Genomic DNA, 144,179 nt, shown 5'->3' with positions numbered 1-144,179 from the left:
ATACAGTTCAATACAAGAGGGTTAGGATGTATATGCCGTTTTAACCTTAGTTACTGTACATTGCTTCACGGCAAATAAATATTTATGTGCATATTTATGTGTATGTATGTATATACTGTGTGTGTATGTATATATATATATATATATATATATATATATATATATATATATACACACACATCTACCTCACCCTTCATCAAAAAGTAAATAGGGGGACGTGTTTTATGTCTTTTGTATTGCAAGACAATATTAAACAGGGGCAGTGAGACAGATTATGAGACAAATCACACCTTCAAATTCCTCCCTCTGCTGCTCTAAAATTGTGCCATGGTAATACATGTGTTTTCAGTAAATATCTGTTTCCTCTTGGTTTGCTTGCCAGGGTTGCAAATTGAGAAAAAAAATGCCCACAAATACTATGCTAATGAAGATGCAGCCTGATTTGCAATAGGTGAGTATCTAAGTTTGTTGCCAAGTAGTCCCTCTATGTGTGACACAACTGTTCCCTCTGAAGGTTGCCCAGGTGTACCCCTGTGTACGCCAGGCCTTGTAAGACCAAGGCCCTGGACAGACATGTTAATCCCATTTGGAAATGGGTGAAATCTTGATACATCGACTAGAATTGTTTTTCCTGACACATACCGGCTTCAGCTGTCTCCTATTGTACCAGAATGCAATTCACTAAACTAAACTGTATGTGTTATTTGCCAGTATGGTAGTTACTACACTGCTACTCCCTGTTACTATGATAGCATATTCAGTTCAGTAAAAGTTGGGCCTCTTTATCCACTTGCCTACTTTGCACTTTTACCCCCTTCGTGCCCAGGCCACTTTTCAGCTTTTAGTGCTGTTGCAATTTGAATAACAATTGCGTGGTCATGCAACATTGTACCCATATGACATTTTTATAATTTTTTCTTAACATAAATAGAGCTTTCTTTTGGTGGTACTTAATCGCCACTGGGGTTTTTATTTTTTGCACTATAAACAAAAAAAGAGCAAAAATTTAGAAAAAAAAGGTTTTTCTTTGCTTCTATTATAAAATTTTGCAAACAGGTAATTTTTCTCCTTCATTGATGTGCATTGATGAGGTGGCACAGATAGGCAGCACTGATTGGCACTGATGAGGTGGCACTGATAGGCTGCACTGATGAGGTGGCACTGATGAGACGGTACTGGTGGGCATTGATGAGGAGGCACTGATGCTCCTGCACTGATATGCAGCAATGATGAGCGCTGATGGGCAGCACTGACTGGAGGCACTGGTGGCCACTGACGGATGGCACTGCTGGGCAGCACTGATAGGTGACACTGCTGGGCACTGATAGGTGGCACTGCTGGGTAGCACTGCTGGGCACTGATCATCAGGGCACTGATCATTAGTGCCCTGATTATCAGCGCAGATCTGCTCTTTGACATTTGCCAGTTATTGGCAATACTTTCCTCATGTTGTGACAGCATGAGGAAATTGCTGCCGATAACTGGCAACTGTATTTACTTTGTGATCTGGACACAGCTGATCACATGGTAAAAGGCAGTTGTGATTGGCCTTTTACCTCATCATGTGATCAGCTCTGTCCATAGGACACAGCGATCACTGACAGCGCCGGGTGCGTTCTGGGAGGATGTCCTATGACGCCCTCCCAAAACTGGACAACTGCATTGTAGCCGTCATTTGGCTATAGCACTGTTGTAAAGTGGTTAATAATCTTTATAATGCTGCCTGTTGCTATGATGACCCCTCTAGAAGGGACCAGACCTCTGTAGGGATGACACTGCTACTCCCTTTTGCTATGAATACATGTTTTACAAAGGTCAGCCCTCTGTAATGGTCCCACGGTTGTTGCATGTTGCTATGGTGACCCCTCTAGAAAAGGACAGGCTTCTGTAGTGATGGCCTTGCTACTCCCTGTTGCTATGGTGACATGTCTAGCAAAGGTCAGGCATCTATAATGATCCCACTGATGCTGCTTGTTCCTATGGTGACCTCTCTAGAAGAGACCAGGCCACTCTAGTGAAGTCAGTGCTACTCCCTATTGCTGTGGTGACATGTCTGACAAAGATCATGCCTCTGTAGTGATCCCACTATTGCTGCCTGTTGCTATGGTGACCCCTCTAGAAATGGCTACACCTCTGTAGTGATGACATTGCTACTCCTTGTTACTATGGTGACATGTCTAGTAAAGGCAAGGCATCTATAATGATCCTACTGTCAAAAGCTTCAGGAATGCACTGTAAGCACCTGCTTTTTGTTCAAAAGCATGCAAAGCCAGAGTGTCTCATGGGGTGCAATGGAACATACAGGTTAAGTATTGCTACACCGAGCTCAGGACTGGATCCACCAGATCAGATGCACTTTCTTCTGTTCATCAATACAAATAAAGAAATCTCACTGTTGTGTGTTTGTTTAGTTCTGTGTATCGCCATTTTAAGAAAATGTTATGGGAGTTATGCTTTAAGAGATAGTAGGAGGAGTAGGAGAAGGACGTTTTTGTAATTAATAAAGATGGTGACTTGTTAACAGTCTGTCTGTTCTGCTGAGAAACAACAATGGCGAAGAGGATACTTGAACCCAGGGGCGGACTGACAACTCATGGGGCCCCTGGGCAATAGGAAATCATGGGGCCCTTGTGTCCTCACCCACACTCAAACCACACCCAAAAAAGCCTATGAAAGGTACCAGGAGCATCTCATGGGGCCCCCTACTGACCCCGGGCCCTCGAGCAGTGCCCGAGTTCCTGAATGGTCAGTCCGCCCCTGTTTGAACCCTGTGTACAGCCTCCAGAGAAGTTTCTAAAGCATCATGGTGATCCTGCAGTGCTCTGGTATATCTGGTATGAACAATTTTCAATCTACTTTCCAGCATCCGTCTTGGATGGGGCCTCACCTGAGAGACAGAGGACCTTGCTGCTTAACCCCTTCACGCCTAAGGGTAAAACAAATCTAAATGCCTAAGCACAATTCTGCAACGTTGACATGTGTTAGTAAAACACATCATCACAACTACTTTATACGTCCAGGTGGATTATACCTTGGTTTTTTTTCAGGACAAATTGGGCTTTCATTTGGTGGTAAATGGTAATGGATAGCTCCTTATTTTTTTATTCTCAAAGGAAAACTGGCCCAAAATAGTAAAAAAATATAGTTTTTCTTCCTTCTAATGCACTCACCAGAAGCACAAAAAATGTGCATCCAAAATAGAAACTCCTCCAGCAGGTAAGCCTTATCCACCGACAGCAAAGGTATATGGTGTGCATTGCTTGAATTCAGTAGAAACAGTTGGTTCCCCCAAAAAGTGGCTCAATCTTCAGAAGCAAAATGACCAAACCTGTAAAGAGTGGAGACCAGTGGCTGGAAACATCAGGCTAGGCACAGTTTTGGTGAAAGAGGAATCAAGCTGTCCATATCACAAGACAGAGTCCGCATCGGCATCACAAGACAGAGTCCACATCGGGGGTCACAAGACAGAGTCCGCATCGAGGACTGTACCCAAACCAAATCTGTATCATTTTTTGAGACAGGGCGTATATATATATATATATATATATATATATATATATATATATATATAAAAATATATATATATATATATATGTGTGTGATTTTGCACTTCTGGGTAGGGGGCACGCGCCCTACCCATGCTGCCATTCACGGCCGTAGATGTCAATCACCAGGTCCCTGCAGGTAATTACCCGTTTACCGAAATCACCGATGGGGAGGAAGACTGTTTTGTTTACAGTCTTCCTCCCTGTCAGCTCAAGCACACTGCACAGCACAGCCGTCCCCAGGGGCATATCTACCGCGAGGCAAACAAGGCGTTTGCCTAGGGTGGCAATTTTTAGGGGGCGGCACCCCCCTCCATAAGAAAGGACCTTTTGAGAAGCGGCAGACAGAGCCATCAGAGGGGTACCTTCGGTACTCTTTCAGTGGCCCGGACAGCAGGAGGATCGATGTGGGGGAGGGCAATTGCAGAGCGATGCTCCTTAACCTCACCCTCCAGCAGCTGATGAGCCAGGACCAGGGGACAGCCTGGAGCAGGGAGAGGAGAGGACCCGGAGGAGGTGAGCTGTGCTGTGTTCTGTGGGATCTCCCTTCCTCCCTCACTACACTGACAGATTGTATGTTGTCCCATACGATCTGAGAAATGAAGAGGGGGGGGAGGGGGGAGAAGAGAGAGGGGGGGGAGAGAGAGATGGGGAAAGAGAGAGAAGAGAGGGAGGGAGAGGAGAGAGAGAGAAGGGAGGGAAGAGGGGGAGGGAGAGGAGAGAGGGGGGAGAGGGAGGAAGAGAAGAAAGAGAGAGAGAAGAGGGAGGGAGAGAAGAGAGAGAGAGGGAGAGAGAGAGAAGAGAGAGGGGAGAAGATAGAGAGAGGCGAGAGGGAAGATACAGAGGGGAGGGAAGAGAGAGTGAGGCGGAAGAGAGAGAGGGGGGCGAAGAGAGAGAGATAGAGAGATGAGAGAGAGAGGAAAGAGAGAGAGAGAGAGAGGGGGAAGAGAGAGAGAGAGGGAAGAGAGGTGGTGGGAGAGAGAGGGGGGGAACAGAGAGAGAGATAGCAGGAAGGGAGAGAGATTAGGAAGAGAGGGGGGAGAGGGAGGGGGGAGAGGAGAGAGGGGGGCGAGAGAGAGGGAAGAGAGGGAGAAAGAGAGAAGGAAGAGACAGAGAATCATATATATATATATATATATATATATATATATATATATATATATAGACACACTTATTGACTCTCTCGCTCTCTCATTGGGGGGGGGGGGCACAAAATGTTTGTGTTGCCTAGGGCAGCACAAAGTCTAAATACACCACTGGCTGTCCTGATCAGTGTGCTTACAGTAAAGCACACACCCCCCGCCTCCTATGAAAACACTCCCAGCACATAGTTAACCCTTTGATCGCCCCTCACATTAACCCCTTCTTGCCCAGTGCCATTAGTACAGTGTCAGTGCTTTTTTTTTAAGCACTGTATTGGTATCACTGGGGATGTCAGTGACACCAAGTTAGTTCCCCCGTGTCAGAATGTCCACCGCAGTTCAGCTAAATGTCGCTGATCGCCGCCATTACTAGTAGAAAAAAAAAAGCCCAGTATCTATACCGCCAATTGTAAACACTATAACTTTCATGTAAACTAACTAATTTACACGTATTAGGATTTTTTTTCAGCAAAGACACATCACAGAATACATTTTGGCCTGAAATTTTGACGAAAGTTTGATTTTTTAAATTTTTTTTACTAGACATGTTTAATAGCAAAAACTCCAAAATATTGTTTTTTTTTCTCAAAGTTGGTAGTCTTATTTTTATAACGCAAAACAAAATTGCACAGGCGATCAAATACCAACGTAAGAAAGCTCAATTTGTGGGGAAAAAAGGATGTAAATTTTATTTGGGTGCAGCATTGCATGACCGCACAATTGTCAGTTAAAGTAACGCAGTGCCGTAACGCAAAAAATGGCCTGGTCAGGAAGGGGGGTAAATCCTCAGGAGAACAAGTGGTTAATCACTACAGGGGTTTTTATTTGTTGCTAAACAAACTAAAAATGACATTTGGAAAAAAAAAGTTTTTCTTAGTTTCTGTTATAAAATTTTGTAAATAAGTAATTTTTCTCCTTCACTGATGTGTGCTGTTGAGGCTGCACTGATGGGAACTGATAGACAGTACTGATAGATGGTACTGATAGGTAACACTGATGGGTACTGAGGCATCACTGATGGGCACTGAAAGACAGCACTGATGGGCACTGATATGTGGCACTAATAGGCGGCACTAATGGGCAATGATAGGCATCACTGACTGGCATTGATAAGTGGCACTGGTTGATGGCACTGATGTGATGGACACTGATAGGTGGTACTGATTGGCACTGATGGGTACAGATAGACTGCACTGACGAGGAGGCACTGATGGGCACTGACATGCATCACTAATGGGCACTGATATGTGGCACTGATAGGCAGCACTGATAGGTGTCACTGGTGGGCACTGATAGGTGGCACTCATGGACACTGATAGGCAGCACTGATTGGCACTGATAGGCAGCAGTGATGGGCATTGATAGGCAGTAGTGATGAGCACCGATTGGCACTGAGAGGTGGCACTGATGGGCATTGACAGGCATCAATAATGGGCAGTGAAAGGCAGCTCTGATGGGCACTGATATGTGGCATTGATGGACACTGATATTTGGCACTGATATCTGGCATTGATGGGCACCGATCGGCTGCAATGATATGCACTAAAAAAAAGCACTGATGGGGCTGCACTGATGACCAGGGCACTTATGATCAATGTCCTGATTATCAGTGTAGATGTCCCCTCTGAGGAATGCCGCTTACCGGCTCTCCTTTCCCCACGTCCTGTCAGTTTGAGGAGAGGACTGCTTATAACCAGCATTTCCTGTTTACATGTGATCAGCTGTGATCAGACACAGCTGATCACATGGTAGAGATTACATCATTGGCTCTATACTGTGATCGGTGATCTGCTGTGTCCTAGGGACAAAGTGCACCACCGATTGCCGTGCTGTGCGCCTCTGGTGGTGCACATACACAGTTAGGGTGGCAGGATGTCATATGATGTCCTTCTAGAACAAGAGAGCTCCTGCCCGTCAATCAATTCCCTATATGGCGTACGGGAGGTGGTTAAAGAAAAGAATACAGTCCCTACAGTCAAACATGGTGGAGGTTCACTGATGTTTTGAACTTGCTTTGCTGCTTCAGGTACTGGATGTCTTAACCTTGTGCATGGCATTATGAAATCTGAAGACTACCAAAGAATTCTGGGGTGCAATGTAGGGCCCAGCGTCAGAACGTTGGGTCTCCGTCAGAGGTCATGGGTTCTTACAGCAGGACAATGACCCAAAGCACACGTCAAAAAGCACCCAGAAAGGGTTTCAGAGAACGTGCTGGAGAGTACTGAACTGGCCAACAATGAGTCCAAATCTCAATCCCATAGAGAACCAGTGGAGAGATCTCAAAAACAGCAGTTGGGAAAAGGAACCCTTCCAATCTGAGAGACCTGGAACGTTGCCAAAAGAAGAGTGGTCCAAAATTCCAGTAGAGAGGTGTAAGAAACTCACTGATGGTTGCAGGCAGCACATGATTTCAGTTATTTTTTCCAAGGGGTGTGCTACCAACTATTAAATTGGGGGTGCCAATAATTTTGTCCAGTCCATTTTGGGGGTTTTGCATGGAATGTGTCAGATTTCACTTTTTGTTTCTCCACTTTTTTGTGTCATACCAATACACACAAAAGAAATAAACACGAGAATGCTTAAACATTTGTAATTGCAACCATTTATCTGGGTGAAGTGGTGCATTATCTGACAGAAATGCAGGGGTGCCAGTGTTTTTGGCCATGACTGTAGCTGTATGTGCAAATGACTTGTGTGGCCTCATGTAAACTGTGTATGGGTAAGGTACCTTTGCAGCATGCCACACTTAGCGACCTGTGAAGCATAGTAGAGACGGTTTAGACAAGTGATGATTTGCAGTCAGTACATGCCGTTCAAATGGAACTCTGCAGGGTGTATTAGTGCCTGAGGTGGTGTGTGTTCATGCAGTGACCTGCCTGACACATTATTAAAAGTGTGTGTTATGAAGGTTGGGGGGTATTGCATGTTTTATTTTTCTCGTAACTAATGTTGTTAATCAACATTCTCATCTCCAGATGTCTGGGCTCTGAATCTTCATGACAGATGTGCTGTGAGTTCAGTGACCAGACTATTTTAGGTTCCTGCAGACAGAGTGTGGTTTAGCCGCAGGCAGAGGGCATTATAATAAGGGAGATTAGACTGGACAGGCTAGGCCTGAACTATAATTTGTGGACATGTGTTAACCTTATGTAACCTTATGTATCCACTCTTCTATTAACACATAGTATTAACGAATAGATGTCTGAAATCATTGACATAAGTGCTGAAATGAAACTTTTATTTTACAACTAAAAAAATGTCTACTCTAGCAGAAACCTAAGTGTATCTTTCAGCTGGCTACAGAATTGATCCTCTAGGGAAGCCTTCTGAACCTTTTTACCTCCAGGGGAACCTGTGCTATAAAAAATTCATCAGGGATCAGTGGTAAAAATGCCCCTTACAATGGTGGTCAGTGGGAAGAATGCCCCCCTTACAATGAGGGTCATATTCCCACCATGGGCGTATTTACCACAAGGCAAACAAGGCCTTTTCCTAGGGCGGCATTTTTCAGGGGGGCAGCACTGCCCCCATTGAAGAAGGGACAGAAGAGGGGACACATGCAGCTTGGGGACCAGGTGGGATCGGAGAAAGGCTGCTTGACACTCGTTCCCGGGGGTAATCAGATCTGTGAAGGTGAGTGTCTTTCTCTCTCTTGCTGGGAGGGGAGTGGCTGGTGTATGGGGGCGATGGTAGTGGAAGACTCTCTAATGTGGGGAGGGAGCAGTGTGTTGTTGGTCAATCTCAGGCTCTCTCCGAGAGGGGGGGTGGCAACAATTTAGTGTTACCTAGGGCAGCACAAAACCTAAATACGCCACTGATTCCCACCCTTACAGACAGTTGGCCCCAGTCTATTCAGTCACCATCAAACAGGAGGTCAATAAGCCACTGCTTAAAGTGCTACTAATTCCACAACACTAAAATCAGTCTGTATATGCAGTAAAGCATGCTTGTTATTTTTACTGTGGAACCTAAGGGGTTAATCCTCTGCATTGTGTAAAATTGCTGTTTGATCCTGACTTCTCTGATCCTCCCCTTATTCCAGTGCCCCCCTCTTATCTCCTGATAAGACATACTCTGTGGAGTCACTCTGCACATGCTCAGTTTGGTGTGTATTGCTAGCGAGATTTTTTTTTTCCTTGGGAGAGTGCATGTGATCAGCACAGGGCCAACTGTCCAGACAGAGGTCAGGGGTCCTGCATCTTCAGAGAGCAGAATGAAAGCTCATCCTACAAGCTTTAAAGTGCTCAGCTGGACACTGATAGAAGTCTGCTCTAACTGCTGATGAGGAAAAGGTATTGAGCAGTTTAAAGTTCTAAAATAATTGCACTTCCTTGTTCTGTGTTCTGTGGGAGACCAGATATAGTGAATGCAGGGTCCTGGGTTTAGTAACACTTTAAGGAATCCCTAGCAATCTCTGGGGGAACCCTAGGGTTCCATGAAACCTTTGTTGAGAATAGCTGCTCTAGGGGTTCTAGGAGTTAGAATTGGAAAAAGCTATTTAGAAAAACCCCAATTTCAGCTAAGTTGTTTCAGCTCCAGAGAGTTAAGTGGACATAGATTGTTCTTGTAGTTTGCAGCTTCAGGAACATTTTTCTTACATGAGATATTTGCCCAATCTAACCAAAAAAGAGCTCACATGAATGATTTTTTTATCCCTATGGATGAGGTTTGGGTTTTCTACTACCAAGTTTGCCCCAAATCCAGAGGGTTAAAATTTCTCAGTCCCCGCAAATTAATGTGGAAATTTGTCAGACTGAATTCTTTGTAACCATAATGCACTATCTGGTCCTTATTAATTGAAAAAAAAGTAAAAATATATGATATTAAAGTCAAAAGTGTTTTCCTAGGCATGAAACTGATAATCTGTCCTTTGCAAGCTTCCCATACCATTTGCACATTGATACTATGCTTCTTTATGCTTTTTTTCATAGCCTTTGTTAATATAAAGAATTTAACTGCTTTTTGCACCAATATCTGGATTTCCTGTCTTGTGTGGGCAACATTATTCAGCTATTCTTTAAAGGGCTGGTTTCCCCGGCGCTGTCAGTAACTGCTGCTTATTTTCTCTATAAAAAGCACTGGGTACTTCAGATGCTCTCCCTTCAGTGTGCCTGCACTTCACTTGTGTGCTGAGTCTGGGCAGGAGCGATGTGCAAGCTATACGTTTGCAGCAAAATGTTACCTGAGGCATTGATGTGCAAAATACAACTACCACGTCCTGACATCAATGCTCTGGGGAAAGCTCCATCCACTGAAGATTAGGTAAAGTACACAGATGAGGAATAGCAGTCATGTGACCACAAATAAAAACAGATACTTTTATCTAGATTTTAACCGCTTCCCAACCGTCCTATAGCAGAACTACTGCTACAGGGCGGTAGGACTGTGCAAAATCACGTATATATACGTGATTTTGTATTTTTGGGTAGGGGGCTTTCCGCCATTGGCAGCTTCAGCTATCGATCACCTGGTCCTGGCCTGACATCCCAATGACACTGTATTAGTGTCTTTGGGATGTCAGTGGCAGTTAGTCAGTTCCCCCCAGTGTCAGAATGCACATCACATTGCTGATCGCCGTCATTACTAGTATTAAAAAAATTAAAAATTCCAGTATATATACCGCCATTTGTAGTTGCTATAACTTTCACATAAACCAATTAATTTACATGTATTTGGCTTTGTTTTAGCAAAGACATGTAGCAGAATACATTTTGCCCTAAATTTATAAAATTTGATTTTAAAATTTTTTTTACTGGATGTTTTATAGCAAAAAGTAAACAATTTAGTTTTTTTTTTTAAATTGTCGGTCTTTTTTTGTTTATAGCGCAAAAAAATAAAAAAAGCACAGGCGATCAAATACCACCAAAAAAGGATGTAAATTTTATTTGGGTGCAGTGTTGCATGACCTCGCAATTGTCAGATAAATTAATTTAGCGCCATATCACAAAAAATGGCCTGGTCAGGAAGGGGGGTAAATCCTCTGGAGGGTAAGTGGTTAATAAAACAGCTTCAGTGGGTGATAAAGTGCTCTTAGGTGGACCATAGATGATTTTAGTGATTTTATTTTCTGCATCACATGGAGATATTGTGTTCTCCCAGCAGGGGGGGGGGAGGGGGAGGGGGGGTCATGGGAAGCTGTCCCTGCTGGGATAACATAGTGATCATTGCTAGAGGCTATAGCCACTGGCAATAATCGCATGCTAGAAATCCGAAGAAATCCGACATGCTGGTTGTAACCAAGTTGATTGATGGATTGACTTGGGTACAATCAGGGTTGTAATCCTAGCTGGTCCCTGCTGAATCGGCTGAGATTCAAACCATCTATGGCTGGCTGTACATCTACAGTTGGTCGGTTGATGATGTGCTGAGTTTTCAACTGCTTTCAAAAAGAACAAAAAAGAATGACATGGGTAAAAGAAATAAATTGTGACTTAATATCTGCCACTATGGGCAACCCAAGTCAGGATATTTCCACTAGATTATATAGGAGGGATTTACAGTGCAAACAATGTGGACAAAGTGGGGCTCTGGATTTGGTTATAGAATAACATTTTTCTGCAGCTGATACCTGCTGTCATTTGGATCTGCACTAGCCAGCTACTGTGCAATATTTGTGGCTATTGTCTCACAATTAATGCACTCTAATTTTATTGCAAGATAAAACCTGTTCCATCTCTTTCTATTCGCTGCTTATTCAAGTGTCCACATTCTGTCCTGACTTTAGCCAATTTCTACCAAACACATACCCGAAGTCTATATTTTGTATTTTTGGGATTAATTGGGGAAAGGGGTAGGGAATATAGGGCTGTGGTTGTTAGGTGTTTTTGTGCTCTCATTCTTTACATGTTATTAAACTTTTAAGATAATGCAGTGTGATCCTGTGAAAGAAGAAGCGCACAAACTCTACTACTAAACTCTTTACATGGGTGTTCAAAATATAGCATCTGACTGCATTTAGAAGGTTTTATGAACGCAGCTAAACACAAACAATACTCATTTTTTGGCAGTATTCTTACCAGGGATGGACTGACCATTTGGAAACTCGGGCACTGCCTGAGGTCCCAGGGTCAGTAGGGGGCCCCATGAGCTGCCCCTGGTACCTTTTTCAGAGGCTTTTTTGAGTTTGGGCAAGGACACAGGGGCCCCATGATCCCCTATTGCCCGGGGGCCCCATGAGTTGTCAGTCCGCCCCTGATTCTTACACTGCGATTAAGAATGTTTAGGTGCAGGAAGTATAGCTATGTTTAGGAAAAGAATGCAAGTTCTGTGTCCAGGGTGGATTTTCAGTAACTAACCACAGGTATCTACAGCTAAACACAGAGCAGCATTTACCTGCAGATAGTCATGCAGCATTTAGCCATATAAAAGAACAAACTTTCTATCGCTTCCTGAATTGGGTGGGTTTTTACATGGGAAGTGTGCTTGCGGACCTTTTTGCTGGGTGCATGGATAAAAGACACTAGTTTTTATGATCCCTGTGTGTGCCTCTATTTTTCATTTTGGCAGGCACACCACCACCAGCTTTGATCGGTACTCATTTGCACAGCACATTGCCCTCACTCAGCATACTACCAACAAAGAGGTAGTGTCCTGGGCATTATGGGTTAGTGTGATAACGTTCATGGGAAATAAAACAATGCTGTCTGAGGAAACAGGAAAAATGCAAATAAACACATGAAATTAAATTGTGCAATGCGACTATCTGCAGAAGACAACTGAAGACTGACATCCATCTGCTACCAAAAGTAAACGCCTGTGTGAATAGGGCCTTAAATTGGCCTTAAATTTATGAAGTTAAAGTGATAACATTTTATTTGATTAAATAACAAATATGTTATGCTTAACTGATCTGTGCAATGGTTTTGTACAGAGGAGCCCCGATCCCCCTGGCAAATGAACCCCCAGCATGCCACTTGCATAGGGGGGTACTTGGGCAGGCTCACTCCTGAGCCCTGCTGCCTGCATCCATAGATACAGACAATGGAGCTTTGCCCCACCCCACACTTCTTTTTCATAGGATTTGATTGACAGTAGCAAGAGCAAATGCTACTCTCAATCTGTACTGTGAGGAGGGAGAGCAGGGAGAGACGCTGCTCCTGTACACAGTGCTGGATCAGGTAAGTATAAGGGGGGCTTGGTGGGATCGAGGACACAGAAGATTTCTTACCTTAATACAGTGAATGCATTAAGGTAAAAAACTTTAAGACTTAAGAACCATTTTAAGGACTGTGGCCTTTTTTAGAGTAAACTTTCTTAGAGTTTTTCGATCTGTTGCTACTTACACTGTTCTATTCAGGCCTACCTCTGCCACCTACTAATCAGTTCCAGCCAAAACTACTCAAAAAGCTTTTTTTTCAAGTTATAATTATTCAAATTGGGGTGCTGCTGCTATATTAAAGACAAGCTAAATGTAAAAGTTAAAAAAAAAAACAATTACACATCAAAATATGTGATTTAAATAAAAATAAAAAAATGTTGTTTTGCTAAATTTTCCCGCATGGCAGTGCCCAGCTGCCCTTCATTTTGTTGACAATAACTTGGCTGTAGCCTTGAAAATGGCAGAATTTAATATCAAGATTTTCCCCCAATAGACTTCAATGAGATTTGCAGCTAAGTTGTGATTTTGCGAATTTCACACAGAATTTAACTAACCCACAATCAAACCTGGACATATCCGCCCATCCCATTTATTCCAATGTTTGGACAAACGTCCTCCGGACTGCTATTTACTCTTCACTTTTTGGATGTAGATGCTGGATTGTTAAACACCAATTCAGAAATACAACTGGAAATTGACTTTAAAGCTCCTGACAGGTTCCTATATTTTTCAAGGACTATATTGATGAGGCTGCACACCTGCTGTGGCCATTATAAGTGGCACCCACTCTCACAGTTGGATTTTTTAAAACTTTATTTAGGTGAGCAGGAACACCCAAAAATTCCAGATGGATAGATACAGAGTCAGTGAGATCAGTTAGCTATGCTCCACCTATAACTTAATAAATACTTTTGAGTAGATAGGAGGGTTGCACCGATATCATCTGGTATCAGTATCGGTGCCAATACTAAGTATTTGCATGAGTATCGGTACTCGTGCAAATGCTCCAATACTACAAATGTATACCTTCAGGCTTGGTTCTTTGACCTGTTAGCAGGATTTCCCCGCTGACAGCTGAAATGTAAACAAAAACCTCTCCCCCATACTACCCCCATCAATACACAGGATCCCTCCCCCGTCATTACACAGGACCCCCTCCCCCTTACTACCCCTATAATTCCACAGGATCCCTCCCCCATACTGCCCCCATCATTACACAGGGCCCTCCTCCTCCATACTACCCACATCATTACACAGGACCCCCTCCCCCATACTAACGCCATCATTACACAAGATTCATATACCCATACTACCCCCATCATTACACAGGACCCCCTCCCCCATACTAACCCGCCGTACACTCCTCACTCCTGTCCTGCACATACTACCCACCGCCACACTCCACACTGTACATTCCCTATTTAACATTACCACATTCTGCACTATGTAAGTCATCTCAGACTCTATTTAACCACATCCCCTTTAAGCCACACATCAAACCACACCCACTTTTCACTTTTTTCCCCCTCTCAATGCCTAGGGCCCACTTTTGATCTTGCACACGGGCCAACTGATTTCAAGATACATCCTTGCCTCTCACCCATTCCTTCAAAATAGAAGGCTGAAGTGATTACCTTGCTGTTGAGGGGCCCCCTTTCTCTCTGTCTTCCTGCAAATGAAGTGGTGCCAATGGTGATGAACCGATCTACTTGCCTGCAGGATCTGGAAGCTCCTCCTCAGCCCTCTAGATCAATCTGATCAGGCCCGTGTTTTCCTGGATCTGCACTAACTTCTTCCACACGTCCTGACTCTTTCCTGTCTCCTCCTGCCCCTTTGCCCACTCTTGTGGGATCTGCAGTTCAGTTCTCGCTTATCTGAGTTAAGACATCCTTCTTGCAGCATACAAGTCCCAACATTCTTAGCATTGCTATACTAGATTCTGAAATAGCTAAACCACAGAACACTGCCATCTTGTGGCCATTTAGCATCCTGCAACTAGTAACAATGCAGTGTGTCACAACAGATTCAGTAACTTTGCTACATGCTCCAAAGTTAACATCTGATTGGGTTTATAAAGCCGGAGGAAACCCAACTGATGTACTTTGTTGCTGAAATTTAATACAGTTGTGAATGGTTGGAGTGAAGAGAAATAGTGTTTAAGCTTTTCTTAGGTGTTCAGTCATTGTTTTACCAATTTTAGCTCTTAATAAACCAGGGGAGGACTAGAAACTTTTGGCTTGGGAGGCAAACAAAACCAACTGACCTTTTCATGATAGGACCAGTTTCCTGTGTGCTGAAGAAAGGATAGCACAGAAAGTATGCCCCAAGGCCACATGTTTGGAAGCCATAGTGAATGGTTGGTGTTAAATCATATAGTTTGTTGAACACACTCTTCCAGATATACCGTAAATGCCAAAAATAGGAGAATTGTAAACAATTAAGTTCTTTATGAGCTGAAGATGACTTCTGCTCTGTAAAAATTATATAGACTCATCTAAATAAAATATTAAATAAAATACTAAGCTATTGTCACAAATCATCTTTATCATTCAACGTCCTTCTAACAAATGAACACAACACATTTTACAGTGCATTCTTTCAGCTTTGACATGCTTTACAGCTTTCTGCATTTAATCACATGCCCGCTGTCCCCCAGCCTAGTTCTCCCCTATATGGAGCTTGTAGGGGGTCTAAAGCTAATTATTTTCAAGGCAGGGAGTTGCAATCTTTCAACCCAGTGTAAATAGGAGAGGAGTAAGTTGCACACAAACCCCTTCTTCATGTTTGCACTTCTTTTTCACCCCAGAAGTGCCTAAGAGACTGTAGTCCATCAGTATGTAACGTTCAACTTAGTATTTAAGCTCATAACATTTTAAAAAGAGGCATACACACACTGGAGTTGCATATTTTTAATGCAAGTTACAAAATGATTGGTATTTTTTTTTATTCCTGCTATTATGAGTAGCAGGGAGCATCAAAACTCTGGGCGTAAGTACTAACTAGTTTCCTGGTCATTGACTGTGATGCTGCCTCCCGTGATGCCATGTACTTTACTATTGATCAGTGGGATCAGTCATTGCAATGGGTCGAGTAGTAATTTGTATAGGGTAAGAGGGGGTGGAATCAATGGAAATGATAGTTGGATCTTGCACCATTTGTTGTAGGGTTTTAGGGACCAGTTGCCTGAAAGGGATTAAAGATTTAAGTGCCATATGTTTACATACAGTTATTTTGGTGTCAGTTGGCAATTTTATCTCTCAACATAAAGACACCATTCATCATTGATAGATCGTCTGGGCAATTGGTTACACTTTATTAGCGTGAGTAGGGCAAAATGAGTTAGTGGTCAAAAATAAGCTTGCCATTTGTGGCTCTACAGTACCTTACACACTGTACATGCAACATGTTTATTGACAGTGCATGTAACACATAGCAGATAGTGCCCTTTCACCACATACAGTCATGGCTAAAAATATATGCACCTCTGCATTTCTGTCAGATAATGCACCATTTGTTGCAATTACAAATGTTCAGGCATTCTCAAGTTTATTTCCTTATTTTGTATTGGTATGACACAAAAAAGTGGAGAAACAAAAAGCCAAATCTGACACATTCCACACAAAGCCCCAAAAATGGACTGGACAAAATTATTGGCACCCTAAATTTAATATTTGTTAGCACACCCCTTGGAAAAAATAACTGAAATCAATCGCTTCCTGTAACCATCAATGAGTTTCCTTCACCTCTCTACTGGAATTTTGGACTACTCTTCTTTTGCCAACTGCTCTATGTCTCTCAGTTTGGAAGGATTCCTTTTCCCAACTGCTGTTTTGAGATCTCTCCACAGGTGCTCTATGGGATTGAGAACTGGACTCATTGTTGGCCAGTTCAGTACTCCACAGTGCTTTGTCTGAAACCATTTCTGGGTGCTTTTTGATGTGTGTTTTGGGTCATTGTCCTGCTGTAAGACCCATGACCTCTGACGGAGATCCAACTTTCTGACACTGGGTCCTACATTGCACCCCAGAATTCTGTGGTCTTCAGATTTCATAATGTCATGCATACGGTCAAGACATTCAGTGCTTGAAGCAGCAAAGCAACCTCAAAACATCAGTGAACTTCCACCATGTTTGACTGTAGAGACTGTATTCTTTTCTTTAAAAGCCTTTTTCTTTTTCTGAAAACAGTATAAAGATGGGCTTTACCAAAAAGCTGTAATTCATTGTTTTGTCTGTCAGCACATTCTCCCAAAAGGTTTTTGGCTTCCTCAGGTGTGTTTTAGCAAACTCCAATCTGACTTTTTTATGTTTCTGTGTCATCATTGGGGTCCTCCTGGGTCTCCTACCATAGCAAACCTTTTTTTTCAGATGGCGACGTATAGTGCAAGCTGACACAGTTGTACCCTGCGCCTGAAGGTCAGTTTTAATTTGTCTAGAAGTTGATCAAGGTTCTTTATCCACCATTGGAACAATCCTTCGTTGCAAGCTTTCATCAAGTTTTTCTCTTTCATCCATGTCCAGGGAGATTAGCTACAGTGCCATGGGCTGTAAACATCTTGACAATGTTGCACATAGTGGACACAGGAACATTAAAATCTGTTAATTGATACACGTGAGATTAATTACAAGTTACAGGAGCATCACAAACTTGGAATGCAATTATTTCTTTTATTTTGAGGAAGTGCCAATAATTTTGTCCAGTCTATTTTGGGGGTTTTGAGTGGAATGTGTCAGATTTGGCTTTTTGTTTCTCCACTCTTTTGTGTCATACCAATACAGACAAAAGAAATAAACATGACCCTCATGGAAGAAAAATATATTTGAAATATATTTTAAAAATGTTCTTCCCAAATACAGGTGAAACTCGAAAAATTAGAATATCGTGCAAAAGTTCATTTATTTCAGTAATGCAACTTAAAGGTGAAACTAATATATGAGATAGACTCATTACATGCAAAGCAAGATAGTTCAAGCTGTGATTTGTCATAATTGTGATGATTATGGCTTACAGCTCATGAAAACCCCAAATCCACAATTTCAGAAAATTAGAATATTGCATGCAATCAATAAAACAAGGATTGTACATAGAACAATATTGGACCTCTGAAAGGTATAAACATTCATATGTACTCAGTACTTGGTTTGGGCCCCTTTTGCAGCAATTACTGCCTCAATGCGGCGTGGCATGGAAGCTATCAGCCTGTGGCACTGCTGAGGTGTTATGGAAGATCAGGATGCTTCAATAGCGGCCTTCAGCTCTTCTGCATTGTTTCTTTCTCATGTCTCTCATCTTTCTCTTGGCAATGCCCCATAGATTCTCTATGGGTTTCAGGTCAGGCGAGTTTGCTGGCCAATCAAGCACAGTAATCCCACGATCATTGAACCAGGTTTTGGTGCTTTTGGCAGTGTGGGCAGGTGCCAAGTCCTGCTGGAAAATGAAGTCAGCATCCCCATAAAGCTCATCTGTGGAAGTAAGCATGAAGTGCTCCAAAATCTCCTGGTAGACGGCTGCATTGACCCTGGACTTAATGAAGCACAGTGGACCAACACCAGCAGATGACATGGCTCCCCAAATCAACACAGACTGTGGAAACTTCACACTGGACTTCAAGCATCTTGCAGTGTGTGCCTCTCCATTCTTCCCTCATACTCTGGGTCCTTGGTTTCCAAATGAGATGCAAAAGTTGCTCTCATCAGAAAAAAGGACTTTGGACCACTGAGCAACAGACCAGGTCTGTTTTTCTTTAGCTCAGGTAAGAAGCTTCTGACATTGTTTGTTGTTCAGGAGCGGCTTGACAAGAGGAATACGACATTTGAAGCCCATGTCCAGGATCTGTCTGTGTGTGGTGGCTCTTGATGCATTGACTCCAGCATCAGTCCACTCCTTGTGAAAGTCCCCAACACTTTTGAATGGCCTTTTCCTGACAATCCTCTTCAGGCTGCAGTCATCCCTGCTGCTTGTGCACCTTTTTCATAAACACTTTTCCCTTCCACATAACTTTCTATTAATGTGCTTTGATACAGCACTTTGGGAACATCCAACTTCTTTTGCAATTACCTTTTGAGGCTTTCCCTCCTTATGGTGGGTGTCAATGATGGTTTTCTGCACAACTGTCAGGTCAGCAGTCCTTCCCATGATTGTGATTCCTACTGAACCAGACTGAGAGACCATTTAAAGGCTCAGGAACCCTTTGCAGGTGTTATGGCTTAATTAGCTGATTAGAGTGGGACACTTGGAGCCTAGAATATTGCACCTTTTCACAATATTCTAATTTTCTGAGATTGTGGATTTGGGGTTTTCATGAGCTGTAAGCCATAATCATCACAATTATGACCAGTCACGACAGGAACTATCTTGCTTTGCATGTAGCGAGTCTATCTCATATATTAGGTTCACCTTTTAAGTTGCATTACTGAAATAAATGAACTTTTGCACGATATTATAATTGTTTGAGTTTCACCTGTATATTGACATATATTTGAAATGCTACAATTTTGGCCATATTCAATATATTTCAAAATATATGTATATATATATATATATATATATATATATATACTGCATGTTGATATGTGTTTTTATTACAAAATGTATGAAAAATAGTTTTAAAAATACATTTCAATTATACCGCATGTCTTTAAAAATACAATTCTACATTTTTGAAATGCATTTACAAATATATGTAAAAATATATGTTAAAATGACTTTTTTATATATTAATAGAAGTCTGAAGAATATATATTTTAAAAAATATATTTTTAAAAATACAGAGCATTTATTGAGAAATAGTCAGTACAGATGTTTTAGTTCGATCTTGCTAACATATTCTCAACTAGCAATCAATTACAGTGTATTAATCAAAAAGAAAACCAACATTTTTGTTATTCTTGAAATATGAAAATGGTTTAGCTTCATAAAGTGAAATTCCTGTAACATTGCATAAGTAGCTTTTTTCTGATCCATCCATTGCCAAAAATAAGTTCCTAAAGAAAATGTGGCTTTCATAAGAATTACTTATAAGCTAATATCCCAGATATCAGCTTATAAGTGTCTTCCAGCCTGTGATAGGTAATACCTTCCTGCCTCCATTTTTAGTCTCAACTCTAAGGAAGCTACATAGCATAGTCAGGTTCCTGTTATTCTACGTTTGGGCTGACAGTCAGTGACCGGGGCATTTCCTGAATGTCTGTCCCATGTGCCAGAAATGACCTAATCCCAGCTATTTCCACTAAAAGCGATCACTGGACCCATATGGAGGATTTGTCTGGCATCCATGAGGAGAATGTAGATGAACTTAACAGAAATAAAAATTATATGCAAATTGTAAATGATCCAAAAATGTTATTTTAGGTGGTAAGCAGGATTGATTCTCTTTTGGGTCTGTACTGCTGTCTTTAACACCAGCAGGGAGATCTCCCTCCAACCCTTGAAGCCAGGTGTCTGCTGGGAGAGTAACAGCCTGTTTCCCCTTTGTGAATTGCCCTCTCCATATATTTTTATGGTGCATCCACTGAAGGGTAAAGACACCAGCATTACTCTACCACCATAAGAATAAAAGGGAACATTGTGGACATTATTATGTCTATGGAAGAAGGTATGTCTATGGAAGAAGGAGGGTAGGTGTGCTGCGGACACTGGCATATCTCTAGAAAAACAGTGACAGGCTACAAAAATCTTTCTACGCTGATTAACTCTCTCCCAAGGAAACTTGGTTGGAGAGCATTGTTTTGGGTCTTGGAGATGCCTACGAGCATACAAATATTCCCCAATGTGAGTATAAATGGCCAAATTGGGTAAACCTGCTCAAATTTCTATGAGCATTCTAAGGAATAAAGTGATTGAGGATGAAGACTGTTAGGCCTCATGCACATGGACATAATTAGGTATTAAATATGCCTAGCATAAAAAACGCATCGTATTTTGGTGACCAAGGAACATAAATGTCACAATTGTGAAATCAAGGTGTACCTGCATGCACAGATGCAGAGGGGCATCATTGTTTATACAAGTTCAGAGTTCTTAGACATTCACTTCTATGGCTCCCTGGCCATGGGAAAACAATGGGGCTGATGTACTAAAACTGGAGTGTGCAAAATCTGGTACAGTTCTGCATAGAAACCAATCAATTTCCAGGTTTTATTGTCAAAGTTCAATTGAACAAGCTGACGTTAGAGGCTGATTGGCTACCATGCACAGCTGCACCAGTTTTAGTAAATCCCCCCATGTATTTTTTATGCTAGACATATTTTATGCCTAATTATGTCTGTGTGCAGAAGGACTTAGGGAGTAAATGTGCTGTCATGCTTAAATGTGTATCTTAATTCAAGAAAAAATGTATTATCATTATGTTAGAATAATATAATATCGGCTCATCAGATGTGGTGGCTGCCTTAGTTTTCTTCTTAAAGCTTTTCTTTCTTTATTTTCACCCAGATATCCTTCCATTAACACTTTTTCTGTACTAGGGTGACAACACTCACTCACTGTACTGTATCTGTGGAGGAATAGCATTGTCACCCTATGACAGGAAGTATGTTAGGAATATAGAGCACCTCCCCTTTTCTTATTTTAATAAAGTAGGAGGGAAGTGTTCTGTAGTTTATCTGAACTGGGCAAAGCTAGTAACAGTACCTGAGACTTCAGTGAAGCAGGGTGTACAGCAATAGTAGGTGTTTTTCTGTACTTATCAAACTGATACAACAAAACATTTTCCTTGGTTAGTTGTATACAGTCAGGTCCATAAATATTGGAACATCGACACGATTCTAACATTTTTGGCTCTATACACCACCACAATGGATTTGAAATGAAACAAACAAGATGTGCTTTAACTGCAGACTGTCAGCTTTAATTTGAGGGTATTTACATCCAAATCAGGTGAACGGTGTAGGAATGACAACAGTTTGCATATGTGCCTCCCACTTGTTAAGGGACCAAAAGTAATGAGACAATTGGCTTCTCAGCTGTTCCATGCCCAGGTGTGTGTTATTCCATCTGTTGCTGTCAACTCCCAAGATGAGATCCAAAGAGCTATCACTATCAGTGAAGCAAGCCATCATTAGGCTGAAAAAACAAAACAAACCCATCAGAGAGATAGCAAAAACATTAGGCGTGGCCAAAACAACTGTTTGGAACATTCTTAAAAAGAAGGAACGCACCGGTGAGCTCAGCAACACCAAAAGACCCGGAAGACCACGGAAAACAACTGTGGTGGATGACCGAAGAATTCTTTCCCTGGTGAAGAAAACACCCTTCACAACAGTTGGCCAGATCAAGAACACTCTCCAGGAGGTAGGTGTATGTGTGTCAAAGTCAGCAATCAAGAGAAGACTTCACCAGAGTGAATACAGAGGGTTCACCACAAGATGTAAACCATTGGTGAGCCTCAAAACAGGAAGGCCAGATTAGAGTTTGCCAAACGACATCTAAAAAAGCCTTCACAGTTCTGGAACAACATCCTATGGACAGATGAGACCAAGATCAACTTGTACCAGAGTGATGGGAAGAGAAGAGTATGGAGAAGGAAAGGAACTGCTCATGATCCTAAGCATACCACCTCATCAGTGAAGCATGGTGGTGGTAGTATCATGGTGTGGGCATGTATGGCTGCCAATGGAACTGGTTCTCTTGTATTTATTGATGATGTGACTGCTGACAAAAGCAGCCGGATGAATTCTGAAGTGTTTCGGGCAATATTATCTGCTCATATTCAGCCAAATGCTTCAGAACTCATTGGACGCTGCTTCACAGTGCAGATGGACAATGACCCAAAGCATACTGCAAAAGCAACCAAAGAGTTTTTTAAGGGAAAGAAGTGGAATGTTATGCAATGGCCAAGTCAATCACCTGACCTGAATCCGATTGAGCATGCATTTCACTTGCTGAAGACAAAACTGAAGGGAAAATGCCCCAAGAACAAGCAGGAACTGAAGACAGTTGCAGTAGAGGCCTGGCAGAGCATCACCAGGGATGAAACCCAGCGTCTGGTGATGTCTATGCGTTCCAGACTTCAGGCTGTAATTGACTGCAAAGGATTTGCAACCAAGTATTAAAAAGTGAAAGTTTGATTTATGATTATTATTCTGTCCCATTACTTTTGGTCCCTTAACAAGTGGGAGGCACATATGCAAACTGTTGTCATTCCTACACCGTTCACCTGATTTGGATGTGAATACCCTCAAATTAAAGCTGACAGTCTGCAGTTAAAGCACGTCTTGTTTGTTTCATTTCAAATCCATTGTGGTGGTGTATAGAGCCAAAAATGTTAGAATTGTGTTGATGTCCCAATATTTATGGACCTGACTGTAATTCTGGGGTCCTCAGTTTGAATTCCAGCCAGGACATTATCTGCATGGAGTTTGCTACCACTTAAAGACTGATGAATATACAGTATGTAAAGCACTATGTAAATTAGTGGCATTGTGTAAAAAATAAGATGAATTGCTGGGGTTTACAGATCTTTTGACTGTAAGTTATCCATGTCTACTTGGGACAATCTTTGTTTGTGAAGAAGAAAATATATCGGGAAAAGCTGGATTTCAGATTTTGTTAAAAGTTTTATTAAATATCAGTTAAAAAAAAATAAGTATTTGGACAAAATGTATGAGTAAAAACATTGTATTTAGTCCTGTACAGGGGAATGTGCAATTCTGATGCAAAATTTCAGCTCTGAAATGTTTAAGAAAAGCTGTTAATGGACTCCACCCCTAATAACATTTTTTATTGTTGCCCATATGCCGGCTAACACTGAAAGGTCACTTTTGCAGAATGGGTTTTTTTTTCTTTCTGTATTTACAGTGATGCTGTAACTTGTACTTGCTGCCAAAACACTGCTAACACTGTAATAAATCTGGAAGGTTATCCCAGCAAAAAGCAATGATCATGTTGTGGGATTCAAGCCTCTCCAACTTGTTAAGGACAACTTTTGCTGAGAAATACTGCTTGGTTTGTTACTTAATAAAATGTATGTTAGCAACCCACCTGTTTGGGATTTCAGAGAGCCATGCTAAAGGTTTTTTTATACTAATCTGCAAGGGCATATAGTGCTTACCATTTCAATAACGCACCATCACTGTAATATTCAGGAAGGATTGAAATGACAGTGGACTTTGCACTGGTTAGTAACACTGATAATTTTGATAAAAAGTTTGTGTGAATTAATTTTTATCGATGAGCATGTAAAGTGATGTCATAAGACACTTTGAGGTTGACTTACTAAAAGCAAATAAATGGCTCACTGTGCAAGGAAATTAGCCTCAGAGTCAACAGAGCTTCACCTCATTCACTAAGCTCTGGGGAAAATTTCCTTAGTGAAACTTTCCTTGCAAAGTGAACAGCTTATTTGTCTTTAATAGATCAACCCCTTTATATGTGTGTTGCTGTATTCCTGTGTACTACCCCTTATGGGTTTACCATAGCCATTGTGTATATAGCCACCATATGTGCCAAAGCCTTAGAACAGACCACGGACTAATTCAATCTGCAATCATAGATCTGGCTGCAGACAGATTCCCGCTGACTTGGCCAAAATTGGAGCAATGCCATACACGGACTTTTGTTGAAGGAGCCTCTTAGAAAATTGTTAGCAGAACAGCAGCACAAACTGCCAAAATGCAATAGCCTTGCAAGGGGCATTCATCCATTCACACAGTTAGCACACAGGCTGAAAGAAAGAAATCTATAAATGTGTGGCCATGTAAGGGATCAGTGCACACTGTACAATCCCACCCATTCCCTTGCAGAATACAGAGTTTAGTACAGAGGGATATGGAATAAATAACTAATTTTCACACTACTGTCACACATGTGCTCGGATGTATGCCTATCTCTCATTTCATCCCTGCAACCAGAACAGCTCTGAGGTGTACCAACACAGCATAAAAGGAAACACTAGAGCAGTGGACTCCAAACTGGGGCTGGATGTGGCCCTTTGGTTGCCCTTATTTGGCTCTCGGGGCACTATTCCTCCCACTGACATGAGACACTATATCTCCTACTGACACCAAAAATGGGACAATAATCCCTTCATGGACACCAAGGACGGGGTACTATTCCTCCCCCTGACACCAATGATGGGGCACTATTCCTCCCACTGACACCAGCGATGGGGCATTGTTTACTTCGACTGATGACAGGACATTTTATACCCCCATTGGCCATAGTCTGGTCGACTAAAGTCTGAAAGACGTTAAACTGGCCCTTTCTATAGAACGTTTCGACCTCTGCACTCGATGAAAATAGAAAATAAAGGGAAGAGGTAGATGATGAAACAGATGATATCTCTAAGCATTTTATTGGAATTATCCAAAATGTCACATACTTTCACAGGTTATGTGTTCCGCCTCCCCAATCTAAGCTTTGAAAGTGTAATCTCTGTAACTTCTCAGCTGTGGTGAGATAGCAATAACTCAAAAGCTCGGCAGAGGTAGCAGACACTGACTTGCTTACAATGACTTCTTGCAGATTGTAGAGAAGCTTTATTCCAAAACTTGTGCAGATCTTGACAAAATGAATATCCAGATAGATCAAAAGATCATAAAATGACCGGTTTCAGTATCATACATGTAATCACAATGAAGACTAAAGCATACTAAAGGAGGGTAGGACTAACTATACAAAGCACCCCCTAGATATGAAACGAGGTAGGGAGAAAGCATTTTAAAAGCAAAAAAACAGACAATGCATATGTTACATGATACCCCTCTTTGAAATCTATGATTTCAAATATTAAATAAACTAATAATTGGGTCAAAACATATACAAATGAAGACTCTAGTCCTGGAACATCTTAAAAAAGAAAGGGGAGAACAAAGAAGAATAATGCAAACATTCACTCAAAACTTGTAAATTCCTTACTCGTGGCTGTAAGATAGCACAGAAGACATTTTATGAGTCATTTTTCAGAGGGGAAGGCAATTGCTTGCATCAGTCTTTCTTACCTCCCTTTGAATCAAATTGAATTAGATGATAAATTCTCTTTGACAACATAAGTATCACTTCATTATTAGGCCTTCAGTAGAGTAAGACTGATCCTTCCTTAATTACCTTGACCTGTTTTCCAAACACTTCCATCATTGCTTGGCACAGTCTTTGTATAGAGACCCATAGGCCAATTGTTTGGTGGGCATTCTTGTTAGTTGGGTTTACTAGTTTGCCATTTGCTATGATATTGAAGGTTGCAAAGGTACTCCTTCCAATAACTCCATAAGACTTTGACAAAGTGCTGAACCTGTTTCAATTGTCTATGAACACTGGGACAGTCAAATTATCCAACAGGTGTATCAGGTATCTCAATTTTTTGGGTGAGGAGTGTGGCTGAAGTTAGGAACACTGGAGGCTCTTCATCCAAGGACACTGTAATCAATGTTCTACCATTAATTATGGTGGGCACTTAAACAAGAAGGGTGACTAATATCTCATGGATAAGCTGGTCGGACTTGAGGTCAAGCAACATATAGTCCAGAATTTTCCTTGCAATCCCAATCGTATGTTCCCAAGTACCTCCCATGTGAGAGAAATGAGGTGTGTTGAATTCCCATATACACTAGTTGTCATTCAAGAAATATTTTACCCTTTCTTTCCCTGTAAAATCAGTTCTACGGTCAGATTTTTGTATCTTTATTGTAACTTTACAGAAAATAATCTTCAGAAGGCATTAATAAATGAAGACGTATCCACTGATTCTGTTACTTCAATATGCACTACACGAATGTGAACAGCATGGCCTAATGTTTATTGTTAACAACTCCACAATGGATCTTACATAAAATTACAGACCATAAACCAAAGACATTAGTGAAGGGCTGCTCAGTGCTTAATCTGTTGGCTGGGAGCTCTGTAATTTGCTGTTGTTGGTACTTTCTTCACAATTTTTGACTCGTGACATATGTGTGAAGCATTAAGGATATGCATATTTTCATTTTGATGGTCCAAAAACCTGCAAATCTTACTGATCCTTCTGTAAAGTGCTACCCTTGTGCTGAACTTGCTCATGGTAATTTCTAACCAGCAGTGCAGCAATATAATGACAAACTGCAATAATAAGGGGATTCTGTTCCTCATTGAACAGATTGGACTCCCTTATGTGACCTCCAACTCAAAGTAACTTGTTGTGATCAATCATTGGGTTCAATTTGTAGAGCAGACTATCCTTATAAAAGTGAGTTCCTTTAATATGTTATCATTCTCTTATGAGCACATTTCATGTTGAACACAATGAATTATGACCTTTTCTGCATGTGAATTCTCTTCAGTGGTGGAAGGACCTTTGCAGATGTGCCCTCTACTGTACTCTTTGTGGTCCTCAATATTGGTTGCAAAATGATGAACAACATTGATAAGTCATACGATAGCTCATGCAACAGAAGATCACTAAGAAAAGTGTTCAAAACAGTGAGAACCCAGCCTTGTCTTCGACTTCACAAAGGTATTGAGTGTATTGGTATTAGCTCTGATTTCCTATCAGACATAGGAGTAATCAGTTCACATGAGGAATCAGTGTGAATTGTGATGGGGTTATAAATCAAGAAGTCAGGTTGGGATGACCATGAAATATCCAGAAAGGCAGTGGCCAGTAAGCACAAGTGCCCAGATCAGCAGGGTTGAGGTACTTAGGTACATAGTTCACAGTGCCATTAATTGGGATTGAAGAATGCATTCTACACAATCTTGCTGTCTGTGTAAAAGTAAAAAAATCTTTTTCAATGTCTTTTTCACATTTTATAAGCTCAGCAATTTCAACAGCTAACATGGTTGCACAGAGTCCAAGCCTTGGCATGGTATATTCTTGTTTTGGCATCAGTTTGGCCTTACTGAGGACAAAACCCAGCATTTAATTTGTCTATTGGATCTATAACTTTGATGTAGGCTACCACAGATATTACTTCAATGGAAGCATCAGAGAAAACATGGATCCATTTTCTGGTGTCACTAATTGTGGATGCAAAAATGTAAGTGCGCGGTATGTGACACTGTTTTAGTGCTTTCAGGGACTCCTTCCGTGATTCACAGTTTTGTTGTTTCTCTCTGGGTAATGAGGTATCCCAATTCATGTTTTCAGAAATAATCTGTTTTAGAAGTATCTTAACTTGAATGGTAGAGGGTGCTATGAACCCAGAGGATTGTAAATGATGTTCACAGCAAACAAAACTCTTAATTTCATGAACGTCTTGTCACAAATTGATACCTGAAACGTGAATGTGTCTTGTTTGACATCCCAAAGCTATCCGAGGCTACGTTGCATAAGGGGAAGATCCATTCCTGGATTGAATCCCTTCACTCTAATAGCATATTGATTAGAGGCAAAGGCTTTCATTACATTGTCACTGTTATTGTCATTGTCACTGCCGCTGACTTTTAATAAACACATACTTACCTGTCCCAGAGTTCAGCAATGTTCTCACCCGCGCCGCTCCTTCTCCACTTCTCTTCTCCATAGCGCCAGCATCTCATCTGTGGGCACCAGACTGTGGCAGCTTGCAGCTTCACAGTCTGGTACCCACTGCGCATGCGCAAGTTGCGCTGTGCATCCTAATTGGTCCGGCAGTCTCCTGGGACCTGTGAAAGTTCCCAGGAGACTGCCGGAGCGAGGAGGCCAAACTTCCGACTCACTTTGCCTGGAATTTGAGGGGGGGAGGAGACAAATAAGTGGAGCTTCCGCTTTTGAGTGGAACTCTGCTTTAAGTGAGAGTGGTGAAAGGAAGCTGCAGGAGTAGGGATCTCCTCTTTGTTGGTTGGAATCTAGTTGCACTCAATGAGAGTGGGCAATAGTATTTCTACACTGCCATTCATAGGAGCTGCTACAAGACCAGTGATTCTCCTGCCTGAAACATCTGTAATGCCAGCACAGGTGCCCAGGGTGTATGCTAAGGCATTCCCTGTTATATTTAATAGGTCAAAAAGCTTTGAACTTGCAAAAGACCTTTCATTCAGATAATCTAGAATAGCATACAGCCTTTTCAGGTTCATCCTTGAGGTATACACAAAATAATCATAGGCACAGGAGTTGTCAGAGTCCTTCTCCACAGACATGTACACATAGAGAAAACTGGAGTATGAGGTGTTATTTGGTCCGGGCTCTCCCTACAATACTTTGCTGTGGGAGAATTACCTATGGACAGAGTGGGACTGTCTTGAAATGGATAAAACCTTGCATGTGATAATAACTGTTGTATTCTATGCACCTAATAGTAGCCGTGCAGTCTTTAGTGCTGTGTTCTGTGGAAGAACAGCATCTGAAGCAAACTCCAGATTTCTTTGAAAACTCTTTCCATTCTTGCAAAGATATCTTTCGGAAACTGAAACATTTCCTAAGCAAGTGTGTTTTTTTATGTATGGGACATTGGCAATTTGGGTTCTTAATTTTTTGTTCTGATCAGTCTTTTCAAGGACTGTAGTAGGTACAGGTAGAATTTCAGTCTTTTTAATGGATACCAGACCTCTGTGATCTCTATGTGAAATGCGTGAGCTTGCAGGCTTTGGAGAAGTTGGACAGAGGGTTGGATTTCCCATAGGAGAAATTTGGATTATTCTTATTACAATATCTGCAATATTCCTAATGAACTCACAGAAGTAGGGAAAGGGAGGAAAGGAAACTTTATTTTCTTAATTGTACCTTGATTCAAGCAATGCCCATTTTTTCCTGTTTACTATAAGGTAACTTGGAGACTATTGGGTTGACCCCATAACTGTATTTCGGTAACTGAGACCAGGTAGGTGGGTATCAATTTTGGTAAGCTGAAGCTCCAAGAGAAGGTCACTGAGCTCCTGAAACTTTAGATTTTCTCTGCCAGATATTTTTAGGAAGCTTTGCAATATTTTAAATAAAGCATCCTCCATTACTTCTGGGCTGCTGAAGCTATGCTTGAGTCTGTTCCTAGCAATGTTAAGACCAGCAGCAGGTTATCAGTGTAAAAGCTTAGAGTTTTGATATGTTCAGCAGATTGAGGACCTAGCCACCTGATAAGCAGATCTCGTTCTTTTGTAGTTGTGGCATATAATTCAATGACTGTGGCTTTGAAGGTGGATTTCCATTCTCTGTAGTTTTATAGTTTGTCATCAAACTTAGTGACACCTATCTCACTGAGCTCTTTGTGAAGCATGTATTTAGCAAACTGTGACATGACTGTGTTTTCAGACAAAAGCTGTATGTGAAGTTAAGTTAATTGCATTGGCTGGCATAACATGGCGTATTGTCTATTATCTGCATATCGGTGTCCGCAGTTTGCTGAAGTGTGCAAGCCTGGTGTGCTGAGAAATGAGTAGGCAGATTGCCTTGAGAGGTGGTAGACACAGTGTGCTGACCTTGGTTGAGGGGTACAGCTCTGGTAACAGGGAGCTGAAGTTGTGGGAGAGCGCAGGAAGATTATAATGCATACAATGCAGTGAGTGTCTTCTATTGTTACCTCCTTCACTTTACTAACAGCTTGCTCTGAAATGCTTGCCTTGCCATGGCTGTACAGTGCATTGTTCTTCAAAGTTCCCATCTCTTCTCTCTTGAGTGCAGCTTCTGTTTCCATCTCTGCTTTTTTGTGTGCAGCTTCTACTTCCATCTGTGTTCTTTCTTGTGTGCAGTTTCTGATTCTGTCTCTGCTTTTATTTGTGGGCATCTTGCATGCAGCTTCTGTGAATTCTGCTTTCATTTGTGCTTTCCTGCTTGAACCTTCTGCTTTCATCTGTGCTTTCCTGCTTGAAGCTTCTGCTGTCATCTCTGCTTTTTTTAAAACCAATATTACACCTATGTGCTTATTCAATACGCCCACCAGAATAGTGTAGCTGCCCCTTTAAAGTGCAATCTATCACACTACTTAGTCAAAATACTTATAAATATAAAGTGGTGTTTAGTACCATATAATCAAAAAATCAAATAGACCATGTCATTAATTAAATAAGCCAACAACCAAACAAGTCCACATGTGCTGTGAGTCCATAAACATATAATAAAATTGAAATCAAATTCCTTATTTTCAGGGGCACGAGACAGGGATGCCCATTATCACCTGCTCTTTTTGTTCTCGCTCTTGAACCTCTAGCTGCAGCCATTCGATATCACCCGGATATTTCTGGTGTCCCCTATGCCGGCACTCAATACCAGGCCAAATGTTATGCGGATCATGCTCTTTTGGTTTCAACCAATCCTCTCATCCCTCTCCCCAATCTCCAGGTCATATTGGACCATTTTTCAACTATATCTGGCATTCGCATCAATTTGTCTAAAACCATGGCATTGAATATTACGCTCCCTGCCAACCTGGTTTAACGGTTGCAGACACAATTTCCCTGCTGTTGGGCATCCCATTCCCTGGCTTATCTTGGCATTACACTTACTTCCTCTTACTCTGTCTTATTTTTGGCTAATTATTACCCCTTATTGCGCTCTGTTACTTCCCTGCTTCATTCTTGGCAGTTTCCTTCTTTATCTCGGATTGGCCGGATACATGCTGTCAAGATGACTATCTTACCGAAGATCCTGTACTTTTTCCGCACTCTCCCTATTCAGGTCCCTGCGTCTTTTCTTTGTGTACTGCAAAGCCGGATTCTCCATTTCATTTGGGCTCATAAACATCCCAGAGTGCCTAGAGCCACTCTGTATACTAATAGATTGCAGGGAGGTTTGGGAGTTCCACATGTTTCTAGATACTACTTGGCGGCTCAGATTTCCCAGCTGTCTATGCTTCATGCCAAGACAGATATCCCGTTATGGGTACTCCTGGAATTACCCAACTGTGCTCTGCTCTCTTTAACTACATTGCTTTGGCTCCCGCCTAAGTTGCGCCCTCCGGATTTGAGCCCTATCATGCTTCACACTTTACGAACCTGGGATTCTGTTAAATATTCGGGTAATTTGATATCATCATTTCTACCTCTTTTGCTGATTTCACATAATCCTCTATTTCCACCAGGCCTAGAACATCCCCCTTCTTTCTCTTGGTGGACCTCCCATGGCTTTGTCATTGTACATGATTTTCTGAGCGATCATACGTTTCCATCAAAGGAATCTTTTCGAGAATCAAGGGGGGTTCCGCCACGGGAATATTATCGGCATTTGCAGTTGCGCCACTGCGTCTTATCCCTTCGTTGTACCTCTACATATCCTTACCGCAAAACGCCCTTTGAACACGTCTGTCAGTATTCCCCAGGGTCCCCTGGTCTCATTTCTGTAATTAATGCCTCCCTTAACAGTAGGTCCTCTTCACCACCCCTGTCTTATGTCTCTCAATGGGAGCGAGATCTGGGTGTCTCGATTGCGGCGGAGGATTGGCGTAGGGCCTGGGGGATGGTGGCAAAATGTTCATTCAATACAGTCACTCTTGAGGCAGCCTACAAAGTTCTCCTGCGGTGGTACTGGGTCCCGGCTCAGACTGCTCACTTTAATCCGACTGCAGGAGACTCACTTTAATCCGACTGTGGTCTACGTGGGGATGTATTGCACATTTTGTGGTCGTGCCCGCGATTGTTAGGCTTCTGGTCTAGGGTTTTTGGTTTGCTACAAACGCTATTTCATATTACGGTTCATAGGGATGCAAGGGTGGCCCTCCTGCATTAACCAATTTTGGGTCTGTCTAGGTCTCAGCAGAAATTGGCATCCTGCCTATTTATTTCAGCCAAACGTGCTATAGCTCAAGCTTGAAGAACCCCTTCGGTTGTCTTCTAGGGGGCGAAGACCTGGATGAATGCTATGTTGATCAATGAACAAATGGCTAGCGTTCTTCATGATTCTCATCCAAGATTCCTTAAAGTTTGGGAACCTTGGATACATTATTCCTTGCCATCCCTGCCTCCTACCAGTTATGGCCTCTTATAGTCGCTGCCTGTGCTAGCCCTGGATCCGTGATTCTTCTAGTTTTCCTTTCCTCCATGTTTACTTTCTGATTCTTTTTTTTTTTTCCTCTTCTTCTTTCTTCTTTCCTCTTCTTTTTCCGGTAATATGATGGATTGCTGCTGCTTTTATTTGGTTCGGCTTTTTGCCGTCCCTCCTTGATGTCATTGAACATTCCGTTATTTGGCTAATATAAGTCAGCAGGATGTATCTAATTATGTGTTATTGTTCTGCGTGGGCGTATCTTGAGCTTGTTGTATTCTTAAAACAAAACTTTCTTAATAAAAATATTGAAACAGAAAATTGAAATCAAACATCCAAATGTCCACTGAGCCAGTAAAGTCCTGCTACAGTTCCTAAATGCAATTGTGTTGTCTTGTACACCAACCATGCAAATGTGTTCACCCTGTGGTTATGTGCTCATTCATCAGATAAATATGACCTCTTTATTACAAGAAGGTCACAGTGCGCTTTGATTTCAAGCTCTCCTCTTATTCCACCAATGTCATGTCCCCCAGGAGTATCAAAAGGATCTTGTGGTTCACATATAGCTCTTCCTCATGTTATATGACCAGATGCACATGAGCCAAGAAAAGATATAATAGTGTAGTATTTATTTAAAATAGCAAGTTACATCATATATATGAGTAGCGCTCACATTTAAAAGTGCCTAAGTGGGCACCAACACAGACAACTTGAATGAGTTTCAATGGAATTGCAACTACGTCGCTCTCCCTGAAGCTGGCATGCATTCCAATTACAGAATGTAGTGGCTTGGATGTGACATCATTGCAATCAGAAATGATGGCTGAAGACTCTGCCTCTATGTATTTTGTTACCATTGAATCCTCAGGAGCTTCCTGAGGCCTGTATACAGGGCTGGTGCTAGCATATAAATCAGCTTAGGCAGCCAGCTCAGGGCACCAGAATGAGGGGGGGTGGTAAAATCTGAATCCCCAGCTACTTGCTGGGGATTCAGATTTTTAAAACACCTGTCTTTGGTTCCCTGACACTGCCTGTGCCCTCCTACCGGACTCAGTATACACAGAACAGCAAGTGCTCAATGGGTGAAGCCGCCTCATCCTTTCCTCACCCCTCCCCTCCCTCCTCGGTGTGTACGGGGTAGATGGGGGGCAGTCAGAGGCAGGATCCACTCCCCAGGCTCAGGACTCCTCCCACACTGTATTTACTGGGGAATCTGCCTCTATGAGACTTTAATCTGTATAGCACCTAGCCAGGCCCATCCCAGGATTAGACCACCAGCACCGCTGCCTGACCAACTGTGCAAGGGGCTGGGTAAGTTACGGCTGGAGACCGGGACTTCATGCAGGGAACACTTCCTCTGTAGCAGTGCATAGACCACAGAGGGGGATTGTAGAATTCCCTGGATATATATAAGCCTGTTGCTAAGCTAGGAAAACTGGAGCAAGGGGGAGATCTGTTGCTCCTAGGAACCAACCAACATTTTCATTTACCAATGCAAAGGGAGCCTCTGTTGCCCCTAGCAACCAACCAGCATTCTTCATTTACCAATTCAAAGGGAGCATCTGTGGCCCCTAGCAACCAAGCAGCATTCTTCATTTACTATTACAAGTTAAGAATTGAAACCTGATTGGTTGCTACAAGCAATTGCTCTTTGTTGATTGGTGCTCTGGAGAAACTGCTCCATGCTTGCCCTATGGATGACAGCTGCTCCATGCACAGCCTCTCCATAGCCAGGGAGCACTCAGTGACAGCAGCATCCAGGCATGGAAAGCCTGGAGCAGGACTTAGGCTTTATGCACATCAGAGCTCTTCTAAACGCCTTTCTCCTGGCAGTAATAAAGCAGTTTTAAAACGCACCTAAGCTGTGTTTTTGCAAACGCTTTTAGCCATGTTTATGCACTTCAAGCGCTTGGGCATTTATTCATTTCATTGGTCAGAATAATAATTTATTTTAGCCCATTTGGATCATAGTCTCGAGCCTGGAAGCAAAGGACTGTGGCACTTGTAGTCCTGTATTCAGCCATAACTGAAATCCTGAGCCTTCCTTAGACTGCATATCCCAGAAAGCTGCTAAATGGAAAGGCCATTTAAGTTGCTGTTCGGCAGGCCCACGGCTCTTCTATCCTGTATCCATGTCAGTGTGCTAAGGCTGCTGTCCAGTGATCGGGATCGCGGCCCACTGCCACCCTGCAGCCTGCTATTGTGTCAATACGGATGAGGTTGCATCACTGGCTGCTTTGGATAATCCTCACTGCCTGTTGCTGCTGCTGATCGGCAGATCACCTTGAGGATATCAACCCAGATATCAATCGCCCAAAGCCTGTGTCCCACTTGCTGATGTGCCGTTCTGCATTGCTCCTGCCAGCAGAGTCTCCTGGTGCACCTTCTTCTGTGTGCCGATCCTGCATCTCCCTGTGTGTGAAAACCATTCCCAGGATCTGGTGAGTGGGCTTAAAATAGAGTTCCACTCACTTTGTAAAAAAATAAAAGTCAGCAGCTACAAAAACTGTAGCTGCTGACTTTTAAAAACAGCCACTCACCTGTCCCACGATCCCACATTGTCCTCCCCGCTGCCCATTTCAATGGCCGTCCTGTATTCCAGGTGACAGCATCTTCAGTGTGGTCACCTGGCTGTGACAGCTTGCGGCTTCACAGCCGGGTACCCACTGGACATGCGCGAGTAGTGCTGCACTTCCTGAATGGCCCCGTAGTCTTCTGGGACCTGTCACTTGTCCCACAAGACTTCGGGGAGGGAGGGTAGGAGGACAACGTCCGTTTCCATTCGCCTAGGCGATCGCAGTGGGAGTGGGTATCTGTCGAATTCGGGTACCTGTTTCCCCCCCCGCTCCCCGAAGGTGCCAATCCTTAATGGGGAGCGTGGGACCAATCTCTAAAGCGGAACTTCCCCTTTTGGTTGGAACTCCGCTTTAAGCCCAACAATCCTCTGAACCCTTCAACATTACCCCTATCACAAGACCACCACATACTAATCACACAGTCTGGATCAGAAAAGCCTTTTCTTTCCTGCTTTATTTACCTCCCCTCTGATTAGACTACCCATACTCACTAGTGGATTTACAAACACTCATTGAGCCCCATTTGGACTGGCCATCCCCATGCTTACTAGTTGTCCCTTTAATTCACTAATACCAACTCCTTGTTATTGCTTGTAAGTGTCATAATGTATTGCTTTGACCTTTGCTGCTTTTGCATTGTCAATGTGCCAATGGTTTGCCTGACTAACCCTGGGGGCTGTGTCAGAGATGGCTGACTGACACTTTAATACAGAACACTTTTTGGTTTCAATAAAAGAGCTTGTTGTGATTAGCTTGTCTTGTGTCAGTGGTTCATTTGAAGGTGGTAACCACAATATTCAAACCTAGAGTGTCATAAGGGGTTTGGAAGTTCCCAAGGTCAGGGCAGCTCGAGAAGACCAGTGACAGCCATTGACCCCCCTATGGGGGTAATGCTGCACATGCCTAGCTCTTAGGTGCGCTTAGACATGTTAGACGTGTTTACACATTTTTTTGCTTTGTTTGGTGTTTTTTCTGCCTAAACAATTCTTTCCTGAACGGACAAGTGATTTTTTTTTTTTGATTGCCTCTAAACACTTCTGCCTCTAAACTCCTCTAAACACATACTGTATGTGTGCATGGACACATAGGCTAACATGGAGGAGCACTTAAAGGCAGAGAATAAAAAGTTAAACACCTGTAAAACAGGTGTTTAGGAGCTCAAGTGTGCATGAGGCCTAGTGAGATGTCTTGCAGGGTGCTGTTTTGTGAATTGTGGACAAACAGCCTGCATAATAAGTGTCAGAAGGTAAAGGCAAGGTCAGTACGAAGATCAAGGCCGGTGCTGGTGGTAGGACGGTGTGGGTGTGTAGGGGTGTGTGGGGTGGGGGTGTGCACCTTTGACTGTGTGCACAAAAATCCTTTCACCAGCCCTAACTGTATATACAGTATCTACAGACTTCTGACAGACGTTTATCTGCCCACTTGTTGTTATCTGACATGCACTATACTAGATAAGTAAGTCTGTGATAGGTGTTCATGTGTATTGGTCACCTTGCTGTATGTTAAAAGGTGAACCTGTTTATTGCAATAGAGTTTATATGCAGCTCCTCTTATTTTAGTTAATTCTGTCCCTTCCATTCTGGGATTCTATAGACAGTTTTAGGTCAGGGCTCAATAACCAGCAAAGACTAAAGCCAGGCTAGGCATTTCTACAGCCATTTGGTAGTTGTCCGGTTGCATGACAGATTAAAAGCTACTAGGGACTAAGACGCAGAGTAGATATGCTGACTCTGAGTTCCATTGCCACATGATGGTTTCTGCTGAGGAAGCTGCATTCCAGGGTGGTTGGACAATGGCTAGAGGGTCTCTCCACCATTCCAGATCTTGTCTTCAAGTCTCCAACACCAAGATTGACACTGTATCATGACCATCCTCAGGGGCCCCTGCAACTGAACTTTGCTGCAACATTCATCTGGAGGTATCTTTATATATAACAATGCATACTCGGGTACATGTGCACATTTTCTCCAGGACTCTTGGACCCTTTGCTGAAGGGCCTGTTTGCTCATTGAGTGCAAATACTATTATTAATCTTTTATTATATAAAGCTTGTATTAGTTCCATACTGGTGTGCTTGTACAGTTGTGTTCAAAATAATAGCAGTCAGACATCATTAACCTGATCAATCACTGTTTTTGGTAGAAATGATATTTCTACATGGCAAATAATTTACTAGCAGGTGTAGTAGAGTAATAGAAATCCAACAGACACAACAGTCATGACATGCATGCTGCTGATTCTGTGTAATTGAATCACTAATTGAAAGGGGCATGTTCAAAATAATAGCAGTGTGGAGTTCTATAAGTGAGGTCATTCATTCTTTGAAATACAGGTGGCAATTATTGCCCTTATTTAAGGAAGGAAGGCAGCAAATGTTGTACATGCTGGTTACAGTGCATTTCTCTCTGAAATTCTGAGGAAAATGGGTCGTTCCAGACATTGTTCAGAAGAACAGTGTACCATGATTAAAAGTTGATTGGAGAGGGGAAAACATATAAAGAAGTGCAGAAAATGATAGGCTGTTCAGCTAAAATGATCGCAAATGCTTTAAAATGGCAACCAAAACCTGAAAGACGTGGAAGAAAGCGAAAAACTACCATTTGAATGGATAGAAGAATAGCCAAAATGGCAAGAACTCAGCCAACAATCAGCTCCAGGAAGATCAAAGAAGGTCTAAAGTTACCTGTGAGTACTGTTACAATTAGAAGACGCCTATGTGAAGCCAAGCTATCTGCAAGAAGCCCCCGCAAAGTCCCACTGTTGAAAAAAAGACGTGCTGAAGAGGTTACAATTTGCCAAAGAGCACATTGACTGGCCTAAAGAGAAATGGTGCAACATTTTGTGGACTGATGAAAGTAAGATTGTTCTTTTTGGGTCTATTGGTTGTAGACAGTTTGTCAGACGACCCCCAAACACTGAATTCAAGCCACAGTACACTGTGAAGACAGTGAAGCATGGTTGCACAAGCATCATGATATGGGGATGTTGCTCATACTACGGTGTTGGGCCTATTTATCGCATACCAGGGATCATGGATCAGTTTGAATACATCAGAATACTTGAAGAGGTCATGCTGCCTTATGCTGAAGAGGAAATGCCCTTGAAATGGGTGTTCCAACAAGGCAACGACCCCAAACACACCAGTAAACATGCAACATCTTGGTTCCAGACCAAAAAGATTGACAATATGGAGTGGCCAGCCCAATCCCCGGATCTTAATCCAATAGAAAACTTGTGGGGTGACATTAAAAATGCAGTTTCTGAGGCAAAACCAAGAAATAGAGAAGAACTGTGGGATGTAGTCCAATCATCCTGGGCTGGAATACCTGTTCACAGGTGCCAGAAGTTGGTTGACTCCATGCAACACAGATGTACAGCAGTTCTCAGAAACAGTGCTTATACAACTAAATATTCATTAAGTGATTCAAAGGAAAGCAAAATCTTCAAACATTATTCAGTTTATATAGTGAATGTTTGAGTTTGTAAAGAAGAATACAAACACTGCTATTTTTTTGAACAGTCTAATATTCACTTTTCTTCAATTTTTTTAGAGGAACAACACAAATTTGATATATTTTTCTTCATGTTTTGATTTGGAATAGAATGTGTAGTGTTCCCAATGCATTTGTGTGTATGGAAATAAAAGCTATTAGAAGGATTTTGAGCTTTATTCACTTTTTTCAACACACTGCTATTATTTTGAACACAACTGTATATATTTGTGGTTAATGTTATATGCTGGCTGTAGTAGTTCTTCTGCTCCCAATAACTTTGATTAGATTACTGAATAATTTCCCAGGAAGGGAATTCCCTCTGCTCACATGCTTTATTTGAAAAGGCAAAGATGTAAGTTCAAAGGTCAGAAATTTTAATAACCTATCAGAACTCATCGTTCAAAGTCCATTGTTTGAAACAAAAACACCAGTTATTAGCAATATACAACAAAATGTGATTCTTCACAGCTCTTTACTGGAGCCAACAGTAGTAATCTTGCTTGCTTAGCAGAAAAATATCATGGGTTTCAGTTGGTTTTATTTTAATTATTCTCCTTAAAAGCTTTTACCTGATGACTGATATCCATATTTATTTACCTGACTAACAAAATATATATAGAAAAATACAAGGGGGTTACAGCACAGGTTGCAACACGGAGATCATATTTTATTGATCCATTAAAACATAATCCAGCAACTTCAGGCATCCTTGCCCATTTAATTACTGACCTGCACTACAGTATGTAGTAGTAATGAAAATTTGTCTGTGTTCTGGTCCTAACTGGCTTCCCTATATTCCACACATAGTAAAGAAGTGTAACCATGTGTGAAGCCTTATTTATTTGTAGCACCCTCCTAGGTCGCTAGGGGGATCTAGATGATCATTTTTTAGTAGAGGCTGAGTAACAGCCTGCTGGAATAGTCAGAGGGGGTCACATTTCAGTCAGGGTGGAGAGTCTCTGCAGATTAGCTCTCTGGAACTTCCCCCTGATCTAGAGACTTGGAGAAGTCTCTAAAATTCAGTGGGCGGGGGTGAGGAGTGACTGGTCTGCACTCTCAAGGGATCCCGACCAATCCCCAAGCAGGAGGCTTAGCAAGGGATCAAGACAGCCCTTAAGAGTGGCTCATCCTGCTCAATAGCAGGACAGTCCGGGTGGAAAATGGACTGAGCAGGATGGTGTGTGGAGCCTGGGAGGGGGTCCAGGAGAGCGGTGTACCTACAGGCAGAGGAGCTGGAAGGCAGGATCCCTCACCCTCACCACTCACCATCCCCTGAGAGAGAGGACAGCCTGGGAAGCAGGGTAGGAGCCAGCCCAGCATAAGGCCTGAAGGCAGCCCCCAACCCACAAGCTTGCTCACTCAGGAAAGACTGAGTGAGTAACCCCACACCCCTGGGCTGGAAAATGGGAAAAGGCATTTGGGTAGAAAACCTGACTAACGCCCATCTGGGACTGCTTTCATTTAAGGTGGCAGCTTCTGGGACCTCTTGGCCAGGGATTCCCTCAGGCAGCTGGGTAAAGAAGAGATTTGATCTGGGGTCTGAAGATGTACACAATGAGAGGCTGGCTAGCTATCCAAGAAGAGAAGAGAAAACTCTTTCTGACTACTTGTACATAGTTGCAGGAAGTTGTCTTCAGTTTTACAGTTCCTTGGGCAACCCATGTACCCTTCAACCCCATCCAAGTTATCATTCCCTAGTAAACTCCAAAAAACAAGTTCAAGGACTGTTTACTGTCTCTGGAGTGCAAATATAAAAGGAAATGCATGTTGCCTGGCTGTGCAGGACTACAGGGGGACCCAAAACTCTAGCAACTCCTAAAGGGGTAGGGCTACATATTCAAAGCAAACTCTTGCTTAAAAAACAGGGATTTTTAGTTCACATATGTCGCAATAGATATTCTAACTGGTTAACTGCATTAAACTGATTCCTCTCTTGCCAACCCTTATATATTTTTTTCAATAATACTTTTTAGTCTTTACCTTAATAGAGAGAGAAAATATGAACCTCTAAAATCACTATATATTTATTTTATTACTATTCCTCCTTATAATTTGCTTACTTGCTGGTGGTCCTGGTAGATGTACTGGGGACAATTTGACTGAACTGTTATGTAGTAAAGTATCTACCAAATTCATTGTTATTCCATTAATAAAAATCTTTACTGCTGTAATCAACATATTGATGTAATGGAAGAATAAAGAACCGATGCATGCTGTAGCTCATTTTTCCAATAATGAAAAATAACTGCATTTTGGAAGTGTTATGTTGAAAGTTGACCCATCAGCCTGTTTTAAAACAGGTTCTGCCTAAGAACAGACTTCACAATGTCTCTGGCATTACATTTATTAACCTACAAAGTCTCTTCTGTGCTCTTGTCTGCTTTTTTTTTCTTTAATACTAAAGCCTGTCCTGACCATCAAAGCCTGATTGGCCTTCAGTGGCATAGCAGGTAGGTGCTTTTAACTAAAATGGGTAGGCATAGTTTTGGCCTGAAATCAAGAAAATCAAGGCCTTAGTAACAAAAACCAAAATTACCTTTGCAAAGTGATTTCACATATATCAAAACTATCTACTAATTTGTGTAACTAAACTGTGTTTGTGCACATGGTTGTACATGTAGGATGAAATTAATATATTTGCTCAACTTGGATGCCATGCGGTCAAGTAGATGGTAAAGGACTGCTCCTGCAGTTGTCCATGACTTCGTAGTAAAATATTGACTTACACTATACAATAGACCTCTGCTTAATGAAGTCATTAGTGGTTCAGTATTCACAAAGCAAATTCAATATACCTAGCAGAAGTGGTGCAACTGCCAGGATAGGCACACTTTCAAAATGGAATAAGCATAACTATACTGACTTTCTTTAGGATAAAATTACTGTAGGGAAATTCATCTAAAATATGCTTTTATTTAAGTATACAAACTCCAATAAATTAGCCTCCTGGTTTCATTCTTTCTGACCTCCTGGGCTAAATCTGTCATTAGGTCAGTAGGTGTTAGAAAACAGGGGTCCTGGAGTTAAACAAACGGAGTACCTGTACACCAAGGCTAGAATTATTTCCGCATGTACAAATTCCAAATGTTTTTGAAAAGGAAAGTTCAGTAATAAAAATTCCATCCTTTCACAGGAAATATACTCCTCATATGAATATGTACTGTAATTCCATAAAGTCATGAGATGCCACATTGTCCCATCCAAGGGTTATAATCCTTTTTCTTCAGCCATGATATAAATAACCAGGGATATGTGTTCTTTGTTTAACAGAGTCCAGTAATGTTGGTAACATAAAATTTGATATAGGCATTGTTTTGGTGGTCTTCTTGTTTCAGGAATAAGTATGAGTCATATAGCAAGTTCTTTGCCATTTTAGGACAGGTGTAGATCCTACCCAGTAATACATATATTTTCAGTGCTAAGAAAGAATAAATTAATTGCTATCAAACAAAATTAGATATTTTTAAGTTTCTTCACTTACACACATTAACCCACTGTGTGATGCGGCACTCCTCACACATAACATAGCAGCACCAGTGAAACCGGCAGTTGCAACGTTCCCGGCGGGTCTGCATGAGGATATTATGGCCTCTCCCACAGCAAAGGCTGGCGCAGCTGTCCATCTGGTGGCTTGTCTTGTTGCATACCCGTCCTTGAGTGCCTGGGGAGTCTACTAGTGTATCCCTCTCACAAAAGTCAGGAGATTTCTCAAAGTAGACAAGCTCACGGGCCAGTCTCTTCTTGTTGAGACGTGGATGGAAAGCTCCACTGTTCTTATTACGGGAGTTCACGAAGACAGCACGCTGTAGCTTTTCCCGTAGAAGTGTGCTAACTGCCCGGAAATCAGGAGTCACATGCCAACAAGTCTTGAACTGGCAGCTTCCAGATGTTCCATGGCATTTGCATCTGCGCTTCATGTTTTCAGTCACCGCCTGGACAGATAGCAAAACAGTCAATATTGTGAAAGAGCTCTAAAACATATCATTAAAACAGCCTGTTTTAGAACACATGGAAGTTTCGATAAGAATGATAAACATTTTGGCATTCTTCATAATTTATATCTGAGAATATTGAAAACTGAATACAACATTACTACATGCAACTATTACGACACATGATTCCCATATATATTTAATAAACATTACACTCAGAAGAAGGGCTGAGTTTACAGTACTGGTCTTGAAGTAGACTCGTGCTTAAAAGTATAAACTTGCTATCATATAGGAAATACACTATATTGCTAAAAGTATTGGGCCAGCCCTCCAAATCATTGGATTCAGGTGTTCCAATCACCTCCATGGCCACAGGTATGCACAATCAAGCACCTAGGCATGCAGACTGCTTCTACAAACATTTGTGAAAGAATGGGTCACTCTCAGGAGCTCAGTGAATTCAAGCTTGGTACTGTGATAGGTTGCCACCTGTGCAATAAGTCTATCCGTGAAATTTCCTTGCTACTAAATATTCCACGGTCAACTGTTAGTGGTATTATAACAAAGTGGTAGCAACTGGGAACAACAGCAACTCAGCCACGAAGCGGTAGGCCACATAAAATGACAGAGCGGGGTCAGCGCATGCTGAAGCACACAGTGCGCAGAAGTGGCCAATTGTCTGCAGAGTCAATAGCTAAAGACCTCCAAACTTTGTGTGGCCTTCAGATTAGCACAACAGCAGTGCGTAGAGAGCTTCATGGAATGAGTTTCCATGGATGAGCAGCTGCATCCAAGCCTTATATCACCAAGTGCAATGCAAAGCATCGGATGCAGTGGTGTAAAGCCTGCCACAACTGGACTCTAGAGCAGTGGAGACATGTTCACGTGAACACCTTTGGGATGAATTAGAGCACAGACTGTGAGCCAGGCCTTCTCGTCCGACTGCAGTGCCTAACCTCACAAATGTGCTTCTAGAAGAATGGTCAAACATTCCCATAGACACACTCCTAAACCTTGTGGACAGCATTCCCAGAAGAGTTTAAGCTGTTATAGCTGCAAAGGGCGGGCCAACTCAATATTGAACCCTATTCCATTAAGGTTCATATGCATGTAAAGGCAGGCGTCCCAATACTTTTGGCAATATAGTGTATATATAAAAATATTCATGTAACCTGAGAGATCTATACATTTCTCCTAGAAAATAGCAGCACAAATCCTAACATGTGACTGTACCTACGCACTTCTGTTGACTAGATTACGGTGGTCTATTTGTTTGCAATCAGGGATCACATCCTTCTGTGACTCTGAGAACCACTAGTCTCTTGAAATTTGGAGTGAAAATTAGTGGTGTCACTACTGTATCTGCTCACTTTTCTCCCAAGGGCTTCCTGGAATATAATTTGTATCTGGTCACATGCAGTGCAAGCATCCTTCTATTTCTGTTTTCACATATTCTGTTTTCACATATTCACCTCTCTAGCTGCTTTTCAGAGTTTAGATATGATGGTGGATCACCACCATATTTGAGCTCTGAGTCAGAAAGGGAGGTGGGAAATTGTGCTGGGAGCTATTTTGATTTGGGAGACATTTGAACTGGGCCAGAATGCAAATTTTGTACCAAAAGGGGTAATTTTGTGCTTGTAAAGGATTTAGTCCTGAACATTGACTTTGTGCTGCGGTAGGGGGTTCTGGGTGAGATTGTTGCTTGTGCTCTGTGTGTTACATTCTTTTGACCCATGATCTATGTGTGTTATACTCCCCCATGACCCCAACACTCCGTGTATTACACAAGCCCCTAAAACCTGCACTTTATGCATTACACACACCCCTGACCCTTAAACACGCTCTGTGCATTATATTCACCTGAAACCTGCCCTTTTTGTGTTACATTCTCCTTACCCCTACACTCTGTGCAATAAATTCTCCTGACTCTAACACTTTGTGCATTACACAACCCCCTGCACTCTGTGCATTACGTTCTTCTGGTTCCTGCGCTCTGGCACAGAATAGCTCACAGAATGACTGGCATTCTGTGCATTACACACAACCCAGACTCCTGCACTCTGTGCGTTACACACCCTTGATGCCTGCACTCTATGCATTGCACATAGAGCTGAACCCTGCAACCTGTGTTTTACACACACCCCTGACCTTTGCACCCTTTGCATTACACACACCCTTGACCTATGCACCTTTAATGTTACATTCATCTGACTCTTGCACTCTGTGCATTACATTATGCTGACCCCTGCACTCTGTGTGCTACATTCTTCTGACTCTGACTTCACTCTGTGCATTACACACATTGTTAACCCCACAGTTTGTATGCTACATTCTCTTCCCCCCTGAACTTTATACATTATATTCCCCTCATGCTAGCATTATGTGGAATACACATACTCCTAAACCTTGCTCTCTGGGCATTACAAGCTCCTGACCCATGCACTCTGTGTATCACACACACTCCTGACCCCTGAATTCTGTTTTTCACACACCTGTAACCCCTGCCCTATGTGTGTTAAATAGGTTTGACCTTTACACTCTGCGTATTACACACATCCCTGACCCCTACACTCTCTGTGCTTCTTTACCCTGCCCCCTGCATTTTTAGTGTTACATTTTCCTGGCATGGTAAATTCTTCTGACTCCTGCACTCTGTGCACTACACACACCTCTGCAGTCTGTACATATTTTCTCCTCACTCCTGCACTCTGCTTTCTACATTCTCCTGACCTCTGCACAATACATTCCATTGTCCCTGGAACTCTGTGAATTATACACACCCCAGACCCCATGCACTCTATTCTAACTGGCAGTGAGGCCACATTGTGTTGCCATTAATGAGCACCTGTATCTTGTGAATGGTAATGAGCCATCGTTTACTGTTACTGATACTTAACCACTGTGATTGGTGAAGAACCACTGTGCATTGTGACTGCTGATAAACCACTGTGCATTCTGCCTGTGTGCAAACCGCTATGCAATGTGATTGCAGATATACCACTGTGTATTGGGAATGATGATAAACCACTGTGCAGAGGGACTGCAGATCAAACCTTAACACACACCCCTGCACTCACAAGCCCCTGACCCCTGTGTGTTACATTCTCCTGACTCCTGCACTCCGTGCATTACATACACCCTTAATCTCTACGCTCTGTACATTATGCACATCAGTGACCCATCTACTCTGTGTGTTACACATGTCCCTGACCCCTGTACTCTGTGGGTTACAAACCCCTGGCACTCTGTATGTTATATTCTTCTGCCCTCTGCCCTCTGTGCCTTTGGCTCCTGCACTCTGTGCATTACACACACTTTTAACCCCTGACTTTGTGCATTACACACACACCTGCATTACACATACAACCTGTGCTCTGTGCTTTACATTCTATTGGCCTCTGCACTATGTGTGTAATATACACCTGACTTCTGCATTCTGTGTATTACATACTCCTGACCCCTGCAAGCATATGTAAATTTCATTTAAAAATGATTGTGCTGAGGTTTATTTGTGTCTGTGTGACATTTGTTTCAGACGTAGTAATTAAGGCATGTTTTGTGGGTACAAGGACAATGGCATATGTGTTAGTGCATAGAGCATGCTGCAGCATTCCTCTTCTCAGGGTGCCCCAGGTCTTTCACAATTCTAGCAACACCCCTTGAAACAGACTCTTAGCTGAATGGGTGCAGCCAAAAAATCTATTCTGTAATATGTCTATCTGTACACAGCTAATTTCAGGTAGAGGTTAAAACTTCACAAAGCTCTTGTGGAGTTTAGTGAGATAGTTGCTTTCATACACTGAGCAGCCTCCTTTTGGTGCACCTAAATCTTAACTCCAGCCAAAACATTTTAAAATAGTTTTGGATAGGCCTGGAAAGAATACATTCTTCTGTCATCTCATTTTTTTTCTTTACTGTTTGTGACCTCATTGTGGATATTTCATCTTTCTTCCTGTCCCTGTTACTGTGGGGCAAAAAATGAAAAAGAAAAATGTTTTGTTGCAGTGTGCATCCCCACTGCTGATATTGTCCATTTCCTAAACGCAGAGATTGGAACCCCTATCAGGCACTTTCAGATGTGTCCCTGTTGGTGATATTACCCCTTACTTCCTGTCCTGAAAACCAGACAGAAAGTAAAAAGAAAATTGCTGGAAAGTGGGGAAAATGCCACCTTTGACAGGTATCTCTTTTTTGCACAGAAAGTGGGAAGGAATCCCCCTAATGAGGATACTGACAGGTAGGGCAGTACGTGGCAATGGATTTTAGAACATTGTGTTTGCCAACTTGGCCCTTATTCATTCTGGCTGACAAATGGGTTTCTCTGCATTATCACCACTAATAACATTATTATATAATGTGATGTGACATTTTTTTGTGATGTAACTGGCAACTGTCTACTAAACCACAGTACACTGTGATTGGTAATAATCCATTGTATATTTTTACTGGCAGTAAGCCACTGTTTATTCTAACTGGCAATGAGGCCCTACACATTGTGTTGCCATGAATGAGCCCCTGTGTTCTGTGAATGGCAATGAGCCATCATTTACTGTTCTTGATACTGAGCCACTGTGATTAATGAAGAACCACTGTGTATTGGGACTGATGATAAACCACCATGCATTGTGCCTGCGTGATAACCGCTATGCATTGTGACTACAGATATACCACTGTGTATTGGGACTGATGATAAACCACTGTGTATTGGGACTGATGATAAACCACTGTGTATTGGGACTGATGATAAACCACTGTGTATTGGGACTGATGATAAACCACTGTGTATTGGGACTGTGTGATAACCGCCATGCATTGGGACTACAGATATACCACTGTGTATTGGGACTGATGATTAACCACTGTGTATTGGGACTGATGATAAACCACTGTGTATTGGGATTGATGATAAACCACTGTGTATTGGGACTGTGTGATAACCGCTATGCATTGGGACTACAGATATACCACTGTGTATTGGGACTGATGATTAACCACTGTGTATTGAGACTGATGATAAACCACTGTGCATTGTGCCTGTATGATAACCGCTATGCATTGTGGCTACAGATATACCACTGTGTATTGGGACTGATGATTAACCACTGTGTATTGGGACTGATGATTAACCACTGTGTATTGAGACTGATGATAAACCACTGTGTATTGGGACTGATGATAAACCACTGTGTATTGGGACTGTGTGATAACCGCCATGCATTGGGACTACAGATATACCACTGTGTATTGGGACTGATGATTAACCACTGTGTATTGGGACTGATGATTAACCACTGTGTATTGAGACTGATGATAAACCACTGTGCATTGTGCCTGCATGATAACCGCTATGCATTGTGGCTACAGATATACCACTGTGTATTGGGACTGATGATTAACCACTGTGTATTGGGACTGATGATTAACCACTGTGTATTGAGACTGATGATAAACCACTGTGTATTTGGACTGTGTGATCACTGCTATGCATTGTGACTACAGATATACCACTGTGTATTGGGACTGATGATTAACCACTGTGTATTGTGCCTGCGTGAAAACCGCTATGCATTGGACTACAGATATACCACTATGTATTGTACCTGCGTGATAACCGCTATGCAATGAGACTACAGATATACCATTGTGTATTGTACCTGCGTGATAACTGCTATGCAATGAGACTACAGATATACCACTGTGTACTGGGACTGATGATAAACCACTTTGTACTGGGACTGTGTGATAACCGCTATGCATTGGGACTACAGATATACCACTGTGTATTGGGACTGATGATTAACCACTGTGTATTGAGACTGATGATAAACCACTGTGCATTGTGCCTGCATGATAACCGCTATGCATTGTGGCTACAGATATACCACTGTGTATTGGGACTGATGATTAACCACTGTGTATTGGGACTGATGATTAACCACTGTGTATTGAGACTGATGATAAACTACTGTGTATTTGGACTGTGTGATCACTGCTATGCATTGTGACTACAGATATACCACTGTGTATTGGGACTGATGATTAACCACTGTGTATTGTGCCTGCGTGAAAACCGCTATGCATTGGACTACAGATATACCACTATGTATTGTACCTGCGTGATAACCGCTATGCAATGAGACTACAGATATACCATTGTGTATTGTACCTGCGTGATAACTGCTATGCAATGAGACTACAGATATACCACTGTGTACTGGGACTGATGATAAACCACTTTGTACTGGGACTGTGTGATAACCGCTATGCATTGGGACTACAGATATACCACTGTGTACTGGGACTGATGATAAACCACTTTGTACTGGGACTGTGTGATAACCGCTATGCATTGGGACTACAGATATACCACTGTGTATTGGGACTGTGTGATAACTGTTATGCAACGAGACTACAGATATACCACTGTGTATTGGGACTGTGTGATAACTGCTATGCATTGTGAATACAGATATAACACTGTGTATTGGGACTGGCGATAAACCGCTGTAGGGGCTGCAGATCAAACCTAGGAAATTCTGAAATCTGTAATTCCTGAGAATGGGGGTGGAATAGATTGAGTAGTAGGCCAGGGTTTTCACATTGCACCATATAGGTGTAGCCAAATTGCACATAAAAGTGTGAGGGGCTTAAAGGATAGGTCTACAGTGAAATACAATCCAATATCAATATTGGACTTTTATTTTTTATTGCAGAGTATTACACAGGATTGACTCTGGGGGGCTTGTATCACTGCTCACATAACGTTCTATAGGGGCTGATAGCACTGATGACCAGGGAACTCAGGGAATACTGTAGTTGCTGATAATTCACTGTGATTAGTAAATAAGGACTGTACTTTGTAACCAGTGATGAGTCATGGCAATATGAACTACACTAAGCCACCATGTATTGTGAGTGACCATCATCAATTCTATTTAACTATACCAGGTACCTTTTGTTTGCCTACAAAAGATTTAAATGACTGCAGATGATGCTGGTGGGCTACATTAAAAACACACACTTACTTGCCTATATATCTGCAGCATTGGCCTGATGCTGCAGCTGTCCCCTGCTGGCTCTAACACCAAGAACTGAGTGATCACACAACCACTGAATGCTCAGTTCTCAGTCCATTCTGTGCAGAAAGCAGTGACTGCCATTCTAGGTAGGGGGCAGAAGTGGCTGGCTCAGGCTCTGAGCTGCACGCTGGGAGGCTGCGCCAGCTGCTTGTCCGGTATCTGAGTGAATCCCAACGATTTTGTCAGGATTCTTCTAGAGTCTGTCCTGGCTCTGTGATGTCAGCCAACAGCACTCTTTAGCCCACTGTCAGCTGATTCTGGCTCACATGAGAGCACAAGTGCACTCTTGGGATCCAGAAAAGAAGCATGACCAATAAAGCTTTGTTCATGCTTCTCTTTTAACCACTTCAAGTCCGGACACTTTTAACCCTTCCTGCCCAGGCCAATTTTCAGCTTTCACCGCTGTCACACTTTGAATGACAATTGCACGGTCATTCAACACTGTACCCATATAAATTTTTTAGCTTTTTTTGGGACAGATAAAACTTTATTTTCCTATATAAATGAAAAAGTCGAAACGTTTTGAAAAAAAGTGTTTTTCTTATAACATTTTGCAAATAAATTATCTTTCTTCATAAATCTTGGCCAACATTTATTCCTGAGTTTTCTTTTTAGTAAAAAAAAAATTACCCAAATTAGTTTATAACCAAAAATTATATTTTTTCAAAAAAAATATTTATATTTTTATTTAAGTTTTTTATATTATTATTTATTTATTTTAACTTACTGTCACCCTAGCAGTACAGTGTCACCATAGTGACACTGTACTACTTGTGGAGGGTGATGAAGATTTTTTTTTGTTTTTACACTGATTGCTTTTACACCCATAAAGGCTGTAAAGGCAATCATTTCTCCTTCTCTCTGGCTGCATTCTTGCAGCCATTGAGAAATACTGTGTGAGCTGTGATTGGTCACAGCTTGTCACATGGTACAAGGCTGTTGTAAATAGCCTTGTTCCATATGATCTCTGTGATCATTCACAGATTTCACACGTAGTAAGCAATGATGTCAGGCGTGACATCTTGCTTACACCTATTCATGTGACCACTGATTGGCCAATCAGTGATCACATGATCGGGACCTCACACAGAGGTCCCGTACAGCGATTGGTGTTCCACTGTGTCTGGAGCACACAGCGGGCACTGGAGCGCGGTGCCAAACGCTCCCAGGGAGCACGCACAGTCCAAACTGGCGGGCGCCGTTTATGAATGGCACTGACACCATCTGGCCATTTATATACAGCGGCCGGATGGAAAGTGGTTAAGTTACACCTCATAATGAACATCTACTATTGTGATCAACATATAGGGCCAGAATATAAGAGAACAGGTTCCCATTTAGTTATGCCAGAATCTAAATATTGGTTTCCTGCACTTCCTGGACCATAAGCACACAGACTGGGCTGTCACTGCTGCCCTCAAACTGCAGTTGTCACTCCCCTCTCCACAACCACTAGTGAAGTTTGTGGCGCAGCTTTGTGGGGAGAGAGGGGGAGAAAGAGGGCACAGGGATTGTGATAGGATCACAACTTCAGCCACAGTTGCTCGAGGAGAGCCCTTCCCACTGCCCAGGACAGGACACTCTGATTGGCTACAGAGGAAACTGGGAAAGGGATGAGCCTTTCCAGAGAACAGTGAAAGACTGCCTGGAGCCACTTGGTAACATGGAGGATGTAGTCCAAAGGAGACAGTATCTATTAGGTGGACAACTGTGAGGCAGAGAGGAACAGAAAGGAGAAGCCATTGCTCAGGGTAGTCTTGGGGGAGAGTATGAGGAGACATTTTCAGTGCTGCTGAGCTGGAGACACTGCTTGTCCCCAGAATTCGCTTTTGTGTGGGAGTTCTACCAAATTCCCATGGAAGCCACTGCTGTCAGATAGATCCAGCAAGCTGTAGGAGTGGGGTATATGGGTAAATGTGAGTGCCTAAAGGTACTGAGTAAGCAAGATAATGAGTGATGGAAAAAATTTATAGAAAAGCAGCCAAGCACAAGGTAACCAAGCAAAAACCTCCAATAAAAACAAGATAAAGTACGGCGCTAAAATCATACAAATAGTCTATAGATGAATCAACATAAAATGGACATAGACATCAATTGCTGATGAAAGTTCATAAGGTGAGTAAAGTGCTCATAAAATCATGCGTCTTCCTGGGTCCGGAGGACGTGCATATAAGTGTATAAGCAATGCGCACTCACCAGAAAGCACATGTAAATGCGCATTAGTAATGATTTGATGTCATCTAATGGTCATCATGGGATGATAGCAGGAATCCTAAGCCTTTCATCTATGGGTGGATGCATTTAGAGGAATGGATTCGTCAATGTCAGGATCTTCCAGAGTTCCCTTTTATGGGATAGGTGGGTGCAGTCCTCTGTGTCTGGTGGAGGCTACCTCTCTGGATGTTAGGATTGCTGTGAATTAAAAAACTCCACTTCCACCAACGTCTCCTCTTTACTTCCTCTTTACTCTTTGATTCATCTATAGACTATTTGTATGATTTTAGCACCGCACTTTATCTTGTTTGTAGGAGTGGGGTGTCACTGGTTTCATGAGAGATTTTTTCTACAGCGTCCACACTTTCCACCAAAGCCACTGGTTCTGGATACTGGAGAACAAGAGGGGGCTTCACAACATCCTGCATAATGGTGAGATGCTACTGGCCACAACCTTATTACCTTCTTAAAGGATTAGCACTACCCTAATGTGGGACTTTGTTTGGGGACTTACACCCTTCATTGTAGGATACAAACTTACCCGATTGTGCCAACACAGAACCCCAATGGTTAGTATCACAATGGACAGTGAGAGGGGTTTTGGAGCGGCTCTAGGACATTTCAGCTTCTAGGCCAAAATCACCTTTAGTTAAGAACCCCCTTAGATTTAGGATTCAGGAACCTGGAGTGGAGTGGATCCATCATTACTTGGTCCTCAAATGTTTAGTTGCATTGTACAAATTAGTTTTTTTTTTTACTGTTTAGTGCTGCTGCCCTGTTTTTGTTGTCATTGCCTTGTTGGGTGCATGGCCCAAATAAATCCTCCTTCTTCAGCCTTTCAGTGTTAGAGGATGTGGCATTGCCGGAAGGATCATTATCTTACGGAATCAGGGGACCCATACATCGGTGGCTCCTTTGCATGTAAGCGCCACATCAGTCATACATTTTCAGGCCTACATATAAAGTGTATATAGTTGGAGCTTGATTTATTATTTTTATTTATTTACATTACTCTATCTGAGACTCACTAGTGCTGCCCTGTCAACTACCTGACATTCCGATAACACCTACTGTCTCCTGAATGTACTTAAAGGTCAATTCCAACATTTAAAGTTTAATTTAAGTCAAGTTTTTTTTGCTATCTGTGTCCCATTGGGGAGTCTTCCCCTCACTTCCTGCTCCATAGCCAAAACAAGAAGTGAGAGGAAATCCCTCAAAAGTGAGGGAATCCCAGTGTATCACCGGGGTCACCAGAACTGGTGTCTGCATTGGAAGATTTCCCTTCTTTTCATGTTCTGATAGCGGCTTCCTGTGAGCGGAGTGGACTGACGTGCACACCCCCAACACTAGCAGAATGACTGGTGACCACACCTTCTCTAAAGCCAGAGCTTTTAGTGGTTGGAACCATTACTGCCTGTTCACTGACTTCCTGGTTCAATGAGGCTAGGATGCATTCAACCTGGAAGTGGCAGCTATTTGGACAAATTGAATCTCTGCATAGGATAACATATGGGAGGAGGTGAGCAGTGAATCAAAAGTTACTTAAAAAAAAAAAAAACTTTTACAGCTGTATGGCCAATTATCTTTTCACAGCAACTACAGGGTTAAAACTGGAGAATTCTAAATCTGGTGCAGCTCTGCAAAGAAAACAATTAGCTTCCAGGGCAGGGGCGGACTGACAACTCATGGGGCCCCCGGGCAATAGGGGATCATGGGGCCCATGTTTCCTTGCCCAAACTCAAAAAAGCCTATGAAAAAGGTACCAGGGGCATCTCATGGGGCCCCCTACTGACCCAGTGCCCGAGTTTCCAAATGGTCAGGGTTCCAGGGTTTTTGTGACAAAGCTAAAAGTGGTTCTAAAGGCTGAAGGTTTTTACCTTCATGCATTCTATGCATAAAGGTAAAATACCTTCAGTGTGCGGCTTCCCCCTCGCCCCACTTTACTTACCTGCACCCTTTCTCGATCCAGTGTTGTGCATGATAGCATCGGCTCTCCCAGGTCTCTCCCTCTTCATTGGCTGAGACACAGCAGCAGGAGCTGTCAATCACAGCTAGTGAGGAAGCTGGGGGCAGGGTCAAACCGCACTCTGTGGGTCTTATGGACATATAGGGTCGGCTAAAGTGCACGCACGCACAAGTTGGCAAGGGGGAGGGACTGATAGTGCTCCTGGGAGAACCGAAAAGAGGAGAATTGGGGCTGCTCTGTGCAAAACCATTGCACAGAGCAGGTAAATATGCCATGTCAGGGTTCCAGGGTTTTTTGACAAAGCTAAAAGTGGTTCTAAAGGCTGAAGGTTTTTACCTTCATGCATTCTATGCATAAAGGTAAAATACCTTCAGTATGCGGCTTCCTCCTCGCCCCCACTTTACGTACCTGCACCCTTTCTTGATCCAGTGTTGTGCATGATAGCATCGGCTCTCCCAGGTCTCTCCCTCTTCATTGGCTGAGACACAGCAATAGGAGCTGTCAATCACAGCTAGTGAGGAAGCTGGGGGCAGGGTCAAACCGCACTCTGTGTGTCTTATGGACATATAGGGTCGGCTAAAGTGCACGCACGCACGAGTTGGCAAGGGGGAGGGACTGATAGTGCTCCTGGGAGAACCGAAAAGAGGAGGATTGGGGCTGCTCTGTGCAAAACCATTGCACAGAGCAGGTAAATATGACATGTTTGTTATTTAAAAAAAAAAAAAAAATTAAGCCTTTAATATCACTTTAATTGCTCAAGTTAAATTTAAAGACTGATTGGCTACCGTGCACAGCTGCACTTTATTTTGCACGCTCCAGTTTTAGTAAATCAACCCCTAAATGTCCATATTTTTGCACAAGCCTAATCATGACTGGTTTTCTCATTGTGGCTAGCAGCACCAGATGGTGGTCATTCTGCCAAGCCTTTTTTTTACACTGATACATTACACAAGTTTACCCAGTGGAATTACCCTTATCTAATGGCACAATATATTTTAGCGATCAGTGGAAAAAACTAAATCTAACCTAATGGCACGTTGATCTACTTTGTCACTATGAATTTCCTGTTTATTTCCACTTTATACAAGTTTGACATGAAATTACAATGTAGTAGAAATAACAGTGAGTAGCAGAGAAATGGTAAAAAAAAACTTTCAAAATGGGTAACGTTAAGTCCAGTTGTATCTTCTGCTTTCACCATTAAAAACAATAGATTGTGTCAAATTTAAAAAGGCTCTGTTGCTAGACTTTATACAGCAACAAAAATCTTCTCATAAGATGATGTGTGCATTTAAATTATTTCATTCATGTTTCGAAACCTGTAAAAACCTCCTTTGTGTAGACATCTAAAAACCCTAAGACTGCAGCTGGATGCCACAAGCTTGGATGTGATGTCAACAGTGTCAGCAGACTCCAAACTGGCACTCCAGTGCCATTCTATAGCAGTGATAGGCAACCTCAGCACTATAGCTGTTGTGGAACTACAAGTCCCATGAGGCATTGAAAGACTTTGACAGCCACAATCCTGACTCCCAGAGGCAGATGCATGATGGGGATTGTAGTTTAACCACAGCTGGAGTGCTGATGTTGCTAGCCCCTGCTGTTTTAGTATTCTTCTTCGTTCCTTCTGTGGGAGCCGCAAGTTTATATGTGGAGTGGAGAAGATGCTGGGCCAGCACAGACAGTAGACAGTGGAGTGGAGAAGATGCAGGGCCAGCACAGACAGTAATTAGGCAGTGGATTGGAGAAGATGCTGGGCCAGCACAGACAGTAATTAGGCAGTGGAGTGGAGAAGATGCTGGGCCAGCACAGACAGTAATTAGGCAGTGGAGCGGAGAAGATGCTGGGCCAGCACAGACAGTAATTAGGCAGTGGAGCGGAGAAGATGCTGGACCAGCACAGACAGTAATTAGGCAGTGGATTGGAGAAGATGCTGGGCCAGCACAGACAGTAATTAGGCAGTGGAGTGGAGAAGATGCTGGGCCAGCACAGACAGTAGACAGTGGAGTGGAGAAGATGCAGGGCCATAGGGCCACAGGGCCAACACAGACAGTAATTAGGCAGTGGATTGGAGAAGATGCTGGGCCAGCACAGACAGTAATTAGGCAGTGGAGCGGAGAAGATACTGGGCCAGCACAGACAGTAATTAGGCAGTGGAGCGGAGAAGATGCTGGGCCAGCACAGACAGTAATTAGGCACTTCCTGAGGAAGAAAAGACTATAATTTGCAAGAAGGGATGGAGCTGTGCTAGGCAGTGACATACCAAAGGGGTCTGTCAGCATTGGTTACTGCCAATTGGGGGGTGTTGCGGCAACTTCCACTAAACACATACACCATCAGGCCTGGATAGATTTATACACTGCAGGTTGCACATTGGGTTGATTGATATACAGAGAAATTCTCTCTGACGGTCAGTGTCTTTCTCTATTCTGTACAGGTAGGTGGGGGATATGTAGCCCAATGCTGGTATTAAAATTCTGTCCCTAACACAATCTGCAGGAGACCTGGGAGATGGAAGGAAGCTACTTGGGACCTGTGCTACTCAGGTAGGTGTACACGTATGCTCCCACTGACTACCAATTAAAGGGGGTAGCAATAATCATTGACTACCAACGTAATATGAGGCACTCACTGACCAAAACAAAGGAAGCACAGACACACTGAAATAAAATGGGCAGACATTCACCACCATAAGGGAAGCATAGCCTGACCATAATAAAGAGGGCACATACTGGCCACCATAAAGGGGGGGGAAGCTGACCACCATAAAGGAGGCACATTGACCACCATATAGTGGGAATCCACAGACCACCATGAGTGGGTGACCTGACCACAGGGTGCAAGGGGTCACACTGACATAGTCCTGACCGTTGCACTCTATAGCCTACAAAGTCCTGACTGCATTATTGTATAATGCTAGAATTTAGGCCCCTGTCTTCATTAAAGCACACCACTATTATCCCTATGTTGCGTCGCTAATTCTTTTTTTTTTTAGCAGCCTGTTATTATCTGCATGTCTGTTGCAGTGTAATAATGTTCTCTTTTTCCTTTTCTGGCCATTATTAATATTTTTAAAATAATTTTATGATTATTACTGAAAATCATTTTGATGCATAGAGAGGTGTGGGTGTTTGTATGGAAGTTGGGGGATGTTAAAACATTATATGACCCTAGATGCTCCTCTGGTGTTAGGAAATTGACTCTTCCTGGAGTAGTCCAAATTTTTAGCAAATTCAAAAGCACATTGAAAGTCAAATAAAAATGATATGTGGAAAAAAAACAAGTAAGCATTAAAAATAATTGGATTCTCATGTGTTCATAACTGCATTTTTTAAACTGACGACAGTCTCTCTTTAAAATAATTAAAGGTTCGCTTTTATGGAAAAATATTACACGCACATATTGTTGCATTAAAAAATGTGCATTTATTATTTTTCCCCAGGAGCCTGCAAAGCATTGCACCTGTTATCAGTGGGCTGTGGATGCAATGTCAGGCTCCTGTAGACACATCCTCCAGCTTTCTTGCTCGTACCTCTATACAAGCTTTCTGCTAAAAAGGTGGAGGAAGTGTCAATGGACTTTGAGGGTGCTCGTCAGCATCCTCACAGTCCATTGAGAACTACAAGTGTGTCTGTCATGGTGGCCAATGGAACTTGTAGTGCATTCATTCAGAGATCTCTGTGAGTAAATGAATGATGGGGCTGTGCAGACATAGCCCCTCACATCCACTTCGATTTTGAATGTGTCAGCAGCTGCAGCTGTCACGGGGAACTGTGGGTGAATAATGGGGTGAGGTGATGGAACATGTTTCACCGTAAATACAGGTGCAACAGGTTCCAAACCTGAAAACGTTACTTGCAGCAACATTATAAATATAAATAAAGTTATTAGACTTTGTTATTAGAGTCTGTTGAAATACCGATTTCACTTTTTTCTAATAAAGCCCAACTTACTATATACTTCAGTATACTTCTGGCATAAGGTGAACTCTAGGAAAATTGTATTTTTAATACCTGCCCGGAGTTCAGCTTTAAATGCTCATTTGATTCATACTTTTGATCATTCAGTACCTGCCTCCCCACGCGGTTGTTATGTATCCTCATTCTTGCTTGAATGTCCCTTGGTGACTCTCTGGAGTCCAGAAAATCTTTTGAGAATTTCTCTCCAAATTCCAGTTCATGCTTGCAGCCACCCCATTCCCATGTGTCCTGAGGACTGGGCTCTGGGGTCTCCCGTAGCAGTGGAGTCAAGTCTCTTGGGAGGCCCTTCACTTTAGACAAAGCTTGGAGCTGCAACTGGTTTAGTTTCAGACGAATTTTCTCTTCAGTTCCCCGGCGTTTCCACTCACATCCACATCCTTGCAGCTTTCCTAGACTACAAGCTGTAGCCACTGAATGCATGACACCTGCAGCCAGCAATGAAAAGGCAAAGGCACTCTCACGAAAACCTGTTGGAGATAGAAAAAAAAACAAGATTTAAAATCAAATTCAATAAAAGAACTGCTTTCTTGGTAAATTGGCTGCCCTTTTAATTTAATTTAGTAAAATAGCAGAACAGAATAAATGGATGGATTTGTCTATACTAGGCCCATGCAATACTCTTTATCTAGGCTTATCCATCATGCTAGTTTCTCCACTTGTCCACCTTCAGGCACACCATACCTCAGACAAAGCAAGAGTTATTTCACACTATTTTATTCAGCACGTTATTAACAAAGACATTCTGCAATTTAAAGTATGTGTAAAGTTAAAATGTATATTTTGTTTTGGATAGAGATGGGAAGAATTAGAGTATCTGTCAGGTTTTATTTGCTGTCTTTGTCGCCAACAAGGGAAATTCACCCTCACTATTTGTTCTGGTGTTCATTGTACCCAGTACAGAAAAGGATGGGATATCCAAAATTTTGAATTGTCACAGAAACAGGAAATGAGGGGAAATTTTCCGTTTTGGAAAACTGGTAACAATTGTCAAAGTGGGAATATTTCCCTGCTTTGGAAAAATTTCCTTTAACTTCCTGCTGTGTTTCTGGGAAAGGACATGTAGGCAAATATCTTCATGTTCTGTTTAATTTTTTGTCTTTCTCTATAGATTGTTTGCAGTATCTTAATACTGGATTTGCAGGATCTCGTGTGTATTTAGTTTCTGTTTACTAAGTGCAAGGAGGAACACTGTAAATGTGGTTTAAAGACAGATCTGAAGGCACTCTAGGAACAGATTAACAACTGCTCTTAAAATAACGATTTCAACAACTATAGTACATACCATGTAGTTGATAGGTCTAAGTATTTACACTGTGCTACATGATGTAAGAGACACTGTTCTGTAGTGTAGAAATAAATGTTGCAAAATGTAGAGCAGTGTTTATCAACCTTTTTTCAGTCAAGGCACCCTTTAAAATTATAGACAGTCCCGAGGCACCCTTTAGAATTATGGACATTCTTGATGCACCCCATTCCATTAGGAAAGTTTGCAGTGGGCACACAATGGCTTGCAGGGGTGGAGGTAAAATTAGCAGGGAAACACCCTAAACACTGTTATTATCTTGGGTTCTCCTGCACAGTTATATAATTTCGTAGAGCACATATATGGCATACTAGAAAGGGTTAAAGGGATTAGTTCTGCCTGTTTTACTAAAAGAACACATGCTCCCAAGTCTGTCATCCTGGGAGCCAGAACTCGACAGCTTATAAAGTTACTACTTGTACTGGGGAATTTCCCAGGAGAAACAGCTGTAATAGTAAGCTTCAATATTGTTTTATATGCTTTACCTTCCTAGCTCTGTCCTCATTGGCCTGAGTTCAGTATGCTTTCAGGCTGCTTATGATGATGGAAAAGTGTGGCACTACTCCAAAGGTAAAAGGATAAAGTTACCTTTAATGTGAGGAAGTTTGTTCACGCGTTTAGAGCCACTGTGCTTTCTGATTACATTTTTGTTTCATTTAAAGTGTACTCAAGCACAAAAATGTAATATATTGAAACTAACCAATCCTTAGATGGTTAGCTTTCTTTTTTTGGGCATTTTTCAATAATGACTTAGTAACACATTTACTGTCTTAAGGCCACACTCACTCCTCCATTGTATCTATAGAGGAGCAATGTAGCAACCTAAACCTAGGCATTGTCAGCCTATGGAGAGGGTAGTGTAAGACAGACTAGTGGATTTAGATGAGTTTTCGAGGACTAACAAATTAAAGCTTATTCCAGCTAACACATTTTAAGCAGTTTTTTTTCCTTTTGGGTTAAAGGTTTTTCATAAATGAATAAATGCTGTCCACTTTAAGTACCCCTATCAGTGTTAAATGGTCTGTCTTAAGTTTCTAACTGCTAGGCAACGTAGTCTGTTAAAATAAGTTGAAAAGCCCTAAATGGTACCACGCTGATATCATTGGTCGAATGTTTACAGGACCACTTTCCCTTTGCATTAAGCTCCTCCTCCATTCCGTACTTGGGCGTTCACCTGACCTCCAGCATTGACCAATTATACAAGAGTAACTACCCCCCACTTTACAAAGAATTAGAAGACATAGCACAATGGGGAAAATGTGATCTGTCCTGGCTTGGTCGAATTAATGCCATAAATATTACTCTTTTGCCGTGTGAATTATACCTGTTTCGAATTTTGCCAATTCCAATTGTGAAATCCCACCTACAAGGTTTTCAGTCTAAAATTATTCGATTTATCTTGGGCAACAAGGGACATTGTTTTTTCTAAACAAATACTATTTCGGCTTCCTCGTCAAGGGGGGCTCGCTCTCTCAAACATATTGTGGTACTATCAAGCGGCACAACTAGCACAGATTTTGATTGTTTATGTGCTACCAGGCTTTTTTTAACCAGGCTGGGTTTAAATGGAGCAACAATCTGTTCCCCGACATACTATAGATTTTTTGCTTTAGAGCGTGCCCAAACGACCGCCACTGGTCTTTGCCGCGATTCTTTCTCGTTTGATAGCTTTATGTGATATTCTACATAGACAGACATCATTGACCACAGCTCTTCATCCCTTGGCGCATCTATTTCATAATCTCCAGTTTCCCTCGGGTCTGGACATTAAAGCTTTCCAATGGTGGTAAAACAAAGAACTATTTAGGATTGGCCATTTCTTCACTTAAACTGGGCTTCCCACCTTAGCCTTTTGTGTAAGTAAGCTTAGAGATGCCTCAATTGGAGAGGTTCAGATTTCCCCAAATTTCACTCTTTCTACATTCCTTATGGACTAATAAACTGGACCCCCCCCCAGGGACCACGGCCTATGGGAACAGGACCTAGCAGAGGAATTACATCTAGAAGTTTTGCATCAATGTTTTTTTTTTCTTCAAAGGAGTTCTGAACATCTCTCTAATTGAGGTTAACATCAACATTTTCACATGCTGGCGTGGAGTTCCCATGCATTTAGTGAATTTATTTCTAGATTCTTCCCCCCTTTATTTCCTTGGATGTGGCCATTTAGGTACTATATTCCACACATGGTGGATTTGTCCTCGAATTTGAGGATTTTTGAACTGAATCTTTTATTTGCTGCACAGAGTCACAGGGAAAACGATCCCTAAATCTCCACAGATAGTGTTATTGAACCATCGGGTGGATAATGTCCCTAAATGCACCCATTCGTTTGACTTTTTTCCATTCTTGGGTGCCAAGATCAAGGTAGCCCATGCAGAGAAACAAACCTCTTTTGCAGCAGCAAAGAGAAATATATCCTGCATAACGCTCCAAGAACAAGTAGCGAGTATCCTACTGGACAAACTCCAGAAATTTGAAAGCATTTGAGAACCTTCTTGATGACTTAAACTTACCTGTCTTTAACTGCCTGCTGCCTATTTCTGCCACTTCTCTCCTTCTCCCCCCCCCCTTTTTTTTCTTTTTCTCTTCTTCTTTCTCTTGTCTTGGTCCTACCCTCAACCCACCTCATCCTGATGATCCCACCAAGATAATCCCTGCTCCTTTAGGATTGGGTTATGCCTTGGGACACCAGTGAATCTGGGTTAGTTTACCATTTGAATGTTTGGTTAGGGTCAATGTACCCCCTGGACTTGCACTGCCAATTAGCTTTCACTTTCATTATTAGTCTAGGGGTGTGGTTCCCTCACCCTAGGAAGTTCATATTTCTTTGAACCCCATCAGAGCTCTGTTGAATATTCACTGCTTTCTCCTATTCCCAGTAGCTGAACATGACATATTAGTTTGCTCTGGTTGAGGATCAGTGCTACTCCCACTACTATGGTTTGACGTTGTTAAAGGCATGATCTTATAGAGGTGCCAGTTGAGGACTGATACGCAAGATGTGTAAAGCCTTGTATTATCATGTTCTTGTTCTTAAACCTTCAGGTTTTTCTTTATGTTAAGATATGTGTTTGTGTAGGGTCTGCATAAAATCTACTAGTTTGGGTTCTTGCCTGTGATTGGGGCCTCAAGGGTCATTGATGTACTGTATACTGGAAAGTACCACTTGCTGTTGTCCTCTCTCTGCAGTTTTCTTTTTGTCTTATGTTATGGCTGCAGAACTGATCTATGTATTCTGACAGGGGAGGGAATCCTGCTGTCAGAATACAGTAGCAGAGCAGAGAAGATCTCTGCATCTACATTGCTTGTGTGGATGCAGGGATCCATAAGTTTTTATTCATTCAGCCCTTTGGTTGAATGGAAAAAAAAACTTTACATGTATACCCTTCGTAAGACTACCTTGTCCACAGAGTGACACTGCTGTGCAATTCACCATAGAACAAACAGCATTGGCACTCTGTTACTGGCAGTGGAAAAATAATAAGTCAACTGGCAGGATCAATAGGTAATAATACTATGTTACAGGGTGTGTTCAGGAAAACAAAAACTTCTCTGTTAATGCTAGTGAAGGACTATATTATATATTTCATATATGATGCTGTCTTTCACTAGCATAAAATAGTTGGTCAGAATTCAACCCAGCATCATAGTGCTGAAAGATCACATTGTTAACTGCTAAAGCGTCATACGTTGCTCGTTGTAATTATGAAATGTGTTGAAGCCCAATACATTCAGACAGTTTGGATTGGTTACCCCGACTGTACCTCTCTTTAGGATGACACTGTCATGTGGAACCTTCCCACTCGTCTCCAAAGTGGAGCAGTTCCAACGCTGGCCTTTCAGTTGATGTTGACATTCATGGATGGCAATTTGAATTCCCTGGAGGGCTGAAGCTGTCACATCAGGGTTCCTCACACAGAGTCCCATCTGGCGCTTACTTAAGCCAGGTAATGTCAGGCAGACGGTGTTGGGAGTCAGGATGGGGTCATTGGGTAGCTTCAGTCCCAAGATATCGTTGCACAGAACTCTAGAGAGGAAAAAAAAGAGGAATGACTACAGAAATCATATAAGAATACAAATATGTCAGCAAGATGTGTCTCAACTCTGATGACCAGTAGGTACACTGTTTTTCTGGATTGTTGGCCTTATATAACCTTGTTGAAATAAATACGGTTATTTAAAACGATGACTTTAGATGGATGTGATTATATTAATAATGGAATATTAAAGTGGTTAGACAATATTTTTTTTAATTTACTTTTAACTGTATATTATTTATAAGGCCTCATTCACATGGGTGTATCTATGCGTACTCCTGTGTGAAGGCCCGTTCCCCCCCACACACACAGTATGCACAGATGTTCTGTGCATCCATGTGCAGGCAGTCCCAATTATGTCTATTTGGAAGCAACAGTTGCATGGACACAGCTGCTGATTCCAGTTTGACAGCCTTCCAGGTGCAGGTGCATGTTCCTAAATGTGCACTTTCTGCATTCAGGTACATGCACCCGCACCTGCACAGTTGTCAAGTTGGGACCAGCGGCTTTGTCTATGCAGCTGCTGTATCCCAATAGACATGAACTGGACTGCCTGCACAGAAATACATGAAACACTTGTACATCCCGTGCAAAGATATGACTGTGTGAATGAGGCCTAAATACAAATATAAACAACACAACAGTACACTACTCATTGGGCAGCACAGTGGCTAAATGGTTAGTACTTCTGCCTGGCAGTACTAGGGTTGTTGGTTTGAATCCCAACCACGGCACCACCTGCTAGGAGTTTGCATGTTCTCCCTGTACCTGTGTGGGATTCCTCCAGGTACTCCGGTTTCCAAAGACATGCTGGTAGGTTAATTGGATCCTGCCTAAAATGCCCCTAGTATGTGTATGTATGAATGTAAGTTAGGGACTTTAGATTGTACGCCCCTTGAGGGTTAGGGTCTGATGTGAATGTACACTATACAGGTGAAACTCGAAAAATTAGAATATCGTGCAAAAGTTCATTTATTTCAGTAATGCAACTTAAAAGGTGAAACTAATATATGAGATAGACTCATTACATGCAAAGCAAGATAGTTCAAGCCGTGATTTGTCATCATTATGGCTTACAGCTCATGAAAACCCCAAATCCACAATCTCAGAAAATTAGAATATTGTGAAAAGGTGCAATATTCTAGGCTCAAAGTGTCCCACTCTAATCAGCTAATTAAGCCATAACACCTGCAAAGGGTTCCTGAGCCTTTAAATGGTCTCTCAGTCTGATTCAGTAGGAATCACAATCATGGGAAAGACTGCTGACCTGACAGTTGTGCAGAAAATAATCATTGACACCCTCCATAAGGAGGGAAAGCCTCAAAAGATAATTGCAAAAGAAGTTGGATGTTCCCAAAGTGCTGTATCAAAGCACATTAATAGAAAGTTATGTGGAAGGGAAAAGTGTGGAAGAAAAAGGTGCACAAGCAGCAGGGATGACCGCAGCCTGGAGAGGATTGTAAGGAAAAGGCCATTCAAAAGTGTTGGGGACTTTCACAAGCAGTGGACTGAGGCTGGAGACAGTGCATCAAGAGCCACCACACACAGACGGATCTTGGATATGGTCTTCAAATGTCGTATTCCTCTTGTCAAGCTGCTCCTGAACAACAAACAACGTCAGAAGCGTCTTACCTGGGCTAAAGAAAAACAGACCTGGTCTATTGCTTAGTGGTCCAAAATCCTCTTTTCTGATGAGAGCAACTTTTGCAGAAGCATGGAGAGGCACACACTGCAAGATGCTTGAAGTCCAGTGTGAAGTTTCCACAGTCTGTGTTGATTTGGGGAGCCATGTCATCTGCTGGTGTTGGTCCACTGTGCTTCATTAAGTCCAGGGTCAACACAGCCATCTACCAGGAGATTTTGAAGCACTTCATGTTTCCTTCTGCAGATGAGCTTTATGGAGATGCTGACTTCATTTTCCAGCAGGACTTGGCACCTGCCCACACTGCCAAAAGCACCAAAACCTGGTTCAATGACCGTGGGATTACTGTGCTTGATTGGCCAGCAAACTCGCCTGACCTGAACCCCATAGAGAATCTATGGGCATTGCCAAGAGAAAGATGAGAGACATGAGACCGAACAATGCAGAAGAGCTGAAGGCCGCTATTGAAGCATCCTGGTCTTCCACAACACCTCAGCAGTGCCACAGGCTGATAGCTTCCATGCCATGCCGCATTGAGGCAGTAATTGCTGCAAAAGGGTCCCAAACCAAGTACTGAGTACATATTGTAAAATAAAAAATATATGAGCGCTGGGTGACAACAGGTAAAATACAGGTGGGAGCAGCCAGCATGGAAGAGGAAACAACCTCAGATCCTCCAAGTGATGCCAAAAATAAAAGTACAGATGCGGCGCTCAGTATTAGTTGCAGTGTGCAAATGATATCTCACAGTGTTAAAACTTAAATAGGTATAATACATGCGGATAAATGTGACTGTTGTGACACAGTAAGCAATGATGAACTTTCGTGACTGTTGTGACTGTGGTATTGAATAATATAAATAATACCAAAACTTATTGAATATAGTTCATGCGGAATGAGATGACTGTAAAAACAGTAATATTCATAACTTCTATGGCTAGAAGCAACGGGCATACTATGCACCGATAGGATAGTATCCCATGATATCATAGACTGATAAGATATAGTTCATGAAGATTTATGTGACTGCGGTGACACAAAACAGCGGATAATTTTGGTGACTGCTGTGGCTGGAAACAATGAGCAAACTATGCACTAACCAGATGGCACAGATAAATGTGCGTTGGAGTATATAAGACCTACTCCTAGGTACTCTGGGGGTGGAAACTCAGCATGCGGATGTGATCATCAGGTGGAGGTACTTCACCAGCTGTCATCTATCCAGAGCAGGATTCCACATCTCAACCGTGTCCAGCAGTGCCTTTTATATCCATCAGGGGGATCATACACGCATATGGAAACCAGGAAAAGGATCCTTCAAGATGAGGACTCTCGGTGCCAAATAAAAGAGCCCAGAGAGAAAAGAACTCCAATAGTGTAGTATGTTTTAATGATAGAGTAACATCAAAGTACAGGTAAAAAACTGAGCCAGCACTTACATCTGAGGTAGTAGGTAGGTGAAGTAGTTAGATAGAGTTTGTTTTAATGATAGAGTTACTCTATCATTAAAACATACTACACTATTGGAGTTCTTTTCTCTCTGGGCTCTTTTATTTGGCACCGAGAGTCCTCATCTTGAAGGATCCTTTTCCTGGTTTCCATCTGCGTGTATGATCCCCCTGATGGATATAAAAGGCACTGCTGGACACGGTTGAGACGTGGAATCCTGCTCTGGATAGATGACAGCTGGTGAAGTACCTCCACCTGATGATCACATCCGCATGCTGAGTTCCCACCCCCAGAGTACCTAGGAGTAGGTCTTATATACTCCAACGCACATTTATCTGTGCCATCTGGTTAGTGCATAGTTTGCTCATTGTTTCCAGCCACAGCAGTCACCAAAATTATCCGCTGTTTTGTGTCACCGCAGTCACATAAATCTTCATGAACTATATCTTATCAGTCTATGACATCATGGGATACTATCCTATCGGTGCATAGTATGCCCGTTGCTTCTCTAGCCATAGAAGTTATGAATATTACTGTTTTTACAGTCATCTCATTCCGCATGAACTATATTCAATAAGTTTTGGTATTATTTATATTATTCAATACCACAGTCACAACAGTCACGAAAGTTCATCATTGCTTACTGTGTCACAACAGTCACATTTATCCGCATGTATTATACCTATTTAAGTTATAACAACGTGAGATATCATTTGCACACTGCAACTAATACTGAGCGCCGCATCTGTACTTTTATCTTTGGCATCACTGAGTACATATGCATGCTTATACTTTTCAGAGGTCCGATATTGTTCTATGTACAATCCTTGTTTTATCAATTGCATGTAATATTCTAATTTTCTGAGATTGTGGATTTGGGGTTTTCATGAGCTGTAGGCCATAATCATCACAATTATGACAAATCACGGCTTGAACTATCTTGCTTTGCATGTAATGAGTCTATCTCATTAATTTCACCTTTAAAGTTGCATTACTGAAATAAATGAACTTTTGCACGATATTCTAATTTTTCGAGTTTCATCTGTATATATGTAAAGCGCTGTGTAAATTGATGGCACTATATAAGTACTTGTAATAATAATTTGTTTGCACTTTCATTTAGGCCTTGTTCACACCATGGTGTGTGAACAAGGCCTAAATGCAAGAGATGCAAGTTTTTCTGCATGCGTTCTGCAAGGGCACAAAGAAAACAATTGTTCTATATGTGCCCTGTTTACACCACACTATTATTAGATGCAGATTTTTTCTGAGCAGGATTCTGCAATGTGTATAAAACTCACTGAAACGCACGTGAAAACCGATGTAAACTCGTGTGTCTGCAAGTGAAATCTACGCATTTTTTCCATTCGTTTTTCTGCATGTATGGTGAACGAGGCCTAAAACAAACATCCTGCCAACAATTGGTAGCATTACAAAGTATTTTATTTTAAACACATTGCAATAACAGTATAACAATTAATTAGCTCTGAAATGATGCTATCCATGGAGAATCTGCTCCATTTTTTTAATCAAAATTATCCAGACACTCACATACTAAGCACACTAAATTACAGAATGGGAAGACATCATGATGGTTTTCCATAGCACATGAAGAAACCTGCCATGAGATAAATCATGGGACTACCATTGCTGACTTCTTTAACCACTGACCTGGAACACGTATACAGATTGGGAAAGTTGGAAAAAAAACACAAGTCCTTATCTGCCTACTTTATCTGGGTCAGTGGTCTTCACGGTTTAAATAAATGTTTTGGCCCCATCCAAAACATTTCATTTTGGTTTTAGAGTGCCTGTCAGGTTTTGATCACCCTTTGCGTTCTTGATGGGCAGGAACCATATGTGGCCAATGCTCCCGGAAGATGGAAATCACTGAAGTAGACACAGCTACCCCTGTGATCTCCACTTGTTTCTGGGCCCCATTGTTGAGTGGGGTGATCTCCTGTCCAACAGTATCTGCATAGCTCTGATGATGATGTCACCCCACAGGTAGCAGTACTGGACACTGACCTCTGTCAGGTAAGGGTACACAGAGCACCAGTGCTTATGTTTCTTTACTGCCACAGACCACCAATGATGTTGCCTCTAATCACTAATGATTGGGAGGGGGGATATTTTTATACTGCCACTGGCAACCAATGTTTGGTTGCCAGTGGCAACGGATCATATTGCCACTCTCACCCAGTGCCCTGGGGGCAGGGGTGAGAGTCCTATTTTCACTAACCAACAATGCTTGGAAGGGGGGATCTTATTCTCAATGACCAAAGATTATTGGAATGGGATGAATCCTATTACCACTGACCACCAACACTTTGTGTGAAGGGTGGATTGTGTTATCATTAACTAACCAATGCATTTGGGGGGCTTTTTTTTTTTTTGTACAGCCACTGACCAGCATTGTAAGAGGCACCATGTAAAGGACTCTGATCTGCTGCAGGGTATATCTTAAAAAAAAATAAGGGGTTGTACTGATGGTCAAATGTGGTGTGCCTTCAATTGCCGGTCAGTTTGATATCTGACTGGAGTTCCTTCACAGGTCTATCTTTAATGGGGATCCTAATTGTGCTCAGCAGTTGTGCTATGTCCTCACACTTCCCTTGAACATGCTTTTATCTCACTGCTTAGTGCCTAGGCTAACCTAAATATGTTACACACCAGATACTAAGATTTTCCTCAGGATGTTGGTGCGTAGCTAAAGAAATGCGATTTGTCGTGGTCCACACCCTGTAGGACGGAGGGACCACAAATAGACTGGCAAGTAATGGAGCTTGGCTTGTGATGCTACTAACCTACATACTATCAGAACTGGGTTGTGGCTACGATTTGTGCTGATGTTTTGCAAATAACTGCTTTATATCTCTTAATTAGGAGAGAACATATCATACCTTGGCAATCAGCTACATGCAATTTCTATTGAGATTAAAATGCTAATTTACATCCTTGTTTAGCAGATGTAGATGAAAACCATTAGGGACAGGACAGGACCTGTAAAATACATTGGTAATCAATAAAAATGCAAGGCCTGAAGAAATTTTTACATTCCAGTGTACGTTCTCCTCCATAACTCTAGGCACTTGTTTTATTTGTTACTGTCTGATCCCAGCAACATGCATTTGAAGGAAGATATGAGGAATGACTGGCATTGCAAATTACAGCATAACATTCTGTCTAGAATGGGAACATAAAGGGGAGGGCTGGGGGGGACCAGAAGAGGTGACCCATCTCTCCCACAGCGGTGGCTGTTTAAGAGTTAAACTATGGTCTACTCATCTTGCCCTGGGTGGGGACAGAAGACTCGGCCACTGTCATAAACTCTGTGGGACGCTCCCTGCAGGGTGGGAATATATTTGTCTTCACTTTGGAGCTAGGGCTCAGCAATTTCTCTTTAGCTGTAGGAGGGGCAGGAAAACAGAACTCTGAGCCAAAGGACCAAACGACAGATCAAAACATGCCCATGCTGAAGGGAAAATAATTCATGTTTTATAACCTCAGCAATAAAAGGAGGCTTTTCCAAAACAGCAAACAGGAAGGTAATAAAACATACATAGCTATACATTATCAACAAACGTGTAATCACATTAAGACAGAACATATATACGTCACAAGAAAGGACTTTAGAAATCAAAGTATAACTGATGCCACAGTTTATTTATTTTTAAGCCTAAGTTATTTTTTTTTAATCAACACAAGGGATGGCACTTATATTTAGTGAGAAGTGTCCTTTGTGCTGTTGGCTGCTGTCTTGCTTGAGAGTGGCAGTGGTAATCTTCCAGTGCCACAGGGGTTAATAAGGCTGCTGGACCTGCCATAGGCACTGGTCAAGAGTGACAACAATATTCACCCTTTCAGCCCATCCTCTATTCATAGCAGCTGTACTAAAGCTTCCACCTCTATCCACTATGAATGGAGGTGGATGAATCAAAGGTCACCTTCCTTTAATCATAGAGCTTTTTTATTGCTGGAAACCACCAGCACAAGGAACACTTCTCATTGAATGTAAGTACTGTCCCTTGTGCTGATTTAATAAAAAATAAACCCTAAACTTTAATTATGGTCATGCTACAAAAATTTCAGCATTCTATACATGTATAGGAGCCACATCAAAATTCATGGGGCCAACTACTAACTGTTTTCACAGTGTCCAACTTGCCATTATCCTCTTTTAAAGAGAACCTGTTATCAACACTGCAAAAAGACTCCCCTACAGTATATAAGGATACTCATGTTTGTACAGTACCCTACTTAGCATGCAAAAATACTTAGCTAATGGGCCCTTTATATGCAGAAATCTTTTGTGCAGAGAAGGTAACCTGCTGTTAATTGTTCCTTGTCATTAGCATACATCAGTGAACTGGAGTTTCTATACCCTATACCTTCTCAAAGTTCACAGTATTCAGTGCATCCCCACAAGTCCTGATCACCATTCCGTCTGCTGCAAGCCATCTTCCCTATCCCTTCACCATAAAGTATGCAGTACTCATAGCAGGTTGCTGAGCCACAGTCTTTACATTTGGCTATGATGGCACACTCTACAGGCCTAGCAATTGCCCAGATTCCACTAGTAGCCCACTCTCCAACTGACAACTTTACAATAATATTTGAAATGCATGTGAATGCAATAGATTACATCTCCAAAATAGCACTTTTACCACCATCTCTAAAATAATAGTAATACAAAATAGTTTTTTTAAAATTTTTGTACATGGAAATCATGTATTGACTAGGTTTCCAAACTTTGAGCATCCCTACAGTACTACCAGTACCTGTAATATTGCCCTCTTTGCAAAAAAAAAAAAATGTCAGTTCTCACCACGTGGATCTTTACTGTTACAAAATGCTGCTTCACAGAGATCATGGTAATGATGATGTTACACACAGAGGATCATTTCTATACAGCTTTACACAAGGTAAATACTGCATGTAACAAGGTGGCATATAAGTGTCAGTCCTGAGTGTTACTGTGGTGTGGGCAATCTTGCACTGCTATGGGGGAATCCATATGCACAACTTAAAGTAGAATTTCACTCTTTCAATCAACATTGACTATTTTGTAATCTTTATGCTGCTAGCATTATTAAATAGATAGGTTGATTATATTTTCTTTTTTAATATTTTTCTTTTTTTTTACATTTCTTCAGTTGCTTTCTGGTTTCTTGGCCTAGCCAAATGATGTCATGTATCCCAGGAGTCTTCTCAGTTAAATATACCCTCCTGGATGCATGCCTGAGCTAAGGGCGGATGGATTCCAGAAAGTAAATGCAGCAAAATAAAGCAAGGAGGCATGGATGGATGGGTAAGTTTGCACTGAATTTTAAAAATGAATTAAATAGCAATTTTTGGTTTATGGTGCTCAGATGCAGTGCAGGTCCACTTTATTGCAGCTGGAACACAGCATATTACATACTAAGCATTGTCAACACACATAAATCCACTTGGTTGGGGATACACTACTCCAGCCAACTCTAACTGATGGACCGGCACTCACATAGCATACAGTATGCCCTCTCCTGGCCACCACCCTACATGGACTGTTGCCTAACGGGAGAGTAGGAGTTCTCACATGCTAGCACATGCTCATACGGTGGTAAAACAAACAGATTAGCAGCAATATACACCCATGGTACACAGAATTTCTTTATTTTAAACAACAAACTAAAGCAACTAAGATTCTGGGCTGGCAGAAGCTGACTGTGAGAAAAGTCTTAGCAGTGGCATATTTATATCAGATTGTGTGGCTGTCTCTGTGGCAGCAATGAGGACTGCCCAGCATGGCCAGCTGGTACTTTCCATGATCACCATACTATACAGAAAAGGGATTGCAGTAAAATGGTGTAATACAGAAATGTTTGGATGGAAACTTGATAGACTTTGCACCCTACATGCATTGATAGGCTTAATTTTCAATTTTGATTGGGGTATGCCTTTATAGAAAAGAGGCTCATGGGCTTCTCATAGACAGTGAAACAGATGTACAGTATTTGTGCATGCCTGTCTATATGGTTTACAGTATGTATATACTTTCCTCAGCAAATCATTTAAACATAAGTATACCGAACCTAAGTTTAATGAACAGACATCTGCATTTGCTGGCAGACACACACGTATAATGTATTTTTAACAGGTGCCAACACATAGGAGATTTTTATCTTCAGATCTGTGTGAAACGCCTGCTCTGTTAAAACATGTTCTTTGTGGATCTCAGATTTAAGATATTGCTATGCAATAATATACCTTACTATAAACAGAACACGCAATGCTTCATTCTTAGCAAACAGGGTGACAATATGTAAGTGCAGTACTTTCTCCTATTTTTTTTAGGTAAAATTCAAAGGTCAAAGTATGACTAAAGGGCTATATAGGACTAACAAATGATCCAAAAGCACATGTACATACTTGTATAAATTAGTGTCTTGTTTGCCTGTTGGCATTGTGCAGGCATTTGCAGTTAGAAATATGTATTTTCTGTCACCCAGACTTTAAGGTAAGTGTCCCTGTTTGAGCAGGGTCATCCCATGCACCTACAAAATATGCAGTATCTTCAGGAACACTATGATGTCATTGTAGCATGATCATGATAACAATCACTTATGCTGTAATAAAATCATTGGTGTACGAAGGCTGTATAGAACAGTACATTCCTCCCCTACAACTTTCTTTTCACATTTTTTTACTAGTTCTGCTTTTACTTTTCATCTTCTGTCTTCACATATATTTTCTCTGTAATTTATGAAATATTTACTACATGATCCTATCCCTCCCTTACCCATACATCACCACATACAACACCACTCATATACTGGTGGAAGGTAAATAGTTTTAAGACACTAAGGCCAAGGTGAAAGACTTTCATAAATCCCATCTTGACAGCATGCTTGAACTTTCAGGTGTTTAAGCATTTCATTGCCACAGGGACCAGTAGTTGACATGCCCAACCAACAGCCCACAGTCAGAAAGTAGACACCTGCTAAAGGTTAACAGGCTGTGATTTATGTATGTATATATGGTATCACCATAAATGTCAGAATTTAATTGCTATTGTCTATTAAGGTAGTAAGTTATTGCAAGCTTCACAATATATCTGACAAAAACCCAGGCAAAGCCAATTGCTAGTGAAGCTTGTATAAGAACTTCACAGTGTTATATAGAAGCATTTAGCAAGGTACAGAATAACTTACACTTAAGGGATAACAATACTTTGAATGATGATGGGCTAACTGCTTCCTTATGTTTACAATCCCAAAGTAGCGTCCACTACGGACCTCAGATAGGCAGGCGGACAAGTCCACAGGTTGCAGCTTGCAGTGGCCTGGAGGCTCGTCCATCCTCCTAACTGAGCTGGGAGACTGCACATGCATGACCTTATCGCCATTAACCCGTAGTGGTGAAGATGTCTACATGGAATCCCAGACAAATTACACTTACCTTCCAAACAATGCTTTATAAGAATGAATGGAGTTCTCTTTAAGGTACAAACGCAGGAAGGATAATATTGTATCGTCCTCCTATAGTTAGTTGTTCATTATAAAGTAACAGAATCTGCCTACATGTCAGCTGCCATGGTATAGACCAGCCTTTTTCAGCTAGAAGGTACATAGGACAACTTGATGGGGTAATTCTACCTGTTAAAGCTGACTTCAGGAGGGGGGTGGATACAAGACCAGTCACCCTCAAAAAGGAGAGAAAGCAGCAGTGACTGGTCTTTATTGCAAAAACACTCCTGCACAGAGGTAATGCTGGATTACTGCACAGACCTGAACGAAATACACAAAGCACACCAAGATTCTTGCAATACTTGTCCCTCCTGAATGTAGACAATATTTGCTTATCCCAGAGTTCAGATATCAGGGGCACTATATGCAGTATATGGGTAAATACGATAATAACATTGGGCTTGGGAAACTCTGATATTGATCACATGCTTCTTCAAATCTACAAAACTACTAGTGTACCTTTCAGAATAACAAAAAGACACTTTATTCCATAATAAGTGAGTTACAAATACAATGTAGCCACCCTGCCCTAAGCAGAGGTGTCTAACCATATTTACGTTTGCTTGGTGGTAGACAACCCAAGCTGATTTATAGTCTGTGCCCCCTGTACTGCTGGGACCTATGCAGCTGTGTGAGTATCTCTGCATTGTGCAAGTTCCCACTCTGTACTACAATGCTCTGTGCAGCTGCTCAAAGCTTCACACACACACAACCAGTGTGAGAGGGACACAGAGCCGCTGTCAATCACTGCTGTGGAGAAGGAAGAGAAGTGTGTCTTTTGCTTTTTGTCTCTCTCGTGTTGGCTATGTGTGCAGCCAGGGCCAAGCCAAGGGGTGGGCAGAAGGGGCAGGAGCCCCAGGCGCAGCAGTTGAATGGGTAAGTTGGGTGGTTCCACTACCAAACTGCTGCTAAAGTCTGACTCTGTGATGTCTAATATTTCATCAGGGCAGACTTTAGCAGCACAGCACCTCGCAGAGTGACAGCAGAGTGCTGCATGCTTGGATGCTCTCTGTGCCCCTGAACTCGGCAAATGAAGAACTACAGTCATGTGGAGTGTTCTTTGCTCCACAGGTGAAGGTCCCTGCCTGCTGCATTGCCATGATGTCAATCCCAAGCCAGGAAGAGACAGCATCACCGTGCAGGGTGGATGTAAGGTAGGTACTAAACATACTAAACACACCTTGCCTAGAACACGTATATATACTCTGTATATACATATATATATATATATATATATATACATACACACATTACTGCTGGTTTAATAGAGGCCTTTTTCCTCTTTGGGTACAAGTTTCAGCCTCATTTGTGGATCATGTGACCCAAGCTGTTTTTGCAGTGTGTATTTTTGAAGCTTTGAGGAATACTTCTAAAACATAGATGTTGATTTACCACAACTGGAGAGTGCAAAATCTGGTGCAGCTGCACATGGCAGCCAATCAGTTTCTAACTCTAGCTTGTTCAATTAGGCTTTGAAAAAAATAAATAAATAAATAACTGGAAGCTGGTTGATTTCTATGCAGAACTGCACTAGATTCTGGACTCTCCAGTTTTTGTAAATCAACCCCATAGCGTTCCTATGCATGTTTAGAAGGTCAATAATAAAAAAAAAAACCCTAGTAGAAGTGTATTGGGACTGATACAATTCAAAGCAATTGGTGGGTGTTAGAAATTCTGTATACGGCCCTACAGAACAGACAGTGCGCAGTCCACATGTGCTTTTCTGCTTCACTGGAAACTATAAACGTTATTTTCAGAGAAAAGACATAGAGTTTTACCATAGGAGCAGCTACAAACTTATAAACACTGCCATCTACTGGTTGAAGAATATATCTCTACTGAATACTGATGTAGTGTTGTACAGAATACATAAGCACTGTATTCCAACACCCCCACTCAACAACTACTCCGTATATATTAGTCCCATTTCAGATGTCATTTCTATAAATGTGTTTCTTGTAAGCGGTTTTGTCAATGCATGTGCAATTATGTTATTAGTTTCACAATACATAAGAACAATTACACTTTGTTCAACCAGATCATCAATGTAATGGTGTCTGATGTCAATATGCTCTGTTCTTGCATTGATCTTCTCATTGGTGGCAAGTTTAATACATCCTTGATTGTCCTCATATAAAATTTTAGGGTGGGACATTGGCTCTCCAAGATCTTCAAGCAATTGACGTAACCACACAGCTGCTTGACTGGCATAGGCAGCAGCAATGTATTCTACCTCTACTGAGATCTGATTCTTGCTGGACCAAGATAAAGGTCTGTTTTCTAATTTGAACAAGTAACCACTAGTGGATTTGCAAGTGCTTAGGTCACCTGCCCAATCAAAGTCCACATATCCTACGAGGTTCAAATCACCTACTGCAGACAGCTTCAGACCTAAGTCTTTTGTTTGAGATATCTCATGATTCTCTTGATTGATGTCCAGTCTCTATGACGTGGTTCACTCACACATCTACAAAGAAGCAACATTGCAGCTGTGAAGTCTGGACATGTAGTGGCTGCAATATATGGCAATGCCCTCAATGCTTGTCTGTACTGATCATTACTAGGAACAAGATCCTCATCCCCTTTTGTTTTTAGATATGCATGGGAGTACTTGCTTCTTTGGCTTCAGTCATGCCAAACTGCTGAAGCACTGCTTCAATTTTAGATTTCTGGAAGCTGCCATCTTCCTTACACTGTACATTTATTCCTAGGTAATATGTCATATCCCCAAGATGTTTAGTCTCAAAATGCTGGTTAAGCACTGCAGTCAACTTTGCAACTTTCTCATCCTTTTTGTGAGCATTAATCAAGTCATCCACATAGAGTAAAAAAACCCATATGTTTAGAATCTACACATTTTGAGTATAGACATGGGTCAGCTCTGCTTCGTATGAATCCTTCATCTAGCAAGACTTTGTTTATTTTTAAATTCTATGTTTAAGCTGATTGCTTGAATCCTTAAGGAAATTTCTGCAACTTGCACAACTTGCTCTTCTCCATTTTTCATGTATCCTTCTGGCTGTGTCATTTATATTTCCTCTTCGATATCACTATTAAGAAAGGCTATTGTGATATCATGGTGCTTTACAACCATTTTCCGAGAACCCTCCACTATTAACAGTGTTCTGAAAGTACTTTGTCTTGCAACTGGAGCAAAAATAGCATCATAATCCTCTCCCTTTTGCCACTAACCGTGCTTTGTACCTATAGACCTTGCCTTCAGTAGCTACCATGTGGTGGCTCTGAAAGTGTCCATGTCTGCAGTTCACAAAGAGATGTCATCTCTTCATCAGCAGATCTGATGCACTTTTGTTTCTCATGGGTTGGAATTCTTTGCATCTCATCCCATGAATCTGGCTCTGGGTTTAATTCTACATGAGCAACATAGGACAGGCGTTTGGCTGGAATGCCTTTATTACTGCACTTCTGGTAGATATCCTGCTTGAAACCTCTTGTAGCCTGGTTTCTTCTATTACAGTATTTGGATTGTTTGTGTTCATTTCTATTTCCTGTGTCACTCTGTTGGTTATCATCATGTGACACTGATGTGCAATTGCCCTCAGTTTGAAGCATTTGTGTTAGTTCATGAAATTTTAAACACACTGAAGTTTTATCTGTAATTTTAGCCTTTGGAAGTAAGATATCCCCTTTTGTGACGGCACAACTGTCACCTTGGAAGGTCAGTACATTGCCTTGTTTTGTGAAATTCCTAATTGACAAAAGATTAGTTTTAAGAGCAGGGACATACAGGGCATTTTTCAGTTATCTTTCTGGTGACACTCTGGGAAATAGGACAGTAAAGAAAACTCCTATTCCTTCTGATTCCATTATTTGCCCATTAGCTGGGGTTTTTTTTTCTGTTTTACTCTGGTCGAGGTGAATAAAGAAACTTCTGTCATTTGTTATGTGACTCATAGCTTCTGAATCAACACACCATTTCTGCAAATATGAGGTGCAGCTTTTGGATTAAAAAACATATTCATTATTTGAAGAAAAATTTGTTTCTTCCTTCACACTTTTGGTCTTTTGCAGTTTAGTTTGTTTTTGCCTTCTAGCTATCCAGATTCTGCCTTCTGCTTTTAAATGGCCATGTTTCTTTCACACAAAGCATTCACATGTTTCTTGTTGCATTTTACTGTTTTTGTTCCTATTTTTTGTCTTTAAAGCAGACTCTGCGATAGCAGCACTTTCACTATTAATGCTTTCTGTTTTACTCTTATATTCATTCATAAGCTTGCACTTAACATATTCCAATGTCAGTTCATTATCTTAACGTGCATCAAGTGCTGTGGCAAGCGTTTCTTAACTTTCTGGTAAACGACTAAGTAATAGTGCTGCGACATGAAAATCTATTAGAGATTCTTTTATTTCTTTTCCTATACCTCTCAGGTATTTCCAAGGTGTGCCTTATGTAATCCTGGCCTCTCATCAGCTTGGATTGGTATAGCTTTCTGATCAAATACAGTTTATTGGTGATTAGCTCTTTTATGCATCTTTTGTAATCCTTCCCACATTTATTTAGTAGTTTTACACTTACATATATGTATGATTTGATCATCTTCTATGGTAAGAGAGATTGTGCTCTGAGCTTTTTGATATTTCTCTATCCACTCATTTGAAGGGTGTTCTGGCCTGTCTTCATTTATACATTTTCACGTACCTCCTCTTATTAGCAGCATTTTCATCTTGAATTTCCAAGACTGGTAGTTCTGGATTGTCAGATTTGCAAATGAAAGCTTTGCTGCAGCTGTGCTACTGGCCATTTTCTTTTATTCTGTTGCAGTCTTCTTTTTGTTGCTGTATCTTGCACTTTTTTTCTGTAGCAGGCTATGACTGGGCTTCTTATGCTTCTGGGTCCATAACCTGTTAAAGATTTTGTATATAGCCCTACATAACAGACAGTGCACAGTCCACATGTGCTTCACTGCAACAAGGAAACAAAAAACTTTATTTTCAGAGAAAAGACATGCATCTACCAACTTATATACACTGCCCTCTACTGGTTGAAGAATATATATCTACTGAATACTGATGTTGTTGCACAGAATACATGAGCACTGTATTCCAACAGTGGGGCTATAGTAGAACTAGAGAAATTCAAAGTTATAAAATAAATGGATTCATCGATTATGGACTTTGGAACCTGATAGATTAAATGTTGATTTGGATGTAAATTGCTTCATTACAAACAACTGAGAAAATTAGATGAAATTGTATATGTATTTTAGGATAAATAAAAATGTCTTTAAGGTTACAAGATTGGTTCTATTGACATTATGTATTATGCATTTGCACTATGTTATTATGTATGATTTTATAGGCTTAGCTATAGTAATTTATCATAGCTTGTGTTTCATATTGTTCCCGGTAATAATGTGTTCCTATTAATGGCCTGGATAGTAATTGTATTGTATACCAAATTATGGGCATAACAAATGCACTTTAAAAGGTATTTCCACTTTTGCAATCAAATTGAGAAAATCCCACTATATGTTTGCTGTGTTCCAATTCACGCACCATTCATACAGTCATGCTATCTGAATAAGTATGTTACAACTATACACTGGCTGCAAAAGCAAAAATACATTTTGAAACTGAAGAGAAACGTCACACTAACCAGCTCTTAATAATGGCCTATTAATTGAAACACGTAAGGTGGAGTTTGGAGGAGTGACATCACAAGCGGATACAGGCTATGCATGCTGTTCATCTGATATCATTTTATATGTGCTTTGATGAGTAAATTTAATTTATCTGCACAGAACAGACCAAGTGCTTTCCTCTATTTTGCCCTATGGTAAATATACTGTATATAGGTAGCTACCTGGCGATGTGCCTATGTGAACCTGCCTATGCCTATGTGAAAAGCTAAATAGCAGTGAAAGAGATCTCTGGCTTGGCTGGTTGATGCTGGATCTTGATGCTACATACCAGCATATGATATGTGACCCTCTCTCTTTGTTGGTTCATACAATATGGTCTCTGTCTGTGGGTGGATTCACTGAGGATTACTAATATTGCAATAAAGGGTGGAGGTTTAAAAGTCAGCCTGGAGGAAGAAGTTATCTTGTGATCTCATCTTTGGTTTTTGGACTTTGGGAGTATATTGTTATATTCCTGTCTTATTCCTTTTGATTAATGACCTGTGCAAAGTTTTTAGACATGATTTATTTTATCTAGGCACCGCTAATTCTTTGTAAATATTTATAAAATGTATTGGGTATAAACCGTTTCCTAGCAGGCTGCTGTTCTTTGTTATGTACACTATATTGCCAAAAGTATTGGGACACCCTTCCAAATCATTGGATTCAGGTGTTCCAATAACCTCCATGGCCACAAGTGTATAAAATCAAGCACCTAGGCATGGAGACTGCTTCTACAAACTTTTGTAAAATAATGGGTCACTCTCAGGAGTTCAGTGAACTCAAGCGTGGAACCGTGATAGGTTGCCAACTGTGCAATAAGTCCATCCATGAAATTTCCTTTCTACTAAGTATTCCACGGTCAACTGTTAGTGGTATTATAACAAAGTGGAAGAAACTTGGAACAACAGCTACTCAGCCACAAAGTGGTAGGCCACGTAAAATAACAGAGCAGGGTCAGCTCATACTGAAGCACACAGTATGCACAAGTCGCCAACTGTCTGCAGAGTCAATAGCTAAAGACCTTCAAACTTCATGTGGCCTTCAGATTAGCACAACAACAGTGAGTAGAGAGCTTCATGAGATGGGTTTCCATAGCCGAGCAGCTGCATCCAAGCCTTACATCACCAAGTGCAATGCAAAGCATCAGCTGCAGTGGTGTAAAGCACGCCGCCACTGGACTCTAGAGCAGTGGAGATGTGTTCTCTGGAGTGACAAATCATGCTTCTCTGTCTGGCAATCCGCTGGCCATGTCTAGGTTTGGCAGTTGCCAGGAGAACGGTACTTGCCTGACTGCATTGTGCCAAGTGTAAAGTTTGGTGGTGTGGGATTGTTTTTCAGGGGTTGGACTTGGCCCCTGAGTTTCAGTGAAGGGAACTCTTAAGGCGTCAACATACCAAGACATTTTGGACAATTTGATGCTCCCAATTTTGTGGGTACAGTTTGGGGATGGCCCCTTCCTGTTCCAACATGACTGAGCACCAGTGCACAAATCAAGGTCCATAAAGATGTGGATGAGTGAGTTTACTGGTTTACACAAAGTCCTGACCACAATCCGACAGAATACCTTTGGGATGAATTAGAGCGGAGACTGTGAGCCAGGCCTCCTCATCCTACATCAGTGCCTGACCTCACAAATGCTCTTCTGGAAGAATGGTCAAACATTCCCATAGATACACTCCTAAACCTTGTGGACAGCCTTCCCAGAAGAGTTGAAGCTGTTATAGCTGCAAAGGGTGGACCAACTCAATATTGTGCCCTGCAGACTAAGAATGGGATGCCATTAAATTTCATGTGCGTGTAAAGGCAGGCGTCCCAATACTTTTGCCAATATAGTGTATCTATAAAGAAGTGCAGAGATTTTTACATTTCATATGGATACTTCTAAATACATACAAACTCAGGTTTTATGCAAACACCTGCTTCAAAAACACATCACGTAAATGACAAAATAAGACATTTACAATTAGGAGTTATTCTAAGTTATAGTTAAACCTTAAAGTCATGTGCAGATTTTACATTTTTACATGCTCTTTTGCCATATCGTTGAAGTGAATGTAGAAATTTCTAGATTAGCAATTAAAGGCAGGAGAGATTAGCCACTGCAATCATGCTGTCTCACTGCTTAAGACCTTGTACCCACATAGTTTGGTGACCTGCGTTTTGCTGCACTGAAAGAACGCAGGTCACTGCTAGGACAAACATAAAACAATTGTTATTCACATTGCAATGCAGTTTGGAGGTATGATGCAATGAGCTGCGATTAAAATACAGACATTCTACATTTTATCACAGCGTACAGGACAGGATCACATGAATAAATGACGTGTCACTTTGTGACACAAAAAAAAAAAGAAAAAAGGGAACAGTGTGATGCACTGAAACACACATCACTCCACCCCAGGGGCGGACTGACCATTCGAGGACTCGGGCAATGCCCGAGGGCCCGGGATCAGTAGGGGGCTCCGTGAGATGCCCCTGCACCTTTAATTGGCTTTTTCATAGGCTTTTTTGGGTGTGGACGATGACACAGGGGCCCCATGATCCTCTATTGCCCGGGGGCCCCATGAGTTGTCCGCCCCTGCTCCACCCCCTACAACTGGTTTACTGCAGTTAGAACAGACATCTTCTAAACACTACGGCAGTGTGAATGGGCACTAAAGGTTAAATACACTAATCTGTTTACTAAATTTTCCATTTGCTGGCATCACATGTGCTATAGCTTTCCATAGACTGAGGCCATGTCCCAAGCCTAGATATGTCTGGAATATGAGCCCACAAAAATCTATGCAAATTTACTGCACTGGTGCAGCCAGGATTTAAACAAATACTTGAGACCAGAGACATGACTGTCAGGTAAGTATGCATCTTGATGATGGGGGGGGGGGGGGGGATTCACTCAGCAGGAGGGCTGGGGGGGGGGCAAATGATTAGTCTACTTATCCCTTAATAACTGTTAAAATAATATTTCAGCCAAAAAATTGGCATATTGGCTTCAATTAGTCAGATGACACATAACAGTCTGTTTATAAAAAAAATAACAGTGTGAATGTCTTAGAATTCGCACTGCCATTGCAAATAATTTGCGTAATATGTCAAATATGTTTATTTTTTCTGTTGGTCAGCTCCATCTAGTGCCCATAATGCAGTATTCATTATTCATACTGCATTCAGGAAAATACCATATTATGGCTACCAGATGGAACCAAAGATCGTAGGAAATAAACATATTAGACACATTATGGGTAATATTTGTGACAGCTGTGCAAATGACATTCACACAGCAAACATTTTATAAATAGTTCCCCTAGACTTGAACAGTGAGATTGTGCAAAAGCCAAAAGCAGAGTCTGCATATGAATTAGACAAATGTAGCAGACTCCTTGTACAAGAGGATTCAGAAGGAATCACACGTTCAGCAGTCGGTCCTTCCTCTCTCTCCCCTATTTGTAAAACCTGGGCATTCTGCCAAGTTCATGACTCATCCACTACACAGAAAAGAATGCTGGGGAGGGGAGAAAGCAGGAAGTGAAGGGAAGAACAGAGAGACACAAGGCTGGAGAAAAGACAGGGACACGTGGAGCCCGTCCAAGCAGAGGAGGAGGCACTACAGCACTCAGCGCGGATAGAGGGACCCTGCTGTGTGTTCAGAGTCTGGTGAGCTGTCCCACTGGAGAGAGTAAGACACACCATTTACACTTTGCATATAGACTGGGACATCCGCACCCCACTGCTGGGATCTCACCCATCCGGGGCCCTGTGCAAGCCACCAATCCCCCTGCCTTAGGGTTGGATCTATTGAGCGCAGGACCCATAATATATTCCAGCTTGTCCCAAGGGGCAGTGCTACACAAATATGGCTGCCTGGTTTACATCTATTACTAAAAGACATACAAACATTGTTTCTTGAACTTCAACCCCTTTTGATAAGATTATTCCATTCAATCTGATCTCTTTAATTAGTTTCTAAAGATTCATTGAAATGACAATACATTCCTATTTTATATCACATTGTTTTATACATGAAACCTAGAAAGTGACAGTAGAGCTTAGGAACTCAGGAACTTAATATGTACAGTCTGCAGGAAAGAAGGAAAAGGGGAGACATGATTGAAACCTTTAAATATACTAAGGGGGTGGATAAGATTCAAGAGGGCAGTATTTTCAATATGAAACCAAGATCAAGAACATGGGGACATGACCTCAAACTGACAGGAGGAAAGTTCAAAACTAATCTTAGAAAGTATTTTTTACTGAAATGGTAGTTGATGCTTGGAATAGACTTCCAGCACAGGTAGTGAGTCAGTCAACAGTAAGTGGCTTCAAACATGCTTAGGATAAACATGGATCAATATTCAGACACAAAAAGTTAACAAACAAACACATCAATGAATATAAAACAAAACATAAAACATTTACAAAAACGTATAAAAAAAATGGGCAGACTCAATGGACCACTTGGTCATTCTCTGTCCCACTTTTCTATGTTTCTATGGGGACTACAGAAACATATAGATTTAAATTCAAAACAGGAACAATTGGGAGCTGTGCTACTGTGTTACTATACTGATATGTGACTGATGTCACATAGAATTGGTGGTTATTTTACCGGCTGCAGAGCCATATGGCGATGGTAAGAATCCAGGGCCAGGTTTCTGTGTGAGTGTCCCAGGCCATCCTCTGACCTTTCATTGGACAGCTGTGTCAGATGGTAAGGCTCCTTCTTCATCTCCTGGCCCAGGAGCTCCCTCTTTCGTAGCCTTGCTGAGTCTGTTGAAGACAAGAATACAAAGTAAAACATATGGAGCTTTGCTTGGACCTTCCAGAGTTAACTTCTCATATGCGATACATTTGTATTGCTGAGAAATCATTCAAATTCTAGAAGAACTAGCTGTAGGAAATGTCATTGGCAAGGCAACAATTTTACTTTATACTTAGCAGATAGGACATTGACAACTCATCATTTTAAATCTTGGATAATGGGCTTTTATTTGAAATAAAACATTTTCAGAACAAATTAAATTTCTTTACCAAGTAGATTAGCTTCTGTCAAACAAGCTATATAAACATTAAGGTGTATAAAAAAGCCCAGACTTTCTCTCTTTCTCAAAAGAGAAGGGATATCCTCATTGAGGGCCTTTCACCAGAATAGGCTTACCCCTTGGAAAACGGGTATCATGGCAAGTCAAAAATGTTGAATTTTCCTATCAAATTCTGTATCAGAGAACCAGGACCTAGGAGTAAGCAAATCCCCCCAGTGGGGACAAAGACCACAATAAAAATCTGACAGAGGTTCTAGCCCTTCTACTATCTACCCAAAACAGCAAAAAAAATTGGTATTCCATACACTTTATTATGATAATACAGCAAGGAATTCCATTTAGCAACTTGCAACAATAAACCGTACTTCAGTTATCAAGAGTTTAAAACTGTCTGATGGGTATGTAATGTGTACATTACCTTTGCCTTGATTATAATAATAATATTTATATCTAGTATTATTGATATTTACATATTTTTATCCAGTTCTCCTCCCTAACCCTGAATGACCCACATTCTTAAAATGTACAATCCCTGAAAACGTTTCCAACATACGAGAAGTACATAGATCAGTTTGCCTCATTTACATATGACAACACACCCACACAATGCATGACTCTGGAATAATACGTATTCACATCAGACAGAAGTGCTTGTGTAGCCAAAATGTTTTTCATTTTGGATAGAAGGAGGAAGGGTTAGGTTCAGCACTGTGGATTAATGGTTAGTGCTTCTAGCACAGGGATCAGTGGTTTGAATCCCAGCCAGGACACTATGTTCATAGAGTTTGCATGTTTCCTTGTACTTGCATGGGGTATCTGCCCACACTCCAAAATCATGCTGGTAGACTAACTGACACATATCTAATATGGCTCTAGCAGTGTGTATGTCAGATTGGGACTTTGGATTGTAAACTGATGAGGCCAGGGACCAATGTGAGTGCATAGTATATAAACTGTTGTGTGCTATATAAATCACTGTAATAAATAAACCCATATTAGGTTCATATTGTTGTTGGTGTCTCCATTGGAGACATTCACCCCTTTTACATGTCTTGGTGACCATTATCACTGAGACAAAAAGTAATAGAAAATCCATTTTATACTTTGCTTGGAACAAAAAAGGAAACTTTAATCCTAAAAAATACTTTTTGGGTCAGATATTGACCGTTTTTCTATTTAGGTCTAAATAAGCATGTACCATCAAGGGGACAATTCTGACACTTGTGATCTTGTTCCAGAGATCATTAACTTCTTAAAGGTCTTAAATAAGACCTTCGTACAGTGTGCACTCACCTGACCCTCTGTGGAAATTCAATTTGATTCTCTGAGCTCTTACTCTGTGAGGCATGTGTTGGTGATGATGCCTGCTTTGTCCTGTAGGGAATTCTTTTTGGTCTTACATAAGGAGAAGGTGGTGTTGAGGCCTAGAGCCTCTTTCCTTCCCAGGACATTGTGCTTCCAACCCTCTGTGCAGTTCCACTGCATGGGAAGCAGATTTCCTTTCATTGTCTGGATGTAGTTCATGCTGTGCATGTTTAGCTTGCAGCCACTTCTTTCATTAGAAGGCTGACTTTTTTTTCTTCCTAATGGTCTCTCAATGTAGTTCACTGGGGGACACAGGTTCCATCCCTCTGTGTCAATGATATTACTCTTGACACTGCATTGCTACAAAATTGAGGCATAATGGGAGTGGGAGAGGCTAGTCCCTGTTATTTTATTTTTTTTTACTTGCCAGTGTCCAAATCCTCCTGTAGGCAGCAATGTAGCCCAATAATCTCTGAACCCTGAAATGAGCTCCAAGAAAAGGATTTCACGGTACAAACAAAAAATCCAATTTTTCAAGTGATGGAGTCAGCCTGTCATTGCTTTGTACAGGCTGAGCGGCTGCTGCAATTCGCAGGCACCTGTCATTAGAGCCGCAAGAATACACTGATTCTTGATGCTAGCATCCAATGTTTGCAGGTAATCGTCTCTTTGAAGGAGGCCTAATAGTACATAAAAGGTGGTTCATTTTTCTGGATTCCTACAGAAAAAAAACAGATTGCTCAGCCTTCAAATTCAAGTACAACTCCAAACAAACGTTTGTTTCCTAGTTTTAGTTTGGTTTGGTTTGGATAGTTTTGGTTTGAGTTAGCACTGCTGTCTTATTTTTATTGCTCTCTGTTTTTAGGAAAAGTTCCCACTGTCAGCAGCTGATTTAATTACTGAGTATGCAGCTTTTTGCCTATGTTCCAGTTTATTGGCTGGTTCACACCAGTCCAGATGCGTTCCAGATAAATTTCTGCATGTGCAGAAATGTGTTTTGGACGAGTTCTGGTGTGTTTTTGATGCAGTCCTGTGTGTTTTTGAGCTTTCTGGTTCATTTTTTCCCCTCTTTTTGTTTTATTTAAATAGGAACATGTGCATTCCAGTGTGTTCTTGGTGCATACCAGTGCATTCTGGTGCATTTTTTTATGCGTTTTACCACTTTCCAGTACAGTGCAGTAAAAATGCAGCATGTTCTACTTTTTATTCTTCAACCGGAACGCACTGGAACTGCAAGCACTGATGTGAACTATGACATTGACAACCATATAACCTACTTTCTGTGCATTTTAGATGCAGAAAAAAGCACACTGAAATGCATGTACTGTGAATTGGCCCATAGATGGTGCAGTGACTGCTAACCCAGGTTTCTTAATTTAGGTTGGCTTTTCTCTTAGAGCATCCTATGGAGGCACCTCTGCATGGAGGGACTGGAGTTGTGTTGCATGCAGGGGCTGGAGTTGTGTTGTTTGCAGGGACTGGAGTTGTGTTTCATGCAGGGACTAGAGTTGTGTTGCATGCAGGAACTGGATTTGTGTTGCATGCAGGGACTGAAGTTGTGTTGTTTGCAGGGACTGGAATTGTGTTGTATACAGGGACTAAAATTGTGTTGCATGCAGGGACTGGATTTGTGTTGCATGCAGGGTCTGGAGTTGTGTTGCATGCAGGGACTGGATTTGTGTTGCATGCAGGGTCTGGAGTTGTGTTGCATGCAGGGACTGGATTTGTGTTGCATGCAGGGTCTGGAGTTGTGTTGTATGCAGGGGCTGGAGTTGTGTTGCATGCAGGGTCTGGAGTTGTGTTGCATGCAGGGACTGGATTCGTGTTGCATGCAGGGTCTGAATTTGTGTTGCATGCAGGGACTGGATTTGTGTTGCATGCAGGGTCTGGAGTTGTGTTGCATGCAGGGACTGGATTTGTGTTGCATGCAGGGTCTGGAGTTGTGTTGTATGCAGGGGCTGGAGTTGTGTTGCATGCAGGGTCTGGAGTTGTGTTGCATGCAGGAACTGGAGTTGTGTTGCATGAAGGGACTATAGTAGTATTTCATACAGGCACTAGAGTTGTGTTTCATGAAGGGGCTGGAGTTGTGTTGTATGCAGAGACTAGAGTTGTGTTTCATGCAGGGACTAGAGTTGTGTTTCATGAAGGGACTAGCGTTGTGTTTCATGAAGGGACTGAAGTTGTGTTGTATGCAGGGATTAGAGTTGTGTTTCATGCAGGCACTAGAGTTGTGTTTCATGAAGGGGCTGGAGTTGTGTTTCATGAAGGGGCTGGAGTTGTGTTTCATGCAGGGACTAGAGCTGTGTTTCATGAAGATGTTGGAGTTGTGTTGTATGCAGGGACTAGAGTTGTGTTGCATGCAGGAACTGGATTTGTGTTGCATGCAGGGACTGGAGTTGTGTTGTTTGCAGGGACTGGAGTTGTGTTGCATGCAGGGACTGGAGTTGTGTTGTTTGCAGGGACTGGAGTTGTGTTGCATGCAGGGACTGGATCTGTGTTGCATGCAGCGACTGGAGCTCTGTTGCATGCAGGAACTGGATTTGTGTTGCATGCAGGGACTGGAGTTGTGTTGCATGCAGGAACTGGATTTGTGTTGCATGCAGGGACTGGAGTTGTGTTGTTTGCAGGGTCTGGAGTTGTGTTGCATGCAGGCACTAGCGTTGTTTTGCATGCAGGGACTGGGTCTGTGCTGCATGCAGGAACTGGATTTGTGTTACATGCAGGGTCTGGAGTTGTGTTGCATGCAGGGTCTGGAGTTGTATTGCATGCAGGAACTAGAGTTGTGTTGTTTGCAGGGACTGGATCAGTGTTGCATGCAGGGTCTGGATTTGTGTTGCATGCAGGAACTGGAGTTGTGTTGTTTGCAGGGACTGGAGTTGTGTTGCATGCAGGGGCTGGATTTGTGTTACATGCAGGGACTGGAGTTGTGGTGTTTGCACAACCTGGAGTTGTGTTGCATGAAGGGACTAGATTTGTGTTACATGCAGGGACTGGAGTTGTGTTGCATGAAGGTACTGGAGTTGTGTTGTATGCAGGGGCTGGATTTGTGTTACATGCAGGGACTGGATTTGTGTTACATGCAGGGACTGGAGTTGTGGTGTTTGCAGAGACTGGAGTTGTGTTGCATGAAGGGACTGGAGTTGTGGTGTTTGCAGGGACTGGAATTGTGTTGCATGCAGGGACTGGATTTGTGTTACATGCAGAGACTGGAGTTGTGTTGCATGCCGGGACTGGAGTTGTGTTGCATGCAGGGACTGGATCAGTGTTGCATGCCGGGACTGGAGTTGTGTTGCATGCAGGGACTGGATCAGTGTTGCATGCAGGGTCTGGATTTGTGTTGCATGCAGGAACTGGAGTTGTGTTGTTTGCAGGGACTGGAGGTGTGTTGCATGCAGGGGCTGGATTTGTGTTACATGCAGGGACTGGAGTTGTGGTGTTTGCACGGACTGGAGTTGTGTTGCATGAAGGTACTGGAGTTGTGTTGTATGCAGGGGCTGGATTTGTGTTGCATGCAGGGGCTGGATTTGTGTTACATGCAGGGGCTGGATTTGTGTTGCATGCAGGGGCTGGATTTGTGTTTCATGCAGGGACTGGAGTCGTGGTGTTTGCAGAGACTGGAGTTGTGTTGCATGAAGGGACTGGAGTTGTGGTGTTTGCAGGGACTGGAATTGTGTTGCATGCAGGGACTGGATTTGTGTTACATGCAGGGACTGGAGTTGTGGTGTTTGCAGGGACTGGAGTTGTGTTGCATGCAGGGGCTGGATTTGTGTTGCATGCAGGGACTGGATTTGTGTTACATGCAGGGACTGGAGTTGTGGTGTTTGCAGGGACTGGAGTTGTTTTGCATGCAGGGGCTGGATTTGTGTTGCATGCAGGGACTGGATTTGTGTTGCATGCAGGGGCTGGATTTGTGTTGCATGCAGGGACTGGAGTTGTGGTGTTTGCAGGGACTGGAGTTGTGTTGCATGCAGGGACTTAATAGTACTTTAATTCATTTGCATCAACAATAGAACAATTTGTGCATATGTTGCCGACAAGACAGCACACCCCTGTTTTTTAAGCCTAGAGAGAGCCTTATCAAAGGACCCCACGCCCCTATTTATTATTGGTCTCCCAGGGTCTAAATGAAGCCGCTATCATCTGTTTTATGCTTCTTACTAGTATTCACTGGGGTTGATTTACTAAAGCAGTAGAGACTGTTCACTTTGCAAAGAATCCATTAATTTGGCTTAGTAAATAAGGTGAAGCTGTGATCATTTTCTTCATTCAGTCATGCAAAATAAAACTCCTTTTTTATATTTATTCACCTTAACATACTGAATGTTCAAAGTTAACATAACTTTACTAAGTCAGCCTCAGTATTTCATTGATCTGGAACTAATATGAAGAAGATCCTCATAAATCTGGCCTGCATTGTCCCACTGATACCATTCAGAATCTTCATCTGCCATTTTCCAGTCAAGTTATGGGAGTATGTTTATTGACAGTGAGCAACAAAGGACAATTTTTACATTTAAAGTGGTTCTTCAGTCTTTTCTTTAACAATAAAAGTCAGCAGCTACAAAAACTATAGCAGCTAACTTTTAGTAAACAGACACTCACCTGTCTCAGGATCCAGCATCGATCTCACTGGGCCAGTTCCTGCACCAGTCTTTGGGTCCTAACATGTCAACTGTGGGCACCCAGTTGTGACTCCTTGTGGCTTCACGGCCAGCTTCCCACTGTTCATGCCTGAGCTGCGCTGTCATCTGGAAATGGACCTACAGCCTTCTGAGACTTGTAACGTGTCCCAGAAGGTTGGGGGAGGAGAACTTCCTCTTGGATTGCCTAGGCAATCTGAGTGGAAGTGGGAGCGTGTACCTATCAAAACTAGCTACACACCCGCCCCCAAAAAAATATTCCAAATAATGCAGAGGAGGGGGGAGGAGGAGGAAGAGTAGAACTTACCCTTTTGAGTGAAGTTCTGCTTTAAACCAGGAGTGTAGGGGGGGAAACACTTTGGGAACCAGTCTAAGAGCATGGAGAAGTGATGGATCATGTAGGTAAATCTTCTCTTCCATACCTCCTAAACCTAAATGAGCAGTCCAACTGCAAAAGAGAATTTCCAGGTTTCCTGGAGTTCAGCTTAAGGCTTCCCTTAACTTTGGGCTTCCTGAGAATAGAGAAAGCCAGGTGTGGTCACTGACAAAGTTGATGAAAAAGCTGATAAATTAGGAAAGCAGTGTCATGGGTAGTTTAATGGGGCCAGTTGCAGGGAGAGCAAAAGCTTTGGTAAAATATTCATATATTGGATAGAATTAATATTCTATCCAACCATGTGAGTGAGAGTTTGTACCAACCAAAGTCGTCCTGATTTATTGTTAGTAAAAAGGTTTTAAAGTTTTGTGTGTATAGGCAACTACACACAGTTAGTCATGTTCTGTAAGCTGTAGGCCCAGATATTTCAGAGGGCCTGTGCTCAAGGAGAATGGGAATGCTTGTTTTAGGTTTTGGATTGTGGTAAAAGGGATAGAGATTGGGAGGATCTCAGACTTGCAATAACTGATCTTTATGTCAGAAAGAAACCCAAGTTCTTTTAGTTCTGATAGAAGCTTGGGGAAGGATGTAACTGGATCTGTGACATAGAACTGTATGCATGTTGCTTTGCAGAGCTGGTGTGTACTTTGTGTCTGTTGGGGTTTGATCTTACTTCCCTGAGCAGTGTCTCAATGAGCAAGGCAAAGAGAAGGGGGGGTAGAGGGCATCTGTCAGGAATGGACTTGCCAGTAATGGTGGGACTCACCTGCCTTGTGGGCTGCAGTACCAGGGCTGGCCAGCGGGTGCTCCCAGCAATCAGAGACTCAACCCTGCAGCCAGCCAAACACCTGAAGTTGATTATGCAGGTGTATTTAAGGGATGGCCAGACCTGCAGTCTCTGCCTCGGTGTGTGTTTTTCCTGGGCCCTGTATCTTGTTCCTGCATCCCTGTCCCTGTCTGATTCGTTGCTGACCCTGCCTGATCCGGACCTCTGCTGACTTCTCCTGTTTTATCCCTGGCTTGTGACCCTGACCATTCTCTGCCTGACCCCCTGTACCTACCTGCCCGATTGTTATTGACCCGGCCTGCCTGACGACGCTTGCATTGTATGTACTGTTATCTGTGGGTGGTTTGGTTTGGTTCATTTGCACTGTGTTATGTTTTAGTATTGCACTGCGTTTATGTTTGTATTGTTAGTCTTTAATAAATTATATTGTTTATAACTTATCTGAAGCCTGCGTTTCCCTGCGTCAGTTCACATACCTCTGGTCATACCCTGGAGCCCTGACAGCATCCCTGCTTTGTGCCATATCTAATTGTGAAGTGTGATAAGAGGGTGCCATTCATTCTAATGGGGGCATTTGGGTCCTGATACATCACTAAGATCCACTGTATCATGTGGGGACCCAATATCACAGCTCTCAAGATCTCCTCAAGGGATACACAGTTCACCCTGTTAAATGGCATTTGTGAAGCAAAGTTATATTGCAGAGCTCGCATACAGAAGGCTGCATGAAGTGTAGTTCCTTAAGTGTGCAATTGTGAGGCCCCTCAGGAGTAACTTTTGTGAGGCCCCTCAGGAGTAACTTCTAGCAGATGTGTTGCTCAGAACTGCATCAGACAGGCTAGCTTAACCTTTCCTCAGGTGCCAGGTAAACTCCGCAGGTGCTTGTGTGCGTCCTTATAGTGTCCTTTCTTACCTGGAAGCTATCCCTGCCATTAGGATCACTTCCTCCCCATGAAATAAGTCTTTGTCCCTGCCTGCAACTTCTCATACTGTAGGCTCCCCCAAATTACACAACAGGGCCTACAAGCACCCCTTTGTCTCAAAGATGGCTGCCCAAACCTCCAGAGAACTGTGTGTTGAGGGAAGGGAGAGGGTGGAGGATGCTGTCTTTGCTTGGTGAAAATGTTTGCTGGGATTCAGAGTGCTCAGAGACTAGAATGTTGTTCACCACTCTCCAGTCTAGTATGTCAATTTCTGATAGATCCAGTTGCTTGAGGAATCTTGAAAGCTCTTGTCTCTTAGAATGACTGTTCTGCCATCTTCACAGGCAATTAAGCTCAAAGGTTATCCCTGACAATATGTAATGTTCGGGCTTATTGCCCAGTATCTCACTGGAAATTCCATGCAGCATTGAGATGATGTCCTGGGCCTAAAGCCTTTGATGCAGATATTGGGGTACCTTCACTGATCCCTGCTGCCATCCATCTATTTGAGAAGTGACTGAATTCTGTGGTCTTGGTTAATGGATTTTTCTTTCAGTAAACCAAGAGAGCACAGCACTTCTCCTTGCTTATTTTCCAGAACCTTCAATCTCTGGCCTAGGTGTGTTGTCTCAGTTTTAAGATTGTTAATGTCCTATTTTTTCACTCAAGTGACAAAGCATTCCGGGTCTGCTTTTGTTAGTAGAGCAGGGATGCATGATTTGAGATCCCAATCCCAGTCATCGTCACCCATCTTATGCAGTAAAGTTGGAGCCTGGGAATCTTGGTGAGCCATGGGGGAGTTCGTTACTCACCTTGTCGGAGAAGGTTAGAGTCAGGGTTGCAGAGACTGGGGCATGTTGTGAGGCAGGACTCACGTGTATGCACGTGCACCTTGTGCACGTGTAGATTGCATTTTCTGTAAAAAAAATACACTGCAGCTGCTGCTCATGGGCCCATATTTTACATTGTACGCCCATACGTCATACTTTGCAGATGTGTGCAAAGTAGAAGTATAAAGTCCTAAAATCATGCATACATGCAAAATAACTATAATTGAAGATGTCTGTCAGAAATCATTATTAGTTGAAATTATTCTTCAAAAACTTGACCATATGATGAAAAAATGCATAAGCAGATGTCAAAAACATCAGTAGTTTTCAAAGTGATAGGCAGCTATAGATCTTTACAAATCTTAATTTTCCCCATAATAGTTGAAGGTGGCCTCGTCCCTACCAACGTCTGAGGCAACCTACTGGTCTTTTAATATGATGGGGGGGTTTTTGGAGTGGGTTTCTCTTTTTTGAAATCATCCTCTCAGTTTGAATTACTTTGTGACAGGTTTGTGACAGGTTTGCTGAATTAACTTATAGAGTTTAGTGATCTCTAATGATTGTTCAATAGTAAGAAAAAACAACCATGCTTCAAGCAGAACTTCACCCAGAAGGGGAAGTTCCACTTGTTTGCCAATCCCCCCTCCACTGCCACATTTGGCACTTTTTTGGGGGGAGAGGCGAGTGGGCACCTGGTTTTCACAGGTACCTGCTCCCACTTCTGGGTAAGATTGCTGCTGTGATCTTTCAGTTCCACTTACTTTCCCCAACAGCCTGTGGGACCGGTCACACAGAGCAACACAGCTCACGCATGCACAGTAAGAAACTGACTGTGAGGCCGGAAGGCTTTACTGCCGGTTTTCCTTACCCAAGATGCCAGATCCTGCTCAGTGAGAACATTGCTGGATCCCTGGACTGGTGAGTGTCCTTACATTAAAAGTCAGTGGTTACAGTATTTGTAGCTGTTGACTTTTAATATTTCGGGGGGGGGGGGGGGGGCACTGGAACTCCACTTTAAAAGAGTATAGCTATACACAGTTAGATTTTCATTCAAATTATTGTACAGCAATTTTAAAAAATGATTTGCCAGAACATTCCTTACAATTTGTTAAATTTTTCCTGAGGGAAAACAACAAGTGAGTTAAAATTTCACTTATTCGAGAAGAAATTTTCATCTTGTTCATTCATGTCATTACGGTCAAGAAAAGAATGTTGATTTGACTCCACTAACCATTAGAATATTGAATGAACATTCCAAAAACAAAAATAATAAAATCTAATTCTATTGATATGCAACAAGCTTTAGGCAAGTGTCACTTTATAAAAGGAGAAAAAAACAATTAACACTAAAGGAGAAACAGTAGCCAGCAGGATGGTAAATATTAGAACCTGGACAGTTCAGCCCTTTGGTGCTTCAGCATGGAGAGTTTAGTTTGGTTTTAAATGGGGAGCCTGCTTTTTAAAATGTAGATATCAATGAAAAAATAAAAATATGATGTTCAGCTTTGTTCTGATGCAGATAATCAAAATACCTACAGTATATCAAATACTTTTTTTCCTTAGTTGCTGTTACATCTTAAAATCTTCTACCCAGAACATACAATTTCAGGGTGTGCCTATGAAATATATTTTTGTGTCTGAAACATAGTGTATTCTTATCTTAATATTTATTCTATTATTGTTTGGTGTAAAAGGTAGACAATATGTTAAGTGGCCTGTAAACTTTTTTTGATTTTTTGAGACCTGTCAAGCTATATAAAAAGAACAAAATCAGCTGATGAGATGAAAAAGGGAACCAAAATCAAGAAGACAACATGAGAACAGATTACTAATTTTTTAAATTTCTCAAACAAAATTTTCAAACAAAAAATTATTTTTTATTTGAAAAGTAAATATCTTGACCTAGAGCTTAGTGATGCTTGAACCAATAGATTTATTTATCAGTAAAAATACTATATTCCTTTTCCATGGATCCAGGTTACTGTGTTCACAGGCCAGACAGCCCCAGGGCAGTTGGGATTTTCCAGGTGGTCGCTATAACTGATTGTGCAGCTGTGCGAACAGAGTAACTTAGCAATCAAAATACAAGATAAGAAGGAAAATTTTATTCTGATTTGAAAAGCTCAAGGTGCAAGATGGATTAGGAATTTGTAATGAAAAGAAAAATCCTCAGGTGCAGAGGATGTGTGACTACCTGAAAAACCTTAGAACATCACAGGTCAGGAGAGGAGGGAAAAGCATTAGCTTGATACTGCAGAAGGTCAGCTACATGTATGACCTATAAAGAAACATGTATATGAATTCCTTTAAAACAGCACAGATCTAACACTACCCTGCAGCTATACTAATTGTTAGCACAAATGTAAGGATCCTTCAGCTGTTCAAAGGGTTTAGTCAGTTAGAGAAGAATGGTAGAAGATGTCTCAGGCCAGCAGCAGGATAGGGAAATGTTCTCACCAAGGACACTTACTCCAGGGGATCTTGGTCTTCGTCACAGACACTAATGATATGGTTGAAGTCCTAGTGGCCAGTAACCCTTGGTAAGTATATCCTAGGATGGCGTTGTTGGTGGCAACCAGCAGACCAGATAAGCTAGGTAGAATGCAGAATCATAGGAAAAGATTTAGAGGAGGAAAGCCAAAAGTCTATTACCAGGTCATTAGATAATGGAAGTTAGGTACCAAATTGGAGATAAAGTTGAGGAAATAAGTTCTAAGTCTGCAGCTAAGCAATGGTCAGGGCAGGCTGTGAGACTAGAACAGTGTCAAGAAAAAAAGCAAGGTTGGCATTATGGAGTCAGATAGGTCAAACAAACAGAACCCACAGAGTCTCTAAAGCAAGCAAGCTCTAAAAGGACAAGGACGTCTTCTCAGCCAATGACAAGCCATGCATTCATGTGGGAATGAGCTTGTAATGGCCTCAGAGAGTTGAGTTTCTCTCAACAGACCTGGTTGTGAAAGAGTTTCAAGAGACATTGGGGGAGATTTACTAAAACTGGTGTTCTCAGAATATGGTGCAGTTGTACATGGTAGCCAATCAGCTTCTAACTTCAGCTTGTTCAATTAAGCTTTGACAATAAAACCTTGAAGCTAATTGGTTTCTGTGCAGAGCTGCACCAGATTTTGCACCATGCAGTTTTAGTAAATAACCCCCATTGGTTTGTAAACACAGAACTTTGCGTGGTCCTCAGTGTTATAGCTTGTCTTATGTTGTTGTCTGAAATAACCTGTAAATAATTTCACAGCACTGTTCAGAAAGGGATCTATACCACATACATGTTGGAAAACCACTAAGAAAGCAGGTGCAGACCTTTTATTTTTGTATGGGAGAAGAGAAAGAATTGTAAACCATGCATGTGACATTTTTATCCATTATCAAAATCTCCACATGTAAGTGCCCCCTGCCTGCTGGAGGGCATTATGGTCGATACTTGTAGCTAGGGGCCTACACTGGGGTGGACTCACACTAGTGACACCAGAGCTGGGTTGCTAAGCTCAATCCTGGCCCACATGCCTCCCTGCATTTTAGGAGAGAAATAGCAGAGCCTCAAGCCCTACTACCAGCTTTCCTTGTACAACATAAGGTTCCTAGTACCCTTGCACCATTAAGCAAGGACTGGCACCACTACAGTTACATCTACATCCACGTATATGGTCTCAGGCCTGGTCCCTGGGTGTGGTCCAGCACTGTCATGGAGGACTGCATTGCAGTATCCCTGTCATCAAGGACCTTCTCTGAGTACTCCACCACCAGGACCCACTTTTACCTGGCCACTACACGCTCCTGGTGCAAACTAATTGCTTGCCATTTTCCATCCTCCTGAAAATACCCATAAGCTGTGCTGTGACCTACAGAGGCCCACCTCCATATTACTCTGCAACAGAAGGAATGTTTCTTTACTGAAGTGTAAAATAATGGTGATAACAGTTACACATACTGGCATTCATAAACAGTTTCACATAACACAGTTTAGCCTCATGATGCTATTTGATCACTTCCTCCACCACACAAGAGGGGGTATTGGGGTGCTATAAAATCCTTTCCCAGGAATGAGACATTCTTCTGTTCCTCTGTTATCTGCTTTTGTCCATTAAACAAAGTCCTAATGATGCTTCCAGCCCACAGCAGGGAAGACCTGTAAAGGGAAAACGTCCAGTCCACAGCACCCTCACATATTCTCTCTACAAGGCTACTTCATACCCATGCCTACTGAAGGTATGCAGCAGAGCAATGCCCACCTGGGGTCTACTCAACACTGCAGGTTGCACATAATGTTGCCCCTTCTTTCTCTAATGAAAGACTGGATGCACATGACAAGTGATATACATATCCACACTAAAATGCCATCCAAATCTTACAGCATGCCAGTGCCAATAGTAAACACTGGCTTGCCAAAAATGGCCTCCAAAGTCCAGTGCAGAGGACAAATCAGTCCACCAATAGTTTTCCCTACTGTACTGTCATGTGACTGCTCTGTGCTTCATAGAGTAACACTCTGTTCTAAAGAGGAAAGGTAGACCCCTAGTGGCCAAACAAGGGACTGTGTCTCCCTCACAGTAATGGGGAGTAGTGGATAAAAACCTTTGGTACCTACCTGATACCCCTTAAACACATTTATCACAATGGGGCCCAGAGGGTTCAAGATCAGGGAAGTATTTTACTGCCTATGCATTATAACATAATGCCCAGCTTCAGTCACATTTTTACAAAAAAATTATAGTTTTTATTGCTGTCCTCGTACCTAGCAGGAATGTTTTTCCAGTTTTCTGCCCTGATAATCACACATGTAGGGGAAAGCTTCAGAAGTGGACACAGACAGCAGAAATAACATCAGAGCTTCTCACCCTTTCCCAAGCCATCTAAATCTAAAAAAAACTTTGGCTGGAGTGGGGCTTTACCTTCCTCTTCAGCTGTTACTACTGAATGATTCTCACAGTTTATTTAATTGCTTCCCTTCCAATCAGAAACAATTCTTAGTTTAGTACCAACCAAAGAAGCATCAAGACACTGCCCTTATCACTTTGATGTAAAGTTGTGTTTCACTGCTCCCAGTTTTGGACATTTTAGTCACTACAGTCCATACTATACTGTGCAGTGTTTCTTCATAATATGTAGTAGCAAAAGGCATGGAAAGAGCTAAGAGGTAAGGTATATCTGAAGCTTGTTTACTTTTGGTATAATGATGACGAGGAGACTAGTAGTACAAAGACATGACTTGTGCTAGAAGGGAATAATCTCCATAATGGTGGTAGAATTCACAGCTAGAATCTTTGGTGCTAGAAGCCCCAAGAAATATAAAAATCAATGATTAACTCAGTTTATGAGTACGTGTCTTAGAATATTAATTTTAGGCAGACTGACACCTTAAAAGTAACCTTTTTGCAAAGTAAAAATTTAATGGAAATATGACAGTTGTATCTTTTTAAAAAAACATTTTCACATTTTAATTAATGTGCCCATGTTTATTACTTTAATCCTATACTGCCTCATGCACACTTGAGATAAAAAAATGCCTGTTCTACAGATGTTTGACTTTTTCTGCTGTTAAACACCATTCCATTTTAGCCTATGTGTCCATTCACACATAGGCTTTTACAAGAGTTTAGAGGCAGGAGTGTTAGAGGCAGAAAAAAAAATCACTTGTGTGTTCAAAAGAGGAGCATTTTGGCTGAAAAAACTCCAAAACGTACCTAAATGCATGTAAACACGCCTGTGCGCTACGTACATTTAGCGCTTGTTTCTTCATTTCAATGGTCAGAATAAATTCATATTCTGGCCAATAAATGAATAAACTCCCAAGAGCTTGATGTGCCTAAACATATTTGCAAAAACGTGGCTTAGGTGTGTTTTTGCAGCTGCTTTTCTGTTGCCAGAAAAGCGTTTAGAAGAGCCCCAGTGTGCATGAGGCCTAAAGGCGATGAGCAAGTCACCTATTTATCTTCATAAAATTCAGGGTGGCCCACCTCCCTCCATCTTTCTGTGCTCATCATCATCATCAAATCAAAAGACCAACAGCGATAAAGGTGCAAGGTCAAGCATGATTTTATAGGAATAATTAAGCTTTCCCTATAAGTTTTATATATGGTTTTCACTAAAACTAACCTCTGCTTATGCACTTTCTTCATCATTTACACAGTCTGAATTACTAAAAACTCATCAAGGTATGCCCTTCTGTCTGTGCACTAATTATTTTATTTTTCACATATTCATCTTATCACCCAAACAAAAATGTTGTTTATTTGGCACTGAAGAGAAGGGTGTTCTTGGAACAGGACGGAAGCACTGGATTGCAGAGACAAGAATCTGACTAACAGGTTGCACAGTAGGTATGTGATTTTCTGTGCTGCTTCTGTTCAAAGTCTGAAGTTACAACTTGCAGTGGTTGGGGGATTATCTACTAAGTGGAGGAGATGAGAGAGCAAAAGACATAGGAGAATGGCAGTTTTCTACAGCGGCCATATAGATTTATTGGAGGCAACCGCTGAAAATGGGATTGACAGAACTCCTAGTTCCTGTAGCACCCCTTAATGTTGCTTGGTAAGCCAGTTCCCATACCAGGGAGCCTACTGTAAATGGTGGGATATGAGAGGTGTGGGTACCACTACTCTTATACCATTGGGAGACCCATTGTCTTCTTGCAACCACAGGGCCTACCAAGTAGCACACCTCTATATGGCCCATAGTGTATTTAATCTCACAGTTCATGATTGGCTAAACCAGTTCATCTGTGGTAACATGAAAACTCAGTGGGCATATTGCTCTGGGTTGTTCTCCCAGAGGGTCACAGGAATAGATACTGAACACTTGTCCTTTCTATGTAACAGGTCCACCAGGTTGTGATAACCCTCCACACAATGCTTGGCATAACATATATCTCAGCTCACTTATTAAAGGAATGTCCAGTCAGGGAACCTACTTTTCTGAATGTTGCATTTAATAACAACTAATAGCACAATGTTTTAAAAAAAATTGTCAGAACATTATTTTCCATAAAACATTTGGTCCTGCTTAAAGGTATTAGTTGCCAGTGTTCTGAGTCGAAGTCTCTGCATAGGCTACTCTCACAGTCCATTACACTACCTTTGCTGAGCTAGGTTCAAGCCAGGGCAAACTGAAGGGAAGCCTGTGGTTAACACCTCCTAACTGTTCTTCATGGCTAGCTCTTCCTACACACCAATCTGCTTAGCAGCTCCTACCCCACTTTCTATACTTTAGCCAGGGTGAGGAAGTCCAGACCAGATTGGCTGGAGACAGAGACATGTGCATACAACTGCGTTTGAGAGAAACATGCTGCTCTAATTCTTAATGGCCCTACACATTGGCAAAAGGCGATTTTAAATAAAGGCTGGGAACTTCTTCCCCGCATTTCTAAGGGTAGGCCAGCCCATTGAAATGCAAAGACTGCCCTACCCGCAGAACAGAGCTGCACAGGTCTGAACCAAGACTAAGTTGGTAAGTGAGCTGGTAATTTTTGTTTGTTGTTTTTTGACACACCTCGCCCTTTCATGGTCTCCTTGCTGCAAAGACCAGTTAAAGTTTGGGGTAGTTGCCATTTGTTTGTACTGTTGGTGAATTGGTATTGGTGAGGGAATCCACTGCATACCTTCACTACCATTGTGCTATTGCTGGGTGTCCAGTGCATTTCATACCTTTAGGTAAGGGTGGGCTTCCTCCAGGCATACCTGCCCATAATCTGTCCTTTGTTATATATATGCTGCAACTTTGCAGACTCGCAAAATTTATAGAGTTAGGACTGCAGATATACTGGGGAGCCATGAAATGGCCTCTACAGCTTATGTATTTATTTGCAAATGTGTGCAGACTAAACCCCTTGTTTTAACTTGAACTGTTAGACAAGGTAATTTGGTTTCTTGCAGGCTGGCTGGTAAGTGAGCTGGGAATTTTTGTTGTTTTTTGACATGCATCGCCCTTCCATGTGCTCCTTGCTGCAAAGGCCAGTTATAGATTGGTGTGGTTGCCATTTGTTTGTACTGAACTAAGACTAAGTGTCCGCAGACAATATACTATTTCTATGAATGGAACTCCTGCCTACTAGGTGACATGCCATGTAGAAATAGATGAGCTTATTTCTTAAAGAGTTTTTATTCATAAACTTGTTTTCCAGTCTCACTTCAGCAGATTGAATCATGATTGGCTACTATGACACACAAGTAAACGTGTACTACATAAAAAAAAAAATTGGAAATAAATTAGAACTCTTTATTGAAAAAGGTACCCGCTCCCACTTCTGGCTCAGTTTGCTGTGGCAAATGGATTTAGAAATGGGAGCATGTACCTGTCAAAACCAGGTACCCTCTCCCCCCCAAAAGGTTTCTGATTTGTTAGTTTGCCCCCCCCACCCCCCCGCAGCTCAGTGGGACACCTTACAGATCCCAGAGGACTAATCCCCATTCACAAAGCACAGTAGGAAACTGGCTGTGAAGCCACACAGTTTCCTTTAATCAAGATGGCGGCGCCAGCACCTGACAGCCAATTGGAGAATCGTCTTATGGTGAGGACACTGCTGGATCCCTGCCCTAATATTAACAGTCAGCAGCTACAGTATTTGTAGCTGCTGACTTTTAATTTTTTTCTGGGGGGGGGAGGAACTCCACTTTAAGCTGGTAATTAAACTCACTTAGTGCCTTATGTGCATTAAATTAGCTTCGGAACCTGTGAAATTATAATTGTAATTATAATGTGTAGATGACAATTAGTTGATTGTGTAGATGAGAGTTACAGTTGTGACCAAAATTATTCAACCCCCACTGAAATTGAGTGTTTTGGCCAGTTTGACATTGCTTTTGATCATTCAGTCATCTTGCTTACATTTACATTAAAGAGGCACTTGTAGGTCAGACAAATATAACATAACAGTTATAATGAAATAACCACAAATGTCTTTTCTGTGCTCACAGCATTATCAGTTTTATTCAACCCCCAAGTGACATTCAATCTTAGTACTTAGTACAGCATCCTTTTACAGTTATAACAGCTTTTAAACGTGAAGCATAGCTTGACACAAGTGTCTTGCAGCGATCTACGGGTATCTTCGCCCATTCTTCATGGGCAAAGGCCTCCAGTTCAGTCACATTCTTAGGCTTGCGCACTGCAACTGCTTTCTTTAAGTCCCACCAGAGGTTCTCAATCGGATTTAAGTCTGGTGACTGCGATGGCCACTCCAAAATGTTCCAGCCTTTCCTCTGCAACCATGCTCTAGTGGACTTGGAGGTATGCTTGGGATCATTGTCCTGTTGAAAGGTCCAACGTCTCCCAAGCCTCAGGTGTGTGACGGACTGCATCACGTTTCCATCCAATATCTCCTGGTACTGAAGAGAATTCATGGTACCTTGCACACGCTGAAGCTTCCCTGTACCTGCAGAAGCAAAACAGCCCCAAAGCATGATTGACCCTCCACCATGCTTCACAGTAGGCAAGGTGTTCTTTTCATCATAGGCCTTGTTCTTCCTCCTCCAAACATAGCGTTGATCCATGGGCCCAAACAGTTCTAATTTTGTTTCATCAGTCCACAGAACACTATCCCACAACTTTTGTGGTTTGTCCACATGGCTTTTGGCATACTGCAGTCGACTCTTCTTATTCTTTGGAGACAGCAAGGGGGTACGCCTGGGAGTTCTGGCACGGAGGCCTTCATTACGCAGTGTGCGTCTTATTGTCTGGGCTGAAACTTCTGTACCCACATCTGACAAATCTTTTCTCAGTTCCTCAGCAGTCACACGGGGACTTCTCTCCACTCTACGCTTCAGGTAGCGCACAGCAGTCGAAGTCAGCATCTTCTTTCTGCCACGACCAGGTAGCGTTTCAACAGTGCCCTTTGCCTTGAATTTGCGAATGATGCTTCCTAAGGTGTCTCTTGGTATGTTTAACATCTTTGCAATCTTCTTATAGCCATTGCCCTTCCTGTGAAGAGAAATCACCTCTTCTCTTGTCTTCCTGGACCATTCTCTTGCCTTCACCATGTTTGTAACCACACCAGTAAATGTCTAGAAGGAGCTGAGTATCACAGTCATTTTAAAGCTGCCTAATTGGTGCTTATTATGCTTGATTGCTGCTCGGTGACATCCACAGGTGTTTTCAATACCTGATGGAAAGCACCTGTATGAACCTCTGTTCTTCAGAGTGGTAGTCTTTAAGGGGTTGAATAATTGTGGCAATGAAGAAACCACATAAGAACCATTTACTACTGTATTACATAAACAATTGATGTCATTTTAGTTGCATTTGGGTAGTTACAACGTCCTTGTAGGATTTGATTCTGAATACAATTCCAAATGTACACTATAGTCCCTAAACCCCTTTACAGCATTGGGGGTTGAATAATTTTGGTCACAACTGTAGTTGACTTTTCCACCCTTACACTTAAAATTCCAGCAGAATACAAATCTTCATGCTGATATTAAATAATCTTACATTCATTATTTTTTTAACTTCTCGATTAAGTGAGGCACTGGTGATGTCACCCTGGCTTCACAGATGCATCCTGGGACGTTCCTGCCACATGTTCTAGGAGGCAGGCCCAGAGTTAAAGGAAGTAAAGGGAGATGGATTAATCTGCCCTTAAAAATTGCCACTGTGAGAAGAATGAGTTGAAAACTAAAACTAAGGTATGCAAAGAATAAAAAGCCTGCAATAACTGTATCTGAAAGCATCTGTTTGTAGATTGACATTACTAAACATTTCTAAAGGTGTCTTTGTTTTTATAAGGGTGAAGTTCCTCAGCTAGACAGAAGAAAGTTAAACAAAGTGAAAAAAGGGATTGTACAGAAAGTCAAGCGGCTGGCTAAGCAGGAAGCAAAGTTGGCTGGGGGAAAGTAAAGTACTTCAGCAGCAATCTGGTGTGTGACAGCAGATGGGCAGAAAGTAAAGCAACTGCCCAGGCCAATTTTCAGCTTTCAGTGCTGTCACACGTGGTCATGCAACACTGTACCCATATGAATTTTTTATCATTTTTTTGTGACAGATAGAGCTTTATTTTGGTGGTATTTAATCACCTCTGGGTTTTTTATTTTTTCTTAAACCAAAAACCACTGATAATTTTGAAAAAAAAAGTTTTTTTCTTAGTTTTTGTTATAAAGTTTTGTAAATAAGTGATTTTTCTCCTTCAGTGATGTGTGCTAATGAGGCTGCACTGATGGGCACTGTTAAGCTGCACTGATGGACACTGATATGTGGCACTGATGGGCACTGGTAGGTGGCACTGATGGGCATTGACAGGCATCACTGATGGGCACTGAAAGACAACACTCATATATGGCACTGATAGGTGGCACTGATAGGCGGCACTGACTGGCACTGATAGGTGGCACTGACTGGCACTGTTAGGTGGCACTGACTGGCACTGATAGGCAGCACTGACAGACACTGATAGGCAGCACTTACTGGCACTGATAGGTGGCATTGATTGGCAGCACTGATAGGTAGCACTGACTGGCATTGATAGGTGGCACTGACTGGCACTGATGGGTGACACTGAAAGGCAGCTCTGATGGGCACTGATATATGGCATTGATATACACTGGTAGGCACTGATATGTAGCATTGATGTGGCACTGATGGGCACTGGCAGTTGGCATGGATGAGCACTGACAGCTTGCACTGATGGACACTGACAGGTGGCACTTCTGGGGCTACACTGATGATCAGTGTACATGTCCCCTCTGAGGGATGCCGATTACCGGCTCTCATCTCCTCGAGCTGTCAGCGTGACAGCTCGTGAGGAGAGAAATGCCTATTTACATATGATCAGCTGTGATTGGACACAGCTGATCACATGACCTAGCCAATATCTTCGGCTCTTTTCGTTGATCGGTGATCCGCTGTGTTCGAGGGACACAACGCACCACTGATTGCCGCGCTGTGCGCTCTTGGAGCCACGCATGCACGGTTAGAATGGGAGGACGTCATATGACATCCTCCCAGAACGGGAGAACCACCTTGTGCCCGTCATTGTACTATATGGCGGGCGGGTGGTGGTTAAATGATCAGATAAGCAGAAAACAGCTGGTCAGAGAGTGAAAGCAGCAGGACAAAATCATCAGTGTTGCCAACCTCCCGCAGCATTTTTTGCTGACAAAAAATTTACTGAGAGAGCACTTTTTTTTCTGACAACCTGAAAAATGTCATTATAAACTTAAACAATCAATATTTAAATGGTATAAACACAATATGCAAACACTGACAATACCCACAAAAAGTAATTTGCCTGGTTTACACTTTAAAAAGTCAACACAGCATGCCAAATTATCAGCCCTGATATTTTCAGACAGTTGTAAAAAACCACTGATTTTTACAAACTGTCCGTAAATTTACTGATGGTTGGCAACCCTGAAATTCAGACAAGGTATGATATGGTATACTGTAGTTGATCAGTGGCACTTGTAACTTGATCTAAAGTGATCCTAAAGCCATGGAATGTTGGGATCAACTGCAATAAAATTGTATTGACAGAACTGGCAAGACCGGCAATAAAGCACCTGCTGAGCTGATGCCTGTGACCCAAACAACACATACAGAAAGTTGCAAAGAAAACAGCAGGGGTGCTATAAATTATAAACAGCTATATCAGTTCAGATCACTGTATATTTCAGATGGTTAACAGCATATGTATATTGTCATAAATGTAGAAAACAACAACTAACGAACCAAGGAAGAAAACAGCCAACACTGTACTCTGCCTACTAATGTATTTTTACATTACATGAGTAATATTATGCAGGTTCTTTGTATGTATAAAGGGTGGATATTACAATATTTAAAAAATACATTGATAACCAATTTTATTATTGATATTGTTTATGTTGTGTATAGAAAATTCTTCTACACTCAGCTTGAGCTATATAAATGAAAACATGTTTTCTAAAGCATTCGTATATTCACTATGCTCATCAGAGAGGTTTAACTAGAGGACAGAAGCATGGCAGATGATCATGAACAATATCATAATGGGAGGAATACAAACTACAGCACATTCATTAGCAGTGGAATTAAAGTCAATAAGTAAAAAATTGTGAACACAGGCGTTTTATTTTTGTTAAATGGTTCCTTCTAAATAACCAAGAAAGAACAGCGGCGCTATGCTATATAATATAAACTATATGTGTATCCAAATCAATCAACATTTTATAAACATCAAATAATTGTGACTAGAATAAATGAACAAAAAAGTGAAAAAAGTCAACCCAGTGCTTTTGAACAGTGCACAGAATAAAGTCCCAATAATGTCCAATCTTGCTGTCAAATAATATATAACTCCAATTTTCTCCAACTTAATTTCTCCACACCAAGTGCTCAGTGCCAACAAGTCATCATACAACACTCACTCACCAGATCTATATGCCTCACATACAAAGTATGTATTTAAAGCATTCTGTCAGCACAGCAGGACCCTCCAGATCAGCTCAATATAAACCAGCATTCATAAAGAAAAGGATAACAAAACTGCAATAGTGTAATACAGTTAAAACACAATTTACCAACTACTAAAAAGCCACTTACAAATTACACATCTTTAAAAGGCTTCTTATTGTAAAAGAGACATGTAATGTCCTTTCTTCAATAAAACACACTTACCTGCATGTTGGCAATTTCTTGTAGAATGTATACTGAGCTGCACATACACACCTTAGTTTACATTCTGGCACACTCACTGTGTGCTGAGATGACTGCATTCCTGTGTATGCACATGATTGACATCATCTTGCGCTGGCCATTTAAGATGGCCAAGGACTGGCACCTGGTTCAAACCAGGGACAAGATGCCACCACCAACGAGGGACCTTGCAGACATCAGACCGTTGGAACAGAGGTAAGAATCTGTGCCCTTAGTTGGATTCTAAGGACATAAAGGAGAGGTATAGCCAAAGCTATTTTGGCTGTACTCCTCCTATGAATCACAGAAGTGCAGTTCGTTCTGCACTCCTGTGATCCATTTTCAACCGAGAGTAGGCTAAAGTTTGCTGTCAGCAGATGTCACACAGCCGGTACGGGCTCTGGAAAGATCCCGAATTTAATGTCAGGATCCTCCTTGATGCCTGGACAGGCAGCTGGCTCAGCCCCTCAGGCAGCCCCTGAGAGTGTGAGACAGCCTCTCCAGGCCCCTGCACAGCCTGGCGCACCAGTGAATCCTGAAGGAGCAGAGCAGAAAGTCGGTGACTGACAGTGTTTGATAACTTAGCTCTCAGTCTTTGATCTGAGTGGGGACAGATGCAGCATCCAACCAATTCTGCATTCACCTAGGCGAGTATATATGTTTCTTTTTTTTTTTTAAGCCATACTTTCCTTTTGCCATATGGTTGAGAAACGTGAAAGAGTGAACCAATCCTGCAACCCGTGTCAGGATACAACTAAAGAGGAACATAAGGGCAGCTTAATGCCACAAATAAGATGGGCTGGACAGAAGGAGTATTAGTGCACTGTAGTAAATACACATATTTAAAATGTAGAAGTATGTAGTTGAGTAAAATATTAAAATTCTAGAACAGGGGTCTCTAAACTTTTCAAACAAAGGGCCAGTATACTCTCCTCCAGACTTTAGGAGGGCTGGATTAGGGCCAACAAGGATAGAAAATGTCCTGGCCCCAGCATCAGTGAGAATAAACATGGCCTCAGGGTTGATGGTCAGTAGGAGGAGGAGTAGTGCCCCATCATTGGTATTAGTTGGAAGAATAGTACACCATCATTGATTTCAGTGGAAGAAGTTCTCCCCCATTGTTGGTCTCAGTGGGAGGAATAGTGCCCCAAGGACCAGATAAAGGGTAACAAAGGTCCATGTCTGGCCCTCGGGTCGCAGTTTGGAGACCCCTGTCCTAGAAGAATTAACTTGGATAATATCACCTGTGATTATATGCCGTACTGCAAGCAATCTTATATTGGTGAAGATGGTGGATATGGAACTTAGGTTTTAGTCAAAATTCTGTTTTTTTTTCAGGGACTTATGGTCTTATGTGTTGTGAATGAGTACATGAGATTGTTTTTAAATTAGGAATATATTTATCTTTTTTGCACTTGATATGTACTGACTATGTGTACCGGTTAAAGTTCACAAAACATTTTATGCTGGAAACTACTGAAACCCAATTATTTTTACCTCATTAGGTCCATGATTATTCTTGAGAAATTCTAAAAGAATTTTCTAAAAATTTAAATGACCAAAATGGCCACAGTATTATGTAATTTAGAATGCCCAAAGGGTGACGCCTAATAAAAGTAGATACAACATGGTTAACTAAGAAAAAGCAGGTTCCATGGCATCCATGTATCCTTTGGCACAGAAAGATTAGCTTTTGGCAAAGATAGATCTGGGAGGGTTACTTGAAGTTTGGGGTCACAGGAATGGTTAGTTAAAGGGGGCATTTGAGTAGGGCATATTGGGTAAAAGCTTTGGGTTGACAAGCTTTGGGCACAGAAATAGAATCTGGCTAGCGTGCATTTTGCCTAAGGATGGTTATTGGAGCAGTTATGGGAAAACCTTTAAAAAACAATCATATCAGCAGACCTCAAGATACTAGTGCCTACAGAAAAAAAATACATCACGCTAGTTCTACCCAAAAACTGATAAATCAGAGGTAACCAGAGGTCACCAAGTGCAGTAATGGGATGCATTGTGTAGCAGTTATACATTTCAAGTGCATGAACACTTATCTGAGAAAATCCAGTTGTTTGTTTCCAAAATTCCCTTTGATTTTTAAACTGGGTGAACACAAATTTCACAATAATGGCAATGAAAGATGACGTACATGCTTGTTTTGGTCAATACTATCCACTACATCTATGATTTTTACTCTCCTGACATTGACATCTGGGCATATTCACACATACAGAATCATTACTTTTTAAATACAGAAAAGGTAAAGATTTTTAAATGATTGCTCAGACTTTTACATTTCCAGTAGGTATACTAGCTCACTGCTACCTACAAGGACATCCCTCCACCGGTTCATTGAGTCAAGCAATCAGACATATAACTTGTGAATATTTCTTCAGAATTTTCAGTCTTAAATGCTGGGATAAGAGGTAACATTTCTGCTCTTGTGCCCACCACAAATAAACATCTAGCTCACCATTCTTTAGTCATAATTATGCTCAATAAAACTATTGTGGAGGAGGGAAGGGGGACATGTAAAGAGCAAATAATGGTAAATGTACAAACCTATGAAATAACTTCTCCAAATGGCCTTATTATCAATCATTATTGGTATTTAGTATCAGATATACAGAGTATATACGGTATATATACAGTCTTATGGAAAGCAAACACTCTATAACTGAGAAAGTCATTCATATTTATGATGTGATTTCTTCTGTTGACGTTCGGTAGTCTTTTCTCCAACCTTTGTGATTTCTTGATGGGGAATTCTGTGCATGTGTCAACTATCTTTATTACAAGTAGTGTGTAAAAAAAAACTGAAGCCAAGGATGTAAACTTGTATTTCCATGGTGGCAGCCTAGATGTGAGAAACACTTACACGCTGATATAATTAAACAATGCTCTGTGGGGTCCATTGGTTAAAGTAAATAGGGCTCAGCATGACTATAAAGTTAAGTAATACTAAACCACTGAGTAAGCCTATGAAAGACTTAATAGTAAACTGTACCCTGCATGCTTCTCTAGAGACACTCTGCATGTGGTTACTGAAAAGCTAATGTACTAGAGCTGAACAGTACCCTCTGCAGGTGTCTCTGCTTGTCTGGTTAGCTGGAGGTTTGGGTAATCCTTTTCAGGTATCATTAGAGCAGGTTTAATCTTGTTATGTGTTCTTTATAATAGGACATGCTCATTTACTATTATGCATTAAAGCAAAAGTGGAGCAATTTTTGGGATGGATAATTACATTACTGATATCAAAGGCAAACAAGACATGAAAACATTTTGATAGTTCTTCTTTGAGACGTACTGCATACTGTGGCCTTCTGATCTCTGTAAGCTTCCAAGTATACACTGATACAAGGGAGGGTATGTAGAGATTTCAGTTGTGCACTAAGACTGACTAAATTTTCACAAGGTGTTCAGATACAGTTTGTGTCCCCAAAAAAGTGAGCTACCCGGGGAGTGTTTATATAAGGTCTTAGAAAAAAAACTAATTAAATTGGGAGCAACAGGCACTTGCGAGTGAACCTAGCTAAGCCTAGTTAAAATATATCTGGTAAAGTAATAATAATTGTACTTCAAAAATACATATATTAAAGTATCTGTACAGTAAAGTAAATTGGGGCAAGGGGGTAATATAAACATAAAAATGCAGCTTATACCAATAAAAGTAGGGTAAATACCTTACAGAAATCTTTTTCTCATGCAGTCACATGACCACAATAACTTCAACTCTTCGCTGAGAAGGGCAGGGTGGGGGGGTTGAATTTTATGAAGAGAGAGATCCTTTATTGTGATTGGCTGCTATGTGATTTCACCAGTCACACTCTAACTTCAGAAACCTGGAATGTAGTCCCAGTGGGAGCCCATTTTGCTATCAATGAATGATGATTGTCGCTGCTTGTTGCCTTTTGTACGTTATTTATACCAGCCTAGACAGGCTACAGTTTGTTGAGAAATGTGTGTATAATTTGATTGGGCTGTTCTATTACACCTTTTTCTAAGACAAAATGAATAAACACTATTGGAAAAGAAACCTGGAATGCACAGGTCATCACTTTCTGCATAAGATCTTCTCTCTGCTGCATGCAGGGTTGGAAGAACTAAGCAGTAAACTGACCACACTACCATGGGTTTGCAGCCATGGTTAGTGTGGTCAGGATAACACAGAAAGCCTGTAATGCAGAGGACACTGACAGGAACACCAAGTATTTAGTCTATATTATTAGTTACAAAAAAAAAAGACTGCAATATAAATTTTAAGTGCAACCGTGGAACTGAATAAAAGTAAGTTATTTTAAAGTGGAAGTCCAGGATTTTCTTAAACTTAAACCTGCTCCCTCCCTCATTCTAACTCCTGTTCTAACTGCCCATGTAAAAAGAAGGTACTTATGCTTACCTATTCTGAGAGTGCTCCGGTCCAGTCACATGACCTCTCCAGTCGGCTTCAGGGGACAGGAGAGATCGTCAACAAGGGCTGAAATGCCTGCATGCAGACGTCATCCATAGGCTTACTATGGGGCATCTGTTGTTAGCTGTCCTTCTTCTTCCACAAAGCTGCTGATGGGAGCCGATCATCTGAACAGACCAGAACACCCTCAGAATAGGTAAGTGTACACATCTTCCTTTCTCAGGGCAGTTAGAATAGGAGCTAGAGTGGGGGTGAGAGCAGGTTTAAGCATAGTTTGGAAAAGCCTGGATTTCCACTTTAAGGTTGACATACACTTACATGCTAGTTGCTGTGATTTTCAGATGTTTTGCCATGCATTTTTAAAGGACCTTATTCTGTTGAGATATTTGGTAAAATGAAGGGCAGTCAAAGCAATTGAAATACCAGATGAGAGACTCTCCTCCAACTCAAAACAATGAGTTGGGATTAACAGGCCTTTTTTAAGACAATGGATTTCTTAAAGCTGAACTCCAGGAAAACTAAAACTCTTCCTATGCAATGGGGCTCTGCTTTAATGCATATGTAATACACTTGAAAATGCAACTAATTATATAGCCACCTAGCTAGCTATATAATTGTTTTCCTGTGGTCAAACCAGTGAATAGTAAATACTTGCCATACTAGCAGTGCCATGATCAATGTCACTGCAAACCAGGGACGGACTGACCATTTGGAAACTCGGGCACCGCCCGAGGGCCCGGGGTCAGTAAGGGGCCCCATGAGATGCCCCTGGTACTTTTTTTCATAGGCTTTTTTGAGTTTGGGCAAGGACACAGGGGCCACATGATCCCCTATTGCCCGGGGGCCCCATGAGTTGTCAGTCCGCCCCTGCTGCAAACAATAAGTATGTGTAAAATTAGTTATGCAAAGGTGAGCTAATACACTAATTATGCAATCAGAAGATCTAAAGCTGGTGATTTAGGTTATGTTCAGATTTGATCTGTTGGGTCAGAAACATTTAGGCTCCATGAGCACTTGTGTTTTTTTAAGCTTCTAGAAGCTGATATTAGCATTTTGTTCTGCTCCTAGAAGCTAAATAGTGTTATCCTATGTGTCTATTAGCATTTTTTTTAGCTTCAGCATCTTGGAGCAGAAAAAAAATGTTTTTGTAGAGTTGTTTGGAGCATTTTTCCAGCAGAAAAAATGCTAAACGCTCCTAACAGCTTTTTTCTAGCTTTTATTTTTTTGCTCTACATGAACTGTAAAAATGCTAACACTCCTAAATGCTTCTGAACGCTACTAAAACACTACTAAAAACTCTATTACCAGCGTTTTTTATCCAGCGTTTTTGAGCTTAAAAAAAAAAAACTAGTGTACACGGAGCCTTACCAATAACTATATAGTTCAAAAGCTCACCTAAACAATCCATTCCATTTATATTCAACCAGAAAAGTCACTGATTTACATAGTCACTGGCACTGGTGCTGATCTAACAGATCAGATTTATGCAAAATCTAACTGATGAATAGCCAGTAATGGATAGCCATAGCCATGATGTAGCGATCAAAAGTTCTGACCACTGAAAGAATCTTCTCATGAGATATCTTTCCATGAAAAAGTATAATCATTTTCTTCAGACACTCCCAGCTGACCCATCACAAAGGGAAAAACTGATAAGTGGTCAAAGCAGATAATGACAGGTGCAAAGAATAAAAATAAAACAGGCCTTTACATGTGTACATTTTTATGGAGTCTCCTAATCACAGAGCATGCCTTTACCTTAATTTACAAAGCTTTAACACACGGATTTTTATTTATTTATGCAGGATTGTAATTTTAAAATCTATTTTTACTGACTTAAAATAACTGTCACTTTTTGGAAGATAAGACTCCTTATCTTGATGTTTTATCTTTCTGAATTAACTCCATTGTCAGATGATGAGGTTTCTGGAGGTGTTAATGCCTTACAGTTCCAATAGAAAACCATATTACGTATGGTTCCATGGCCATTCAAGGGGTATTGCTCACAAATCTGCATATACAGTATCAAGCACACTTGTTAGACAAAAGGATGCAGGTTTCCTATTTTGGTCTACATAATGGCAATATACACATTCATGTTTCTTGAATTTGAATTTTGCTTTATAATGAAATATATGCCTCCATCTGTCATAAAGTTTAGCATTTGGATGCACAGGATAACCAGCCTAGTTTGAAATTTTCTACTTGTCTGGTTATACCCTGTGTAATATGTAACATGCACATGGCTGATATTGATGATTAAACCACAAACAGAGTTTCAATTGTACTGATTATAATAATATTGCTGTCAATAGACAGACATCTAATTCAGTTGTAGAATATAGCATAATAATACATACTAACAGACTGTGGGAGCTACATGTTGCAATAGCACTTATTAGTCACCAGAAACTAGATAGTCACAGCAGCGGTATAGAGGTGCATGTTTCATCCTGAAAATGATACTACAAAATTTGAAGGAAGAAACACATATCTATCAGAATTACTGCACTATAATATGATATTGAGCTTTAACATGGTCCATGGTCTAAATCTTAAATGTCACAATGTCACTTACATATCACTAGATCAATATAATTTCTGTTATGCCCCTCAAGGCTCTGTACTGAATCATCTATTTGTTGCAATGGGACAGTGAAACATTTATTGTGAAGAAAAAACACACTTTATATAGTGCATATGATAACACTATTATGTCACGTACAAATTCCGTATAGACTGATAACTAGATATCATGTATTAAAAAATGGTCAATAATTTTCAGTTCATTTTAAATATTAGCTGTATGACTTTTAGAGACCTAGAAAGTAGATTAAGTACAAAAATCTCAAGATAGATTTAATAAGGAGTTTATCTGGCTGATTCATTGTGTTGCAGCCAAGAAATCTGTATCTTTCACAGTGATCTCTGAGAGAATTAATGAATCAGAAACCATTAAAATGCTCACACCTATTTGCCCCTGTGTGTACCAACTTGCCAAGGCCATGGAACAGGGAGGCTTTAAGGTGTGCCTGTATCATGGGGTGTATTTCCTTATTAAATTGCTAGTCTATATCTATGATATGAGTTTCATCATATGATCTTGGCCAGCATATATAATTAAATCGAAAGCATGCTTATAGATAGATAGATAGATAGATAGATAGATAGATAGATAGATGAGAGATAGATCAGAGATAGATAGATAGATAGATAGATAGATAGATAGATCGATAGATGAGAGATAGATGCGAGATAGATAGATAGATAGACAGACAGACAGACAGACAGATAGATAGATAGATAGATAGATAGATAGATAGATAGATAGATTACCCACCAATTCAGTGGGTGGGTTAATTATTTGCCCTTGCTACACAAATAAACAGTTTTGTGATTTTCTTACAGGGTTAACCATCCTATGATACAGCTCCTGTGATTGTATGTAAGTAGGGAAATGTCTACTAAAAGTTCAATAAAATACAATATTTTCCCTACTGGTTCTCAGTATTCTGACACGACTCTTTTTATTGACACGATTACCAGTTTATATTATAATGATTGAAGGTATACTGTATATTGGCTGCATCTTTGTAACTACATGCTGGTATTCTTACTAACATTACCCCAACTGAACATGAACTGCCTTTACTGCAACTGCCATCCCAAAAAAATCACAGACAAACCTTCAGAAAAATATAAATTTAAAAATTTTGTTTTATTTTTCATATTGATTACCTTATCTAGATACATCTTTATTAGCACATTCCATCACCTATGCATACATTGTAACTCATTTTATTTAAATCTAATGCTGGTTCAGATACCTTTTAGAAAACATTGACATATTTCCCAACTGTTTCTGATTTGGACAATCTGATTTGGCTGGGATATGTTTGCCCCTGGAAATGTCAAACCTGACTGATCTTAAAGGAAAGAAAATGATCATACTCTACAAATGCTCTTTTTTTACTGCACGCTAGACTATCACATATTTTTATGTTGTCTGATTTTTTTTTTTTTTATGTTTAGTGAAGAGCAACATTTAGGAAAAATCCAATCGAATTTATGAAACATACAAAACTTGGTGCTGTAGTATCACGCAGTGCTTTGATCAGTATTTAGGGTGACATAGGTTAAGCTACAACAATAAAGTGTCCCAGGAAACGGTTATAAAATGTTGATAATTGTGAGTGCTGCAATTCATTAGTTGCTAGCATCCTATCCAAGCAGTCATTGTGCCATTGTTATTACGTTATGAACAATACCATGATTGCTGTCCAAATAACTGAGCTAGATTAAGATAGAATGAGGACTAGCAAGCTTAGGTATTTTGGCTCAGCAACAATGTCCCTGGAAATTATTTTAAAGTGGTGACCAGATGTGTATGAAATGCTGAGGCATGTCTTTGTAATGTCGAAACAGCATATATTACATAATGTCTTCATTAGACAGCATTATTAGAAATCATCAGAAAATTGGTAAAGGTTCGCCGGTACTTTTTTTTAGCGTTTTTCCATTGCCATTTTGACCTTAGCTTGCTCAGGTATGCCCTGATGTGCCCTTTATTGTCCTACCTTTCTTTCCAGTGTTTGTTTCTTGCCTATGTGCAATAGATGCTTCCTCTGAGCTCATCGGTGTGTCCCATGATAAGTGGAATCCTTTAGGTCCAGCTATCCTCGCCTGTCCTGACAGTGCATGTCTCTGTGACGCTGTCCTGGTCACCTGGTCACAACAAGTTTAGGATGTGATGACAAGTCTGTAGCAGATTGTTCTGAGATGTCTCTGGCAGAATCTCTGCTCTGTGTCTGTAGTAGATCTGGATAGTGCATGCACAGCCACTCCCTGAAGTCACTTTCCACTCCCCCCTCTATCCATCCACAGGATTCACCTCTTTCACTCAACTTTCCTATCATCTGCTCCGCTCTGTCTTCTTCAGGATTTCTCTGTGTAAGGTGCACAGGCTTCAAACACATTGCTACCTTAAGCTTTCTGCTTTGGGGGATAAGTGAGTGAGGGATCACAGGTCAAAGTTCAACATCAATTTGCTAAGCTGTAGGTGGCAACTACTACCTAAAAAATGCACAAATGTGATTTGTGTAAAGCGAAATTTAAGTAGATGATTGGTACACAGAATATCACACCTGAAAATAGTTAATCACTTTGCTTTTTCAATATGATATAGTAATAATATAACACAATCTTTAAAATAATAATGATAATAATAATAAATAATAATAATATATAATATATTCAAATAACATACAGACACTTAAAAAAAAAAGCTTATATTTTTCCTTTTTTCTGTATTTTCAATTTTTTCAACCTAATTGTTTCCTTATTATAATTACCAAATGCTACTGTTAAAGGGGAGTATAAGCCTTTTAGTATAAATGTTTAATGATTAATAATTGTTGCTTCAGTTTTACATCTCAAAAACTAAAATGTAGAATTAGGTAATACAATGAACCGTGTCTTTATGATGTAGGTAATTATTACACAGCTTTTTATTTTGTTTTATTCTGCAAAAATAAAAAGAGAGCACTTTGTTAGAGATAAGGATGCTTTTTAAAATGTTTTGCGTTAAAACATATATAAAGAACATTGCACTATAATTACATTATACAGCTTAACCCATCTGGATTTAGCTTTTTTTTCAGTCTCAGTGCATTAAAGTGTATCTCTAGACAAAACCTTTTTTTTTTTTTTAAAAGAGTAGGGAAAGGTTGAAGCCTCTTTCAAGTTTTTATTGCAGTCTGTGTCCCCATTGGGAAGTTTCTCCCTCTTTATTTGTACCGGTGACCATCCAGAACAGGGGTGTCAAACTGGCGGTCCTCCAGCTGTTGGGAAGCTACAAGTCCCATCTGACTTTGGAAGTTATGCTTGTAACTGTCAATCTTGCAATGCCTCATGGAAATTGTAGTTTGGCAACAGCTGGAGGGCCGCCAGTTTGACACCCATGATCTAGAAGGTCATCTAGAGGGAAAGTGAGGGGAAACCCCAAATTGTAGCATTGCCCCTAGAACACAAGAGTTCAATGCTCAAGGAACACATAGTAACCACAGGGGGGACCCTGGTTGAATTAGGTAATAATTCCCCTTACTATAGGAGATTTCCTCTATCTTTCTCTTACACCATCGGGTTAGGAAGTGAATAAAAATTTCCCTAATAGTAAACAGCCAAAAAATAAACTGACAGAGGTTTTAAGATGCTTATAAACCCACAACAGTAAAATCAGTCTGTATTTGCAGTAAAGCATGCTTGTTAGGGCTCATGTACACTGCAGCTGCTAAACTGACGTTTATTATTATTATTATTATTATTTTTATACAGGATTTATATAGCGTCAACATTTTGCTCAGCGCTTTACAGTATAACGGGAGACAATACAGCAACAATACAGTTCAATACAAGAGGGATTTGAGGGCCCTGCTCCTTGGAGCTTACAATCTAGGAGGGAGGGGCTAGTGGTACAAAAGGTAGTAACTGTGGGGGATGGACTGGTAGGAGGAGTAGAAGATTCCATTATTAGCTGAGGGCAGGATAGGCTTCCCTGAAGAGATAGATTTTCAGAGATCGCCTAAAAGTGAGCAGAGTAGGCGATAGTCTGATAAATTGGAGTAGAGAGTTCCAGAGGATTGGGGAAGCTCTGGAGAAGTCCTGGAGTTTAGGAGCGTTTCTGCATTTTTTTCAGCAGCCCCTGAACGCTCCCTAATGTTTTCCTATGTGTCCATGTACACATAGGCGTTTACAGTCAATTTCAGGCAGTTGAGTTTACAGTCTTTTTTTGAACGCACCAAAATTGTGTTCAGGAGTAGATTGTACCGGCATGTCAAATGCTTGTAAATGCGTGTATGTGCTTGTAATCACGGTTAACCGCATTGACAAGTGTTTGCGTTTAGATGCATTTTTTGATGGGTCCATATCCAGATGCTGTCCAGAGCGTTTTTTCTTCATCAAAAATGCATGCAAAGCGTTTTCCATATATTGAAATGGACCCGGTACCCCAGCACAGTCAGTTCCAGGTGTCTCGTGAAGGAAAAATTGGTAGAACGTGCTGCATTATGCTCATGATGGGATCCATAGTGAATACAACCAGAAAAGACAGGTAATCTCAACACATACTGCTCTCTCTGCTTCTGCTTCTCTATTTCTCTCAAAATGTCTGAAATAGTTAATTATTTACTTATTTATTATTTTTCAGTGCATTCTGGGCATTTGGGAGGGTGTCCTGAGGTTATCTTTTAAAAAAACCTCTAAACGCAAATGCGCATAAACGCGGCATACAAACGCAGCTAAACTGACGCTGTTTAAACTACGTTTTCTAGCAGTCAGTTTCCAGCGCTCAGAAGAGTTTTCCAAACGCCCTGTGTACATGAGACCTTATACTCACCATGGGACCTAAGGGGTTAATCCTCCACATTGTGTAAAAAGGATGTTTGATCCCATCTTCTCTAAACATCCCCTTGTACTGTCCCCAATCCATCTGCTGGACGGTGGATGGGAAACTTTGCCAATGCGGGCTAATGGACCTGTACATCTTCCCAGCATTGGCAGCTCTTGCGCAGCTCACAGAATGTGCATCCAGGTGCCTGGCGATTGGTATCTCGCCTGGACACAGCAGATGACATTACCGCTGAGTCACATGGTGTTTTACCATGAGATTGCTGTGAAACTAATGATCGCTTCTCTCTGCTCTCACTGTGAGAGCAGAGAGAAGTGATGCTACAGCCTGTGAATGTACAGCAGCATGTCAGACTGCATGTACACTCACAGAATGCAATGCTAGCCAACCCAGTGTCCCTGATTACTGCCCCAGTGAAAGGACAATAAACAATGCAGCCAGCCATGTCACCTGTCCCACTGTGCATACGCCATACCAATGTCCTGATCACAATCATGCCAGCTTCCTAATCACTACCATACCCCACACCAGTGTCCTGATCACCGCCAAACCCCATATCAACACCCTGATCACTGCCATATGCCATTCCAGCAGCCTGATCACCTCCATATGCCATACCAGCGGCCCGATCACCGCCATACACCATACCAGCACCCTGATCACTGCAATACCCCATACCAGCATCCTGATCACCGCCATACCCCATATACAGTTGTGACCAAAATTATTCAACCCCCAATGCTGTAAAGGGGTTTAGGGACTATAGTGTACATTTGGAATTGTATTCAGAATCAAATCCTACAAGGACGTTGTAACTACCCAAATGCAACTAAAATGACATCAATTGTTTATGTAATACAGTAGTAAATGGTTCTTATGTGGTTTCTTCATTGCCACAATTATTCAACCCCTTAAAGACTACCACTCTGAAGAACAGAGGTTCATACAGGTGCTTTCCATCAGGTATTGAAAACACCTGTGGATGTCACCGAGCAGCAATCAAGCATAATAAGCACCAATTAGGCAGCTTTAAAATGACTGTGATACTCAGCTCCTTCTAGACATTTACTGGTGTGGTTACAAACATGGTGAAGGCAAGAGAATGGTCCAGGAAGACAAGAGAAGAGGTGATTTCTCTTCACAGGAAGGGCAATGGCTATAAGAAGATTGCAAAGATGTTAAACATACCAAGAGACACCTTAGGAAGCATCATTCGCAAATTCAAGGCAAAGGGCACTGTTGAAACGCTACCTGGTCGTGGCAGAAAGAAGATGCTGACTTCGACTGCTGTGCGCTACCTGAAGCGTAGAGTGGAGAGAAGTCCCCGTGTGACTGCTGAGGAACTGAGAAAAGATTTGTCAGATGTGGGTACAGAAGTTTCAGCCCAGACAATAAGACGCACACTGCGTAATGAAGGCCTCCGTGCCAGAACTCCCAGGCGTACCCCCTTGCTGTCTCCAAAGAATAAGAAGAGTCGACTGCAGTATGCCAAAAGCCATGTGGACAAACCACAAAAGTTGTGGGATAGTGTTCTGTGGACTGATGAAACAAAATTAGAACTGTTTGGGCCCATGGATCAACGCTATGTTTGGAGGAGGAAGAACAAGGCCTATGATGAAAAGAACACCTTGCCTACTGTGAAGCATGGTGGAGGGTCAATCATGCTTTGGGGCTGTTTTGCTTCTGCAGGTACAGGGAAGCTTCAGCGTGTGCAAGGTACCATGAATTCTCTTCAGTACCAGGAGATATTGGATGGAAACGTGATGCAGTCCGTCACACACCTGAGGCTTGGGAGACGTTGGACCTTTCAACAGGACAATGATCCCAAGCATACCTCCAAGTCCACTAGAGCATGGTTGCAGAGGAAAGGCTGGAACATTTTGGAGTGGCCATCGCAGTCACCAGACTTAAATCCGATTGAGAACCTCTGGTGGGACTTAAAGAAAGCAGTTGCAGTGCGCAAGCCTAAGAATGTGACTGAACTGGAGGCCTTTGCCCATGAAGAATGGGCGAAGATACCCGTAGATCGCTGCAAGACACTTGTGTCAAGCTATGCTTCACGTTTAAAAGCTGTTATAACTGTAAAAGGATGCTGTACTAAGTACTAAGATTGAATGTCACTTGGGGGTTGAATAAAACTGATAATGCTGTGAGCACAGAAAAGACATTTGTGGTTATTTCATTATAACTGTTATGTTATATTTGTCTGACCTACAAGTGCCTCTTTAATGTAAATGTAAGCAAGATGACTGAATGATCAAAAGCAATGTCAAACTGGCCAAAACACTCAATTTCAGTGGGGGTTGAATAATTTTGGTCACAACTGTAAGCATCCTGATCACTGCCATACCCATACAAGCATCCTTTTCACCCCATATGCCATACCAGCATCCTGACTACCGCCGTACCCCATACCAGTGTCCTGATCACAGCCATATCCCATACCAGCTTTCTGATCACTGCCATACCCCATACCAGCATTCTGATCACTGCCATACCCCATACCAAAAGTAAGCTCTATCTGTCTCTAGAAATGATAAAAATTTTATATGGGTACAGTGTTGCATGACTGAGTAATTGTCACTCAAAGTGTGATAGTGCTGAAAGCTGAAAATTGGCCTGGAGTGGAAGGTGAAAGTGTCCGTACTTGAATTGGTTAAACTGTTAAGGCCTCTCTCACAAGGGGCAGACTCTGTTCTGAGCAGCAAGGGATCTATTTGTTGATCCCCTCTTGATCAGAGCAAAGCCGATGGATGACAGGTTCGTGTCTACTTAGTTTATGATGAGTGGACATGGACAGAGCCTCCTCTGCTTTATGGACAGCCAGGTGTAAACGGACAGCGAAGACTGCTCTCTGATCCGCCTAGACAGAGGAGGACAGATTCCCATCTGTTCTTTTATCTAGTGGACTGGATTAGAGGTAGATGGTTGAATGGACCATCTGATCAGTTCCGCCTGAAAAACTGACAGGCAGACCTGATCCGACCCTCCGTGTAAAAGGGGCCTAAAAGGTAATGATCAAACACAAGAGATTCTGGTCACAACAAGCAGACCTTCTCCCTTTGCAAATAGACATTTCATAGTCAGTGCAGGTTAGTCAATCTTTCATCACTGCTGTTGTCAGTATAAAAACTGGGACAGTGAGGTTTATTTACTAAAGCTGAGTGCAAAATTAGGCTCAATTCTACATAAAAAATCCAGCTTCTAACGTCAGCTTGTTCAATTAAGCTTTGGCAATAAAACCTGGAAGCTGATTGGTTTCTATGCAGAAGTGAGCCCAATTTTGCATTCTCCAGCTTTTGTAAATAAAACCCAGTATGTTCAACTTGTGATCTCTTATGACAAAGACTTCCCCAGTCATAGACACAATACACTGCTCACCAAATTTTTGTATGAAAGATCTATTTTACACACTTGAAAAGATGCCAGGCAAAAGTAAAATGATGCTTCCAGGAAAAAGAAGACGATGCGTATGCATATTTTATATAATATTTTAACCTAAAACAGAATATCAAAAACGTGAAAAGATCTTCTGAAAAAAATGCTCCAAAAATGTCAGCTCTGTGGATCAAATTTAATCCACAAAAGGTATTTCATATGAACAATCTTTCTTAAATGAACAAGCATTCGACACAAAGTTGACCTGTTTATATGACTGCAGTTTTATTTCTTTGGTTATCCATAGATTCTAGTCACCCATGTGATCATTTTTGTGTCATTTAGGGTGCATGATTAGTTGCATCATGTGACAATATCTTCCAGAACATGGCCACCTTTGTATATAACTGAAAATATTTGTTCCATTACTTTTCTTTTTTTTTGGAAAATCACATTTCCTTTTTCTTTGTATCATTAAAAAAGTAATTTGTTTCCCTGGATTTGCATTACACAGACTTTAGTGAAAAAAGTCTGTTAGACATTTAAAAAAAAACCCTGACTTATGTATTGCCTCAGGAAAAAAAAGGCCATTGGCGATCATTAGCTTTTGTGCTCTTTATCAATAGGTTGTAAACGTGTCAGTTGTCACAGGGTTTAGGTTCATCTCTTTCAAATGTACTATGCCATAAAAGCAAAACTGTCATTTGGAGCTGTCTTTGCACAACCCTAGGCACATTAATAAATTTAATGATAGTATATGTGTTTACACAGACATCAGGATAAATAGTAATAGAAATCACTTTGTTTATATCCAACAGTATGTACATTAGTTGTAGCCATAATTCACATTCATTGTCCTTGTGTATGGAAAGTCACCTTCAAATCTTCCTAACAAAGACCAGGCAAAGTGGTATAACATTGAGGGAAACAATATACAGTTGTGACCAAAATTATTCAACTCCCACTGAAATTGAGTGTTTTGGCCAGTTTGACATTGCTTTTGATCATTCAGTCATCTTGCTTACATTTACATTAAAGAGGCACTTGTAGGTCAGACAAATATAACATAACAGTTATAATGAAATAACCACAAATGTCTTTTCTGTGCTCACAGCATTATCAGTTTTATTCAACCCCCAAGTGACATTCAATCTTAGTACTTAGTACAGCATCCTTTTACAGTTATAACAGCTTTTAAACGTGAAGCATAGCTTGACACAAGTGTCTTGCAGCGATCTACGGGTATCTTCGCCCATTCTTCATGGGCAAAGGCCTCCAGTTCAGTCACATTCTTAGGCTTGCGCACTGCAACTGCTTTCTTTAAGTCCCACCAGAGGTTCTCAATCGGATTTAAGTCTGGTGACTGCGATGGCCACTCCAAAATGTTCCAGCCTTTCCTCTGCAACCATGCTCTAGTGGACTTGGAGGTATGCTTGGGATCATTGTCCTGTTGAAAGGTCCAACGTCTCCCAAGCCTCAGGTGTGTGACGGACTGCATCACGTTTCCATCCAATATCTCCTGGTACTGAAGAGAATTCATGGTACCTTGCACACGCTGAAGCTTCCCTGTACCTGCAGAAGCAAAACAGCCCCAAAGCATGATTGACCCTCCACCATGCTTCACAGTAGGCAAGGTGTTCTTTTCATCATAGGCCTTGTTCTTCCTCCTCCAAACATAGCGTTGATCCATGGGCCCAAACAGTTCTAATTTTGTTTCATCAGTCCACAGAACACTATCCCACAACTTTTGTGGTTTGTCCACATGGCTTTTGGCATACTGCAGTCGACTCTTCTTATTCTTTGGAGACAGCAAGGGGGTACGCCTGGGAGTTCTGGCACGGAGGCCTTCATTACGCAGTGTGCGTCTTATTGTCTGGGCTGAAACTTCTGTACCCACATCTGACAAATCTTTTCTCAGTTCCTCAGCAGTCACACGGGGACTTCTCTCCACTCTACGCTTCAGGTAGCGCACAGCAGTCGAAGTCAGCATCTTCTTTCTGCCACGACCAGGTAGCGTTTCAACAGTGCCCTTTGCCTTGAATTTGCGAATGATGCTTCCTAAGGTGTCTCTTGGTATGTTTAACATCTTTGCAATCTTCTTATAGCCATTGCCCTTCCTGTGAAGAGAAATCACCTCTTCTCTTGTCTTCCTGGACCATTCTCTTGCCTTCACCATGTTTGTAACCACACCAGTAAATGTCTAGAAGGAGCTGAGTATCACAGTCATTTTAAAGCTGCCTAATTGGTGCTTATTATGCTTGATTGCTGCTCGGTGACATCCACAGGTGTTTTCAATACCTGATGGAAAGCACCTGTATGAACCTCTGTTCTTCAGAGTGGTAGTCTTTAAGGGGTTGAATAATTGTGGCAATGAAGAAACCACATAAGAACCATTTACTACTGTATTACATAAACAATTGATGTCATTTTAGTTGCATTTGGGTAGTTACAACGTCCTTGTAGGATTTGATTCTGAATACAATTCCAAATGTACACTATAGTCCCTAAACCCCTTTACAGCATTGGGGGTTGAATAATTTTGGTCACAACTGTATCAGGTAAAGAGACAAAAGTCAAATCTTCATCACTGTGCACAGCTAAGACTAAAGAGGAACATTTTTACATGAATTAATGCTAAAATAAAATCATCCACTACAAGCAGCAGTCTCTAGATTTATATGGAGGGGAAAACGCCCTAGGATTAACAAGTCTACCTTATTCTCCCTGAAGAGGCATGGTGGTTTGGGACTCCCTAATCTCTTGGCATACTTTCAGGCGGCCCAAATAGCAGTTATCGTGTACTATGGCCAGGTGATATGTCCACCAGTGGGTTGGGATTGAGGCTCTTTCATCCATATGCTATTGGTACTCTCATGTGGCTTCCCAGTGGATTGTGTCCTCCTATTTTGTGTCCTACTCTATCCTATTCGTTATCGGTGTGGGATAGATGGCGAGCTCGCAAACCTTTCTCCTCTCCACATACCCCGTTAGCCCCAGTGCTTGGTAATCCTGAGTTTGCCCCGGGTCTATCACCATTGGTGTTCCAGTGGTAGATTAATTAGGGTCTGTTACATATCGGAGACTATCTAGATGGGTTTCATCCTCGGTCTCTTCAACATTTTTTGACAAAATATCAGATGCCTCCCGGAGAAATATTTCGTTATCACCAACTTCGCTCTTTTATCATTAGCAAACTTAGATTACTCACAGAACCTTGTGCACTTACTTCCCTCGAGGTCTCCTGTGGGGCAGGTGGGATGAGGTCGTTTATCCATTATTTATGCTTCCATTGTTGATCCCCTCACTAAATTATCCTACATGACCCAATGGGAGGGGGATTTAAATAGTTCATTAGATTTAGATACATGGCGGAATGCGGCTCATACTTTATCGAAGATCTCGATTAAAACTGATCTTGTTGAATCCAACTATAAAACGCTACTTCGCTGGTATTTGGTTCCTACTCACCTAGCCAAAATGTACCCCTCAGTATCATCTAGCTGTTTCCGACGCTGTGGTCAAGAAGGTACTATGTTCCATGTTTGGTGGACATGTCCAGTTGTGAGTAGGTTCTGGATCCACATATTTAATTTTATATATTTGGTAACAGGAGTTAATATCTGTAGATCACCGGAAGTGGCCTTGTTTCATATACTACCAGCTGACGTTCCCAAAAAATCGACTAAACTAATTTTATATCTCTTACTGCCGGCTCGCATTACCATAGCTAGTAGTTGGAAACAATCTGTGATCCCGTTAGACAAGGTGAAACAAAAACGTAATTGGATAATAGTAAATGATAAACTTACAAGTATTGTCAATGATGATGTGTCCAGATTTGAGGGGACTTGGGAGCCTTGGATTAGTTACATTTCTGTATCATGAGAGTCTTACAGCTGACCCCCCCCCCCCTATTTTTCTCCTTTCCCTTAGGAGTTGTTTCCTCCTTCTTTTCTCTTTCTTCTCTCTTTCTCTACTTTATCCGCTGAATTGTTTTTGTTACATTTGGTTTATTCCTACGGTTCAGGCTCTGTTTATTGATTGATGAAACCTGTACATCATGATGGTAATGGCACTCTGTGTGTATTCCTATTGCCATTGTTAGTCAATTTTTTTGCGTGCCTATCAGTGTTGTGATTGTGATTCTATATATTGTTCCACCATCTCGTTTCATGCTATTATATGCCTGTTTCTCAATAAAAATATTGAAATATAAAATAAAATCATCCATGCAGGGAAAAAATTGGATACTCATGTATTTTGCTACCCATGTAGCCGATTTCTGCTATAGTTAGGAGAAACTTATGGCTAAAAAAAATCTTTAGAATCTGACACTTCTGGGAGTGTCAGACTCCAGGTCTTCTGCTGATTAAAGATTTGCCACTGTATCACTTAACTTAGATTACTGCTGGTGGTAGTGGTATACACATGGGTAATAACAGCATGTATGTTTATAGAAACTCCACTCAAGGAGAGGTTTAACAATGTGCATCATCTGACCATTGACTAATGTCTATGACCAGATTTTCTCTACAGTCATATAGCAAACATAATATGGATATACAACATTGTAATACTTGTTGACCTAATCATAGTAAAAAAAAATGTGCTGGTCTGTGTGTTTGAGCTCCTACTGCCTAATGATGAGGCCATGATGCATTTTTTTAAAAATCCATGTTAAAGTATTATTGTTGCGAAAAGAAAAACTCAAAAGTACTTTTGCAGACTGCATACACTTTAACTTGAAAGCGACGCTGACTGTACAGTTCACAGTCATTAGACTGTGGATACAAAAGACATAGCTGCATATATATTGAGCTATAGCAAGATCTATGATTCATTTTAATTATCTCTGTAAATTCACAGGTAGCTAACGCCAATTCCATATACTCAGAGGGGATTGTAGCCGTATTAGTGCATTGCGGCAGAAACAATTTTGATACGTTTGATACTCTTTTTTTGTTTGTAATAACATACATTTTTCACGACAAGCTTTCGGAGTATGTCCCCTTCTTCAGGGTCCAAGCAGTACTACTTCACACATTGTTATCAGAATGTTACAAAAAACTATTTCTGAGGGAAAAAAAAGAAAATACACACACAAACAAATGTACACAGCAATGGGTATAAAACTAAGATTAGACTAGAGATATGACAGAGCAAAAGCAAAAACTGGGGGGGGGGGTTTAGGATGACAGTGACAGAGGGGGTCATAAAACTGTTGGATAATGAGTGAGAAAACCCATGTCTAAATTAAGGCCATTATCTTTTCTATCAAATAGAAATATCATTCTTAGTTCAAAAGGTTTCATTTTCTGAATAGTTTTGAAATTCCCTTTAAGAACTAAGATATTGAGGTCTTCCATGGTGTGGTCCGGTTATGAGAAATGGTGTCCCACAGTTGTGCAGAACTCTTCTTTATGTTCCTTGATGGTATGTCTGTGCAAATTCATCCTTGTTCGCAACGTCTGTTCTGTTTCACCAATGTAAGATCATTTGCTACAATTTTTGCACTGGATAAGGTACACAACACTATACTCAGAGCAATTCTGTAGATAGTCAAGGGGATCCATTGCCAATAGACAAGATTTTTCAATGCCTGTTGGCGCAACTCTGAATGAGCTGTCTTCCTTGGAAAAGTTAGGTAAGGGTTGTATGTTATGTTACATAAACCAGTTAGACATAAAGTGGATCTGAACTCTACACTGAAGATTCATTGTCTTAAAGAAAACTCATAGAAATTTAAATTGTGCCTGTCAGTACTCTGAAAGATTTACCTTTTGTCTTAAATTCCTCTTGACCAATAGAACAGCACTTGCTATGCCTGGGCACATGTATGTAGGGATCTGCTGCCCTCTACTGTTTGTGAATAACCTAGCTATCACAAAGTTATGTATAATTATTTATCATCACTTCCTGTCTCTGGGAGGCTGGCTTGGAAACCTCAGATGGAAGAAGTAGAGAGAGAGTGAGAGAAAGAGAGCTGAGACCACATATCCCCATGCAACAACTGTTGCTATTCCAGACCAGAATAATGGGATATTAGGCAAGTGTTCCAATGGTAATAGTTTACTAATGTTGCTTCTGGGTGTATATATTTAATGACTGATGACAGAATTATATATGTTCCCTGGCTGCTATCTCACATGTACTATACCAGTTTGGTCTGTCACACAGTATTTGTGTGTAGTGGTCATGTTGCTGTATGTTAGTAGGTGGGCCTGTTTATTGCAATAGAGTTTATATGCAACTCCTATTCTACATAATCTGTTCTTCTGGTCTAGGATTCTATAGCTAGTTTTAGCTCAGGGCTCAGTAAACAGCATAAGCTAGAGCCAGCTTAGGCATCTGACCACAACTTCTGCTAGATACCATCCAGTTGCATGAAAGATTAGACGCTATTAGGGACCAAGCATAGAGTAGATATGATGACTCTAAATTCCAGTGCTACACAGTTTCTTCTGGTGAAAAGCTGCACTCCAGGCTGGTTAGACAATGGTTGGAAGGTCCCATCATCACTGTAGGTCTCTGACACCAAGACAAATGCTGTATCGTGATCATCCTCAGGGGCCCTTGCACCTAGACTTTGCTGAAACATTCTACTGGAGGTATTTTTGTTAACCACTTTCATACAGGGCACTTTAACCCCTTTCTGCCCAGACCAATTTTCAGCTTTATGTGCTGTCATGCAACACTGTACCCAAAATAAATTTTTATCATTTGTTTGAGACAGATAGAGCTGTCTTTTGGTGGTATTTAATCACTACTGTTTTTTTATTTTTTGTGATATAAGCTTAAAAATACAGAATTTTTTTTTAAAAGCCCACATTTTTCTTAGTTTGTATTATTATATTTTGCAAATAAGTAGTTTTTCTTCAGACATTTAGGCCAAAATTTATACTGCTACATATCTTTGGGAAACACAATACAAAGCAGTGTATATTATTTTATCTGTGTGAAAGTTATAGAGTCTACAAGCTATGGCACGTATGAAAATGCATCAATCCTGATGTACTGACATCCTATCTCATTTCTTGTGGCCCTAAATTGCCAGGATAGTGCACATACACCCCAAATTACCCTTTTTTGGAAAGTAGACAGTCCAAGGTATTTAGTAAGAGGAATTGTGAGTTTTTTGAAGTTGTAATTTGTTTTCCCACAATGCTTTGGAAAATGAAGAAATTTTAAAAAGTGTGGGTTTTTTTCCACAAAATATTCATTTTAATAAGTTATTACTCACACATGGCATAGGCATACTTCCAACTACACCCCAATACATTCTGCTACTACTCCTAAGTATGGGATTACCACACATGTGGGACTTTTTCACAGCCTAGTCACATAGAGAGGCCCAACATCTAAGGAGCACCTTCAAGTGTTCTAGGGACACAATAGGATGCACTGATGACTGCAGTGACAGGTACACTAATAGGCTCCAATGATAGGCTGCTGTGACAGGTAGCCTGATTAGGGATGCACTGATGACTGCGGTGACAGGTACATTGATTAGGGTTGCACTGATGACTCCAGCGGCAGGTACACTGATTAGGGCTGCACTGATGACTGCAGTGACGGTACACTGATTAGGGCTGCACTGATGGACTGCGATGACAGGTACACTGATTAAGGCTGCATTGATGACTGCGGTGATACGTAAACTGATTAAGGCTGCATTGATAACTCCAGTGACGGGTACACTGATTAGGGATGCACTGATGACTGCAGTGACAGGTACACTGATTAGGGCTGCACCGATGACTGCAGTGACGGGTACACTGATTAGGACTGCACTGATTATTGCTGTGACGGGTACACTTATTAGGGCTGCACTGTTGACTTCAGTGATGGGTACACTGATTAGGGTATACTGATGAATGCTCTTGTGAAAGGTACATGGATTAGGGCTGTACTGATGGCTGCTATGACAGGTACACTGATTAGGGCTGCACTGATGACTGCGGTGACAGGTACACTGATTAGGGCTGCACTGATGACTGCGGTGACAGGTACACTGATTAGGGCTGCACTGATGACTGCGGTGACAGGTACACTGATTAGGGCTGCACTGATGACTGCGGTGACAGGTACACTGATTAGGGCTGCACTGATGACTGCGGTGACAGGTACACTGATTAGGGCTGCACTGATGACTGCGGTGACAGGTACACTGATTAGGGTACATTGATGGCTGCTGTTGTAACAGGTACACTGATTAGGGCTGCGCTGATGGCTGCTGTTGTGACAGTTACACTGATTAGGTCTGTTTTCTCCTCACACACAGGAGGAGAAGCTGTTAACAGGTAAAAGCTGCTGCTGTTTGTTGATATCACGTGATCTGCTGTGATTGTACACAGATGATCATATGGTAAAGAATTGCTGTTATTGGCTTTTTATCCTGATTGGTGATGTGCTGTGTCTGATATGGTACGTTTGGGCATAGCTTCTGCAATTCAGATGTTCCTTAACTACTTGCCAACCGCAGATAGCCGAATGACGGCTACACTGCGGCCGGCCAGTTCTGGGAGGGCGTCATATGACGTCCTCCCAGAATGCGCTCTCCTGCATGCCTGGGGGCGCGCACCAGGCGACCTCCATGATCGCTGTGTCCTATGGACACAGCTGATCACGTGATGTGGTAAAAGGCCAATCACAGCGACCTTTTACCACATGATCGGCCGTGTCCAATGACACGCTGATCACCGGGAAATGCAATTGCCGGTTCTCGGCTGCACTTTCCTCACACTGTCACAGCGTGAGGAAAGTACTACCGAGAACCGGCAGTTGTCAGAGCAGGGATCGGCACCGATCATCAGGGCACTGATGATCAGTGCCCAGGAGTGCCACCCACCAGTTATGCCCACCTGTGCCCAGCAGTGCACACACCTGTGCCCAGCAGTGCTCCCACTTGTGCCCAGCAGTGCCACCCAGCAGTGCCACCTACCTATGTCCAGCAGTGCCACCCACCTGTGCCCACCCACCTGTGCCCACCAGTGCTACCCACCTGTGCCCACCAGTGCCACCCACCAGTGCCCATCAATGCAGTGCTGCCAGTCAGTGCCCAGCGGCTGCGCCAGTCAATGCCTAGCTCTGCCGCCAGTCAGTGCCCAGCAGTGATGCCAGTCAGTGCCACCTATCAGTGCTGTCTATCAGTACCCATCATCAGTGCCGCCTATCAGTGCCACCTATCAGTGCTGCCTATCAGTGCCGCCTATCCGTGACACCTCATTAGTGCTGCCTATCAGTGCCGCCTATCCATGACACCTCATTAGTGCTGCCTATCAGTTCCCTTCAGTGCTGCCTATCAGTGCCTCATCAATGCACATCAGTGAAGGAGAAAAATTACCTGTTTGAAAAATTTTATAATAGAAACAAAGAAAAAAATTTTTTTTTCAAATTTTTTGCACTTTTTTTGCTTAAAGCGCAAAAAGTAAACCGCCCAGCGGCGATTAAATACCCCCAAAAGAAAGCTCTATTTGTGAGAAAAAATGATAAAAATTTCATATGGGTACAATCTTGCATGACCGCGCAATTGTCAATCAAAGTGTGACAGCGCTGGAAGCTGAAAATTGGCCTGGTAAAGAAGGGGGTAGAAGTGCCCGGTAGGCAAGTGGTTAGTATTTATATTGAAAAAGATAACACCTTGCCTAGCCTCTCACCAACTCTTTAAGGAGTTCTTATTGACCAAAGGCAGAGGCAGAGTTCCTGATCATGTGCCCACTGTGACTGACTGAGAGTTAATATAATCAGGAGCCCCTCCCACTGGCCCCCCGATCCTTAACAGTAACTGGAGTGCGTAGTGAGTAAAATTTCAGCACAAAAAGTATCCGGTTCTCTTTGCATTGTTTGCTTTGTGTGAAATACCTAGTGATCCAGCCAGTCCTCCTGCTTTCCTATTGCAGACTGGCCACACTAGGTATGAGAACCCATCCATCTCAGTGTGGTCGGTTTTCTGGCTGTGCAGGAGACACAGCTTGCCTGTCCTCTAATGGCCAAGAATTGTGCTAACACGACCCCCTGAACAGCTGCTCACTGGGAATTCTCTGCCTCTTGCTGACACCCCCAACCCCTCTACCCCCAGGCTATCTCCATCCCCACCTCTCCAAGTCCATAATACAACTGGGAACAGAGGTTATGTGATCATGTATTAAAAAAAGGAAACATTTATTTATAATGATATACAGTACAGTGTATGTATATATATATAGATATATTCCTTGTGCCAGCTTGCATTCTTTATTTTCATCCAATACAAATGTGCCAGAGCTACCTTACTGTAAATTGTCGAAGAAGTGGCAAGTTTTAAGTTGAATTGCATACTAAAAAACCCTTTTGTTATTTGCAGGCTTTCACTAGCTTCAACAATCCATTCGTGTGTTACCAGCCCTATCTAGCAACATGAAACAGTATTTTTGCAAAAAAAAAAAACAGTTATTTGATACCTAAGGACACCTAATCAAGTTCTTCATACAGTGTCACTTAAGTGAGAAATTAACTAATACTTTAAGGGCCAGGACAAGGGTTGGGCAGAAAGGACATGGGAGCACTGTTGTTATGTGGATGGGGGGGACATTCAGAGCTTCCGCCACTTAATTCTCCTGCGCCTCACTGACAGGAGTAACTGCAGTGTCACTCATGTCAGAAGAATTTGACCTTGATAGTTGCTCTCTACTTCCTCCAATAGCGCCACTCATGAAGGAACATGACACCACCAATGCAAGGGCATTTTTTCCTTCCAGTGATACTATCAACACAAAGACATGTTCTTATTTCAGTGACACAACCAATGCTGAGACTTTTTTCCCCTTTTAGCGACACCACCACACTAGGTCTTTGCAACTGTCAGCCCCATATTTTTGACCCTATTTTAAAAGTGATGTACCACGACTACTCAGTACTTTTTAGTTCATGCCACAAACATTACATACATTTTGCTGTACCTAGGGCGAAGGAGGTTTCCTAGTTTACTATCTTCACCCTGGGCACTTTGTCCCATCACTGACTATGTTTCATACAGTACTTCAAGGAGCATAATGATGTTTTAAAACTTTATATTGAAACATTGCTCAAACAAATATCGGAAACCATAATTGCACTATAAAGCAAATTTAACCTATGTCAATCATTAGACATCCCAGATGCAAACATCATTCTGGAAATTGATATACAGTCAGGTCCATAAATATTGGGACATCGACACAATTCTAACATTTTTGGCTCTATACACCACCACAATGGATTTGAAATTAAACGAACAAGATGTGCTTTAACTGCAGACTGTCAGCTTTAATTTGAGGGTATTTATATCCAAATCAGGTGAACGGTGTAGGACAGGTGAACAGTTTGCATATGTGCCTACCACTTGTTAAGGGACCAAAAGTAATGGGACAGAATAATAATCATAAATCAAACTTTCACTTTTTAATACTTGGTTGCAAATCCTTTGCAGTCAATTACAGCCTGAAGTCTGGAATGCATAGACATCACCAGACGTTGGGTTTCATCCCTGGTGATGCTCTGCCAGGCCTCTACTGCAACTGTCTTCAGTTCCTGCTTGTTCTTGGGGCATTTTCCCTTCAGTTTTGTCTTCAGTAAGTGAAATGCATGCTCAACCGGATTCAGGTCAGGTGATTGAGTTGGCCATTGCATAACATTCCACTTCTTTCCCTTAGAAAACTCTTTGGTTGCTTTTGCAGTATGCTTTGGGTCATTGTCCATCTGCACTGTAAAGCGGCGTCCAATGAGTTCTGAAGCATTTGGCTGATTATGAGCGGATATTGCCCGAAACACTTCAGAATTCATCCTGCTGCTTTTGTCAGCAGTCACAACATCAAAAAATACAAGAGAACCAGTTCCATTGGCAGCCATACATGCCCACGCCATGACACTACCACCACCATGCTTCACTGATGAGGTGGTATGCTTAGGATCATGAGTAGTTCCTTTCCTTCTCCATACTCTTCTCTTCCCATCACTCTGGTACAAGTTGATCTTGGTCTCATCTGTCCATATGATGTTGTTCCAGAACTGTGAAGGCTTTTTTAGATGTCGTTTGGCAAACTCTAATCTGGCCTTCCTGTTTTTGAGGCTCACCAATGATTTACATCTTGTGGTGAACCCTCTGTATTCACTCTGGTGAAGTCTTCTCTTGATTGTTGACTTTGACACACATACACCTACCTCCTGGAGAGTGTTCTTGATGTGGCCAACTGTTGTGAAGGGTGTTTTCTTCACCAGGGAAAGAATTCTTCGGTCATCCACCACAGTTGTTTTCCGTGGTCTACCGGGTCTTTTGATGTTGCTGAGCTCACCGGTGCGTTCCTTCTTTTTAAGAATGTTCCAAACAGTTGTTTTGGCCACGCCTAATGTTTTTGCTGTCTCTCTGATGGGTTTGTTTTGTTTTTTCAGCCTAATGATGGCTTGCTTCACTGATAGTGACAGCTCTTTGGATCTCATCTTGAGAGTTGACAGCAACAGATTCCAAATGCAAATAGCACACTTGAAATGAACTCTGGACCTTTTATCTGCTCATTGTAATTGGGATAATGAGGGAATAACACATACCTGGCCATGGAACAGCTGAGAAGCCAATTGTCCCATTACTTTTGGTCCCTTAACAAGTGGGAGGCACATATGTAAACTGTTGTAATTCCTACACCGTTCACCTGATTTGGATGTAAATACCCTCAAATTAAATCTGACAGTCTGCAGTTAAAGCACATCTTGTTTGTTTCATTTCAAATCCATTGTGGTGGTGTATAGAGCCAAAAATTTTAGAATTGTGCCGATGTCCCAATATTTATGGACCTGACTGTAAATATGTTTTTCCACTGTACCTTATCTCTGATAATTTATGTCTACTTTTCCAGTCTGAAAAGAACAGATAAATGAAATGGCAACTGAAAAAGCAGCTTTAAAATAACAATAATACAAACCCAAAAGATAAAATGAATAATTAATATACACTGCATATACAGGTGTATTTATACAGTGCTCAGCATAAATGAGTACACCCCTTTTGAAAAGTAAGATTTTATTCAATATCTCAAGGAGCACAATTTCCAATATCTTGAAAAAACTGAGTTTTATAGAACATTTGTTTAGCTCATTACATGAAAGTAAGGTTAATAATATAACTTAGATTACAATTCGGTTTTACTCAAATTAGTTGATGCAAAAATGATTACACCCCACAGCAAAAACTACTACATCTAGTATTTTGTATGACTTCCATAATTTGTAAGGACAGCACTAACATCTATCTTTTTCCATTCTTCAAGAATGACCTCTTTTAGAGCCTGGATGCTGGATGGAGAGTGATGCTCAACTTGTCTGAATTCCCCATAGGTCTTCGATTGGGTTCAGATCAGGAGATATACTTGGTCACTGAATCCTTTTCACCCTGTTCTTCTACTGAAATAAAAAAAATTTGGCCTTAAATGTGTGTTTTGGATCATTGCCATATTGGAAAAGTGTACAATGGCCAAGGGCACGCAGTGATGGTAGCATCTTCTCTTTCAATATAGAGCAGTACATCTGTGAATTCATGATACCATCAATACAATGCAGCTCCCGGCACCAGCAGCACTCATGCAGCCCCACAGAAGGACACTGCCACCACCATATTTCACTGTAGGCACCATGTATTTTTCTTTCCACTCCTCACCTTTGTGACGCCATATAGTTTTGAAGTCATCAGTTCCAAAAACATTTATCTTGGTATCATCACTCTAGAGTACAGAGTCCCATAAGTCTTGTTCATTTTCAACATGGGCCCTGGCAAATTCTAGGTGGGCTTTTTTGTGCATGGGCTTTAGGAGAGGTTTCCTTCGTGGACGACACCCATGCATGCCATTCCTCTGCAGTTTACGCCTTAGTGTGTAGAGGGAAACAATCACCCTAGTTTGGCTTTCTACTTCTTTAGCTAACTGCAGTGAAGCATGGCAATTTTCTTCAACCCTTCTCATCAGAAGGCGCTCCTGTCGAGGTTTTAAACTTCTGTGGATGATCTGGATATTTCTGTGAGATAGTTGCAGTTCCATCTTTATTAAATTTTTGTATCGCTTTTGGTACAGTATTCTGACTGATAAGTAAAGGTTTACTGATCTTGTAGCCTTCAGCTTTCTTGTGTAAAGATATGATTTTCTTTCTCAGGCCTTGTGACATTTCTCTTCCATGTGGTGCCATTGCTGACAGCATGAAATAGAAAGTAACGCCCTTTTACAATCAATAGTCTGCTGGACACCTGTTTAATGAATAGTTAGACTCACCAGTAGTTGAATTGTTGTTACTTAGGACTTTGTTGTCTAAAATTTAGCTTTGCTCCTAAGACTTTCATTGGGTGTATTCATTTTTGCAACATGGTATTGAATTAATTTGTTAGGAAAAATACTTTTTTGTGTGTGCAAATTAACAAATCTTGTTTGCAATCAATGGCCCGCATTCGTGGGAGTATTTTGTAGTATAGTGTCCCACAGAAAATGTTGATTCTGAAAGGAAAATAAAGGTTTTCTTTCGGGGTGTACTCATTTATGCTGAGCACTGTATATATATATATATATATATATATAGTGCATTCATAAAGTATTCACAGAACCCCTGCACCTGTGGTAAATGAAACTTATCAGACATGATTTGAAAAGGAACACACCTGTCAATAAAAGGCCTCACAGCTGACAATACATACTGTATCATAGCAAAAGCCATGAGGTCAAAAGAACTGCCTGCAGAGCTCAGAGACAGGAATTTTTCAAGGCACAGGTTTGGGGAAGGCTACAAAAAATGTCTGCTGCATTTAAGGTTCCCAAGAGCACAGTGGCCTGAATAATTCTCAAATGGAAGAAGTTTGTCACAACCAGGACTCTTCCAAGAGCTGGTGACATGGCCAAACTGAGCAATTGGGGGACAAGGGCCATAGTAAGAGAGGTGACCAAGAACTCGATGGTCACTCTGACTGAGCTACAGAGATCCTGTGTGGAGATGGGATGAAGTTCTAGAAGGACAACCATCACTGCAGTCCTCCATCTATCTGGGCTATATGGCAGAATGGGTAGACAGAAGCCGCTCCTCAGTGCAAAACACGTGGCCTTCACTAGACCCCACCAATTTTAACAACCTACGCCCCATCTTCTTACTCCCCTTTTTGTCCAAACTCCTTGAATGTCTGGTATACAACCAACTGAGCAACCACCTCACCAAGAATAACCTTCTTGATCCCCTTCAGTCTGAATTTTGCCCTCAACACTCCACAGAAACTGCCCTCCTAAAACTCACAAACAATCTGAAAATAGCTAAATCCAATGGACACTACTCTGTACTCCTGGACCTTTGCTGCCTTTGACACAGTTGACCACCCCCTCCTCCTCAAAAAACTCTGTGACTTTTACTCTTCGATGGTTCTCATCTTGCTTATCCAACCACACCTTTAGCGTTTCTTACAATTCTACGTCCTTCTCTCCTCTTTCTTTCTCTGTCAGGATTGCCCAAGGTTCTATTCTCCTCTCCTATTCTTGATCTACACTGACTCCCTGGGTCAGCTAATAGCTTCCCACGACTTCCAATAAAATCTCTATGCTGATGACACCCAAATTTACCTCTCTACCCCTCAGCTCACTCCTTCAGTCTTTTGACATATCACTAATTTACTAACAGACTTATCAGCCTTGATATCACACCACTTCCTCAAACTCAATCTATCTAAAACTGAGCTTGTAATTTTTTCTCCTCCACATGCCTCTTCTGATTTCTCTGTTAAGATCGATGGCACAACTATCTGCCCATCCCCATATGCCAAGGTTCCAGGTGTAATCCTGGACTCTGAATTATCCTTTTGGCCCCATGTCCAAACACTGTCCAAATCTTTCCACCTCAACCTCTCTAAAATACACCCCTTTCTAAAAAACACCCCTTTCTAAAAAAAATTACACCACAAAGCTCCTAGTTCACTTCCTGGTCATCTCTCGCCTCGACTACTGCAACTCTCTCCTCGTGGGATTACCTTTACTTAAACAAATCCATCATGAATACTGCTGCCAGGCTCATCCAACTTACCAAGGAGTGTCTGCTACTCCTCTCTGCCAATCCCTTCACTGGCTTCCGCTCACCCAAAAAATTAAATTCAAAATACTAACAACTACTTACAAAGCCATCCACAACTCAGCTTCCAGCTACATCACTAACCTAGTCTCTAAATACCGACACAATCGTTCTCTTTGTTCCTACCAACACCTTCTGCTCTCAAGCTCCCTTGTCATCTCCTCTTGTGCTTGCCTCCAGGACTTTTCCGCAGCCACTGCTATCCTATGAAACTGTCTACCTCAATCTGTCCGATGATCTCCTACTCTGTTTGCTTTTAGACAATCCCTGAAACCCCTCCTCTTCAGAGAAGCTTATTCTGCCCCCACTTACAACTGGAGTTTTATTTTCTCCGTCAGCTCATCCTCCACAGCTATTACTTTTTGTATCACTTGACCCTCCCTAGTAGATTGTAAGCTGTAATGAGCAAGGCCCTCTGATTCCTCCTGTATTGAATTGTATTGTAACTGTATTGTCTGCCCTCATGTTGTAAAGTGCTGCACAAACTTTTGGTGCTATATAAGTCCTGTATAATAATACCATCCCAACAGTGAAGTATGGTGATGGCAACATCATGCTGTGGGTGTGTTTTTCAGCAGCAGGGACTGGGATACTGGTCAGGTTTGACGGAAAGCTGCATGGAGCAAAGTACAGAGATATCCTCAATGAAAATCACAGTGCTCAGGACCTCAGACTGGGCCAAAGGTTCCCCTTCGAATAATACAATGATCCTAAGCACACAGCCAAGACAACACAGGAGTGGCTTAGCAACAACTCTGGGAATGTCCTAGAGTGGTCCTGCCAGAGCCCTGACTTGAACATCTCTGGAGAGACCTGAAAATGGCTGTCCACCAACAGTTCCCATCCAACCTGACTGAGCTGGAGAGGATTTGCAAAGGAGAATGGCAAAAAATTCCCCAATCCAGGTGTGGAAAGCTTGTTGCATCATACCCAAAAAGACTCAAGGCTGTAATTCCTGTCAAAGGTGCTTCAATAAAGTGCAGGGTCCGAATACGTAAGCACATGTGATATTTTATTTTTTTTATTTTAATAAATTCACAGACATTCTAAAATTCTGTTTTCATTTTATCATTATGGGGTACTGAGTGTAGAAAAAAATGAATTTAAACAACTGAAGTATCTAATATCTATAGTATTCTATGTATGAAGGTAAAAAAAACCTTCTCGCAGCCCCACCTAATACTTACCTAAGTCCCCTCTTGATTCAGCGATGTGCACTGGAGTCTCGGCTATCCCGGTATTCCCTCTTTTCATTGGCTGAGACAGCAGCAAGAGCCATTGGTTCTCGCTGCTGTCAATCACAGCTGGTGAGCCAATTAGAATAGATAGGCGGCTGGGCGGGGCTGAGCCACAGCTCCGTGTAAGAATGGAGACACGAAGCAGCGGGTGCCCCCATAGCAAGCTGCTTGCTGTGGGTGCACCCGACAGGAGGGAGGGGCCAGGAGAGCCTGCAGGGGATCTGAGAAGAGGAGGATCTGGGCTGCTCTGTGCAAAACTACTGTACAGAGCAGTTAAGTATATGTTTGTTACAAAAAACAAAAAATTGAAGTTTTTAGTATCGCTTTAAGAATGCACTATATACAGTTAAATACACAATGTAGTGATATCTGTTGATGTCCTTTTGAAGTTTATATTATAACTGTTTACATCCAGAGAATTTACCCTCAGTGCAAACTAGGAATCTCATGTAATCCAAGCATGTGCAGATGAAATCAATAAACAAGGAATTTCTTTTTTACATGATTTGATAAGTGAAGTGAATCTTCATTTAATTTTATGAAGGTTTTAGTAAATCAGCCTCCAAATCTTATTACAACCTTAAATCCACAAAAGTCGGGACACTGTAAAATTTACATAAAAACAGAATGGAATGATTTGTAAATCTCATAAACCCACATTTTATTCACAAAACAAATGTTTAATCTGAGAAAATTTACCATTCTAAGAAAAAAATGGTAATTTTGAAATTGATGGCATCAACCCATCTTAAAAAGTTGGGACAGGTCCATTTTTTTTACCATGGTGTAGCACCTAGACATGTGCAGAACAAAAAAATTTGTTTTGTTTCATATGCATTAATTAAGTTAAGAAGTTTGTTTCATTACACTTGTTAAACTCAGATGATTCATTTTCATAATTCAGTTCATTTATTCATTTTCGAATGGATTAGAATTTTTGGAAGTATTTGAGTTTGAATCGAAAATATCGAACTGATTTGAATTCAAACAGAATATGTGAAATTTAGTTATGTACTTCTTGTTCATATACTGTTTACATATTTGTGATTTTTATCAGATAAAAAGAAGTTTTCATAACATGATAGCCTCCATTATTGGCCCCACAGAATATGTTACATGAAATTATAGGTAAGTTATCATTATTATCACATATACAAATTGTGGAACTACAAGAGTATCAACATGTGCTGGACCCCAAACACTTGATGCTCTTCTTGAAATACCACTATATACTTCTATAGGAAATCATGGCAGCAACTTTACACGAATTATAAAAATTGAATTACTAGTCTATTACTAGCATCTTTTTGTATATCTTAAGACACACATGCATAACAATTATGTTGAGTATAGTCATTAAAAGCATGTTCTGCTTTCACTTGTGCACACCATCCACTGCAGCCAGAACAGTGCTGGGGGCGATCGACTTAGGAACAACCAGCATGTCGGATTTTTCCTTTGATTAATGCCAGCGGCTATAGCTGCTAGCAATAATTACTGGGTGTTCTCCCTGCAGGGATGTCTCCCCAAAAATAGCTTTGAGGGAAGGATTCCCCCATCAACTCTGAGCCCTGTTTCACACTGATGAGGTGCAGAATTCATAGTGTTTTTAGTGCGAATTCCGCACCACATCAGAATCGCACCCCGTTCAAGTGAACTGCTGCGGGTGTGTATGTTAAGTTAACAACACCCTGAAAGCGGTCTGCAAAACGCGGTGCCATGTGCAGAATCGTATCGCATAGGTGTGAATACCTATGCAATCCGATTCTAGTTCAGACCCAAAAAAGGGTCCTGCATGTTTTTGGTGTGGGTGCGGTTCGATTAGGGCAGTGTTTCTCAACTCCAGTCCTCATGGACCCCCAACAGGTCATGTTTTCAGGATTTCCATTATTTTGCACAGATGATTTGATCAGTTTCACTGCCTTAGTAATTACCACAGCTGTTTCATCTGAGGGAAATCCTGAAAACATGACCTGTTGGGGTCCATGAGGACTGGAGTTGAGAAACACTGGATTAGAGCCATACAAAATGTATGGTTCCAATTGCACCGCACACAATTCGCATGTGATTTGCACAGGAATGCAGAGCGGTTCCTGTGTGAATCACATGCGATATACTGCACCGCACAAATGTGAACCCAGGCTAACTGTGTTGATGACGGAATTGAGCTATTTTCTTTCCTTCACCCTGTGGTTGCAGAAAAGAAAGTCACACCAGCCACCAACTTAAACCTTTAATTAAAGTATTGAAAGTAACATAAAAAATTGAAGGGTCTTAGGTTATTAGGCATATATGATGATCTGGATACAAATGATGCTAAAATTATTCATTCACCAGAAAAATTGATCGTTTGATTATTGACACATTAATCTTCTTTGCATTAATAATAAGGTTTATTCAGAATCTGTGAAGTGTTCTAAGTTATAAAGCAATATCTGACTTCAGCATTTAGATGTCTCCGTGTACAGTACTGTGAAAAAGTTTTAGGCATTTGTGACAAATGATGTAAAATACGATTACTTTCAAAAATATGTATTTTACTTGTTTATTTTTATCAAATTAAAAAAGGCAAAGTGTGCGATCAATAACAAATCAATATCTGAATACCATTTGGCTTCAAAACAACATCAGTTCTTTTAGTTACACTAATATACACAGTCTTTGAAGGAAATTAGCAAAAGTCAATATGTTTAAATTTCTAATTCATTTTCAAATTCGATTTTGATTCAAATTCAATTAGAATTTGGATTGTTATTTTGGACAAACTTTCGTTTCGTTATTTTGGATTTATTTAAATTTCTTACTAATGTAATTTGGAAATTCGGATACATCTGAATCTCTGAATAATGAATATTTTGTCCTAATTTCAATTCGGAATAATATGAACTGCACATATCTAGTAGCATCCCTTTTTCTTTTAACACTCCAGCAAACAGAAACTCTTCTTTTTCTTTTGTGATAAAGATTTTACATAAATGAAGAAAAGCTGACCATTGTAAGCTTAAAGTTAGTCAGTGTTAAATGGTTTGCCTTAACCCTTAAACTGCTTTGTCTGAACAGCTTGGACTTTTAACCACTTGCCCACCACCCTATAGCAGCTATACTGCTACAAGGCGGCACTGCTGCGCAAAATCACGTAAATATATATATATATATATATATATATAGTGAAGGAAATAAGTATTTGATCCCCTGATGATTTTGAATGTTTGCCCACTCACAAAGAAATGATCAGTCTAAAAATCGAATGGTAGGTGTATTGTAACACTGAGACACAGAATAGCAACAAAAAATTCAAAAGAAATGGATGTCTAACAAATTATGCACTGATTTGCATGTTCATGAGGGAAATAAGTATTTGATCCCCTTCACAAAACATGACTTAGTACTTGGTGGCAAATCCCTTTTTGGCAATCACAGAGGTCAGATGTTTCCTGTAGTTGGCCACCAGGTTTGCGCACATCTCAGGAGGGATTTTGGCCCACTCTTCTTGGCAGATCCTCTTCAAGTCGTTAAGGTTTGGTGGCTGATGTTTGGCAACTCAAACTTTCAGCTCCCTCCATAGATTTTCAATCGGATTAAGGTCTGGAGACTGGCTAGGCCACTCCAGGTCCTTAATGTGCTTCTTCTTGAGCCACTCCTTTGTTGCCTTGGCCGTGTGTTTTGGGTCATTGTCATGCTGGAACACCCATCCATGACCTATTTTCAATGCCCTGGCTGAGGGAAGAATGTTCTCACCCAAGATTTGACGGTACATTGCCCCGTCCATCATTCCTTTGATGTGGTGCAGTTGTCCTGTCCCTTTAGCAGAAAAACACCCCCAAAGCAGAATGTTTCCACCACCATGTTTGACAGTTGAGATGGTGTTCTTGTGATCATAGGCAGCATTTCTCCACCTCCAAACACGGCGAGTTGAGTTGATGCCACAGAGGTCAATTTTGGTCTCATCTGACCACAACACTTTCAACCAAAATAAAATTAAAAATTAGTGAAGCGCTTGTATCACATGAATACAAACACCCCCAAAGCAGAATGTTTCCACCACCATGTTTGACAGTTGAGATGGTGTTCTTGTGATCATAGGCAGCATTTCTCCACCTCCAAACACGGCGAGTTGAGTTGATGCCACAGAGGTCAATTTTGGTCTCATCTGACCACAACACTTTCAACCAAAATAAAATTAAAAATTAGTGAAGCGCTTGTATCACATGAATACAATCATGTATCTCCATATAGTGTAATTATAAATCAAAGTGACCACTATATATAATAAATGTGTGTTGACTCCCTCTAGTGAAAAGAAAAAATAGTGTCAACCAAAATAGCTAAATAACACACATTAGGAAACTAAATATATAGTGCATAAATCAAATATAATGAACAGAATATATATATACGTGAAAACAGAATATTGGCCACATACAATGGTGTCTAAATTATACATAAATGATATATGCCATAGGTGAACAAGACAATATCAAAGGTGAAAAAAATATTCCATGCATGTGACTGTGCTTTAAGCTGGAACACACACGTGATCTCCACTTCTAAGTGCAAGTACTCTCCTTCAAATGGCAGCAATGCCTGCTCACCTCCCTTCCTCGACCCACACAGGGCCTCAAAGCAGTTACCACCTCAGTGGTGTATTCCTCTGGCAGACTCCTTATTCCTCCTCCTCTCTTATGCAACTCATAAAAAGACAAGAAAGCCTTCCATAGTGTAGTAAATTTAATAGG

General features: G+C 41.4%; 1 protein-coding gene and 1 pseudogene across 1 annotated transcript; both read right to left on the bottom strand.

The window, feature by feature from the left end:
• Positions 1-39,009: 39,009 nt before the first annotated feature.
• Positions 39,010-116,145, bottom strand: WNT10B (Wnt family member 10B). The gene is made up of 5 exons (XM_089679456.1): positions 115,908-116,145; positions 84,021-84,181; positions 62,898-63,160; positions 57,921-58,297; positions 39,010-42,588 (listed from the first exon to the last, which is right to left on the bottom strand). Exons 2-5 carry the CDS (start codon positions 84,101-84,103, stop codon positions 42,130-42,132), a joined length of 1,182 nt encoding a protein of 393 aa, XP_089535582.1. The 5' UTR covers positions 84,104-84,181; positions 115,908-116,145; the 3' UTR covers positions 39,010-42,129.
• LOC149473285 (uncharacterized) lies at positions 75,789-76,402 on the bottom strand (annotated as a pseudogene).
• Positions 116,146-144,179: the final 28,034 nt, after the last annotated feature.

The sequence above is a fragment of the Staurois parvus genome, unplaced genomic scaffold (assembly GCF_062004578.1).
Source record: "Staurois parvus isolate SC_StPar_1 unplaced genomic scaffold, SC_StPar_1.0 ptg000017l, whole genome shotgun sequence".
Taxonomy (NCBI): domain Eukaryota; kingdom Metazoa; phylum Chordata; class Amphibia; order Anura; family Ranidae; genus Staurois; species Staurois parvus.
Note: the sequence above shows the minus strand (reverse complement) of the source record. Positions and strands in the feature narration are given on the sequence as shown.

Excerpts from the sequence above, each read along its gene's own strand:
- WNT10B (XM_089679456.1), bottom strand. The coding sequence starts at position 84,103 with ATGAAAGGTCAGAGGATGGCCTGGGACACTCACACAGAAACCTGGCCC. Across the intron at positions 63,161-84,020 it reads GCCATATGGCTCTGCAGCCG|AGTTCTGTGCAACGATATCT; the intron begins GTAAAATAACCA and ends TTTCCTCTCTAG. Across the intron at positions 58,298-62,897 it reads CAGTGTCATCCTAAAGAGAG|GTTTTCGTGAGAGTGCCTTT; the intron begins GTACAGTCGGGG and ends TATCTCCAACAG.